At 37.6% G+C, this 144,179-nt stretch overlaps 1 protein-coding gene across 1 annotated transcript; it reads left to right on the top strand.

The window, feature by feature from the left end:
* Window positions 1-54,059: 54,059 nt before the first annotated feature.
* LOC308218203 (cadherin-7) lies at window positions 54,060-136,348 on the top strand (the record flags this gene model as incomplete). Its single annotated transcript, XM_080611961.1, has 11 exons — window positions 54,060-54,358; window positions 85,007-85,301; window positions 92,784-92,903; window positions 95,049-95,216; window positions 96,641-96,828; window positions 108,200-108,453; window positions 113,572-113,708; window positions 115,624-115,745; window positions 121,634-121,751; window positions 123,878-124,129; window positions 135,855-136,348. Exons 1-11 carry the CDS (start codon window positions 54,149-54,151, stop codon window positions 136,346-136,348), a joined length of 2,358 nt encoding a protein of 785 aa, XP_080468087.1. The 5' UTR covers window positions 54,060-54,148.
* Between the last annotated feature and the right edge of the window lie 7,831 nt (window positions 136,349-144,179).

Raw genomic sequence — 144,179 nt, 5'->3', positions numbered from 1 at the left:
ATGGCAGAAACCATTATGATATCCATTGGGACTGCATTAAACAGTGCTTTCTTTATGTCTGAATTCATGCCAGAGTTATATATACAAGGGTAAATTACACGCATGTATGATGAGAATAACTCCTCTGTGAATTCAGTAACACCTTTATACAAGGATACTTTGTTTTTTTGATAGTACTTTAGAAGTATATACATTCCTGTTTGGTTGTGGAATACCCAGCAGGGTTTAGTAAGTGGTTGGATATGGTATTTTCATAATTTTTTATACAAAAAGAAAAGCAGAAAATCAATTGTTGTACTTCTTTACAAAACAGTGTGAATTTGTTATCTTAAAAAATAATCACTCTGGTTTTATACAGGAGGAGACAGACGCTGCAAAGCTTGAAATGGGAAAGCGCTTTATCAGAAGTGACGTTACAGTATCAGCAACTGTTGCTTAACTTTTGCCATTGAGCCAATCTAATACAAGGGTAAAAGAGAAGTGGCACAAAACTGCAATATCAAGACTTAGGCTTACAAAAAGGAAACAAAATATGAAAAAAACCCCATGTTACTAAAAAGTGGAATAAATGAAGTATAGACTCCAAAGGACATAAAGATGTTCTTTTGACTAACTACAGCGCAAAGTGGTGAAAAAACCCAAAGGTAAAACCATAGAGTAGAAACCTGCTATATAGAAACATGATAGTAACCAGTAACATAGTTTTTAAAATGTTGCAATACGTAGCTGAATTAAAGTAATAATGCACAAATACACTATAGAATTTTTGAGCAATACTACATATGGAAAAGGATCCCAGCTCTTTGGAGAACACATAAGGCTTTGAGATGCTGTTTTGTGAAGAATGTGACAGAAGATGGTATGAAAAGAAAGATTCTGACAAGTACAATAAAGACAATTTCAGAAACATGAACACCAGAAATAAAACAAAACAAAATAAGTAATAATTAAGTAAACAACACAAAACAATGCCACTAAATGACAATTGATGAAAAATAATTGGAGATCACAGGCAACCAGAAACATATTCATGCGTCAGATCATGTCTCCTAGAACAACTTCAGTCTCAAGTTGAAGAAAATGATAATACCTGTATGAGTTATATAACACAACACAGAACACCATATTTTTGCATTTCCTTAAAACATGGAAGAGGATGTGAGTAATACTTTACTGAATAGAGAACGTCAGCCATGGTATACAGCCTTATTCACAAAGCCAAACTCCTTAGAAATTTAAAAAACAATCTGTGTGCTTAGGGATGATGTAACCCAAGTAGTAACTAGACACCCACTGAATGATTAGCCAGAAGGAAAGGATTTATCAGGCATTGCCACTTTACTGTGTAGTTTGGTGACTTTTGTTGTTTGGCTGTCATCTACTTGGCTGTGGAGCAGCTCTGTGTAAAGGGACCTGGGGGTCTTGGTGGACAGCAGTCTCAGTAGGAGTGAACAGTGTGCAGCTGCAGCAAAAAAAGCCATCAGTGTGCTGGGTTGTATCAACAATGGCACACCAGCAGAGATTATCTCACTCTACTCGGCGCTCGTCAGGCCACACCTGGAGTGCTGTGTTCAGGTTTGGTCTCCACTATACAAAAAGGTATGGACAGGTTGGAGAGAGTCCAGAGAAGGGCCACAAAGATGATCAAGGGATAGGGAAGCCTTCGGTATGAGGAAAGGCTGAAAGAACCGGGTTTGTTCAGCTTTGAGAAAAGAAGGCCTAGGGAGACTTTATCAACATGTTCCAGTATTTGAACTGGAAGAATTAATTTCATATTATAATGAAAGACTTAAAGAATCTGTGATAATGAATTATTATTGAATTAATGCAAAAGGAACACTTCCCTTCATATTCTTATTTATGAACAAAGGAAATAATGTGATCTTTAACACGATCTTTGAGGAGATTTGAGCTTTGCAAAAATCCTGGGATGTAATGAATGAGCATGCTTTGAACCATTTGTGGATGTGGCCTTTAAAATGAACAAAATTTAGATTCATGTGCCTGTACAAGTACAGGACGTTCTTTAGGTAAGTTATACAAAACCAAAATTTAGACATGATTTTATTGAAACATCTAGAAAAACTATACATATACATAGAGGAGGAAATTAAGGAGAGAGTTGGACTATGATGCCTTTTTTTTCATCACTCCTTCATCACCTAGAAGTAAGATGGTGTACCTGAAGAAGTTTCTTGAGGTGAATTGTCAGAAGTGAGAAATAATTTCTGTGACAAAAACATAAGCCAAACTTTGATTTACAAAATATCATAAATCCAGAGCAGTCATGTTAAACAGATGAGTCTATCATATGCTGAATTTCCATTTATAGCAACATAAACATTAATACAGTAACAAAACCACCTAAACCAGCCAATACCTTGCTAGACAACTTTGCCCTTCCATAAGCAGTGTTACTGTTCCCCAAGCTAGATTATCATTATTTTGGAAATAACCCAGTAATAAAGCCTAATTTTTACACACACGCACACACGGTTTTGTATTAGCAGGTCATCTATTGTGGTTATAAGGAGAGAAAAAATATTCCTAGCCTTAGGATATGAGTCGTTCTTAAGCATAGTTTAAATGCTTAGAAGCCAAATCTAACTGAACTCCAAAAGTCATGATCAGAAACTTGCATGCAGTGAAGCAAATCTTTCAGCTGTCAGGTGTGTGCTTATACATCTTCATGCTGCAGGAACATGCTGACACAGGAAGTATTGAACGATAATAGACCTAAGTCATAAGGAGTAAAGGGGATTTAGGAATTCCACCAATGTCAATTTAGGGTCTTAACAGATATAAAAAAAATAAATTTTATATTAACAAAGTGGCTTCAAATGCAAAATAAATCCAGTTCTTCTGCTGCAATGATTTAAGGTCAAAGAAATGCATTTTTGTTTACAAATGCCTTGGAGAAATCAGGTCTTATAACTTACCTTATGAGACTGGAAGACTGAAAGTGACACCACGGTGATGTCAAAAATGGTTTTCTTCAGACCAAGTTTGTCTCTCCAGCTGCTTCATTTTCCAGAACATTCTGGCTTTGCAATGCATCACTAGAGGGTGCTGCAAAGTTGTTTTCTAATTATTATACAGAAAACTGAAGGATCTATTTTAATATTTGTAGAAAATTGTCCTGGGTTCAGCAGCAGCAGTCAGTTTTTCTCTTTCTTAGTAGCTGGTGCAGCGCTGTGGTTTTGACTTTCGGCCTGGGAATAGTACTGATAAAACCGATGTTTTCAGTTGCTGGTCAGAATGTTTACCCTGACCAAGGACTTTGTGAGTCTCATGCTCTGCCAGGGAGGAGGAGAAGCCGGGAGGAAGCAGAGACAGGACATCTTACCCAAACTAGCCAAAGAGGTATTCCATACCACAGCACGTCATGCACAGGATGTAGAACTGAGAGTTACTCAGAAGGGCTGGATCTCTGCAGGATGGGGGGGCGAGGTATTGGTATCAGTCGGCGGGTGGTGAGGTGTTGTATTCTCTTCCCGTGTTATTTCCTGTATCATTATTATTGGTGGTAGCAGTAGTGGTTTGTGTTATACCTTAGTTATTAAACTGTTCTTATCTCAAACTGTGGGAGTTGCATTCTTTCGATTCTCCTCCCCGTCCCTCCAGGAGCGGAGGGAAGAGAAAGGTGGTGGGGGAAGTAGACTGCGTGGTTCTAATTTATGGCCTGGGCTTAAGCCACGACAAAAATGCAGGTCTAAACCTTCAGAGTATAACCTTTACTGGGTTTATGATATACTGATGAACTATAATAAGCCGATAGGCTTGAATGTTATCTACAGAAAAGGTAGAAAAATATTCATGTTTCGAAAACACAAGTTAAGCAGCAGAAGAAACATTTTGTAGTAGTATGTTGGCTGACTTGTGTATAAGCCACATAAATCATAGTCTACACTTCTTCTGAGCTACTTATGACCTCTTAAAGATGGTGGAAAAAGTGGTAACTTCACTAAATTACAGTGAACAGAACTTACAACATATATACTTCTGACATTTTAAGATACTGTGGGAAATAATGGAGAAAACAGCTACCAATTAAAAGTCTCTTGTAAAATAATTAACACTGAAGAGTCATATAGGAGGATATGGGATTCATGTACTAGTATAGCTGGCATCATTTTCAGCCAAAATCAGTTCAGAAGTGATAGCAGTACATGGAGGTAAAGGGTTATAAAGGAAGTATTTATTTACATTCCTCCTTGCCTTTTTATTTGACATGCTTTATTCTCCCCCCATCCCCGAAAATAGTTTCCCTTGCTTGTAATAGCTTTATTAACATTAATTTCCAAACCATCTACAAACCACTTATGACATTTGCCCAATAACAAAATTGTTTTAAATTTAAAAGGACTAGTACAGGACGCCATAATGTGTTCAGAGATCTACTAAAATCCCCAGTAGTCTGCATCTGACACAACAATGCAGGCTACTACATCTACTTGCAACATTGGAGCTCTGACATGAGCTGCTGAAACTGTGATGCAAATGATTCTATCTGTGGGAGCAAAGTCCCAGATATGTCTCACAGCAAGAAAAGAGCTGCCTTACCCACAAGAGGGCTAACATGCTTGTAAACTAAACAGATTTGTTGTGTTCCTTGGAAAACAATTTCAGGAACTGTCTTTTCAACTGCAGTCTTTTTCAGGAAGATGTGGGTTTGTTTGGCCTATTTTGCCATGGAATAAGCATGACATGGACATGTTCATCCACCAACATGGCAAGATGTTCATCCAGTAACGTGCCCAAGATGAAAAGCAGCTCTGTTTGAAGCTCTGGACCCATAAGTTGGCATCTAGTTACTACACAGAAGCTTTCCCTGCTGCAGTGATTTGTGAGCTACCCCTCCTTTAGCACCTCAGACTGCCCAAAGTATTCTGGTCTTGCCCAGAGGTGATTGTTTTCACTTTACCTGTCAAGCACAGATGCTTTTTTCCATCATGCAACAAAGAAAGGCGGTGCAAACCTTTGCACATCTTTCCATGTAACTGTTGAACTCCAGGATTTACTCATAGCACTTTGCAGTCCTTTTTGGGCTTTGAAAGCAGCATGAAAGGGCTAGAAATAGTGATGGAGGGGAATATTCTCTGCAAGGTCACAGAACTGATCTAGTTGTTATTGACATTTTTCCTCTTACAACCACCTCTCTAAGAATAGAATAAAATCTCTGTCATTTATCTCCTTCAGTGGATCCTAACCCTGTCACAATCAGAAAATTATTTCCTTTCCACAATAGATAGTGCTATATCTGAGCAGTAGTTAGCACTTACTGTGTCAGTGCAATGCAATAGGCAGCTTTGATAAAAGTTTATTGACAAAGTAGATGGTAATTTCTCAGATGGAACAATTCTATTAATGCACACTTGGAAAGCTTGCAATTCATGGAAATGTTATATGTCATTATGAAGAGACCTTTAGTCCACAAGTTCACACACGTACTGCCATGGCCTGTTTTAGAAGTGAATTTTAATTTAAAAATGTAAAAACGAATATACAAAACAAGCAATGTATTATACTTAACATTAATGATAAATATACATCCTAAAAGTAAAGAGAAAAACAAACACAACATCGGGGAGTTTAAAAAAAAATATATCAGTCACTGATCCTAATTATACATAAACAACTATAACTTTTGTGGATTTCCCTTTCAAAGTGTCTGAGCTACAGCAGTGATGAAAAAGCATTCACAGAGTGTCTTTCTTTTTCACTGTAGTCTCCTATAACTTCATAATATCTAAACCAATTTAAACTTGTATTAATAAAAATGCTTTGAACTGAGACCTTACATGTCAACTTGGAACACAGAACGAATTTTTAGTGTTAAGTTATGATCCTCTAAACTAGGAGGTGCTTTATAATTGAAATGCTGACACAGACTTCTGATTGTAGAGGTTGGCAGGTGCTGCTATGTTAGCATTATATTAGCAACTTTTGCATGTGCATATTATTCATTAAAGGTTATGCTTATATAGCATGCATACAGATTATAGGCTGTAGAACCACAGCTGTGTAAAATCAGTCAAATTAGAAATGCTATACATGCAGTCACATATTAAGCAACTTAATATCCTTCAAAGTTTTTTCACTTTAAAAATATATACGGCAAATATTTTTATAGCTATGTGCTTAAGAATTAAAGAGTTTGTTAACTGGTTTCTGACACAGCATTAATAACAAAGGGAAAATAAAAATAAATCTACTCTTTCAACTAAACGTTAAATTACCTAAACTGTAGTAGTTGCTTGAATTGCAGGTGAATGTTATAAAACACAAATCTAATTGCTGTAGTGTTCCAACCCTCCAAGCAGTGCAGATGTTATACAAATAGTTTTGTGCTCAATTTCAGACTGTAAAATGTGGTGGCTTTTGCAAAATCAGAATGGATACCAACATGCATATACACATATATTTAAAAAACAATAAAAAGATTGCTGAATTCCCCTATGTCTGGTTACTAGAAAAACCTTTCAAAGCACAGTCTTCTTTCATGCAGTGTTAGAGTGATCCTCACCAAAACTCTTGATCAAAAGGTAGCAGACTTAGATAAAATTGGATCTGAAGCTCACTGGGCTGCTGAGCCTCACTGTGTGTTTGTGTCTGCATATTGAAGATGTTTGGGCTGTGAAGGACCAGTGTGGTATGCTGCTACAAATGTCTTCATAATCCTTTTCTATCCTATCTCCATCCTATAGAAAATCATAGTCCCCATGTACAAATTGCTGTTATGGTCTGCTGATGTATATTTTTTTGCCTACCTACTTCCATCTAGTGATTCTTTACCATGTAAGTGCCTTAGAGATAAGACCTGTGTGGGTGCTGAAATATTTTAAATTATCCTAGTTGAAAATTGTGAGGCTCTTCCAGCTTTCTAATGTTTCTGTATACCTTCAGTGGGGAATTCCAGCTATTCAGGGTTACACTGAAGATGCTAGTACACTTATACTACTGAAAATACAAACAAAAAAATACAGCAAAAAGCAAGGTTTCTTGTGTTTGGTTTTGGTTGTTTTTTTTTTTTAAATCCTTTATCTCTTTCTTTTATATTTTCCCTTTTTCTTTTTTTTTTTAGAAGAATAATGAATATAATGTTATATATAAATTATATATATAAATAAATATATTTGTTAAGTTGCTTCTGTGACATTAATTTATGTTTTTTACATAGAAAATACACATTCATCAAGTCACCTCCCAGTGGTATGTTTAAGAGCTTTGTTATTTTTCAGTAGCTGTCCTCTAAATTAGATGTCATTATTATATTTCCATGTATGTTTTATTTGAAAAGAAGAGTAAAAAAAAAGATGCCAAGATAAAAAGATTATTTCATGGTAACTATTCAATGCTACTTATTACATTAAGTTGGATTCCTTATCCATCCCATCTATTTCTGTTCTAACTGTTCCTTATCTACACCTATCTTTAAATGTCTGCTCAATTACACAGATTTATTTTTCTCTTTGACCCCATATGTATATGTCTGTGTGGTGTAGCTCATTCCTTTATTCAGACATCCACATATAATTATGAATTAGCATGTCTTTGGCTTAATTGTTTAATTCTTTACATACCTCTTTTGCTGTTACCACCTACTGTCATTTGTTACATCTAACTACTTTTTCTTCTGTGTGATTCATCAGTACATTGCACCATAGGGACATACCTTCAATAGTGTCATGGAGTATGTGATTATCTGAAACTTAACGTTGAATATTTTAGAGAAATCACTGATGACTCTGTATAAATTCTTGACATATCGATTAAGTCTTTTATCAATGTCACTGGTTTGAAAAATGGCAAAATTCTGATAATGGAGCTCTTTAATTTGGCAACTGCGTCAAAATTCTTTTGTCATTGAGATCAACTTTTACAACAAATTTCTTTTTTAAGGATATTTTTAGGTACAGTTTTTCTTTGGATAACAAGCACAAATTAAAAGGAAGGAAGGAAGCAGCGAAGGGAGGGAGGGAGGAAGGAAGAGAGGGAAGAAGGAAGGGAGGGAGGGAGGGAGAGAAGGAAGGAGGGAGGGAGGGAGGAAGAGAGGGAAGAGGAAGGAAGGACAGAAGGAAGGAAGGAAAAGGGAAGGAAGGAAAAGGGAAGGAAGGAGAAGGGAAGGAAGGAAAAAAAGGGAAGGAAGGAAAAGAGAAGGAAGGAAGGAAGGAAGGAAGGAAGGAAGGAAGGAAGGAAGGAAGGAAGGAAGGAAGGAAGGAAGGAAGGAAGGAAGGAAGGAAGGAAGGAAGGAAGGAAGGAAGGAAGGAAGGAAGGAAGGAAAAGGGAAGGAAAAAGGAAGGAAGGAAAAGGGAAGGAAGGAAAAGGGAAGGAAGGAAGGAAGGAAGAGGGAAGGAAGGAAGGGAAGGAAGGAAGGAAGGAAAAGGGAGGGAAGGAAGGAAAAGGGAAGGAAGGAAGGGAAGGAGGAAAGGAAGGAGAGGAGGAGAGTAAGGGAGGGAGGGAGGGGAGGGAGGGAAGGGGAGGAGAATGGAGGAGATGGGAGGGAAGAGAGGTGAGAAGGGAGGGAGGGATAAATAAATAAAGAAATAAGTAAATAAAGATGTTACACAGCAGACTCCAGATATACATTCAGATCTTCTCTCCAACTTGATCAGTGTAGAGAATTGAAGAAAAGATTTGACCTCTTACTAAAGATTATTATATTTCAAGAATAAAGTGAGCTAACAGTAATTATTAAGAAGAAACTACGGACATGACACAGTTACTGGAGAGATGCTTGCATAAACTGTCAGAGAACACAGAAGATGGGCATTTTGTAAAAAATGTATTTGGGTAGCAGATTGTACAATCGTACTTTCTAAAGAAAGATTAAATGTATGTAATTGAGACTGAATTATTATTTTCTCCTTTACCAGAGGAAATACAGGACAGAACAGGTGAGGCAGTTATAATGCCCTTATCAATTGCTCAAACATCTACTGCCTGACTGCTATAAGTAACTTTAAATTAGCTAAGTAAATGAACATGCAAAGCACTTTCTTTCAAAAACCTGATTTAGCCATAAATGAATAAATATATAAATAGAGGTTGAAACCAAACAATAATTACATTTTTGCTTCATTTAGCGTCTGGGACTTTTTCCACTGTGTAGTTCTGTGACTTTATCTGCAGGATTGCACAATGTTTTCCTCAGTTGTGATTGACAGTGGCTTTAAAATTGTGCATTGTTTAACAAAATAAGAGGATAATATATATTAAAAAAAACCACTCACAAAAGTTTGTTGATTTTTTTATTTGTTTTTTTCTGAGTATACTAAAATACCAATTTGATTTCACCTTTGCCACCTGGAGGAAGCCTATCACTAAATTTCTTCTGTATATGACAGCATACTGGGAAGAAGTACAGTTTGGTTAGGGCAGATGCCTCAATAAAAGGGCTTTTGAGTTCATTCTTGGCTTTGTTTTTGATTCAGGGTTTGGGCTTTGGTTTGTTGGTTTGGGTTTGGGGGTTTTTGTGTTTGTGGGGCTTTGTGATAATTAGTTAATTTTTCAAAAGAATTTTAATACCTTGGTAGAAAAATGTAAAGTTTTTTAAATTAGTGTTGCTATTGTTGGCATTATTTCTCCTGCTGCTACATCTACTAATATTATACAGATTCATTAAAGTGAGGTATCATGCTGTACATAGATTTCTGGAAAAAACAAAAATTAAAAAAAAAACCAAACAGGAAAATCACCTGTGTTATAGACAAAACAAACCTTAATCATGTGCTACTGAAACAGACTGCCTGATTTAAAGCCAAGGAAATTAACTGAAGTTAAAATGTCAGTGGTTAATCCACTAAAATATCACCATCCTCTGATGCTGTTTTCTCAAACTGTGCAGCATAAATAAACACTTAGCTCTGTAGCTAAGATTCAGTTGTGCTTTTATTTGACCATTTTATGGCCTCATAATAAACTGGAGATCATTCATAGGGAAAATGCTAGCTTGCTGTGCCTCAAAAGATTTGTTAGACAACATTTGGATAGTGAGTGAAATCACTGTAGAGTGCATGTTGGCAATATTGAACTCACAGGTAAATGAAAATGTTGCCACCTAAGGAGAAACAGTAGGTTGACATGAGCCAAAGGAGTTTATATATGTGTATATATATGTATGCATATGTGTACACATACCTGTGTGTATATATATATAGAAAAACTTATGAAAACATACAAATGCATTTACACACACAGATGATTTTACCAGTTATATAAACCCAATACCATTCCTTGTATGTTGCAGTAAGATTAAACACTTGGATCCATTGAAGTTATTCTCCCACAAAAACAAATAATGTGTTGTGGCATGATTGATGATGGTTTTATTAGCAGAAAAAAAAAAAAAAAAAAAACAAACCTGTTGAAGGCAAAAAAATTTTCTGTAAGTAAACAAATTCAAGGCTAATTTGTTGCTGTTAAAACAACCTGTCTGTGGTCTGCTACTGATTTATGTGGTATACCTTATTTAGCTTCTTCATAGAATCATAGTGATATAGACTATTGTACAAGGGGGTTGTACAAGGTGGTATTGCTTAAGTTACATGGCTTGCTCAAGAGATATATCGCTCAGCAAATACCTATTGTGCCTTACCATGCAGTACCAGAACATAACCTCCTGATAAGGAAAAAACAGTTACTTAGTTCCAGTAAAGACCAGCTTCACTATTTGGACATTGATCAGACTCATCCAGGCTCCTAAGGAGCATGCGTGAGGACCAAGGGTGAAAACTTCAACCTCGAGGAAGACTCACTTACTTCATCCTGAGACCCTTGCCCACGACCACCAAGAGGCACTGCACAAATGCAAAGAACTTTTTTACCTCATTATAATACAAAGCAGGGATAGATCATTAATATGTATAGGTGTGTTGTGTAACCTCATGAACATGTATAAATGTAGAGGAAAACGACACTGAGGTGCGCATGCTTTTGGAGAAGCAATCCCCCATGCGCCTCAGCTGAATAAAGGCATACCTACTTTACAACTTTAATGAGTTGTGGAGTCTACCTGCGCATCAATAGAATGGTTTGGGTTGGAAGGGACCTTAAAGATCACCTAGTTCCAACACACCTGCCATGGGCTTCCACTAAACCAGGTTGCTCAAAGCCCCATATAACCTGGCCTTAAACAGGGATGGAGCATTCACGACTTCTCTGGGCAACCTGTTCCAGTGTTTCACCACTCTCACAGTAAAGAATTTCTTCCCAATAACTCATCTAAATTTATGCTGTTTCAGTTTAAAGCCATTCCCGCTGCCCATGTCCCTGTTCTTAGTGACATGGTTTAGTGGTGGACTTGCCAGTCCTGGGTTGAAGGTTGGTATTGGATGAGCTTAAAGGTCTTTTCCAACTTAGTTGAGTCTATGATTCTATGATTCTACATGCCCTTGTAAATAGCCCCTCTCCAGTATTCTTGTCGGCCCCCTCTGGGTACTGGAAGGCTGTTCTAAGGTCTCCCTTGAGCCTTCTTTTCTCCAGGCTGAACAAGGCCAACTCTCTCATCCTGTCTTCACAAGAGAGGTGATCCAGCCCACTGATCATCTTTGTGGTCCTCCTCTAGACTCTCTCAAGCAGGTCCATGTGCTTCTTATGTTGGTGGCTCCACATCTGAACAGAGTACTCCAGGTTGGGTCTCACAAGAAGGTAAAGGGGCAGAATAACATCCCTCTACCTGCTGGTGATGCTTGTTTTGATACAGTTTGTTGGCTGGGCTGCAAGCTCACACTGCTGGGTCATGTTCAGCTTCTCATTGACCCCAAGCCCTTCTCCTTAGGGCTGCTCCCAATCCATTCGCCATTAAGCCTGTAGTTGCGCTTGAGATTGCCCTGACACAGGTGCAGGACCTTGCACTTGGCCTTGCTGAACTTCATAAGGTTTGTGTTGGCCCACCTCTCAAGTGTGTCAAGGTCCCTCTGGATGGCATCCTTTGCTTCCTGTGTGTTGGCTGCACCACACAAGTTAGTGTCATCAGCAAATTTGCGGAGGATGCAGTCAATACCTCTACCCATATCACCAATAAAGATGTTAAACAGTGGCAGTTCCACTACCAACAAATGATTGTTTGAATTGTCTTTTTCTCTTCTGGTGATCGGATATATTTTTTAATATATTTTGTTTAGTTTTAACAGAAAATTAAATCCTCTGAGGATTAGTGGTGTGCTGCACCCTGAGTTATCTGCCAAAGATGCAATAAATTTTCCCTTCTGCTTAATTGTATTGTGGAAGCAATCAGTCATGCAGCAAAAGCAATTACATTTTTGTTTTTATTCTATTTTCTTACTATTTTTGTTAATATCAAAGTGCATACAGTGTTTGAAAAGACACGCTCTCTCAAGCACACTTTGTAAGAGCAAGGAAGCAAAACAAATCCAATGGTAATTATATGAGTTTTGAGGTACAGTGTAGAAGAAAAAAATGCTTATTTACAAATACCTCATCAAAAATATTTTATCAAAACATATTTAACAGTGTTTTACAAAAAGAAACAAACTTAGAGAGATGTGTCTGCCCTCCACAGAAAATTACATCTATTCAACAAAAACAAAACACCTGAATGTCAAAAATTCTCAACTGAAATATTTTTATTCCCATCTGCTGATAATAATGCCCCATGGGCATTCAAAAGTCTCATGCCACTAATCTCAGTAGGTTTGGTTCATTAGCAAAGATTTTTTGCCTTGATGCACTTTTGGCCAACATGTACACGACTCTTTTTTTAAATGTACTGAGTTTTCAGCTCCTAGGGGAAAAATACATCCATTTGCTAAAAGTTGAAACTGTTTTTGAAAAAATTCAGTGATTTTGCAATTGAAATATTTTACATAGAAAGCTGCCTGCTTCTCACGCTGTTTTATTTGTAAACTTGGCACTACCAAGATCCAGTGCTACAGAGTATGATACCAAAAAAACAGGCTGGATTCCAACCTCAGCTACTTCATAATATAGGTAGAAAGCCTATGGGATTTTTGAAAAAAATTTGCTTTGTTTTTCGACAATACGTACAAGAAGGTTGTCCATTCATTTGTAACACACTAAAAGGCCTTAGTCCATTGAATACTGCATCCAAATATAATGAAATAAATTTGTCTCCCCCCCCCTTTATGCTGCCTAATTATACACCATTCTTTTTCATCACCCAAAGAGTTAGATTTACCCCCAAGTTACAAGCGATGTTCTCAAACCTCTAAGGATCCAAACCTCTAAGGTGCTGATGAGAAGAAACACCACAGATTTCTTTGGATCACATTTTTTAAGCATGTCAGAATTCATCAAGTTCAAAGAAAATTAAATAGTCTCCTTTTTAAATATCTTGAACAACAAAGAGTTACTAAAGCTGGCTTAGTAGTATCTAATACCTAAAAAGGTAAATTCTACATTAACCATGGAAATCTAATCAGTAACAATCTATTCATGCACTATAACACTTACTGTTCTTGCAAAACAATAGTTTCTGTTGATGTCCCATTATGCTGTTCATCAAATTTTACATGTAATATATTTTCTCACCTTGTATACATTAGTTTTTGTACTATGGGCTCAGTTGGAAAAATCTATGAATATATTTACCAAACAATCCATTTAATAGATTTTACAATTTTTCAGAATAAGATCTTGAACATGTTTTTCATTATTCCTCCAGCTCTTATTATGTAAAATATTGCGCATCTTAATACTATCGATTTTTTTTTCCCTTAATGGAATACTTTGGCATTCAAATTAATATTAAGTAACTTTGTTTAAAGCTGTTTTGCTCGAGTCTTGAGGTTAATAGGCTGAAATTGAATTTAGTGGAGCAGAGAGGAGGGTAACTGGACAGGGACAGCTTGTGCTTTTGGAGTGTGCAGTGCAGCTATGTGTGGCAGGACTCAAGATCTAGCTCCTGAGTTTCCCTTATCATACTTAGCGCAAACAATTTTAATACACTTTATTTTCAGGATGCAGTTCCAATTGCATCCAGAAATTGCATCTGGAATATGACAAGTATCTAAATCAGTGCACTGCAAGACCAGTTGTTTTTTATACACTGTGATTCACCAGCTGGATGCCAGGTGCCTGCCAAAGCTGCTCTATCACTTCCCTCCTCAGCTGGACAGGGGAGAGAAAATATAATGAAAGGCTCATGGATCAAGATAAGGGCAGGGAGAGATCACCCACCCTTGGCTGTGATGGTATTGATTATCTATCCCATCACAGGCAAAACAGGCTTGACTTGAGAAAATTACTTTGATTTATTACAATGAAGTCAGACTAAGATAATGAGAAAACAAGCAAATCTTAAAACACCTTCCCCTCTTCTTCCCAGGCTTAATTTTGCTCCTGAATTCTCTACCTCCTTCCCCCCAGGGGCACAGAGGTATTGGGAATGGAGGACTGTGGTCAGTTTATCACATGTCTCTGCCACTCCTTCCTCCTCAGGGGAGGACTCCTCACACTTTCTCCCTGCTTCAGGGTGGGTCCCTTCCATGGGTGCAGCCCTTCAGGAACAGACTGCTCCAGTGTGGGTTCCCCGCAGGCTCACAAGTCCTGCTAGCAAACCAGCTCCATCGTGGGTTTTCTAGGAGTCACAGCCTCCTTTGGGCATCTCCCTGCTTGGTGTGGGGTCCTCCAAGGGCTGCAGGTGGAGATCTGCTCCACCACGGACCTCCATGGGCTGCAGGGGCACAGCCTGCCCTAACATGGTCTGAACCATGGGCTGCAGGGGAACCTCTGCTCCAGTACCTGGAGCACCTTCTCCCTTCCTTCTGCACTGCCCTTGTGTCTCCAGGGCTCTTCCTCTCTCATATTCTCACTCCTCTCTCCAGCTGAAGTTGCTATTGTGCAGGGTACATCCCTCCTCACCTTCTGTTTCTTAACTGTGTTATCCCAGAGGCACTGGGATAACCTTTGGCCTTGGCTGGCAGCTGGTCCATCTTGGAGCCACCTGGCATTGGCTTTGTCAGACACAGGGAAGCTTCTGGCAGCGTCTCACAGAAGCCACTCCTGTAGGCCCCTTCCACCAAAACCTTGCCATACAAACCCAATACATGAAGTTTTAACAAAAATTGCTTTAACTTTCTGTTTCCTTAAGAAGCCTGGAAAATGACCTCCTTGAAAGACTACTTTCTCTCCTTCCCCATGCTGCTGTGCTGCAGGTGTAACAGCAGCCAGAGCACACCTGTAGCTTCACTGTACCGAAGAACTTGTGCTTCTGCAGGGTCTACAGCTCAGGAATATTCCAGGGGACTCTCATTCCAGGGATCTGGCCTAGGCTGGAGTCAGGTCATCACCAGGAACTGGCAGACCTCGGAAACCCTAGCAGGATATTCAGGAAGACACATTTCCCAAGCAGCAAATGGGGCCTGAAACAGATTAGGGAAGATGTTTAGTTTTGGTATTAACCATTTTATAGGAATACTCTCCTATATGCTAAAAATGAGGAAATGAGTTACCATAGCACTTAAATACTCTGTCTACTGTAATGACAGGAGCAGACCTGAACTCTTGTCTGAATCTAGAAACAAAGACCCTCTATGTCCATCGAAAGATTACAGAAGTCATCTGGAAATCTCCGGTACTTCAGACAGTACTAAGGAATGATAACTGTGTTCCTCACTGAAATGGTTTTCATTTAGCCCCATCATTTGGAGACGATGAAAAAGGGGAAATGAAAGATAAAAGATGAATATAACTACACTGAATGGTGCACGTATGCATAAAAGATGATCCTATACAGCATACCAAATATAGCTCTAAAGCAAAGATCCATGAGTTAATGAGAATGTCAGTAGTGGTTAATGCATTGCTCTGCACGAGATATGAATCAGGCCATACCTTCCTATGGTAAGTGTAATTTCAGATTGTCTCTGATATCAACATGCAATGACTGTGAACAAATATTGAACTCATAATGACAATCACTGCATTTTAATTACTGAATAAATTATGTTGCTTATTGTAGACAGTAAACTTACAAATATTTGCAACTTTGCAAATGCAAAAAATAAAAATCGACAGAGAGAAAAGAATCCTGTTCTCTCAAAAGCATGGAAAATTCAACGGAAACCAATATTTTCCTGAAGTTGATAACAATTTTATTTAAAACAAACATGATAATTGGGGAAATTATATCATAATAGAAAGGTTTTCCTTCTACTTATCTTCTACCTTCTCCTCAACCCCTGGCTTAGATATTCACAACAGCATCATTTGACCTGTGTAGAGCACTCAAAGTATGAATGGTATTGCTGAGTAATCAGAATTTTTCCCCTAGAATGCCCGTTCTATAGTCTGAGCTAATACACTATTCTGAAAATTGAATATCTTTGCAATCATTTTAATATAGAACAGTACAAAACTATGCTGAAAAATGGTTACATTTAAATAAATTAGAGCAAACTAGCAAATTTCAGAGGCTGGGATACAGGAGGAATTGTAGGCATAAGACAACTTTATCTAAAAAAGGTTCAAAACAGTTTTATCTCTGAATTCTTGAGGGGTGAAAAGAAAATCAAAAATAAAGGAAGCAACAGAAAAAGCTAGCATTTTTACACAGTAACCAAACCTTTGTAAGGGCAGATCCACTGCATAATCCCTATTTACTTGAGTCTAAACTCTTGTACGCAAGTGTAAATATTCAGCATAAGAATGTGTGCACAATGCAGACATTCTTTATTCCTCCAAAGCAAAGCCTCTTCAGTATAGCTCATTGTCAATACAGGGTAGCTGTCTGTGTAGAGAAAAGAAAAAAACACACTGTCCATTGTAAGATTAAGCCCTTGCTCCAAAATGAAGGTTACTCTAATTTGAAACAAGGCATTCTTGAGTCTTGGAATCAAGATATTTTCAGGCAATAAATATGTATAAAGCTCCCTATTGGAGATTCCACAAAGGGCTTTATTCAGGTCTCTAAGTGAAGGTTTTAAGAAAAGCCTTTGGTTTTGTGGGTGTTGGTAGTTTCCACATTTGTTACATTTGATTAATTTTGTAAACAAACCAGTCAGGATTTCATTAAATTACTGTGGCATTCAGAGACACTGTAAATAAATATGATCATTGAGCGTACACATTTCTGGAATACTCAACGTGTGGCAATCTTTTAAGATTAAGGATTCTCTAGTTCCCTGTGTTTGTTTTGCATGTTGTCAATGTGTTCTAGTGACAGTGTTTTGGTATTGTGAAGTTCTAGTTTAGTTAATGGTCATTTTGCACCATACAGTGTAAACAGCTTGAATGTACCAAAAAGAAGGGGTGGGGGGTGGGGGGGGGCAGGGTGTGTGTGTGTTTGAGTATTGTTGCTCAATCATCTAAAAAGGTTGGTATGTCATATGTTTTTCATTTTATAATTATTTTGCAATTTTGCTTCCCTAGGTAGAGATTGTCTGAAGATTTCATTACAAACAGAAGCCTTCAGGGAAGAATGTTGCCTAATGAAATTAATCATTATACAGGTCTATTCTATAATAAAGTACTTTATAAGAGATTATTTCTGGATATAATATATTAGTGCAGATTTGCTGTTTTGACAGTCACTGCAGTATATGAGAAAGAGACAGAGCAGAAGAGAAGGAGGAAGGAGGGGGGGAGGGGGAATAACTTTCCAGTGGCCAACAGCAGTGTTAAGTAGATGTCTGGCACTTTATGATTTATCATTTGAGATTTAAACAATTGGAGAATTTTGTTCTCATCTTTCTTTTCATTAGCTTTCACAAAAGAATTGTGTTGCCTGCAGAGTTAACTCTACAGGCAAGAAAATCAGAAAACCTTGGGAATGAAGTCAGAGTTGTCCCACAAGTCAAGATCAGACAATATGGCAAGTCATCCAAGGATGATGGAGGAGACCATGCTGCAGCTTCATGTGTGCCCAGTTAGTTTTCTGCAGGCTGCATTTGTACAGGGAGATATGGCTTCTGTCTCACTGCTGGAGCAGGAGGAGCTGTTTTCAATGTCACACGTTCCTAATGGAGAAGGTATATGGTGGACTATTCATCCCCTTTCCATCCATGCATATTACCTCTTACAGGTATCTATTTGTTTTCTTCAGTTAAATATTTGTTCTCAGAATTCACAATAAAAGACCTTCTGAAGCAAAAACTTCCTATCCTCCAGCAAAGGGTACACTATGAATTTAACATAGAAAAAAGTTAAAAATGGATAAAGCTTATGAAATGGCATGGCATTTTACTTGGTTTTATTGTTGTGAACCCAGGTTTAATTTGCAGAAATTAGCTAAAGATCTACAGGCTTAGCATTTTTCTCAGGTAAAAACTATAATCTGCAGAAGAAAAAAGAGAAAAACTATTATTTTTGTGAGCGTAAATGATAAATTATCAAATTTGCTAATTTGGACACTAGCTTCACTCTGAAGCTTAGCCAGCCTTTTATAATTTAACAAGTAGCCCTGATAATCTGCTACATTGTGCACATGATTCTATAATCATTGTGCCATTTCTAATTAAAATTGACAAACCTTCTGAAACTTCCCCTAGACAAATGTGGCAAGTTTAGAACAGCTTGAGTTAGCTTAACTCATTGGGACTGTATTTTTAAGTAGGCACTTTTTAGAATAAAAGCAACAATATCATAAAATATTATAAAAGAAGATGACAATTCCTTTTTGGGTAAGAAATGACACCAAATGCAGATCTGCAGCTACTCGTGTTAGAGACTTCTGGAAATGATGTTGTTGACACCTTTGCAGGCAGAGTACTGAAGTAGCTTTTGTAGATACATTTCATTCTGGAAGGAAAGTACATTTTTATTGATAGTGGCTTCCTTTGCCTTATGAATACAGAATAGAGGACACTGAAGGCCCAATCGTGGCTAAGACATCTAGCTAGTGTTCAAACAGACATAATATAATGCACATATTCAGGAAGCATCTGGTCTATAAGAAGAACAGAACTGTGTTCTTTGCGTGCATGTTTTGCAGGTGGTGAAATCAGGAGATTTGTTGAAATATGTGATTTTGCGTTCCTACCTCTAAAGTTAATGTAAAAAAAACAAACAAACAAACAAAAAACATGCTTGTGGTTTCTGAAAATATATATTTTTCTCTATCTTTCATTTGTGCCTTCACATGTAACAATAAGGTGCAGGGAGTTTTGTTTCCTTGAGAACTTAATGACAGAGAAATTTTTTCAGGGAAAGGAAGATAGAGTTCTACATAAAATTTCTGTGATTTAGAGAGAAAAAATTATTACAAGAGAGGGAAAAAAAAAGTACTATTTGTCTTTATTTCTCATCTTTGTGTGTGTGTGTTTTGTTTTCTGATACAGATTAGTGAAAGCAAGAATTTTGAGAAAACAACTTCCATTTATGGCTTTAATTTGAAACCAATTTTTGCAAGTTACTTGTGAAAAAAGGGGAGACATAAAAGTCCATGAAAAGTTATAGACTCTCAGATTTCCTAGTGCAATAAAATGAGTCTCATGTACACCTGTTATTCCTTTAGGTTGAGTAATGCACCTGACCTAGCCTATGCTTCCTTGTTTCCATCTTTGTTGGTGAGACACATGAACAGCATTTATTTCCTGGCTTCCCTCTCCTCTCTCTTTTCTCAAGTACTTGGATTCATGTATCACATATTTTGGCTTCATGCATCTTCTTGCATGATAAAACATCTGCCTGTGGTGCCGAAGCTACTGGCAGTGCCTGTGTTTGCCCCAGAGCACATTACAGATGGTAGTGTCACTGCAGATAATGATAGCCTAATATACTCATGGTCGCAACAGGGGACAGATGCTGCTTTTGTTCAGTTTTCAGTGGCTGATCCACCCTACAGACTGGGCTGGAGAGGTGAAAACACTAAAAAGCAAGCAGAGTTGGCAATTTAGGTAATGGCCACTGGGTGGGGCAAAAGTGCACATCATTAAAAACCAAACAGACAAACCAGCCCCCTCCCCCGACCCCCCAAGCAACACCAAGAAGAACAAAAAAAAAAAAAAAAAAAAGAAAAATCGAAGCGTGGATGATTTGTCAGAAACATCAGGGGAATCAAAAGAAACTTTTTAGGGTGTTCAGGAGTTTCTCAAATATGCAAAATAACAATTTCTATATGTGAAACAATAGACATTCTTCATTACTTTTATTACTTCCACAACAATCTACATCTGATTGCACGGGAGACCATTTCAAGGCATTTTATCTCTCAGGATACAAATGTGAGTAAATCACACCTTATAATCTTCCATCATCCCCAGTGCTTTTTCCAGGGGGGATTTATTCTCACACATAAAATAAACACTTAAACCTCCACTGTAGGATGACAGAACTTTCTTTCAGAGACTGCAAGTGTCTAAAGTACATGCTGTTTATCTTTTGCCTTTGTGCAGCATGGTCAGGTGACGAAAACCTTACCAGATCATTATATTAAGTAAGAATTTATTACTATTTTTATTGAGTGGAATATTTTAGCAAATTTCATTTTTCCTATTTCTCAATTTAATAGCTTGAGACCCTAAAACAAAATTTATATGTTTTTGATGATTAACAAGATTTTAGTACAAAACAACATTATTTCCTCTTATAGTTAGCAAGACTAATGAGAGCATGGACCTCAGATTATTCCTCATCCATGTACCAGGTAGTGTATCAGAAACACAGGAGAGAAGCTGAGTAAAAATAAACACCACCCTGCATGAACTTAACTTCCTATATATCTTATTACCCATACTCAGATCTGAAGCCTGTTTTCTGCTATAATGTGATTGCTCTGCTTGTGGTCATTAAAGAGATTTCTTTCTATAGAACTGCTTTTTATTTTGTATTTTTCTGTGGGAGAGAAAACTGTTGGCCTGATTTCAGCAAGTCCTCAAAAAGGAAGACATAAGGAATAAGGGAGGAAATATTACAGATATTTGTAGCAATTTTTCCCAGACTTATTCCTGAAGAGCAATCAGAAAAAAGAAAAAAACACAACAACAAAAAACCCCCAAAAGAATGCCCTTCTTCTTTATAACAGCATCCATCTTCTAAATTAGCCAAAGGAACTGATCTGTGTGTGGTTCTCCAAGCACTAAATACAAGACCAAGTATTGCCCTTTCTCTTTAGAGACGCCTTAAAAATATGCTTTTTCTTTTCCTCTTCACCTTTCTACTTCTTCATGACTCTGTCCATCTATAACTAGAAGATCTCTTACATTTATGAACTCTGTAACTATTATCACTTGTGTCATAGGGTCAGTGGACAGAACAGTTTATAATACAGTATCATTTTCTGGAGGGTGAAAAGAACACCATATCTTATTTTCAGCAAAAAGACTAAAGCAAGGTGATAAAAGCCATCATATTTCCTCAGTCATTTAACTCCACATCTGGCACCATTTTTCACTGACCTCACAACTAGCTGTCTTTCTACAAACATTAGAGATACTTCCTGTGACTATGGCAGACATCTGCCAATGCTGCAAGTGCTTTTATCCCTGGAGAGGATCGTTTCACCTCCCTCTTTTTTAGAGGAACTGGCCGCCTGGACATATTTCTACTTGCCGTGTCTGGCCTACAAAGGAACTGCTGATTTCAGCCTGTTTCCTGTTCATCAGATATACCGATCAGCAAAAATCATTAGAACAGATGTTACTGTCTGTTAGTGGCTCTAAAAGTGAAGACACTGGAGAGCTGAACTACCTTGTAGAAATTTCAGGATGTGAAATGATCTAATGCACATTACTTTCTTAATGTTCCTAGCCTATGGATAAATGAACATGGTTCTCTGTTGTTGCCAGTTTTGCATTTTTCAAAATATTAAAAACTAATGTTAAGAAAAGCAAGCACAGTCACAGACAACAGTGCTTAGACTGCATGGAGTGTTTCAGAGGACTTTGTCTTGCACAGTACTGCAATTTGCTTTTTAATAATGTTATTACTGATAGTATTTATTACTTAAAAGATTACCCAGTGTTGTACTACAAGTGTCAGTCAAACTGTATCTATCTGCTTATACCAGAGCTGAATCTGTTTCATAAGGCATTTCGTAATAATATTTGAAGCACTTCCAACATGTAGGTAACCATGACTGTATACAAATGAGGAGACTGGAAAACAAGTTTTGGATTTTCCTCCAGCTAACTCTATCTATCCACCACTACAGTACAAATCAGTTTTTCAAATTAATTAAATTTTAGAGCCTAGAACTGACTTGAGCATAATCAAGCTAGGTCTTCCAAGGTATCTTCTTCCAAGCATTGGAAGTTTGTGACTTGATTCTCTTCTAAAAATCAGTCATGACCCTTTCTAAAGTAGTCACAATTTTCCAGCCTACACAGTGTGTACACTGCAGATTTCCATTTAGATTTATACCTCCTGACTTCCTACACTTTCTTCAATCACTGAGAAATTCTGCTTTTTCATAATTGTGTAGGGAATTCAATGTGGCAATGCATTAAACGTAGGTTCAATAGTCAATAAACTATTGTCAATAGCAACTTGAAATATTCATTTAGGTCCTAAAGTAAACTTAATAAAAATTGCATAAGGGCTAATTAGCATAAAACAGCTAAATGCAAAATGAATTAAATAAACTAAAATAAAGTTCATGTTTTAATCAGCAAAGCCTTGTTGCTTAACAGCTCCTCCAGGCTTAATGTTCAGCTTAGTTTCTGGATCACACTCTTTCAAATTGCTCCACAGAGACATAAATCTGATTCTAGCTACTATGTACTCTTGTGAGAGTGAGTACATGTGTATATTTCTGAGTGGGAATGTAAAATGTAGTGTACTGGTGCATTGCATGCAAATTAGTCTTTTTTGTAGTAGGAAAAATAGATTGTAATATTTTCCACTTGCAGAACATTATCAAATATTTTCAACTTTCTTTTGTTTCGGGTGATACCAAGGAAATTCAAGAGTAATATTGGACTCAATTAGACTGTATGAGAGCAGAATAAGATTCATGAACTCACTGGAATTTTCCTGAATAAATACTATCATATTTGAAACCTGATGCTAGCCCAAAGCTCCCTTCTTTGGAGTGTCTTCATCGCAATATTTTTCTTTCTTGAGACAAAATAAAAAACCCCAAAACAGTTCACAGTCTGTTAATCCATTGATCTAGGTCATATGTATTTCAAAATAATGTCCAAACTTGCACTTAAAGCCATGCAACTAGATAAATTTTCAGGATTATGCCATATGTGTTAGCTTGCTGTGACTGATTCATCATGCAATCATAGAATCATAGAATCATGGAAATGTAAAATGGTAGAATCTTTTGGGTTGGAAAGATCCTTAAAGATCATCTAGTTCCAACTCCCCTGCCATGGGCAGAGAGATCTTCCGCTAGACCAGGATGCTCAAAGCCCCATACAGCCTGGCCTTGAACATTTCCATGGATGGGACATCTAAGGCTTCTCTGGGCAATCTGTTCCAGTGCCTCATTACCTTCAAAAAGAATTTTTTCCTAATGGCTAATCTAAATCTCCCTTCTGGAAGCTTAAAGCCATTTCACCTTTTTTTGTCTCTACATGCCCTTGTAAAACATCCCTCTCCAGCTTTTTTATAGGCCCCCCTTTATGTACTAGAAGACTACTCTAAGGTCTCCCTTGAACTTTCTCTTCTCCAGGATGAACAAGCCCAAATCTTTCAGCATGTGTTCACAGGAGAATGAAAATGCAGCTTGAGATGTCTTTTCTCTCTCCAGCTTCTTACTGAAGTTCAGAAAAACTTGACCACAATATGCTCTAAGCAACAAGGTCACTATTGTTTGACATGGTGCAGGAACTAAGCAATCAGTACACTAGGTGACCACTAGCTGAATCTAAAGTGAGCGGGCTGAATTCCCACTAGATGTCCACCACCCCTCCTAGATCTTGTTCTTGTTGCTGTGTCTCTGTTCGGGAAGATGGAGAGAGAAATGTTGTGTAACGTTAGCTGCAGCATGGAGTTCAGGGTGTATTAGACAGGTATTTTTTATGTGCTCAAAGATATGTCTAAATTTTTCCAACAAATGTAAAAAACCCTTTAAGTTGTGTTAGTTACATGGAAATCTGGTTTTATGGTCACCTAGACATGTATATTAATAATCTACTCTATTCATCAGTCTATATTTCTGTTAGGGACTTCCATTATAATTTAAGGAATCTAATGTTTTTTTCCTAATTTTTCCTATCTGCATGATCATAACGGTACTATTCTGTGTCACAAAGATTGTGAAATAAAAGTGTCAGGAAGTTTCTCACAAGTGGAAAGTGTCTTTCTGCTTTCTGAAGTCTATAAATGAATCTGCAGCTCAGAGCAACCTTGTGAAAAGCAATTCTCTGAGGCAAAATAGTTCACACAGTCCTACTTAAGACAAGCAGGTAATTTTTGTTGTGGAAGTTATGTGCCTCAAGTACAACTAACTGAATTTGAGAAATGTTTATATGGGAGTAATTACTGAATGAAATCACGCTAATATTAATTATTTATATTAAGCACAACTTGGTTTTTTTTTTTAAGCAAAAATTATTTCAAGTATCTGATTAAATGACTAGAGATCACTATTAAAGTGTCCCCTCTAACAAGCCTGTACCCATCAGTACTGATCTGAAAAGCAACACTTGTGACAAAAAGGCCAGTTAACCTTCTATTATTGATATGACCTAGGGGAGTCACTGCATGAAGTTTTCTGGGGTTAATCACATATTCATTTGAAAAGATTTTTAAGGGAGAAATGTGGCAACATATTTGACAGCCAGGAGAAGGCAACCTCTCAGGGTCATGCTTGATTTTAAACAAAGTTGCTAAGATACAAGCTTTGATGAATGATGTTTATGGTTTGAAATGCTTTCTCTGGTACCAACAACTGCATCAATATCTATCTCACTGCTAGACTCACCTGATAAAGCTGATTTGATTTTGATGATGTGGAGGAAGGTGCTCAGGCTTCTTTAAATACTATTTCGTACAATTTCTCTTTAGTAAAACTTTCCTCAAGAATGAGACCTAGTGGATACCCAAACAGATTTAAAGGCATCACAAGCCAGAAGAACATCACGAACTGCAAAAGTAACTACTGAAACACAGGTGAGCTTTCCCTGCATTGTACGCAATGATGTAATGTCTCTTGTTCCCATGAAATCTCTTTTGATGGTGTGGTGAAAAATGAGGCAAATAACATTCTGCCAAAGATAATATTTCTTGGGAAATTTTTTTGTTATCTGAGCATTGATATTGCCCATAAGCAAGACTAGTCCTGTTAAGGCATACAAGAACTTTGTATGACAAGGCCTTTAAATCTATTTCAAAACAGATTACATGCACTTAAACAGACCAAGGGTAGCAGCCCTGGACCTAATGTAATGTGATCACTCCACTGAGTTCAGATATAGAACATGCTGCTGCAAAAAAAAAGTTTCACTGCAAATTTGTCAGCAGAGTGCTCGCAAATCAACACAGAAAAAGAGGTCAAAAAAAAGAGAAAGATGGCAAATCAGTTATTGAGCAATCTCTAAAGAAATCCAAGGCCAGGTTAAATGCAGCTTATGCAATCATTTTTAAAGAGGAGATTCAACAAATTTGTGGAGCTGCAATTCTGATTCTCAAGCAAATGAGAGTTAAGTGGAGAATACATTTTCTTCTTATCAATCTTCACTGTTGTGCCACAGACACCTGACCCCATGGATGACTTGAAACACAATTCTATCAGTCATTGGATCCTTCAATTGCTGTGTTTCCTTACTTGGGATCTCTGCCCAGCAGAACATTTTATCTTTTGAGAGACTGTTCATCAGTTATAAGGACAACAATTGAGAGTGAAAAAGAGTATCTCTTCAGACAAGAAAGAGAGGCTAATGTACCAAAGTATTTAAAAAAAAATTAAAACATTCAATAAAAGGCTTAGATGCTCTATGATTAAAAATATTATGATTTCAGAGGACTTGCATTATTTACAGTTGTTTCAATATATAAGTTGCATATGACGTTCATTTCAGTAGCTATATGTGCAGACTGATAAATGCTTTTTTTTGTATTTTAGGTATTTTAATAATTTATTTAAATATTTAACAATATTTATTTAACTATTTAACACATCTTCATAGGTTTTGTGCTAATTCAGCATCTACAATAGTTCTAAATAGTGTAGCTTTATTGATTTAGCTTGTAATGTCCCAGAAGATGTTTGATGCATTCTTTTTCCTACAAAGTGAATTGACTTGAAAAGTGAATTTACATTTTGTTTGCTGATCACATCTCAGAACTACTGGTGAATATTAGGTGAACCAAGCAACTAAATGAATTTGTCATATTCTTGCACTCCTTAGTTTCAGTGCATATTTATGTTTTAGTTTTTTATAGCAACGTTCGTAATTTATGTCTCAGATATATAGAATCTCCTTTAAGAACTAGAGGTAGAATGATCAAGGTATTTTATTTAAATAAATGAAGTACTGTCTGCATCTTCACAAACCTGAAAATCTTACAGTTATTTACATTCTTGCTGTCAACAAACTCATCTGCGTATGGTCAGCTTTGCTAGGGGGACAGTATATGTTCAGGCTTAACAAATAAGCCTAGTGTTCTACATAGTTAAAATTAGTTCTAATAACAATGATCATTGCACACAATTTTAGGTGTCTGCTGTAATGGTTTTTCTAACCTGAGGTGTAGTGTCTTCCCACTGATTATTACTTTATACCCATGGAATTAAAAATTCATAATAGATATTAAAGGGGTTTATTTCTACATAATAAAGAAGCATTCCTTCAGATTTCCTTTTTTTGTTTGCTTGTTGTTTTTTTTTCTAATCAGTGTTTTCTTGCAAACACAGATTTCTTTTGGTTATTTGTATATTGCATTAAAATATTATTTTATCTTTTAAATGTATTACTCAAGATTTCTTCATTCCACATTACAGCAAAATAGATGCACTGAATTGCTTTTTTCAGACTTCAGTGTCTGATAGATGACTAAGATTTTCAAAAGTGTAGGGGGCATTTGATATCCAGTTCAATTCCTTCATGTCTCTAGGAAAGTAGTAACCTTATCAGACATAAGTTTTGTAGGGTTTTTCCTCTTTTCATTTGAGAAGAAAAGTTCCTTTAAAATGTGTTTTCTTTTGAAGGGGCTTGTAGCAAGGAGTTGTGGAATGCCCTTTGCCATGATTTCTCTAATTAGAGATCATGCTTGGGATAAAGTGACCCCATGCATTCCTATTTCTGAAAAATAAGTTTAGTTTGTGTACTATCTGGGACCATTTCTGTTTAAAGACAGCTGTATTTACTAAGCATGAAAAGACTAGAAAAAAAAAAACCTGCTTACATTCTTTAAGGATGAATTTTTTAACAACAGAAAAAAATTATGTCAAACTACTCTAGAAATATTTTACTTCTTCGTCTGCTTCATACAAAGAAATTTTCTTAATCTCTCTCTAGAAAATGCTTCAGGATGCCCATAAATATTTCTTGGGTGACCAAAACCAAATTCTTAATTCAATTTCAAGGAAAAGGAACCTGAAACTTATTTTAAATGCATTTAATTTGATATGCAAGTTTTCATGGCTTGTGTTTTATATTTCAAGACTTTAATGTGATTATATTATGCTTAAGATGCGTCTTATTCCTGTTCATTTTTGATAGGTGTCTTCTGCTACATTATGATGTACTCTATCTTAATTTCTTCCATAGTCTTTTTTTTTAAATTATGAGGACCGCTGTTGGACTGTATAATTGATCTGGTAAGGACCAAATACTTTTGGATGTGGATCTATTGCAGAGTTCTGCAGTAATTGTGTGTGTTCTTACTGTGTCTGAAGATAAAGTGAGGTAATCTGTATATCCCTCAGCTATTCTGCAAAGGGAAATACTTTATAAAATTTATTTTGCAACATCAGAGCAGCTGATACATTAATTAAGACCATATTTCATATACCTTTTATTGTTGCATTTTTGTGGGACTTGTCTTTGAAGGTGTATTTTACCTATAAATTTATTAATTGAAACAACATTAAAATATCTTTGAATGTCCTAAAAGCATAAAATAGGTTGGAGGCTTCTAAGTCAGGGAAGTAGCTGTATCACCTTTGCAACTGTCTCCTAATGGAAAAGCATCACAATTATATTTGAAGTCTAGTCAAACTGAGAACAGTGTTTTACTGTGAACTGAAAATAGCAAAAGTAGTCCAAAATTGCTTTTCAAGTATTTAAAGGAGCATGTGTTCTCAAGATGTCTTAGTCTCAAGTTTTCCTACAGCTTGGTGTTTTTTCACCCCAATTACTTATTTTTAACCTGAAGAACACCAAAAGGAGTACCAGATAGGGTATTTAAGGAAGTCAAAATATACTGAATGTAAATGAATATATTAATGAAAACTTCTGTACTGGCAGGGAACTTGTTCTTGAGTTTTTTGTGATATTCAACCGAGTGGCATATCTTCAAGCTCATGTAGCCTGAAGGATTTGGGGAATATTACTTTATGGAACACTTAATCTTGAAAAGATATCTGTATCCCAAATCTTCACTTTATGGCTAGTACAATTCTTCTTGTTTTCAGTAAGATTCTTTTCTGAATTAGTAGTAAAGGAGCTATTCACATAAAAAAAGAATATAAGCACACACAGAGATCTATAAACATACTTATAAAAATATGGAATAGGCAAATCTCAAAATATTATAAATGAAAAAGAAATATAAAGAAAATAAATAAAAATGAGTGTCAGATTTTAGAACTGGTGAGAGTACCATTCTGGCTGCCAAGTAAGAACTGCATTTAAATTCAACAGCAGTGAAATCCTTTTGTTTCAAGATGTCAGTGATACTATTCCACCAAAAAGGGAGCTGAAGACATTAAATGGTGTTTTACAAGGAACATCTAGCATTTAGCGTATGTCTCAATGTACAGGTAACTACTATTTGATATCTTTTGTGCAAAAAAGCAAAGTTCTACAGGTAGAGGAGAGTGAAGAAAAGGTTTTGGTAATTATGCACAAGAGGCAGTTGAGTGAACCGGTGTGCTGCCATACCTCTCATAATCACATGAGGGATAGTCAAAGAATAATGGTGTGTGCTAGTAAACTCCATTCCTCAGTTACTTTCATGCCCTAAAATTGACATCACATCCATTATTCGTCATCTCATTTTCAGCCAACTAATTTACATCTATGTTCTGATTTTACTTCTCTGATGTTTTATTGCATTATCTGGGGATTATAGTGCAGTGTAACTTTCTATATATGCTAATCCTCTCACTCATAAATCATTTCTTTATTCTGGGTTTAAAACTAAACCAAGATCAAAAACCTTCATAATCTTTTGGTCTGTGTTTCATTGGGATATTTTTTTTATAGTTCTTACAGATACTTAACAGATATCTTACAGATACTGTCCAAAGACTGAAAAGATACTGCACAAGTGGGAACGAGTGAAGCCCTTTCTCTGTGAAAATACTATTGAAATTGATACTAAACCATTGGTTACGTTCCTAATTTGTTGGTATTTCAGTTTATATTTACTGTCTCTCTTATCAGGTTCTATTCACTTAAAAAAATATGGAGGATAGTAGATTCCTGTGCAATAGAAGGCTTTTTACTTTGTAGAGAAGTTAGTTACCTTAGGCTCTTAACTTCATTAGGAGACTAACTGCTCTTGGTGGCCTCAAGGGCCAAACAGAGTGAGAACTGTGAACTAAACTGAGATAATGAGTTCTTACGGGGGTGTGCTCTGGAGCCAGCATGGTGTTAGAAGGATCACCCATCCCTTTAGAACAGTCATATGCAAATGGGCACCAGAGGTTCTGGTTAACAAATAATCACTACTGAAGGGAGCCCCATGAAGGGCTAGAAATGGATGGAATTAGCAGTTGTTTGTGAAGGGTTCCCAGGGATCCATAGTGAGCTAAATCTATGAGTTGCTTTGAGGCAAACACAAAAATGGCCTCTTGACCATCACACACATAAATACTAAATTAGGCAGATGATCACCATGCATGCCAGCTACTGTCAATGAAAACTGTGGCCTCTGCAGAGAAAGATGACACTTCAGAGCTGAACACTCCCCTTCAGGTTACATCAGCTTGCTTCAGGTAGAAAGCCTATGCTAGGTAAGGGTTATCATTTCCTAGCAACTTCGTTCTTCCAGGTAAATAGTCAAGGACAAAACTAACACACTGTATCCTTCAGACCAGAACATCACTGTAAACCCAGTCCCAGTGAGAAACAAAAGATTTTAAATAGTTTTGATTTTGTTTTCTTTTAATTTGTAACAATACTGCAGAGCAATAGATGCAGCTTTATGCAAATAAGGCTTGCTTTGGCATTGCTTTGTAAAGTCACTCACTTCTGGGTTGTGAGCTGGAATACATTCCTACTCTGTTTTCTCTCTCCTAATTAGTTTTTAATCCATAATATGACTGTGCATCATCCCCTCTCATTACTTAATGTCCTCAAAAGAAGAATTTTTTTCAAAAGACTCTTGAAATTCTATATCAGTTATATTGCCTGCTCCTATTATGTATTTTTCTAACTGTCCCAAGTAGTACTAACCCTTTAATAATATAAAAACTTCTGTAACAATCAGCTTGTAGGTTTCTTTTTTTCCTTTTCTTGAATTCATCAGAGATTCTTATGGACCTTTGGTCAGTGATATCAATTAGGAGCCATACAGATACGGAACTTCAGATTTAGCTCTGTATAGTTCTTACCTGCTCCTATCAGTACTGAATATGCCTTCAGTACAATTAATGTGAAATGAATATTCCCTTTATTAAAACATGGCATAGTAATAACATTCCATGAATTCTCTCTAACAGTGAGGGTCTTGCTCAGTTTTTTTTTTAGTAGCCTATCTGCTTAAATTTTAGGGGCTTGGGTATTTGGGTTTTAGGCTACATTCTGCTGAGGCATATATATATATATAAAAATTCTTAGATATTGCTAAAAAAATCTGTACACACCTGAATATTAAGACTTTTATCCTTAAAATGAATATATGGGAACTGATGCTAGTTTTTTAATAGGATTTGCTATCCAGGAAGGGAAGGCACAAGCTTTTGTACACTCTTTGTTGGTTTGTTTTTTTTTTTTGTTTGTTTTTTTTTTCCATGCACACGAAGCAGCAGTGTAGAAGCCCAAATAAGAACTCGCTTCCTCCAGTCCATTTCTATTCCCTGGTGCCTAGCTTATTAAAGTGCATATCAGCTCAGACTGACAACTGGCAAATGCTCATAACCTTTCTACTGTTCTCAGCATTGTTTGACACTGTCAGTCATACATTCCTGCTTACTTGCTGTACAAATCTGGCAAGTGTAGGCAGAAGCACGCTGAAGTGACTCTGATCTTTCTTGTCAGATTAATCCCAGAAGACACCATTTCCATCTCCAGAACTTGCCATTGAAGGACTTAGTAAGGTTCAGTTGCATCCCCTTTCTCATTCAAAATCTGTGCTTTAGCAAACTATGACTTGGCAGAGGCCTAGGAAAGGACCAGCAAGAACATATTCTCCACTAGCAGAATGAGATAAAAACCAAATAATATACAATAGCTGATGTGCCCAAGTACCTTTTATATTGAGCTTCCCAAAGTATGTATAAAGTTTCTGAAATCAACTTCAAGATTGATTTGCTTGCTTCTGCCCGGTTGTTCCTATTTTACATTCTGCGTAGTTACATATGGACTTGTGCTGTAAAGTTGATTAGGGAAGCGACCATTGCTAAATAAAACAAATTGGAAACTTCTTTTTTTTATTGCTTGATTTATCTTGAATCATTGAACTGATCTATTTCACCACATAGCCTCACATGCGTGATGTCACCCCGCTGACGGATGGTGAGTGGTTGCCCTGTGGGTAGGAAGGAAGGAGAAGAGGAATGTCTCAGATGGCTTTGTTGCCAGTGACACTGAAAAACACAGTTCCAACCCTTGCCTAGCTGAAAACCATGTGTCTTATAAACAGGAATGAATTTTCAGATGCAGCTCTTCAAACTCGTATACTTAGTATATCCAGTGCCTTAAAGAAAAGAAAGCTTTCAGAAGCAATATGAAGGGGACTTCATGATGGGGTTTTTTTTGTTTTTGTTTTTTTGGTTTTTTTAAGGAAAAAAAACCCAGGTGAATTTTCTGTTGAAGATACAAGCTCATCCTGGGCTTCTGATTTAAAACTTTGCATTGAACATACAGCTTTTTTTGTTTGTTTTCCTATTTTGTGTGAAAACAGTAGCAAGTAATAGGATGAAATGCTAATAAAGGAAGGTTGAGACATACCTCAGATTTGTGTTCATAATTCAAGGAGTTAAAAGATTTTTTATTTTTTTTCTTTTTTCTTTTTGTGAACTCATGTCATAGACTCTAACATACCATTTGGGCACTTTCTTTTCTACATCTCAATGTTTCTGAGTCAATGGGCAGACTTTTACTTACCTTTTCCCTTAGCTTCTGTTTCTATACCTGCTGACTGAGTACGTAGTAAAATCTTTTTTCTTTCTTCTCCAGCTTACTAAGCTACCTCATGGATAATTGTACTTCAAAGGCCAGGTGTTATACCCAGCTATTCCATTTAAATGCAGAAGCAGAATAAATGCTATAATTCCTAATTTCCCTTGATCCTAAATCCACAGTTTTATGAATTAACATAAACATCCATTTTTTGACCAGTCTGGTAAAATTGCCTACATATCCGTTGAGATTTTGCTTTCCTTTCAGAGGCATCAAAGAGTGCTTCCTTTTGAAGTGGTAAGTGCTTGATATTGTGGCTTAATGCAGTACTGTATTGTTTTGTTTGGCCTCAGCCTCAGAGAGCTGTTGGTCTGATCCTTCCTACAGCAGAAAATACTGTGATCTGATGTCTGGGGCTGAACCAAGTAATTACAGGAGCTTGGCTGTGCCAGGGGAAGGGGGAGGGTTATGCCTTCATCTTTCCCTACTAATGCCTGTTGTGTGCTCTTATCTCATTTGGTACATTAAAAAGAATTTTAAAAGAGGTAAATACCGAATTATTTTTTTTTCCTTTTAATTTCCTTTTCCTATTTTTTTTTTTTTTTTGTCTTGGGTAACAGCTATTTAGCAGCTTCCAGTCACTGAACAGGTTGATAATATAGTAGGAAATGGTGATGGTGATTATTCTTTTATTACTCTCTGTAAATTGACCTCAGAAATAGTTTACAGAACTTGCAGGCAGTATTTCAAACAATACTGAGGTGTGGGAGAAGACACAACAGATCTTGAATCATACTTACATCAAGAATATTCTGCCAGTGGTTAAACATCCTGAACAGTTCCTGAGTCTGAACTGTCAGTGTTACAATTTTAAATGTTCCCCAATTAAAAAATTAGGTGTAACTTAATAAATGTTTGAACACCTTTTGTCTCTCTCTTCTTTCAGCCCAACTGTCTTGTAGTTTATGTAATTATGGCCCACTTTTCAGCAAGAACATGTCTTAGTATTGAGTGTATCAAATCTAATCCTATGGTTTATTGTGGGCAGCCACAGTTGGTCCAGCTCTAAGGCTTTCCCTCCCTTTCTGGTGAAAAGCACTTGTACCGTGGCCCTGCTGGTGGCCTGAATCGCCTCAATTTGTTCTAGCAATCAGAGGCAGCTGCTCTATGTGAAAGGAGTGTGGACCACAGAACAGAGCATTAGGACTGACCTCAGGCTGAATGCAAAAGGTTCAGCCTTTTTTGCAAGGCCAGTCGAGCATGTGCAAACAGATTTGTTGAAGTACAAAATGGTCCAGTGATTTAAAGCAAGTTTTTTTCTCTCTTTTTCTCCTTTTCTCTTTCAGAAATGAAACAGGATAGAGGATAGCCTGGGTACAATCTTAGCAACATCTGTTGCCTTTCACTAGGGTCTTGGCCAAAGCCACTATCTATTCAAAGAGGTACTGACATTTTACTGAAAGAGAAAAAAGCCTTAAATAGAGAAGCATTTGGACATGTTTCCCGACACACACAGTTGGGTCTTTTTATGGGTCAGAATGCTTTTGGAGAAACACTTTTCCCCCTCTCCTCTTTTCTGCTGAAAGTGTCAGAAAACAAATCGTCAGCAAATTATAGAGCTCAGTGGGCTTACAGCATTGAAGAACAGTTAAATTTTCCCTTGTTTGTTTCTATTCTCTGAACCAAAGGGTGTTTGACAATCAAAATCTTAACCACACTTAATAGGAAGTGTGAAGGAATTTATGCTTAATATGTTTCACATCTGTTACTTTCTAATTTCCACATTACTCTATCTTTTTTAAAAAATAGTTGTAGCAGTAGAGCCACTGCAAAATTTTAGAACTATTGTGATGACTGATATTGTATGAAGATATATTTTGTAAAGTTGTTATGTTTGTTTTCCTGTGTGCTCTCCTGTTGCCATCAACATTAATTTCATTCAGCACTTAGGAAGAGGCAGTTACCTGTTTCACTCTCCCTTTTTTTCTCACATAGCTTTTCACAGGCAATTTTGCTCTGTCCAACCATGACATGCCTTCATAAAAATGACAGATGAAGCAGATGACTAACTTGTGGGTATATTATCCTCCTGCAGGCATCTGCTGCTCAAAAGGCACCTATTCTTTTGTTGGTCTTGGGACTGAGGATGTATATTGCATCCCATACATGAAGCCATTCTTATCCACTATTTTGAAGGTGAATTAATAAAAGCTACTCAAAGAAGTCTAGTAGACATTTTCATTACATAGATTACATACTGTAGGATTGATGAAGACTGGGAGGCCTCCTATAATCCTAGGGTGAAATTGGTGAGCTCAGCTCCCTCCTTGAAATGCCTATACACCAATGCGTGCAGCATGGGAAATAAGCAGGAGGAGTTGGAGACCTGTGTTAAGTCAGGAGATTATGATCTGGTGGCAATTACAGAGACGTGGTGGGACAGCTCACATGGCTGGAATATAGTCATGGAGGGCTATGTCCTTTTCAGGAAAGACAGGCCAGCCAGGCGGGGTGGTGGGGTTGCTCTTTATGTGCGAGAGCAGCTGCAATGTACTGAGCTCTGTCCAGGAACAGGGGATGAGCGAGTTGAGAGTCTGTGGGTGAGAATTAAGGGGCAGGCTGGCAGGGGTGATACTGTTGTGGGTGTCTGTTACAGGCCACCAGATCAGGGTGAGGAAGTTGATGAGGCCTTCTACAAGCAGCTGAGAGCAGCCTCACAGTCACAGGACGTGGTTGTCGTGGGGGATTTTAATTTCCCTGATGTTTGCTGGAAGGACTACTCAGCAACCCAGCCACAGTCCAGGAGGTTCCTCCAGTGTATGGATGATAACTTCCTCATGCAAATGGTGGATCAGCCAACCAGGAGAGGAGCGCTGCTGGATCTCATCCTCACTAACAAGGAGGGTCTGGTCGAAGCAGTAAAGGTTGAGGGCTGCCTTGGTTGCAGCGACCACGAGATGGTGGAATTCAGGATCTTGTGTGGTAGGACCAGTAGAATAGCAAGTAGAATTGCAACCCTGGACTTTAGCAGGGCAAACTTTGGCCTTTTCAAGCAATTGCTAGGGGAAGTCCCATGGGCAAGGCTGCTTGAAGGTAAAGGGGCCCAAGATAGTTGGTTGACATTCAAGAATTGCTTATTCCAAGCTCAAGAGCAGAGCATCCCCACATGTAGGAAGTCAAGGAAGAGGGCCAAGAGACCTGCGTGGCTAAATAAGGAACTGCTGGGTATGCTCAAGTGGAAGAGGAGAGTTTATAGGTCATGGAAGGAGGGGCTGGCCACTCGGGAGGAATATAAGGCTGCTGCTAGAGGATGTAGGAAGGCAGCTAGGATGGCTAAGGCCTCCTTAGAATTAAATCTGGCCAGAGGGGTCAAGGACAACAGAAAGAGCTTTTTCAAATACATAGCTGATAAAACTAACACCAGAGGCAAGGTAGGCCCACTGGTGAACAGGATGGGTGCCCTGGTGACAGAAGATACTGAGATGGCAGAGTTATTGAATGCCGCCTTTGTCTCAGTCTATTCTGCCGGAGGCAGTCCTGAAGAGCCCTGTACTCCTGAGACCTCAGATGAAGTCAGGTCACTGGAGCAGTTTGCCTTAGTTGATGAGGAATGGGTTAGGGACCAGTTGAGCAATCTGGACATCCATAAATCCATGGGTCCAGATGGGATGCACCCGCGGGTGCTGAGGGAACTGGCGGAAGTCATTGCTAGACCACTCTCCATCATCTTTACCAAGTCTTGGGAAACGGGAGAGGTGCCTGAGGACTGGAGGAAAGCAAATGTCACTCCAGTCTTCAAAAAGGGCAAGAAGGAGGATCCGGGTAACTATAGACCGGTCAGCCTCACCTCCGTCCCTGGGAAAGTGATGGAACACCTTATCCTTGATGCCATCTTAAGGCATGTCAAGGATAAGAGGGTTATGAGGGGCAGTCAACATGGCTTTACCAAGGGGAAGTCATGCTTGACCAACCTCATAGCCTTTTATGAGGAAATAACATTGTGGATGGATGATGGCAGAGCGGTGGATGTGGTCTACCTTGACTTCAGCAAAGTATTTGACACAGTCTCCCACAGCATCCTCATAGCTAAATTGAGGAAGTGTGGTCTGGATGATCAGGTAGTGAGATGGACTGCGAACTGGCTGAAGGACAGAAGCCAGAGAGTTGTAGTCTATGGGGCGGAGTCCAGTTGGAGGCCTGTATCTAGTGGAGTGCCTCAAGGGTCAGTATTGGGACCAGTATTATTTAATATATTCATCAATGATTTAGATGAGGGAATTGAGTGTACTGTCAGCAAGTTTGCTGATGACACTAAGCTGGGAGGAGTGGCTGACACGCCAGAAGGCTGTGCTGCCATCCAGCGAGACCTGGACAGGCTGGAGAGTTGGGCAGGGAGAAACTTGATGAAATATAACAAGGGAAAGTGTAGAGTCCTGCATCTGGGCAGGAACAACCCCAGGTTCCAGTATAGGTTGGGGAACGACCTGTTAGAGAGTAGTGTAGGGGAGAGGGACCTGGGGGTCCTAGTGGATGGATGGCAGGATGACCATGAGCCAACACTGTGCCCTTGTGGCCAAGAAGGCCAATGGCATCCTGGGGTGTATTAGAAGGGAGGTGGTCAGTAGGTCGAGAGAGGTCCTCCTTCCCCTCTACTCTGCCCTGATGAGACCGCATCTGGAATATTGTGTCCAGTTCTGGGCCCCTCAGTTCAAGAAGGACAGGGACCTGCTGGAGAGAGTCCAGCGCAGGGCAACTAAGATGATTAAGGGAGTGGAGCATCTCCCTTATGAGGAAAGGCTGAGGGAGCTGGGTCTCTATAGTTTGGAGAAGAGGAGACTGAGGGGGGACCTTATTAGTGTATATAAATATATAAAGGGGGAGTGTCATGAGGATGGAGCCAGGCTCTTCTCAGTGGCTAACAGTGATAAGACAAGGGGTAATGGGTATAAACTGGAACACAAGAGGTTCCACTTAAACTTGAGAAGAAACTTCTTCTCAGTGAGGGTGACAGAACATTGGAACAGGCTGCCCAGGGAGGTTGTGGAGTCTCCTTCTCTGGAGACATTCAAAACCCGCCTGGACACATTCCTGTGTAACCGTATCTAGGTGTTCCTGCTCTGGCAGGAGGATTGGACTAGATGATCTTTTGAGGTCCCTTCCAATCTCTAACATACTGTGATACTGTGATACTGTGATTAGTAATAAAGCAAGATTTATATAAGCACACATTTTTAGATGCAGAAGGTAGTGCTAGGATCGTCAAGAAGAAATCTTGCAGTATCTCCAGTTTTCCAGAATTTTGGTTCATCAGGCCATGGTTGTTAAGACCAAAGCAGCACAAATATGCATAGATGAACAAAAGCTCCATGACATGAGATCACTTAAAGTAGTCGGCTTGCATGTGACTTCTGTGCATGTGTGTAGTAAGTTATTATTTATCTCTGTAGTGGTCCTTCACACTGACAACAGGGTGCTGGTGCTCTATGTCTGACAACTGACATAAAAAAAGCCTTGTCTTAGAAAGTTCACAACAGAAATACATACTGGGACTCAACAAGCCCCAAAGCAGTACTTTTGTCAAAAAACCAAGGCATGTAGGAATGGTAACACTAAGGTCAATGTTGCTGCATGATTAGACATAGCATCTTAGTGACCAGTGTCTGATGTCTCCAAAGGCCAGAGTGGCAGAGTGAAGGAAATACACTAAAAGAGTGAAGGGGATTGAATGGCCCTTACTTCTGGTGCTAGGGCACTAAACCATTAACCGGCTAAGTGTGGGAGGGATTAAGTTGCAGAGAAGTGCTATTTTCTTTCACCTGACCTTAGCCCTTTATTATTTTTTTTCCTTATACATACAGGCATGGAGAGAAGTAGGAGCAAATGGGAACTGATCAGCCTCTGGTTTTATTTTTGCAGTACAACCAGTGAAATGTCTTGGGATCTGCATCTTCATATGGGCAAAGATTTCCACCACCTTCTATAGGAGTGGGACAAAACATTGTGCTTCAGACTCTGGAGTCTTAGACCTCTCATAAAACTTAATTTTCTCTCACTGAATCAGAAGATGCTTTCCCACTTATTTTAGTGAATGCAAAATCTACCACAAGAACAGGTAGAAGCTGGATAGGATTAAGGAATTTATAACGTGTTTAACATTTTAAGTATAAATGTACTGTCTGAGTTGTCATTCCTAAGGGGTAAAAAAAATTATGGATACATTAGCTGGGTGAAGAATTGACATACCAAATTATGTCTCCTTCGACACTCACACCAAGTAATTGTGAAAGTGGGCAGTTCAAGATGATGAAAACAGTCAGATTTTTCTCTAGCTCACTTGGAAGATATTTCTAACTATCTGCTTCCTGTACAACTGCTTGCATGACATTTTAGAATTTTTTTTCCATAAATATTCAGGTATAGAGGTTTAGCATTTAGGCTAACATTCAGACATGAAAAGTTTGATTGCCTGAAGGTGAAAAAAAAGAAGGGTCACCGGCATGCTTCTTGCTTGTAGTGTTTCTTGTACTTCTAATGCTCAGAATATATGTTTTGTAGATGCTTGGTGTTTTGCAGTCGGTTTGGGGTTTTTTCTTGCTTGTTTTTTTCTTTGCAGATTGTTGAGGTTATTTAGTTTTTGGGGTACTTTTTTTAAAGAGAGACTGAGCTTGTCCAATTATTTCTGTGGTTGGGCAAAAACATACAAATAAATAAAATTTTCTCTACTTAGCTGATGCATTCACACAGGGAAGGCTATAAGCATCTTGAACATTAGTCACAATGCAGAGCTATACGTAATTTGAGCCATTATTCAGAAAAGTCCTCTAAAATTGCAGCGATAATCTCTGATCTTGTTCATGCCAGTATTGAAGCTTGTATTGACAAGCTACATTGGAACACCAAAATCTGATTTGGGCTTAGAGGTCAGTGGAGGAGTTATTCACATTAATTTTTTTACCGTTGATGCAGAGTATAGACTCTGACCTGAAGTGATACATCCTGCTGTGTATGGGCGGTTACTGGATTATTTGTGCATATATTGGCTTTATTCACAAGTAATTTAGTTGCAGATTTTCAGATATCAGCTACACAGTAGCAGTCCCCTAAAGTGTACAAAACTCCCTGAAGTCAATTTGACTTCCTATGTAAAACTTTTCATAGGATCAGACAAATGTTTTCAGTCTAGATTGCAATTCCCCTGAAAAATTGACCTTAGTTGTGCCGCAGTGTGAATGCCCTGCAGAACTGAGCTTAATATCCAGCAAAAACTTATCTAACCTAATTTTTTTCTGCATGTATCAGAAAAGAGAGAAGTGCTGATTATATAAAATGGTGATGCTTCTTCTCCACCAGCAGGATCTTCCTGGCATGAAGCATTAATCTGAGCCCCAAGTGCTTATGGATTTATTTATTTACAATTTGAACTATTGTGCTCATCAAGAGATGCTCATAAGTGTGGGTAGGTGAGATCTGTTAAGGAGCTGCTGTTTAACTTAGTACCGCTGCAGTGTTAGGTCAGGTCCAAGGATACACAAGTAGTTGGCACTTCTCGGAAACTGATTTTCTTCTGCTTTTGCCCTGACTGTGCCTTTCCTAGCATATTTGTTTGAACCATCACCTGGAATGAAATAGAAAAAAAGGAGTTTTAAGCATTCTTCCTCCCTTTAATGCTTTCATTCTCAGCAACTTTGTTTGGCTGCTGCTGGTTTTTTCTTCTTTTTTTTTTTTTAATTTTTTTTTTTCTTTCTTCCCCTCTTGGTAATCCATACTTCTTGCACAGTACATGACACTGCCAGCTTTATCCTGCCGTACTGTATCTCAGTGCTGGCCAGCTTGGTACATACACTTATGATGAATGACATCTGGAGCCTGGCCACACAGCCTACATTCTGGTCTTAGGGCTTTTTTAAGACATCTATCCTTCCCTGTGCAAATAGCCATTCCTGTGTGGTTGTAATGAAATTCTCCATTTCTCTTTTCAGTCTTCTGACAGCCTACCTGCCATTTGCCGCTGTCTTCTTGTGAGGTTTTCAAAATTCTTTCCATGCAGTTCTTTTTCAACTGATTCTCCTTGTTCTGTTCTTACTCTGAGTGACTAATAAATTACCTTCAATGGCAGAATCTTTTCCTTTTAGTTTTGGATTAAACAAGCTTGTTTCTTATGTACAGTGTCTTAACTTTACAGGTTCCTTTCCTACAACTGTAGCCTTTCTCTGTTCTTCCTGACAACATAAAATCCATTTTTATCTGCATTCACATTTATTACCTTAAGCAACAGTAACTTCTTATTAGTTTTACAATTGCATTGCCTTAGATTAAGTGGATTTACTTCTGAAGAAGAATACTATTCATTCAAACACGTCAGTTAGTTACACAGACTTGCCAAATATGGGCCAAATAGGCCATCAAAAGATTGTGGAATCTAAAGTGAAGGTAAAAAAGAACCAGAAAGGAACAGGTGGAGCCATGATGGTAATGTTGCATTGATAAGCTAACACTTCCTAAATGAAATGGGTGGTTGTGGAGACATAAAGAGAAATTCCCCTATTGAATCATCACTTGTTATTTGCTACAATTTAGACACTATTGTGTCTTTTTGGCTGCCCTATCTATTGAGGATATTCTAAGAAATATCTTCTAAAAATTAGGTTGCTGAAATTTTGGGAGTTATTAGATAGGTACTCCTAATTACCATGGCTCTACAGAGGGTGGGAAAAAGCTCCTGGAATATAGACAACAATGTAATTTCCTCAAAAATTCAGTTTAAATAGGGAATTAAGCCATAACTGGGAGGACACAGAAAGGCAGAGACATTCCTGTGTTGAGTATCTTGATAAAGGCAGTGTCTTCAATTTCAATAGGCCTTTTGTTTTTCCTTCTGCCATTTGTAGAAATGAAAACAAAAGAAGACTAAAGGCAGCAATGCTCAGTTCTAGATTTGAATCAGAGTTAGTGTAGCCACAGCAAGCTCTCCTATTTGCCTCATGAAAGACTAATATCCATATAAATTTTTAGGAAATGTAAGGAAAAGTTAGCATTTTGCCTCTGAGCATAATATATTCTCGCATTGAAGGAACTCTGCAAGCTGTTGCTGAGTGCATAATGGAAGTTATTTCTGCCCACACAGTTGATGATTTACCAGCATCCAGTAGCAGTTACCAGATATTGCCTTTTTTCAGAATGTATATTATGAGTGTTCAGGTAGAAATGCTAATGTTAAGAGATTTCAGTGGCTCTGAAGACAAATATAAAAAGTTTTTGGTTTTTGCCTCAGGTCAAAATCTTCCCTGAGCAGTGGACACCAAAGCTGTCATTGTCTAAGACACATTTCAAAGCATGTTTCAGAGCAAGTTTTGTGGTCCTAAATCTGCTTATGGATCCACTATAGAAAAGAGCAACACAGCTCACACTGTGAAGAGGCATTCTTGACATTTTCAGAAGTCAAAAGATGTGAAAAGTGCCAGTACCAACGCAACCCTTGATGCCAGAGGTCAGTCTTTATAGGGCCTATCTAAGAGATGGTCTAGCATGGTCCAATGTTTGTTTTTACAAATCGTAAAACTTCTCGTGGAAATGGTACATCCATACCTCTCAAGATGACTAAATACACTACAAAACATATTAGAAAGAAATGCAACAGAACTGTGAGTATGGATTACAGCCAAAATGATTACAGTCAATGCACTGGAATGGACTGACTCTTTGGCAAAACCCCACAATCAAGACAGTCAAGAACAAATTGTATTAAAAAATATACATTTGCTTATGTTACTAAAAATGGTAGATTGCCAAAAGTGACTAAGAATAATTGCATTTTATTCTGCCTGTGCAATGAAATTAAATTGGTCTGCTTAGTCACACTTTTTGCTTGGAATCATTGGGCTGTTTTGCTCCCATCAAAGTTAAAGAGTTTAATACATTTGATTTTGATATGACAGCATAAGGATTTAGAAAAATAATCAGGCAAAAATATCTATCCTATTTTCAACATAGTAAAAATAAGTTCAAATGTTTTCAGAGACATAGAGTTTAATGAAGGGTTTTGCTTGAGAGAATATAGCTTTTTTGGAACATAAAACACAGCCTTGATAGAAGTCTGTTACATTAGTAAGAACATCATGAAATATTCTGTGAAGGTCTACCCATGAAAGGTTTTTAATTGAGTGATAATTGGCTATTCAAATTCTCCATTAGTAATATCTGGATCATAACTGGGAAAAAAAGAAAAAAAAAAAAAAAGTAAGAATCCTTCCTTTAGAAAGATTTTAAGTAATTGTAAACTATTTAGACACTATTTTTAACCTGAGGAGCAAACAAAAGTTTATTAGGTAAAGTTTATGAAGCTCTTGACCGCTTTTAGATTCTTTTTTTTTATATCATCCTACTTCCAAACAATGATCTCTCTTTTTTTTCTCTCTCTCTCTTTTTAAACTGTTCTATTTTCACCACTGAAGTCATAGCTACTGAATTAAGTAGAAAAGATAAGGTTTCCAAGTACTGGTTACATCTCAGAATGAATTTGAAAGAAGATGAAGCAGAGGTGTTTGTGATATTCAGTGATGAAAAAAAGATAATCTGTCCTTGAACCTTGTCCTCTAAGGATCAGTGCAAAGAGTGTTATTTTGATTAACTTGTGAAAGATGAGTTAGGGATTGGGGGAAGGAGAACAAAAGGAAGAAGAATCCCTAATTACAATCTTAAGCAACTGTGTGCAATCATGTTTCAGGATTTTCTTGCTTGAATACATCTTATTAAGTTGTAACCATGCACTCAGATGCTCCGTAACTTGGAGGATGAAGATTGCTTCTAGTGTCCCTCTTTAAACCACTTCTTCAGTTCACAAATGCCATGATGCTGAATTGCCTTTCCCGATTAAAAGGGTGACATTGGAAATCACGTCTGAAAATGAAGCTAAAAGACAAGGAACACATAACAGTTGCATATTATATTTATTAAAATACTCATGCCTGTTTGCATCTGTGTATTCAAAGGCTACAAACAAATTCAGAAATTAAAATTATTTAAAAAAAGAATCCTTCATGATTTAAACCAATTATTTTGTTATTTTATCCTCACATTACTTTATTGCTGTTAACACCATGATTTGCAGCATAATGTATAGGAATAAACTAATTATAAATGCACGTTACTAGTTTGTTCATAGTATGTTGAGAATGCTTTTCAAAAACCAGAGGACATTGGCCAAGGCTCATTCCTTACAGTTGCCCTTGGTATGATCCATTGTTCTAAAAACAGTAGATGTTAAAAATATTTTTGTCCGTGGAAAATGTCAGTTCAGCAGCTCCGCCAACATTTGGAACCTCTGCCTGCCTTTTTTTTTTTTTTTTTTTTTTTTTTTTCAGGAAGTGTCCTGACACTTGGGTGATCACGTTTCATTTGTAGATCTGTTTCATTCTGTAGACCCAAAAGGCTTCAGCAGCTCTGAAATGAGGCAGAAAGTTTGTGCTGCCGCTTTTCCAGCCGGACCATGTCCAAACAAAGTAGGTATTCATTTCCCAAAGCAGCTCCGGGCTTGCGGGACTGTGCGTGGACGCTGCCAGGCATCAGCCCCAGCGTGACACTGCGCCTTCTCCTCCCACCCGGGTGCTGAGCTTCAGCACGGCCACGGCCGCCTCTCCCTGCAGTTCATTCTATGAAAACACCTGATTTACTTGTTCCAATGTGGGGTTTATTTTTTATTTCTTACTTTTATGCTCTTCTCTCACCTCACCATCCCGGTTTAAACAGGGGGCAGATAGGAGGGACAGCAGCACTAGAGAGGCAGAAGGCAGCAGGGGTGAGGGTCCCTTGAGCCCCTCGGTGACAAGTCCAGCCTTGCCCAGGACCAGGAGAGGGTATCTCGATCTTGTCTGCTGACCCCGGCCCCCAGCTTCCCCACGCCGGCCAGGCGAATGGGTCGGGGGGTGAGGTTTGGATTTTCCGAGTGGAAGCAGGATAGGCTGGGGAGACTCAAAGGGCAGAACTGTAAACTGGGGACCCCGCAAGTTCAAATTAGTTTTGCGACTTCGCCTTCATGCCTCAAGAGCTCAAGGCGGCTTCTAGGGCAAGTGTGAAGGACGGGTGGAGGGGGAATAAAAAATTTAGTAAACTCTCTCCTTGAGCTCCGCGTTTCAAACACAAATCAAGAGATACATTGACTCCCGCCCCACCCCCTAGCCTGGCTCCTGATTTTTATCCAAAGGACTCCATCTGTATACCCTGTCAAGGAGGAGGAGGAGGAGCGGCGTGGGGAGTGGGGTCGGGCAAGCTGCTTGTTCCCTGGATCTCTTCTCAATAGCCACTGCTGGGTTTTCGGGAGGTACAAAGAGTCCCAGTACCTCCTCCGCGCGCCCCCGGACGGAGCTGGCAGCCGGCTCTGTCCGCCGAGCCGTGATATCCCCTGCCCAGAGCAGCATCCCCACCTCCTCTGCCTCCTTCCCTCCCTCCCTCCTCTTTCCCTCCCTCTTCTTCCTCCTCCTCCTGCAGCCACGATCCGCACCCAGTCGGAGCTGGGCTTGGCACTGTCACCCACTTCTCCCACCGTGTGCCCAGCGGCTCGCCGTGCCGCGCCGTGCCGCGCTGTGCTGCGAAACAGGAGCAGAGCGGCAGCGGTCCTACCTCCGCGGGTGCTGGCGAGTGCGCGGGCTGGCGCGCAGCTCCCATGCCAGGCGGGCGCCCGACCGCCCGCAGCCCGGCCCCCGCTTGGGAGCATCCCGCCATCGTTTCGCTGCGAACGCACCGTGGGTCCTTGGGATTAAAATACTCACTGCGCTGTGCAGCCGAGGGAGAGGGGGAGCAGGTAAGTGCCGGGTGCACCTGTGCCTTTCCATGCCTTCCTCACCCCTTTTCCCTCTCACGTAGCCAGAGGGAGACCGGGAGCAAGAGAGGGCTTTGCGCGGCTTAGTTCCTCCGCTTTGCGCCAACGCTGCTCCCGCTCAGCAAAAGGGCTACGGCTCCGCGTGGCGGCGCGGCCGCAGCCGCAAGTTTCCCCGTGCCCGCGCTCAGGGGCGGCCCGTGCAGCGCGTCTGGGGTGAGAGACCGGAGAAGCCGGAGCACCGGCACCAGGTGTGGCGGGGGAACCGTGGGAAGTAAGAGCACCAATGCTATAGGCGTCTGTGCACCTTCTGAAAAATAAGAGAACAATAGCATCTCTCCGACTCTTCGGAGAAGTCTCACAGGCACAAGCGGGGAAGTGGGTTGGGGGAAGGGAGGACCACAGACTTCTGCAAAATACAGGGAGCGCTAAGTCCCGACTGTCTCAGTCCTTTCTGCGGAGCCTAAGCGCCTGTTTTGCTTCGCCTGAGAGTCTGGCACTGATGCTACAGAGCAAAAGATTACCGAGGACAGGAAATTTCCTGAGTTATGTCACAGAGCTTTCCCCCTTGTATGTCAAGGGTGTTCTAGAGTTTGCAAATGTTGAAATGATGGGAGCTTTTCTCTTTGATTAGTATTCAGCTGGTAAGGCTAGATCTGCAGTGCTTGGCTGTTTGATACTGACCCTTCCCCCTCCACCAAGTGCCCCCATCTATCCACGTATCCACGCAGAGGCATGTCCTGCTTTCCTACAATAGGTTGTGGGCACCAGTAGCGAGTGGTTTGTGATCTGGATCCTCAGACTTCTAGTTGCTAAATGAAAGAAAAATTATCCCTTTCTGAGTGAGATTTAACCTTTATACTCGTGATTTCAAAAGGTGAGGTAGTTCAGGTGAGCCAAGATTCTGCAGATGATATCTTCCCTGACAAATCAGGGGATTTAGGGAGGGGTGGGAGATGAAAACTAGTGAGGCATTCTGATTCTGGGAACTGAAATGCTGACACTTTAATCTTTTCCCAATGCAAGGATAAAATTTTGTGGTTTGATAGATAAGTTCTCAAGTCAAAGCAGGGACTTGAAAAGACAGTGTATACTTCATGGTCTGTCTAACAAGACATACTGCCTTGCTATTTTTCAGCTAAAACATAGGTGATTTTACAGCTTTGCAGAAAATAAATCACTTTTCCAGGGCAAATAAGTAAACACATAAAGAAGCCAAACTCTGAAGAATGCCAGTTTCTGAAACAGTCTCTCCTTGGCAGTGATATATAACTTGACTTTTGTACCCATATTACATTTACTAATTGTTCCTCTATCACGTTATTTAAAGTTAGCAGCGAATTTTTACTGGTGAAAGCTGGGTATTTACCCTGTTTCTGAAAAAGATAGGTCTACATATTCTCAGGTGAAGAGCTATTCAAGATGGGCAATAGCATGAAGTTGCATAAGTAAATTTAGTTTGCTTAGAGCATTGCTACTGAAGATACAACAGGTCAACAGATAAAGATCAGTTGGGAAATGATGCTCATTTGCTCGTAGCAATATCATAACAGTTTTAAAGATACAAAAGTGAGGTGAGGACGTTTAGAAGTAATATGACTGTGCCTCATTAAAACTAGTTCAATGTGACTGGTGAGTTATCATTTTTTGGGGGAAAAAAAGAACAAAAAACCCATTAAACAAATCCAAAAGAACCATCTAGGGACCAAATGTGACATCCTGTTTAAAGTCCTTGTACATGCTTTTCTAGCTCTTCAGCCTGCAACTACCAGGGGATCTAATCTAGGCACACTTCTTTCATAGGGTCATGAAGAGAGGCTAAGTAAGATTTAAAAAACAATTATGATAAAATCCACAGCAAAGTGAGAAGAACAATGAAGCTAAAAGCTGGCTCTGACAACTTTTAATATTAAGCATGTGAAGTATCTTGGCTTTGAGCCCTTAATATAGATTAAAAAACTACCTGGAATAATAGGGATATATCAAAGGTAATAATCTGAGCTACTACTGCATGTTAGAAGTGTATGTCAGTTAATGTTAATAAAAACACAAACATAAGTATGTTGACTATTTTCTTGCAAAAAGCCATTAAAGATTGCCATTTTAATCAGAGGGTATTTCACCATTATAATAGGAGATCTTGCTGTAATTAAAGGCTGATTTAGGTCATTGGAATTGTGTTAAGAGTCAGATGACAGCCAGACAACTCTCTTAAATCAACTTTTATTGATTTAATAACAAAGGACTCTTGATTATTTGCTATTGATCTAATAGCAAAACATTATTATCTTTCATATAAAAGGGTAATTTTAAAGCATTTGTGTAACTGCAGATTATCCATGAATTATCTGATGAGAAGAATCTTTAACTCTGTGTGTGTGTGCATGTTGTGTCCATAACTTTCTGTATTTCTTCAACAGAGACTTGACTGAAGAAAATCGTTATTAATGCAAACCCTTAGATTGCTCTACTGTAAATTAAAGTCTCGCTATAAACCTGGCTAAGCCTTTCCTCAAAAGTATTCAACTCACAAATTAACTCCAGTGAGAAATGAAAATAGAAAATATTTGAAAGTTCAAACGGTTTGCTGTTAAATGTACTGCTTGGGAGTCAGTTTTAATATCAGGTTTGCTAGTAAGTTTCTGTATATATTTTTGGGTATTGGCTTCAGTATCTGATGCATTCTGTGGTTCTTCAGTGAAGGCCTTTCTTGAGCCATTCAGTCTAGTTTATCATGCACTTTATTTTTTTTTTACATGTACGCTTTCATGCTACTACTGCGTGTTTTCTGATGTCACTAACAGTCAAATTCTAGCTGAGGAAGGGTGCATAAAATAGATCATGGTTATTTCAGTTCTTGTGTCAAACCAGGCTTAACTCTAAGCAGTAATGCAGGAGTGCCTCCTCTGGGAATTCAGTGGTTCTGCAAGAAAGTCATCCCTAGGTATGTGAAGTTCCTCAGCTTAAATGAGGCTGCAGAAATTGACCTTGTGGAAATTTAAATGTTTGACTTTATTGGTCACAGACATACAAATATTGCTGGCATTTCTTTTCAATAACTTATCAAATTAGCATATTCCTTTCCAGCAACTTAGATCTATAAAATGTTCCACAGCAAGGTGAAAAACCAATAAAGCACTTTGTCATGGAGAAAATGATATTAAGAAAAAAAAAAATTATTTTGTTAATTTTTCGTGGAAGAAGAAAGAAAACTACCAAAACCCCAAACAACTTAGCACTCTAACAACATACAATCTTATGATCGGCTGCAGAGCAGTATGAAAGACCAAAAGCCGTTGCCTGGTTTTCTTTACACATTTTTTTTGAAGCCATATCATGCATTCAAGTATGCCTAGTGTTCTTCTGTTGTCTCATCAGGTCCTTTCACCTGAGTCAGAGGATATTGGAGCCAGTTTAGTGTAACAGTGCCATATGTTTGGAGCAGTGATAGTTTTTTGCTTGATAACCAGATGCAGACTGCAGGATGTGCACTACATTTACAGATCTCCCATGTGCATATTTAGGCCAGTTAGCAGCAGGAGGATATGGTCTGTAGTTGTAATGTCATCTGGCACAGGGAGTTAATGGGTTTCGTCATATTGTGGAGCTTCATTTCACGGAAGGGTCCCCACCTCACTTACTCTAAAGGCACCCTCCTTCCCTACCTTTTTTTCCCTCCCTTTCTGGGATAACCAGACATTTCAGTCAACACCATCGTTAGACATGTTATCTTCTCTAAACCCTTTGTTTCAAGCATCACAGAGTTCTTGTGCATGTGAAGGAATCTCCTATGGTATTTAGGATGTGTGACATAGATGAGGTGCAGGCTTATAACAAAAGGGAATTTTCTCTGCCACGAAGGGTGACACCCTTTCCAATGGGCACTGTAAAGTTGAATGTCAAAACATAAATATTTCAGTGAGGGTAGTTCAGCTCTCAGGAGGCTCACCTACTCATTACACAGTGTTTAAGGGATCATGGTTCAAGATCCAGTGGCAACAGTTACCCTCAGAGTTACCTCACCATGCAGGGTCTTATTTAATTGAATGACTAAAGTAGAGAAAAAAAATCCAACAAACACGGTGTCTGTCCACTACTGACCAAGCTAAAACAGGATTTACTAGCAGGTGTTGTCTGGGCTGCACTTTCCCCGTCAGTAGAGGTCCAGGTTTTCACAGTAAATTTTGCAATGGTATAAAAAATTTAAGCAATTTATGAGAGCAAAACAGTGATGGGGCAGGGGGGAAGAGGCAATAGCAGTGGAAAACTCTTTAGTTGCACCTTCAGTGGATGCCCTGAGCTGACAGCAAGATTACAAAATAGAGAAATGTAATCCAGACTGATGGAGTTTACTAATGGAAAATGATTTGGATTTCCACTTCTTCCTGATGAATTTTACACATTGGAGAGACTTCAGGAAAATATACTGTGAAGTACAAAATTTGGCTTGAAGGGGTGGACAGGGAAATGGTTCATAGGTGCAGCTGGCACTATGATACTGATAGCTATGTGTGAGTGGAAGTCTGCAGGAATTTGCACTTTGGCTGCAAAGGTTAGGTGGTACGAACATAAATCTCAAGAATCTTCAACAGACTGCCCTACAAGGCTGGGGAAATCTCAGGGCTGGGGAAAGGGGGCTTCTGTGAGGATATCTGGGAGACTGAAGATGTTTTGTCCATATCTACTCATGCTTACTGCTATACACAAACAGTGAGGACTAGTCTTGATGCGTTGTTTTAGAAATTATGGAGCGAAGCAAAATATTCAGAGAGATTTTCAGTGGGTGTAAATTACCCTTAATTGCTTGCAGCAAGGGGAACCATTCCTTAAAGCTTAGGATCTTATTCATGATCTGAATGTTTTCAGCAAATCAAGATTGCCCCTCAGAGACAGTGCATAATAGTGTCTTTTTGACACTAGCAGATTGTTTTGGCAGGATAGAGTAGTAACATTTTTCAGATTAGCAGTGTTCACTAGAACACTTCTGCTACTAGACTGTGGCTTAAATATAGTTCAACTTCTATATAGCAGATGGAAGAAAAAGAAGGTTTTATGGTATATATTGCATAAGGAGGTTATTATTTTTCCAAATGTATATTATTCAGCCTGATGTTTTATACATCAACCAGCAGTTTAGGAACACAAATATGACAGCTGAAATATTTAGTGGATATTTTTTATGTTTTAGTAGTTTTTTTGGTTGGTTAGTTGTTTTTTTTTTATTATTATTCTATATAGTTGTTCACATAGACAGTATGCTACTGTTCTATTAAGACATACTATGTGCACAGTCCAGATCACATAACATGCTCTTTGAATTACACACCAGCTTTTATACTTTATATTTTTCGCATTTTTTTGGTTGTCAGGATTATATGTAAATAGAGAAAAAATCTTACACTCGAAAAGTAGTGCCTGGTGACTTAAATATACCAGCAGACAAATGAATTTTATTTTTAAAGCCAAAATTATGTAGGCAAAGTGTGAGTGAGGAGGCATGATTGTATTTTGGCCCTGTTTGCAGCAAGGAGCTGCATTTTGCAGATCCAGAAATAAGATGTAAAGGTGCATTTATGTCTTAGAGTAATTAGTGGTATTAATTAAGCACAAGTATTTCTTGGTTCTATGTACTCTGAGTCCTGTTTGTGCAGAAAGTGATACGTTTTATAGAAGAACATCTCTAAACACAAAATACAAAATGGTTGCAGTTTGATTTTGCCTTTAGTTCACACTCAAGCCTGTAAACGCAGATGGCGGAGAAGGCACTGAAATCAGAGCACTACATTACCTCTGTTGCTTTCATTGTTAGTCATATTCACCACTACAAGTGCAACCCTAAACACTGAAGTTATGCCTTGACAAGGAAAAACTCTAACAGCACCTTTTAGTTTTTAGTTTAATAAGTGCTGTGAAGTTGCTTATATGGTCTTGTGGACTTCATACTTGTGGACTTCATAGAACAGGTGATGTTGAAGTACTATTTATACTTGGACAGATATATGTATGTGCATATATATGCAAATATATAAATTCATGTATATACATTTAGATATATATTTTCTTGAAAACTCCATATAAAAATGTATATCTGTATCAGTAAGAAAGGTAATAAAATATAATTTAATAAATATTTATTCCACAGACAGAAAAGATTTTTAAATACCACTTTTACTTTTGCTTTGGAAAGTATCACACTCAAAAGACAGTGTGCTGAAAGAGCTATAAATAAAAACCGAAAAAGAAGGGCTCTAAGAGGAGTAGGAAGACTTATGCTGAAAAAGGCTAGGAAGAGAGGAAAGTGTGTTTCAGAGCAGAAAGTGTTGCCCCACAGCTGAATAAAACCAATCAGAATTCTGGTGACTGTGTGGCAAAAGTATTTGAGAGTGAGCAAATGACAACATTTTTTTTTTTTTTTCCATGGGGTGTGAGTATTCTGCTTTTCATCAGATTGTGCTGTCTAGCATATGGGCTGTTTTTCAGTTGGTATTTTGGGTACGTTTTTCAGTTCTGTGCCGTAATATGTGGCTGGGGACCATGGCACTCCATATGGTGGCTTTCATACTTTCCTGCAGGTGTAAAAGAAAGGATACAAGAGAACACTGCTTGAGATAAAGGTTAGAGCAATTCTAGGTTTGAAATATCTGTTCAGAGCAAGAGCAAGTCATTTCAAACTGCTCAGTGAAAAGACACTAACATATTGTAAATGTTTTACTGACATTTCTTAAAAAAATCCATTTCGTATTTTTATCTCTGTTAAATAACAATCTGCTGCATCTTTGAAACAAACTGACAGTTTATCAATATCAGATGTCCTTAACCCGATGTAACTTAGACACAGAGAAGGAAAGTAAAGGGTGCACAAACAGCCTCTACTACAAACAATGCTTTTCTTATTTGAACTGTGTGGTAGGAAGTGAACATAGCACAGAAGTACAGCTACTCTCCTTAATACTAAGGGCAACCCTCTCAGTAATTACTATGTCATATGGTCATGATTTACACAAAGAGCCAGATCAAAACTGGGCTATGACTAGTTGGGATTAACCATTTTAAACTATGCTCTGCTAGCGAGGATGACACCTGCATGTTAATCCCACTGTGAAAAGATTCTTGGTCCACACTGGAGACACATCCTTTATAACTGTAGCATCACGTTTTGGAAATTAGGGGATTTAGGTAGGACATTGTCTATTCTCTTTGTTTTGCCTGTAGGGGGACACTGGATTTTCACATACAGAAGCTTTCAAATTGCTGCTGCTTAACAAACATGCTCAGTGGGTTTGTGGTTTATCCCACCAGTCTCTAAGTAAAGCCTTTCTGGTGCAAGGCAGTGACACAGAAGGGATTACTATAAAAAGGGTTTAAATACAGTTTGTAATCAGAAGAGCTTTTTATTTGTTTCATGTTTCTGCCCTCTAGGTACCTTTGGCAGCACAATGTGTAAGAGTTCTGCAGCTAAAAGAGCCTGACATACTGAAAATAGGTAGCGGAGTTCACATTTCACTCAGTTTTAATAGTAGGTGGTAGGGTTATAATGATAATCTACCTAGAGCATTTAACGTGTATGTGATTTAATGTCTAGCCTTTTTAGATTAATTAAATGTAAAAACGATGAAATCTTCTTTATTCCATTGCTTCGTAAGTAGCAGCAGTTCTGTCCAAATGGATGCCTTGTTATCTGTTTTAATTTCATCCTCATTTTCACCTTGTTTTTTGGCACTTCCTAAACACTTCTCAACTGCCTCATTGCTCATTCAGGCAAGGAGGATGCTTATTTTAGAGAGAGCATTGCTTACCTGAGTGATGCTCTGAAAGACAGGGCATGTTTGGTTCTGATTGACAAAAATTATATTTTTAAAAATGTTATAGTAAGTATACATTTTTATTTGGCCAGGGAAGGCTCACAGTTGTAAAGGGCAGAAAGAAAACTTGATTGAAGTTTTGGGTTGTTTTTTTTTTTAATAAATGTTTATTTTTTTGTGATTTCTACCAGTTATTTAATGATCAAGATTTTGAAATAAAATTGAAAAAAATGCACAAAAAATAAAAATTTTATGTGTTAGTGCTGAAAAATTGTTTGTCATTAAATCAAGGTTTCGTTGAAAACACAAAATCATATTATCCTCTGATCTTTCTGAGCATATTTGTGTAAAAGTATATAAACTAGTCTTTCATGCTTTACTGTGCCTGATACTTTCTCTAGAAATGTAGTAAAAATGAGTGGGAAGACTCTGAGGGCTTTTTCGTGGGTCAGATTCAGATCAGGATAAATCATAACATCTGATATACAGTGACTAAGAATCAATCAGATTGTTCCGATTCATCTTATGCTCCTTTATTTTACTTTTCACTTATCTGGAAGAGAGTTTAGCTACCATATGTCCTTGTCATTGATATAACTTTCTGCCTGTAGCTGGTTTGGAATTATATCATGGTAATGGCCAGTAAAAGCAGACCGTAACAGACAGAGGAAAAGTCAAAACAAAATAGCTGTAAATAACTACACCTGATTTAATTATTTTAAAGTGAAAAAAAAAAAAAAGATCTGTACTGCGGAAACTGGTGTATTAAGAGAACAGTCGTGAGAAAACTTCATAGCTACCAATATGAATATATCAGCAGTAGTAATGCTATCCAATGAACATGCTCTAAATGCTCAGGCACTTATTATGTAAACTCAACTGTGTTGATGATAAGAAAGTTCATAAATAAACATTTTTGATGCATTATGTGAAAGCTGCAAATAATTTGCATTTTGAAAAAAAAAAAAAAAAAAAGTAAATAAAAAGGTTCTGACAACAGTTCTTGTCTTTTTCCTGGATAGGTACCTACTACACCATTTCTTTGGTGAAGGCTATTCAGCAGTGGTGACTTCTTCCAATTGACCACTTCACAAACTATTATCTCCGGACTCCCAGCTGACACCCTGCCAGAGGCTAGAACTACTGAGACAACTGGAATTGTGCCTGTTCTCATCAAGGTTTTTTCTTTCACAAGGAAAAAAAAAAAAAAGATGAAGTTCGGCAAAGTGGAGTTCTGCCATTTTCTGCAGATTCTAGCTCTTTTCCTGTGTCTTTCTGGGATGAACCAAGCAGAGTTCTCAAGGTCCAGGTCAAAGCCCTACTTTCAATCAGGGAGGACAAGAACCAAACGCAGCTGGGTGTGGAATCAATTCTTTGTGCTGGAAGAATACATGGGTACAGACCCACTCTATGTAGGAAAGGTAGGGGATTTAAACAAACTTTGGAGGGTGCAGGTGCTTGCTTTTTTATGTGTTTATATGATTCAACCTCAAAATTGTGATTCTGTCAGCAAGGTTGACTTAAGCCAGGATGGGACAAGGTTTCATAGTTTGAAAAAGAAAGTTCAGCACTTCAAAACAATTACATTCTCAATTCTCCTTGCTTTAAGAGCTTTACGTATTACCTATGCTTCTTTAAAGGGGTTCAGTAATGAAAGTATTTTCCTACCTGTCCTGGGTTCAGCAGTAGCAGTCATTTTTTCTCCTTCTTAGTAGCTGGTGCAGCGCTGTGGTTTTGACTTTCGGCCTGGGAATAATACTGATAAAGCTGATGTTTTCAGTTGCTGGTCAGAATGTTTACCCTGACCAAGGGCTTTGTGAGTCTCATGCTCTGCCAGGGAGGAGGAGAAGCTGGGAGGAAGCAGGGACAGGACACCTGACCCAAACCAGCCAAAGAGGTATTCCATACCATAGCACGTCATGCCTGGGATGTAACTGGGAGTTACCCGGAAGGGCTGGCTCACTGCTCTGTCGGGCTGTTTTTATCTCGGGTGGTATTGTATTCACTTCCCTTGTTATTTCCTTTATCATTATTATTATTGGTGGTAGCAGTAGTGATTTGTGTTATACCTTAGTTACTGGACTGTTCTTGTCTCAGCCTGTGGGAGTCACATTCTTTCCATTCTCCTCCCTGTTGCTCCGGGAGCGAGGGAGGTGGGGGAAGAGAGGGCCGGGGTGGGGAGTGGACTGCATGGCTAACTTGACGACAGGGTTTAAACCATGACATCACCACTGATACGAGGAAGATATTTTATTATTAATATTATATATACTTTTTTACATAGGAATAGAGAAACATAATGATGAATATTCTTTCATGAGAGCTAACAGCTAGACTCAGAAAAATAGAAGTTCTGTGTTATGTTTGAGAAACCTGGTCTAGAAGGTTTCCCTGTGGCACGGGGATTGGAACTAGATGATCTTTGAGGTCCCTTCCAACCGAAACCATTCTATGATTCTGTGATTCTGTGATTCTGTGATTCTGTGATTCTATGTCTTTTGCTGCTTAGGGATCAGCACTACTGAAGGCAAAAGAGAAAGAATCGGATGTCTGGGGGTGTGACAAGTAAAAACGAGGGCATGTCTGCATTACAACTTTGCTTTGACATTGACTGGCTGGCAGATTGGCACCTTGGGGGCCTTGATGCCCTCCATGCATATAATATCCTTGTGGCTTTACCTTCCCTCTGGTGGGCACCAGGCCAGTACAGAGGAAGCCCTCACATCGTGGATCCCAAATGGCTCCTTTTGAGTGCCTGTCACTGCACGTGGAGCACATTGAGCACAGCTGTGAATTCAGGCCTTAGCTTGTGCTGATGGGTAATATGCTTCCTTCAGCAATTCTGAAGGAAAAAAACAACCAAGCAAACAAAAAAACCCCAAAACCTCTCTTGTGTTTCTATGTAGTATTTATGTGTAACCATCTTCTTGAAAGAAAGTCGCATTTCCTTATGTAATAACAGAATCAGTAAATACAGTTTCTCATTAAAATATTTTGCAAATACATAGAAAACAAGGGAGTGAGAGCTTTTGGCAAAATGGCATGCTTACAGAAAAGGAAGTAAAATAATCTGAAATCCACAACTTCAAATATATGAGTACAATGAATTTAAGCTTACTTAATTTCTCCTACTGAGACAAAAACTTTGATGTTTGTGTTTGCACAGTTAAGCACTTATAATTTAATCATGCTAACTGAATAATCAGGTTAAATGGAGGACGGCTCTCCTGATTACAGCTATGACTGTGTTTAGGTGCTTTTCTGAACTGAGGCTGGTGATTTTCACAATTGAGCCATAAGAAAGATCTGCTGGAATTAGAAATATTTCTTATTACAGCATATCTGAAGGTTTTTGTTAAGTTTTAGGTTATGTGACAGTTTCCATTCTGATGTCATGCAGCTCTGCTTGGCTTTGTGAGTTTTGTCTTTTAGGCAAGTTTGGTCTTAGGTTGGAGCTTCTTTTTTCTTTGGAAAATAGCATATTAGGCATTGTGACCACTGATAAAAAAGGAAGCATGGCTTGCAAAGTAGAATTTCTCTCCTGGAAAAGAAGTGTCTTTAAATACTTGACTGAAGACTGGTTTTGATCTGTAGCAATTTTCATATTCATTCAATTGCTATATTATGGCCGAAGATGCTGTGGTAGCAATAGAGTACATGATATTTGCATGTGTACAGTTATTTTTAGCTTCGCAGTCTGCACTTTCCTGTCCTTTATAGGTCTCATAGCATTCATAAGCAGATATCTTCTGAAAAGCCAGCCTTTTTTTTCTGAAACAATCTGTACCCAGGCTGCTTTTGTATCAGCGGTAAGAATTGTTGGCTCAGGAACTCACATTTGTAGCAGCAATTCATTTTGTAGGAAAAGCAGATAAAAATTTGCACTTGCTAAAGCAAGCCCGTCTTCCTGGAAACAGAGCCCTTGCTGAGCATCTTGTAAGATAAGATGTGCCAAGTTCCTAACCTTCTCACTGGAGAGGATTTTTACTGTGCGGTTTCTGAGGTGCAATCATGACCGAAGCTGCATTCCCACGCAGGGTAGCAAAAAGGTGAAGAAGTGATTTTCCTTCTGTATGTTAACATATTATGTGTAGCACCACTCTGAAGTGAGCAGCAGTTTCCTTCCTCCCCCTCTTCTTCCCTTAAAAATATTGCTGTTCTTGTTTCAAATCCTTTGAAGGCAGGCAGGGACTGAAAGGACTGAGATTTGGATAGGAAGGTTGTTTTTTTTCTTTTTTTTTTTTTACTCTCCCTTTGGTGTTGAATCTATGGCAAGCAAAGAGCAGGCATAACTCACTTCTCTCATCAAGTGAAGTGCAAGCAGCAACCAGACTCTCCCTTGTGTTCTGCAGAGCACTCTGCTCCTGGGGAGGTCAGTCCTGCACTACCTTACATTCAAGATGCTTTGCAGGGTGCCAGTCTAACTGCACATTCAGGAAAGAGGAACCTTCTTCCAGATTTTAAGGGCTGTGAGATAAAAACGTTTCAGAAACACTCAGGCAAATGGAGCTGCAGTAAGGAATATTTTCTCCCTGCCACTATTCAATTTTACAAAGCCCCAGGCAATCTGCTTGGAAGGCAGCATTTGGAGAATGCTAAGGTTACACAGCAAATCCTTCAACATGTCATGAAATGCCAATGTTAATTCCATGTTGAGCATTAACTCTGTTCTTCTGTGTGTGTGCATTCTGACACTTTCAATACATGATCATGCAAACTAAAATCCTATTCCTTTTAAATAGTCTAACAGGATTCCTATTTACCTCATGAAGATAAGTCTCTCACTTAAAATTATTTTTCAGTGTTTCTGTGTTTGTTTAATAAGGATTCAGATCCATACCTGAAGTATGTTATAGCCTTCCTTCTTGTATCCCTGACATCCATTTATTGGAAGGATGTTTTGGGGTTTGTTTTGTTTGTTTGTTTAAAAAAAGTATTATTTTTTCTTTTTTAACATGGCAGTGTCTTGTTTCTCGTGTCACTCTGGACAAACATCTGGAGGAGTTCCATTAGTTTTATACTAATAGGAGTCAGAGGTGACTGAGATTTTCTGCTGTCTTTTTTTTTTTTTTTTCTTTTTTTTTTTTTTTTTTTTAATGTAGGTCTTTCCTCTCCATGGTATGAATTTTAATCATCTTGAATTCAATTCCAAGTAATTCTGAGTGTCTCTTGGGAGGTGCTTAACATGTAATCAGATTGTGGACTGAACCATATGCAATTTCTCTCTGTCCCTCACAGCAGAGCATATGTTATGTTCACTTAAAGGGCTGAAGCATGTAACTATTTAGCCCATTTACCAGTTTGGATAGGCATCGTTATCTTTCTGACATGCCATGTAGGAGATTAGGTAGTTAAACGTAATTCTAATTTGGCTAGAAACATAGGTGGCTTCTGTTTTCTGGAAAATGTTTACTATTGCTTGGTAATATGTTTTGTGAGATGCCTTACCTCATATTTTCCATATAAATGACTTTGATGGAATCTGTTTGGACATTAATAGTACAGAGTAGTTTTAAATTATACGATACGTAAGCATAAAAAATTGGAAAAAAGTGTATTCTATTATACTGAATATTTGAAAAGATGTGTACAGTCTTGTAATTAAAGTCTATATGTGCACACACATTGGCAAAAAGGGGTGCAGTTCAAATAGAGCTTTTAATTTTTGTTGATTTTTTTGTTTGTTTTGTTACATAAGTACCAGACATCCAGGGTTTGTTTTTGTTTTGGTTTTTGGTTTTATGTCAATTTTTGTTTTGTTTTTAGTTTCATATTATGTGTTCTGCTGCAAGAGTGTCAGTCTCCTCAAAAGCATTAAAATGGCAGTCTTAGCCAGCAATTCTTTCATTTTTCTCATTTAAAAAAAAAAAAAAATCTAAAGAAACAACAAATAAACCTGAAGAAATGAAACAAGACTGTGAACTCCATGTGAGAGATTGTTTGATGGCTGGCTTCACTGTTTACTTTTGGATCCAAAACAAAGTTCCTTTTCTAACATCTTCAAATTTAGGTATAGTTAAAGACAAGGACAGTTTCAAGCCCTTTGCTGAGTTGAAGTCTTTTTTTCCCTGAAACCCCACTGAGATATGAAGGACTGAAAATAAAATAGAAAAAGACATAGGCTCAGCTAAAGTAAAAACCCAAGAAGTTGATATTTAAGTTTGAGAAACTCATTGGTACTTCTCAGAAACAACTCCTGGAACTTTTAAGGTGCCCTGAATCTAGCTGTTACGCATAATGAATGGGGAAGGAAAGTGTAAATCCCAACCTGCATTTTCTAGATGGTAAAATCAAGAGAAAAAAGTGGAATGAGTGGACTAAGAACATGCAATCTGTTAGAGCTCATGGTCACTGCCTTCCTGTTCCATTTTGCCTGCCTCTTTGTTTTTTTTCTATTTTAAGATAAAAAACCCTGCTGGATTCCATTTTCAGACAGGGACCAAAACACATGAAAGCCAATTTTTGCATTATTATTTTCTGGAGTAGCACAGAATGAATGATGCATAAAAAAGAAATGCAATGAACTTAAACATTTCCTATAAATTTGGTGCATTTAGGAGAATTTATAGGTTTTGGCCAAGGCAGGGTTGGGAAAATGCTTTTCAAGCAGCAAAATAACAAGAATTTATGTTATTGTTGGCATAGAGAGTGGATTGTCCAAACCTCCTCATTTTGGAGGGAAGGAGGCTGGAGAGGGGAGGCTACTGTTTTTTTGTCTTTGCCTTTTTTTTTCAAAGGTGTTGGTTCGTGTATCAATAGGATGACAGAATTATTTGCATATGATATTTATCTGCAGTGTGATGTTATATCAAGCCATACAGATGTAATCAGAAGTAGGGCTTTTTTCTCGATCACAACCTAACACTTCCAGTTGCAGCTGATGACTTTTTGAGTGACTTGGATACAAGTGTCTTTGCTAAAATACTTTAAGGTGGTGAGTACTGTGGAAGTGCTGGCCACTCAGTCAAACTCAGTGATACTGCAGGAATATCAGCTGCTGAGAAACTGAGGCAACTTCAGCTGTGATGAAAAAGCTGAGGTTCTCTGAATAGAAAATAGCCCAAATGGCTTTTCATCTTTAGAAACTGCACTATACAGATATTTTACTGACACTCTGGGACATGGAGAGGAGATGGGGTGAAACTGAAAAGGCTAAATGTAGGCTGCCTCCCTTGCAGTTAACAGAGCAGAAGGTGGGTTGGGTGTGATTCGCTGGAAGGCTCTGTTTCTCCCACTGCCCCTGAAGACAACTCACAGGGACCTGTGCTCTCTGCCTAGCCTCAACCTGGGGTCTTACCCCTCCAAGCATTCTGCACAAAATGAATATTGCACAAAATGAATATTTATGTCTGCTCTGCAAATAAGCTCCCAGATGAGAGTAGTTACAGCTCTGCATAGATATATTTTTATTTCCGAACCCCTACGTACTTTGGAAAAAAAAAAAAAAACCACAACACAAACCCGACACAAACCAACTATTCTTCATCTATCTTTGTGGACACTTAGAGAAAAACTCCCCCTTTGTTATACCTTTTTCTCCTTCTCTATTTATGTTGTCTTTACTTTTTAACATAATCTCTGAAGCACTGTTGTTTTATATACTCCCAACAGGCCCTTTATAAAAGTGGAAAAGCAAATTTGCCATAATTCTGATATTTGTCCATCTCAGGAACTCTTTGGTGTTCTGTGCTATGAAAATGCATAACCTTTTGAGAAAAATGTGCCATGTCATTCTTGTCAATGTTTTTCGACCACAAGTGTTGCAAATGAAACAAATGAACAGACAAAATAGTCAAGTTCTGCTTGCCCACTTTATGATTGAACAGGTCTTGGTGAAGGGATACTTCAGCTGTACAGCAGTGGTAGGAATTTATCACCTCAGCTTGTACTATGCAGTCACTAGCAGCACGCAATTTTCTTTAACAGTATAGTCACTGTGGGCTTTGCATTATTCCATACTTTTTATTTGGATTACCCTGAATAGCTGAGAGCTGACTGACAATCTGAATGTTTCCTACTTAACATGCAAGGCTAAAGTGTCTCTGGAGAGAATGGTGAGATTAAGGCACACAGGAAGAATTATCCAAAGGGATAACTTAAAATCTACTGCTTTTTCGTGGTTGAATTCATTAGCCTGCACAGCTATAGCGTAATTTCCTCTTTCCCTTTTCATAAGAAGTTGTCCTTTCGTATAGCTGAATGGATACAGAAATGGGTTTTATGCTGAGGATTTAAAGTGATGACAATTTCACATGCTCAAGCACTAAAAGACAATTTGTATGTAATTTCATTATTAGAGACGATAATAGAGTTGAGAGACTTATGGTTGGATACTGAACCAGAATGTGCAGCTTTTTGATCTTTTAGTATAATACAGAACATTGATCCTTAACATGTAAGATTACAGAAGAGGAAGGTTAGTGAAGGTGATGACAACATCTGTAAATTAAGTAGCCCTCATTGCAGCTTTTTATCCAATGGCATAGCCATGCTATTTATATAATCCTGTGTTACCAGTTCTATGTTTCAGTAGACTAATAGGCTCTACCTGTAGTGCTCTGCTCTGAATTTCTTTTGAGTATTATTTAAAACTGTATTTTATGGGTCTCTGACAAATTAGAAAAGCAAGAGTAAAAGCTAATTTTTCAACTATATGCAGATATAAGTCTCCTCTATGCTTGGCTGGTTATCAGAAAATGCCTGTTTTTTCCATGAGAGCATGAGGTTTACAGTTTGATGTCAGTCAAGCTCATGCTGCTTCAGCTGACTTATTTTTAGCCATGTTCTAAGGTTCCTTTTCCTTTTCATCTGCTGAGCTTGTTTTTAGTCCTCTAGCTCATGCTATTAGCCGTCACCTAACATCCAGCTTTACCTCTGTCCTCTCTTCTCACAGTTGCATGCTGTTGATGTCGGAAATACAGCGCTATAAGACTAGGGGTTACCAAGAAATGTATTTGCATTATTCCAGGGCTAAGGAAGTCCAGTCATGAACCAGATTCCCCTGGGCTAGGCACAGTGCAAGCAAACACAACCCATGCCCTGAAAGAGTGGTTTTGTAAAACAAGAGGCAATAGCAGATTAAGAAGCAATGACAGAATCTAGAGAAATATGGAGATGTTAGTCAACATCCCCAAAACAGCTTGAGAACAATAGCTCACTATTGTTCTTTGCCATGAAGATGGAATATTATTTGCTCTGAAAATGACAATCATGCAACATTTTTAGACATTATGAACAGATAACAGTGAGTTCTTTCCTGCTTTTGTTCTCCATCCTTTATGGATGACAACATAGTTGAAATTCAAAAATGTGGTTCTATTTGATAGCTATGTAAGCACAAGGCTACTTCTTCTTTCAGACCAGTGAAGATGAAGGATATTTTTCCATTGCTTTCAAAAGATCAAACTGCACATGCATAAAAGTTTTACGTCTTGTAGCCTGTTATGACACTACCTTTTCTGTGTAGCCTTTTTTCTTATACCTGTACTGTTAGACATAAGTGTCTGTCTACAGACTCATTGGGCATTCATTCAATGTATTTAGTATTTTCCATGTGTTACAGTATAAAAGTGCCGCCAGGACTATTGCTGCCTTGTCAAAATTCTTCTGCTGAATTTCTTCTTTGCGTCTTTGCTGCACACTATTGTGTTTATTTCTTTTCTTTTTTTTTTTTTTTTCTTTTGATATTACACTGGACTTCTCAAGTTCCTTGACTTTTTTATTATTATTTTTATTATTCTTTTTATTATTCATTTAATAAAATTGAACCTGTGTACATATATTAGTTTTTTAGTGCTAACTTTTACCACTTACGGGGAGTACCAGGGACAACATATTTACAGACCCTGAAAACATCAGGGAATAGGCAATGTCCAGTAAATCGGGTCTTGCATAAATATACTGGTGATAAATCCTGGAAAATATCTGCAGTATAATCTTTTTCTCTCAACGTTATGCATTTCCCTGGAAGAGGTGGCTAAGTTGTTAATGGTGGAACTGCTGAGAGAAGAAGGAAATTAATACACTAGGTTGCTCAGCTCTCGCAAAATAGCTTAGCTGCTTTATGCTACCGGCATTTTCTCTCACTCGTGGAAGAGACACTCTAATATGAATTAGAGACAAGAAGCTCTTAGAAAAAAACACTGGAATTTATGCTGTCAGGAAAAACTCTAATTCTGTCCCAACTGTTCAGTTTCTGGTTGTGATATGAATACCAGCCTACACCATGAGCAGAAGTTTGAAGAGGTCTTAATGCTTAATCTCTCAGAGCTTCAAACCTGTAAAAGGAGGATTGGCCAGTTAAAAATGGGGTGGAGGGGGAGAGTGGTGTTTACATGATATTAAAAATATGTTGTTAACACCTAACTATAAATCACTTCACCTCAGTCTATAAATGGGAACCACTTTCATCTTCCCAGGCTAAGTGTAAACTTAGCCAATTAAGAAACTCCATTGACAACAGAAGAACACATCATGAAAATACGCTTATCACCAAAATAAATCAAATTATACAATCCATTTAGGATGAATTCTTGCACGTGTTTTAGGCCTAGCTAAAAAATTTGCTACCAATAATAGTTCCTTCCATATTCAAGTTTTGCTGCTGCTACAGCCTTGTTCTGTTGCAAAAGTAGTGTTGGTGTTTATGTGGGTGTAAAGAACATAGTACAGTAGTAGTACTCTATAAATCATAAGCAATATAAAGAAGAATACACATTATTTTATATTCCAGATAAATAGGAATACCAAGACAAATATAGCTCTTCTGCCTATAGTAGTTCATGTGCAATTATTCATGTACCAGAAAATACAAAATATACCTTACTAGCTCTGTGTTAGGCTGCCTTTTTCAGGATGCTCCCCTGTGAGAAAAAGATAGTTCTAAACATCAAGAAGAAGGCAAAAGTTATTTAATATGTGTTGTTTATTAAGTTGTACTGTTCATAGAGTAACTGAAGATTTAATTCAGAATCTTGAGATCATTTATATTGATCCTAGTAGACCATTTGAAAATATACATTTTGGAATACAACTATTTGGCTGTTTTAAAATTGAATTTTTGCATGTTATTTTATTTGGTAGGTTAGTAAAAGAGGAATACTGAGGACTGATTGACAACAGGTAGCAACATATTCCACATTTTAACAGTGGAAAAAACTAGTGCTTTCCTTTCTTATAGTCATATAGTATTCCTAGAGCCCTGAAGGCCTGCATTCTGGTGTTTCATGTGGTCAAATAGGATAAATGTTGAGAACAGTTAAGGGCAGTCCGACATAATGTTCTATGTACACCACAGAAGAAATTTTGGCCCTCTCCAGGTAGAAAAAAAGTAAATTTAATGCTATTTTCCCAGATGATATAAGGAGATTGTGCTATGTGAATTCTAAAAAATACTACCATAGTCATACTATTATATTTAGATTTCCTGTTTCTGTAAATAATGAGAAATTACCTTGAGGACTATAGAGACATGTAATTTTGTTGCTGTGAAAAGAATTAAGCCCACAAAGTTATTATTCATTTGAAATGCATCCAAAATATGAAAAATCTGGTACTTGGATACATGTGTAAGGATGATTAGCTGCTTAAACATTTCATCCTGAGGTATCAAATTATAACCTTGCTGACTAGGCAATCAATAAATTAATTTTCCTTACAAGGTAGGCAGGTGCTGTATTAGACAAAATTTAGCTTGTTATTCTGTAACAATGAAAAGTTTTCTAACACAGTTGGGAAAAGCGGATAGTCATTTCTTAAATTTCCTTGATCATGGTATAAATGTCTTGCCATAAATTAGCAAAATTATTAACTTGTATTCTTATGCAATTTATACACATTTTATGGGTAGAGTTACATTTAGGAAAGTATTTGGCATATTTTTATGTTTCTTTTTTAACTTGCAGGGCTATAATTCTGCATAATGGTTATATTAAAAACTGTTATATAATTCCTCTTGCTTTTGGATGTTCAACGTCTTCATGCATGTGTAAACTGTTGTCGTCTCTACCCTTTTTCTACCCTTTACCGCTTACCTGTAAGCACCAAGCCACCTTCACACTAGCTTTCAGGCAACTATCCTAGGAGAAGGAAAACTCTAACTTCAAACCCGGGCAGATGGAGCTCATCTAGCCTTGTAAGGCCTTCCATTTAAGAGGAGTACACTCTAATCAAACCAATGACATGAGAACTTTGCTGTCACCATCCTAGCTAGCTAGGCCCTGGCAGGTAAACCTCAGTTCTGCGTACTCTGTACCTCACCTAAAAAATCCACTATGTAGGCTCAAAGGATTTACTCACACTTGCAAAACCCTATAGCGACAGGCGAGGGATGAAACGGCAAGTGATAAGGTGCACTGGAAGCTGCAGACCTAATCTTGCATGCAGGCGGTTTGGGACATTGGTCGCTCGAGATTGACCCAGGAGATGACAGTCCTGTTCAGAAACATCCTGAATGACCAAGCAGCCTTTTTTCCAGCTGGATTTGCCTATCCCACATTGCCCTTTTAGTCATCATCGCGCTTGTAGTAAGCGTGGGTAAAGCCCTTCCCAAATCTTCACTCGTGAAGCCAAACCATCTATTCAAGCAATATACTTCACACTTTCAAAAAGTTTTCCTTAGTCAGCATTGCAGTCCTGTGTTTATCCATATTTCTCTTTTATTCATTCCCTCCATTTTTTCAATACCTTCCTGACAATAAAAAGCTGTAAGCAAAAGCACTCTAAAGCTGAACAGGAGATAAGCCAAGTGAAACTGTTTTTTCCCGTCTTATTGTATGATTCAAATTGCACAAGTCATGTTTGTTTCTCTCTTCACAAGTTCATATTGCTACTAGTCTGAGGATCTTAACACTTTACTGCTTTTCTGTTTTATTCTTTCTGTTGAATCAAGTGTACTCCTGAGTGGGTATTAATCCCTCTTGAAAAATTTGGACAGCAAAAGAAATATTAATTGCTTAAAAAGTTGTTTCAGTTTATCCATTTGTCTGATAAATTGAATGAAACAATGTCAAAGGAAGTTTTATGTAGGAAACCGGTAGTAATTTGAGTGATTGCAGTGATGGAGTATGTATATCAATGTGTGTGTGTGTATGTGTATACGTATAAGAAACAATAGAAGTATCTTACATTGAAGAATAATTTCAACTTGTAGTGACATGTTTATTTAATTCAGATTTAGCTTAAGATTGAAAAAAAAACTAAAGCTTGTAGTCTTAACAATTTTAGTATAGGAAAAAGAGATTGAAAAAGTTTAAGAGAAGGAAAAGCATGCCAAAAATTGTGAGAACGCAAGAACCATGCTGAAGCAATATTCTACGTTTTTCTCACTCCAGATCTTGATATAAAGCTGAAAAGAACATACCAAAGCAATCGATTAAAAGATTACTTTAGATTAAGGTAAAACAATCATATGTATATGTCTTGATTCCCTTTGCTCTATGCTAAGGGTGATTTGTAGGAACATGGGGCGTGCGTTGGTTTAAAACACATCAATCCAACACACAGGGGTTCTAGAAAGAAGGCCTTCTAGGTACCAATGCTAGGTGACTTATGTTAACACAGATGGGAAAGGAGGACAGCTAGCCAGAGATCCAGTAACACTCAGGTTTGAGAAATGTGCAGGAGTCAAGGTCTGTTAACTAGCAGATGCAGTTGAAAGGGAAAAATATGTAAGTGAAGCTCATTTGTAATTGAAAGAGGAAGATGCCATGTACAACAAGGTAATCTGTGATGCAAGACAGCAGCAGAAACAAATATTAAGACAAAACATGGTAGAAAAGTGATTTTATATTTCTTTTCTGGGAAGTGGGAAGCAAAGGATAAAAAAGGAAAGATGTAAATATTTCTTAAAAAACATTACTATCTAGGGCTAGAGGATTCAGAATTTGATCAAAAAAACCCCTAAAACATAAGCAACATGTGCCAAAGAACATAGCACAAGAAAGAAAAGCTTTCCATCCATACAGCTTCCAAGAATTTCTGGGTCAAAGCAAAGCGTGGATAAGCAAAAAGGCAACATGCAGATCTGGAGGTGTCCAAGCAAGTCTGAGTTCTCAGCAGATGGATGGAAGGATGCAAATATGTGCAGCTGTCAGGGCAGCAGCTGGGCCATGTCCAAACTGTTTCCAAATTAAGAGCTGAAAATTAAAAGGACTAATGCTCTAGTCTACCACTAAGGAAGTCAGCCTGCACCTCATGAAGTAAATTTGCTTTAGAAGTTAAGGGGGTGAAATAATGACACCTGTGGGATTTTTTTTTACTGAGTATCTTTCAGAATCTCAGTAGCCACTTTTCTTTCTAGACTGGTATTTTGAAGCTCATCATTTCATGTAACTGCATTTCCTTCAGTCTATTTCCAGGGTTCGTAAGAAATTTTTCCTGCAGACTAATTTAGATTTTGTTCCATACTAGGTGAGCTGCAGTATCACATTCAGCAATTTCTCTTCTGTTATTTTAGTAAGTAGATCTGAGTAGAAGATGATGGTCCATTTTGCTAGTCTGATGGCAAAATCATCTTTCCAAAATGCCTTTTTTTTTTTTTTTTTTTTTTTTTGCCAATTTTATTTCTAGTAGCACAAAATGAAACAATGACCGCTTTTCATGTGGGATGATACAGACCGAAGGCTCAGATGTTTTGTCTTGCTTCCAAAATATCCACCAAACAGGCCATGAGGCTATGAGGAAGAGGGAAAGATAGAGATGTCCACTCTGATGACAGATCCTTCTGATATATTTAGAAATAGATGAGTCTGTATCTGCAGTATAGACTAAAAAGTAATCAAGATATTTACCTTTGCTTCTGAAATAATGTCACCTTCTGTGTATTAGATGTAGTGCCCACTTTCCATTTCATGCGTGCTTTGTACTATGCTTAAATTGCAAATATCAATTTGGAACAGAGTTTTGAACTGTAGCAGGATGAGCTAACAGGTTGTGGATCAGATTCAATTCTCTGTAAAATTACTTTGTAAGATAATTAGCAAGATACAGGAGAAACATGCTGCAGCTTAACCATCAAGGTCAGAAGAGTTAAGTAAATTCATTATGGTGAAGGAAGTGATCTGCAGTATTGTGAATTTTCCTGGAGTCAAACACTCTTACACCTGTAAATAATCTTTACTGAGAACAGAACTTTGACAGAACTGATACGAGTGCCATTGTAGAGACTAACGGTGAGAAAACAACTCTTTTTTTTTCCCCATTATCACTTGGATCTGTTAAAAATATAAATACAAAAGATTATGAACATTGCATTAAATGCTTTCCTAACATATTCTCAAAATCAGTGTACGTGTTTGATTTTGTTGGTGACAACAGCAGTAATGCAATAAAATAACCTTAAAACATTAAGATACTATTCAATAATGTTTGGCTAGAAGATAACATTATGTTATGAGTGATGTTTTGGAAGGCAAAGTAAGAATTGTTCTGTTCTTCATGCTCTGTGTATGTCTCATCAATCAATAGATCCTTTCTAACGTCTTGCTATAAGGTTGGGCTCAAGGAAAACATTCAGTATTGCTATTTTTTTTTACCTCAACTGAAGATTTAAATGCCTTGAGGGTGGAGTGTGGGACTGTCAGATGAAGCAGCAGGTTGCCACCTGGAAAAGGCAGCTCAGGGCCTTCGCCTTGGCTTAGAAACCCTGGGTGTCCTAAATAGATACAATGTGACAGTCTAATATGTGTCTGTTTACAGTGTAGCAGAAAATTTGCTTTTAAAAGTGACTGTATAAACTCATACTTCGTTACTCAGCAGATGAATTCTATGTGTGAGTCACACCTGCCAGTTCTGGTGGGTTTTTTCTCCTACTTATTATTGCTATTAATCCTGCTGAGCTAAAACAGCTGAGAGACAGCAAATTGCATTCTATTATTTCTTGAGTGTCATCCACAGACGTGCTTGTTATGTTCTACTGATTTACACCTGCAAACCCCAGTTGTAAGCTATGGAAACCATACATTTTTACAACCAGACCAGAAACTGAAGATAGCAGGGGTTTTACTTACTTATGTAACTGGAGTCATAATTCATCTCCTGAAAGAAAGAGCTTGTTTTTAAAAGGCTCAGCCAAGGTTGCAATATGAACAACTTACATATGACTTGTCCACTGAACCTATTTGAAATGCAAGTGACAGAAAGCATTGCTGGTTTTATACTACCACTTTTCAGCATGCAGCACAGTAATTGAAAGCCTGTGTACTGTCTTAATGCCTGTTTTATGAACAAATTTGTTTACTTGGTTAATTCAGTTTGTTCTTTACCAGTTAACATTGAATTTGCTAGATTTGGTGCTGAATAAATACTATCCTTCCACTTGTACTGATATTTTTGTGTATATATGGACACAACAACATGGCTCAATTACTTACCTAGTATGTTTCCTCTTTGATATAAAACTGAGAATTTAATAGTGCATACTGGTTGCTTTGTTCTCTCATATAGCCATTGCTTTTGCCTTCCAGTCTTCCACCTCTTTTAAAAGTAGCTGCAGAGCAGACGGAAGGGTATTCCTTATCTTGGGCTGTCATGAGTACTTGACCACCAGTGGCTGATCATTTCTGTTAAAAGCGTGCTTTAGAGTCTTTCATGTATTCTTCACTGAAAACAAATTAAAGAAAACCCTGAACGATATTTTTGCTTTCTCATAAATTTTATTGAGAAAGTATGAATAGCCATTAATGGAGAAAACAAGAGAGGAAGAAGCAATAAAAAGGATGTATGTAGGAAAAACCAAGCCAATACTAGCCAACCACAGACTTCCAGAAGAGCAGAATATCTGTGGAACCATTAGGAGGACAAAGCACTCGCCAGTTAGGAATGAAAGGAATGGCTTACAGTTGAAGAAGCACAATGAACGTTGAAGATGGGTATGAACTAGAGACAGGTGGGGAATATAAATTCTGTCTGTGAACTACAAGTGAGATTATTAAGTGGAATTTTCTGTTCCCTTCAGAAAGTTTGATTTTTACATCCTTGATCTTCATTAGGCTGGCTGGTCTGCTTGTGACTTTTCTTTGCAGAAGATTTTATTTATTTGTGACATTTTCACAAGTTAGATTCTATCTATTCATAAGCAATGCAACTTTTTTCTAAACTTTCATTGTATTTAATTCACAAATTTTTGCAGGGAAAAAAGTATAGAGAAATAACATAATAAGATATTTCTGGTTTATGTGCAGAAACAGTTACTATTTGGAGAATATTTACTGAATATAAATTAACATTTTTCTTTTAAAAGATACATTTTTTTTTTTTTTTTTTTTTTTTGGCAGCATATATAAATGTACAAGGTTCAGAAGTGTATGAATGAGAATGTAATCGTTTGTTCTCCCTCAAAAATATAAGAGCACATCCTCAATGAATGGAAATTGCTCTCTCATTCCAGGGCACAGAGCTGTGCTGATTTACACCAAGCCATACACTTAGCTTCCCTAAGGAGGAAAATTTAGCACAGTTTGTTAAATTAAGTGATCATTTTAATGGACCACACAGAAGGTATGAGACAAAAGTGAAAATGCCATGAGTGTAAAGTTCTGAATGTTGCAATTGGTGACAGAAGGCCTATCAATGAGACAGTAATCCTATAAAAATACAGAAAGATCAGATTGCTTGTCGAATTAGAATTGCTTTAATATGGATGCATGCAAAGGGATAGAAAAGGAGCTGGAAACTTTCCATCTGCTTTGTATACAAAGTGATTAGATTGTGATCACTTAGTCCAAGAGGATAGAAATGATTCACAATTCTGCCAGGATGAGACATGCAAATTGGATCAATTAAGCTTTGAGAGCGCTCAGACAATCTGGTAGAGACGTTTACATGCTGTGTCAAGTGAAACTTAGCAAAGATCAGACTTGAATGCTGGGGGCAAGTATCATAGTGATTTAAACTCTAATCTCCAAGAGTAATTCATTGCTTTTAGATTCGGTTATAAAACTGATCAGATACTATAACAAAACAATCAGATACTAAAATAAAAGATCCCTTTAGGAGAATTTTGATGATATAAACAAGAAGCATGACAGACAAATTAGTAACAGTCATCTGAGTTGAAACATTTAAGGTAGACAAGAGTAAATTCAGATGACTGATATTGTTTGCAGTTGGTAGAATACACAATACTAATAACTCCTGTAGCTTCATGTTGACCACAATGCATCAGAAGCAGTGAGTGTTCTCATAAGGAACTCATTCTGTGCCTATTTTCATTGAACTAGAGCTCACTCAGAAGGAGAACAACATAAAAATGATCATTAGATAAGAGTGCTCTAATTTCATCAGGGGCCATCTAAGAATTTGAATTATGTATCCTATGCAACTTGTCCATAGTGGCAAGTGAACACGTTGTTTCAGATAAACGGAGGGAGCTTTATGTAAATATAAAGTTCTCAAATTATTTGAAATACTGGAACCTTGAGAAATGAGTTTTTGAAGGAAAACTTTGAACACTTTCAGTAGAATCCAGATGGCTTTCAGAATTACAAACAGGTATGCCCAATTTGAATGTTAATGTAGATTCAGCAAGTATACATGATCAGTGTAAAATAAAACCTGCCATTTCAGTATTTTCTCATCATTTGTTTATCAATAGCATATAAATTTATTAGATTTCCAGCATTTAACAGCAGTGAGTAAGAAACACAGAAAGCATGTGTTCTGGTGAAAACATGAGGAACAGATGAAAAAATTCTGGGTTGGCATCAGCACTGTACATGGCAAAACATATCTCTGGATTTGTTCTTTGAAAAATGATGAGTGAATTTCAATTTTAATCTATAAATACATTCTCTCATTATTGCAGTAATAGGACAAAAAGTAATGGATTCAAACTTCAGCAGGGGAAGTTCAGGTTAGATATAAGGAAGAAGTTCTTTATTGTGAGGGTAGTGAGGCACTGGAACAGGTTGCCCAAAGAAGTGTTAAATGTTTCATCTTTGGCACTATTTAAACCCATGTTGGACAGAACCTTAGGAGACATGGTCTAGAGTGAGGCATCCTTGCCACATGGCAGAAGGGCTGGAACTAGATGGTATTAAGGTTGTTTCCAACCCTAACTATTCTATGATTCTATGATTCTATGAATGCATAGGAATTTGATGAGATTATCTTTATTATACCCTCATCATACTCACCAAAATAGAAAAAGGCACCAGGAGAGCACTGCCCTTTACATATAGCTGTTAAATTCCTTCTAAGCTGGAAGGCTTTAAAATTAACCTAGTATTGTTCATGTTAAAGTAGTTTGTTATGGTTTTGAAATACCAATGCATTATCTTCTCCCCCCAGCTGCTTTCTGGAAAACAGCACAAAACATGGGCATTACAAGAATTTATTTCCCAGCCTGTAATACTATGAAGTAAAAGTGCCTATCAAAATATGAATTACGATCTTGAGATCAGTCTGGTTATAACTGAAAACCCTGGCAGATATGCAAATGTGAATGATTAAAAAAAAAGAAAAAAAAAAAAAAAAGAAGAAAAAAAAGTTAGGAATAAATCAAATCTTTTAAAGTATTTATTTGAGAAGCATCATTTTAAATTATCTGAACGGTTTAAGGCAGACTTTCAAATGTTCCTACTTACTGTGCATACCCTACTTCAGCTTGTTCTGAATACTGAATGGCTACAGTGTAAATTTATGTAATGGAATCACTTAAGCTTTTGGTTCTGCTGCTTATAATTAGTCTGTGATGCACATTGTTGTTCATTAAAGTACCCTTCCTTTGCACAGGGATTAAGGCTCTATTTCAGAAAGGCGCTTAGGCATATGCTTAGTACCAACTTTTATGAATGTTAAGCTAGTCCTGACATGCTGTACATGGGTAATGATGATTTCCTTATTAAGAGAATTCTAAAACAGAGATTTTGTTTGATGTAGCACAGGGTTAAATTTTCCTTCTTTCAACTAAGTTTTGAGCAATGAGCTGTTAATTAACTCGACAGTATATACAGATGGTGGGGTATGTATTTTAGAAACACTTTGGGTTAAAAATCACTGTGATAAACCATCATCATTTAAGTACATAAGAGTAGGGGGCAGGGAATTTTAGAGCCTACCGAAAAAAGAACAACTTGTCTGTCATTCAGTGTTTTACCTTTACTGAACCAGTCACACTAGTTAATAGAAAACACTATGGAAACGTTTAATCAAGCCAGTCTGAAAAAGAGATTCTAAATGAAATGTAAACACACACTGACCACAGTAACTTGTGTTGTAAGGTAATAAGTTAACCAAGGGATTCTTCTGCTTTTTGTAAGGGAACTCATTTTAAGTCCTGTAGAGACAAGGCAAGCGTCTACAGGAAGATATCTAGTACTGCACTTTATTTGGTCGTGCATTGTTTTATCATGTTGTATTGTCATTCTAGCTATGAAGCTGTAATGCTTTGCTATAGATTTTCATTGCTGCACTTTCCATATGAAATAATTTATTCATATTAAAATGTTGCAGTAAAATTTTACATTCAAAACCTTATGTTCTTTCTCTATTTCCTTGACTCACTGTCAACTCTGAGCAGTTACGACTCTTCTCCCAACAGGACTTCCCACTGACTAATTGTGTGTGATACAGGCATTGTGTCAAATTCTTAATTTTGCACTTAAAATCTAGGAGTATCTTGATTTTACTGGGAATACTTTTGAGATTAGGTTTGTGGAAATGCTTTAAGAAATATCTGGCTGGTGTGAAATATTTTATAATATATAACCAATATTATCATATGAAAAAATGTCAATTTGAAGGTGACTATAAATCTGTCAGGAATATCATCACTAAGTTTGCATTTATGCAAACATATAAAACTTTTTCTAAAAAAAAGAAGTAGGAATTTAATTTTTAAGAAGCAAACCACAATAACAAACACTGATGCCCTGTCATAGATTTTATCATTTATGTATATTAAATATGGAGATGTAACCCAACATGTTAATTCTGCTTTACTTTAGCAGTTTCAGAAATATTAATTAAAAGTCCTTAACTGTTTTCAGGAAACTACACGTCCGTTTGGCTGTGGACCCAGTTAATTACATTTTTCCTCTATTGTAAAACTTTCATCATTAAAATTACCAATTCTTGCTGTCATCTGTAGTCTGGTGCAGTATAAGCTTCTACAAGCACAATTACTCACAGTAATTACTTCAACTGCTTTACAGTTACATATTTTACCATTGTCTTCTAGTCTATCAGGGTTTCAGCACTTCCCACAAACATGCAAGGTAAGATTGTAAGTGGATTTTTAGTACCATTAAACTTTCAAGAGCAAATGAAATCTCAGGAATTGATACAACATAAACCCAAACCCAAACAATAGAAAAAAGCTCTGCACCCTCTGGGTATCTATTCCTTGGTACTAATGTTCTTCAGAAGCAGGTTCTTATGAGAAAAATCATTATCAACCAAGCAATACTGCAAGCTATTTTGGATAGTTGAAGCAGAAACACGATAATCACTCTAAACTATAGATCAGCAGTTTGACAAAAAGGAGGCAATATGGGAGGTATAATTTCCACTTTAAAATAAAGACATTCAGAATAAGTACATCTCTTATCTCTGAAAAGACTTTCTTATGAAATGAATTTTTGTTTGCAAATTTGATATTATTGATAAGGTACTCAAACAAGAAATGTATAGGATTATTTTTCCTGCTCAGTGCTATTACAGATAATTCTTTCGATTAACAGAGTTAGCTATCAAAAAATAGAATCTCTAATATGTTCTCATTTTCCGTGTTTGAAATCCTAGGCCTGAATTACCACAGCTAAGTAGAAAAAGCAATATGGGAGAAAAAACTTTCCAATCAGTGTTCTTTTTTCTTTTTTTTATTTTCAAGAACATGGAAAAAGTAAAAGCATTAATTTTGCCTTATTGCAGGTATGCAAATTCTGCTATTGCCTTTCTTGTTTCATCTCCCCTCTTTACTGTGCCATAGGGCAAAGTGCATTCATGCATTCTCTAGTCATATAAATAAATAAATAAGGCCCCTTTTTAAATCATAAATAATTAATAAAGGATGTACAGTGGTAAAAGGACAGAAAATATTCTTATCCTTGTAAAAATATATTTTATGCACATATACATACATGTATTTCATTCAAGAAAATTGTATACTCAAGGAACGGTACCGTATGTATATTAATATTGTGCAAGAGGAGATTATTTCATGTGTAATGCAGAAGTAATTTAAGAAGAAGAATGAGTGACATTTCTCAAAGGCTCTGTTATAGTAAGCTGCTACACATGCATAAACTTTTCAAGCCATGTACATCTGACAGCCCGGAGATATTTTTCTATGAATTATACTAGGGTCTTAGGTATTTATTTGCCATGCTACATTTTTCAAACACGATCACATTCATAGAAACTATATGTGGACAATGCAGGGAGAAAGCATCCTCACAAAATTTTATTACAGTGCTGAAATAGACAGTAGTGACTCTAAGAGAATTTTGTCTTACAGCTTCAGTGATTCTTGGCAACAAAATAAATCAAATCACTGGACCAAAATAAATCAAACCACTGGACATTGGTTTAGTCTATAACACTGAGTAGTATGGTGCATTATGAATAAATGTGGATCATTTGAAAATACTATTGGTATGTATGGAAGAGAACTTGGTCCCTTTCCTGGAGAATAAGAAAATGCAGAGACCCAAATACAGCTCGTAGGAATAACTATTCAGGAATTTGTAACTAGAAATTCACTCTGGTGGTATTTTCACATGATTTAATTGCTTTAGGCATTTTTATAAATGAGCATTTAGTAATTGTGGGGTTTTTAATCAAAAAAAAACCCTTATTTGGGTAAAAACAGAAGCAGTTTTTATATGCTAGATCAGACAGCAAATCCACTTAGTTTGTCAGTGATGCAGTTTTGTTACTGAAATACTCACAATGAGTACTTCAAGGAATAAGTACTGATAGACTGAGAGCGGTTGGGAAAAAAACAAAAAGCCCCAAAGCTGAATGTTGAACAGGTCTGTAAGGATTCCAATGTGCATATTGTTTACAAACACTGTAGTCTGTTTCTGCATTCTAAATTTAAGCAAGATAATTTTTGAAAAGCTTGAAGTGTGTGTGAAGGGAAAGCAAGTCTCTTTTTAGCATTCCTACTCTGAACGTGTTATGTTGCCTGCAGGCTCTTGGTGGTGCTACAATACAGTATTGCTATCCCCCCACCCCCAATAAATATTATGCAATTAGCACATGATGATGCACAGCATACAGATGGCTTTTACCTCCCAAAGCTGCCAAACTGTCTTTTTAAGAGTGTGAATGACAAACAGTCATTTTGGAAAGTGACATGTCATGATGATGGTGCTTTAAAACTCCTCAAGAATACTCAGATGGCTACATATGCCCACTCAGCTCCATCTACAGCAGCAGTTGCTTCTGAGTTCTTCCTGTAGCTGCACTAATCTTAATGGGCTGGTTGCACAATTCCCTGTCGCCACAGGGCATTTCATGTTCTTATTATAACTTGGGGGAAGAAAGCACAGATTTGTGCGTACAGCATCTGCAGAGATCGGAAAAGAAGAGGGGAGATAAGGAAAAATATGTGTGCGTACATCCATACACTTTAACATACGCATACATTGTAAACATAGATAATCGCAATCACTATGCCATTATATAAAAGCTAAATTATATAAGTATACAGAGGGTGAGAATACTATAGACACAACTGGTTTTAAGAGAAAAAATGTCATAAACATGTGACATGATTATTCTAATCATATCCAGTTTTCAGTATTTCCTCTTAATTATTCAATTTGCTAGACTTTAGATGACAGTATCTCTTATTCCTAGAGGAACCTTTCATCTGAACTTTGTCTTCCGCTTGGAAGCCTTGAGGGCTTACTTAGATACTCACTGGAATGTTATGAAGTGTCAGTTTTAGAGATTTGGTACATCTATTTTGAATTTTGTTTGAACAATAACCATCAAGGAACTAGATGTTTCACTGTTCTCTTTACCATTTAAAACCCCTTTTTCAACAGGTTAGCAAAATTAAATATTCACTTCACTTTACCTGACTGAGGTGATAAGGTTATTATCCTCCTGGAGCACTGATCAGTCACTTGAGAGTATAAGATCTATATTTTTTCACTAAAATCTTCCACTAACATTTCTGAACATTTTATTGAGGAAACAACATAGAGGAAAGAAAGGCTAGTAAAGCCTAACTGGTTGTTCAAAGTTTGATCATGGAAAAGAATGTATCTGAGTAAATTAATAAAAATTCTTACTATTTTAATTTCTTTGGCACAGAAATGTATAGTCTGCAAAACCAGCAAAAAAGAAACTACTTTAAAATGGGAAATGGGGAGTTTTGTTTTAAAATTATGCTTAGTTCATTCAGAACAAGCTGACTTTTACGCTATTCTCCATGCCCACTGGTCATTGTTTATGTTTGCTCCTCAGTTCCAGCACTTTAAAATTTGATTTGCACCTTCTTTTTCCTTCTTTTTTTTTTTTTTTTTAATCTTTTTCTTTCTCCCCCAGAGTAGGCTTTTTCTGTAGACTTGGAATAGTACTAATATACACTGTCAGTAAAATTACACCTGACCAGATTCAGGTTATCAGCGTTTTTAATTACCATTACACTAAGCAGAGCATGAAAGGAAGATGCTTGCAAAGTTATACAGCTTTACTCCCAAATACTGTTCTTGCCCAATACTGATTAGTCACTGACGACCAGCTCCACTTACTACTTCAACATTTTCTTTCATTTGTACTTTTCATTTTTCATTGCTTTTTCCTCCCACTTTAGCTTGTCATTTGTCCTTTGACATGTCTTCACTGGTTTTCCTCATGCCTATCTCCTGTGTTTCTTCTCTTCCCTCTTTATACATCTTATTTATTTTCTGTCTTATCCTATGCTTTCTTAGTCATGCACATGTATAAATAGCTTGATTATAGATGGAGCTTTGTTCTCATTGGCTTTAGATACATGTTAAATATGAAGATCTTGGAGGTCAAAATACACCAAATGACATACAATTTATCTGCAGAAGGGCTATTAATGACAAATTGTGGGATGATACAGCTGGTACTCCCAAAGGGATGTGGCTTTGTTTCACCTTGAATGTGAAATGTTCTCATGTGATAGGTAATCTCTCATTACCTCAGTGCCTTTATGATGATCCTGGATATATATATTGACTTCCAGTCATTTGTAGTGCTCTAGCATTACCCATAGAAAGACAAAAGAGGAGTCAGAGACAATCTGAGTTCATGCAGCCTATAAGGACAGAGCTGGATGTGAAGAGATCTCAGGAATGTCTTGGACCTTAGTTGTCTCAGAACTCTCAGATCTTTGGTCAGCTCTGAGCACTCCAGACAGAATTTTGACAGTTTTAGATCAAGTCAGTACAGAAATCTTGTCTAGGCTGACTGGGTTTTGGGCAAGCCTGTCACCAGCTGCTCGTGTTAGATAAATATAATATGGTTATACTGTGGTCTACAGCATGGTACCTTGTATTCCCACGTGACTATCTCTGCACTTGCTTAACAAGGACAAAGTCTGGAGGCAACAAAACAGTGCATGAAATTGCCAGTATGTCAAAGTGGCAAGTTGTGCCACTGTAGCATAGTTGTTGTCTGTGTTCGTTCCCTACTGTACTGACAACACTGCTGAGACAAGGAATCCCTGGCAGCATTACAAGCACATTCCTTGTTTTCAAACTCTAATTAGAAATGTTAGGGATTTGTCTATAGTCATTTATATTGATTTGATCTCTTGTCCTCAGTATTATCTGTTATGCCGAAAGAACAGAACAAAGACAAGCACATTTCTTTCCGAACCCAGGCTTATACTATGGTTTTACATAAATTAATAAAACCAAAAGCAAACAAAAGCCCTCCAGGAACTCCTTTATCACTTTCTTAATGTTTCTTGGGAAAAAAAAAAAAAAAAAAAAAAACTTTTATAAGAAATTCATTACCTGCTGAATAACACTTTCACTAGAGTCTGGGTGTGAAGTCAATTTTATGAATCACGAGCCTCTGCTGACATCAATAAAATGTTGGGAAATCTTTCCCACATGACTTCTCTAATGATACTGAAAAAGAAAAAGATATCTTAAGCTATTGATATTGAAATATGGCTACAGTTTATAAGAGTGAGAATTTCATAGCTCCTGCTGAAAACAATTGTATTAGTAACTAATTGTTCATGAGGCCCTTAAATGGGGGAAACATGGCATGCTTTCACACTGGATTTTATTTAAATTTTAACTCGATTTTCTATGATGAATTTTAAATATTAGATATTATTTGATTGAAATTGCTCCAAATCAGCAACATTGAACACTTTGTTATCCTGATAGTTAACAAATATAATCTTATATTTTCAAAAGAAAAAATATACAAATATCTAGTGCTTCATAAGTAATCACAATTCAAAACACCTACTAGCAGTATAATACGAGGGGAAAAGGGAATTCAAAACATTCTAGGTGCAACCACAGTAAATGCTGAATACAAGAACTGAAGTTTTAAGGATCTAGCTCTCCTAATGAGCAAGCTTTAATTGAAATAGCCAAAGTATCTTTTTTCAAATCACCTGTTTTCTTTCATCTTCTGTTATTATATATTTAATCTGCATACACCTGACAAGCTCCTTTTTTAAGTCTTCCCAGAAAGCAGGGAGGGGAAAGCATGTTGTATATGAAGCCAAGAGTGTCTTCATCCCACAATCAATTCTAAGTTGTTTTGTGATAGTGAATTATGGTTATAAATGGACAAGACAATTGCTCCTGGTTTGGTGTTCTTTCCTCCTTTTGTCCTTTCTTGTTTCCTAGTCCTGTGCTTTTAGTGAGAAGGAAGGAATAAAGCTACAGTTGCATCAGTTCTGTATCACCAAGAACTATGGATGCCTGCACAAGCATGAGGAGGAGGCAGTTTTCATTCCTCTCCTCCCTTTCCAGTTATTTTCACAGCAGGAAAGGAAAGGGTGCAGGCAAGGTAACTCTTCCTTGAGAAAACTTTTCAGGTGTTCTGCAAGTAAGTGCACATTTCTTATGGTCTGAGGGAGCTATGGAGATAGGTTGTATTGAAGCATCTCATGTTTGCTCTGTCTCTTCATCAGCATTACCTCTGTGATCCTGCTGGTGCTGAAAACCCAGCAGCTCCTCATGTTCTCCCCATGCTTTTCTTCTTCACCGAGAATCTGTAAACTCTGCAATGAAACATTAGCCATGCTGCCACAGGTAGGAAAAACTGCAAAGATAGATCTTTGGGGAAGAAAAAAATTAGGAAGAGAGGCATATGAACATTGCACCTGCTTTACAGGAGCCTGAATTGAAAAACTTTTCATTCAGACCTCAAGCATATTGGTGGTGACCAGATATACTGGATTATCTCTACTTCCTGTTAAAATCAAATGTCCTTTGCTATTGAAGATACTGCATTAACATACTTTAATGGCAAGTGATACAAAATGGCATCATTTTTGGTTGTATAGGTCTGTACCTACAAATAGACAAAATCCAAAAACTACTGATTATCAGGGATCTTGAAAAAAAAAACCACAATAATCATCATCCTAAGGGTCCATATAAATGTAAATGCATTAGTGACCCTATACTGGGTTATATTGCTGCAGGGCCAAAAAATATAAGTGAGGGCAACATTCAATTTGTTAAAGGACTTAGTGTAATAGTTCCTTTGCTACTGAGTTAAACTGACTGCTTTCTTCTCTCACACTATCTAAACAAGCATTTTCTAATACTGAGAAGCATTTGGGACGTTTAGAGGGAGGAATTTTATTTATGTTTATTACAAACTTCTTCTGAAAGAAAAATTTTCTGGGATGTTCTAGAATGGAATCACACGAGATCTACCCATCGAATCCTTGAATCCTCCATGTCTTTTGAAACAAGGATTTGAAACTGCCTCTGTCTTGATCCTCTTTACTTTGAAAGTCACAGTCACTATGTGCAGCTACAGGCTGAGCTGCAGCTCTCTGCCTCCTACTTGAATATCTCTGTAGAAAGCGGGACGGGTGATAGACAAGCTAGTAGATGGCACTGCCAAAGAGTCATTCTGGAGCCTTCCTTTAAACTCCTGAGGACCAAATATATAATTCTATATAATTGTTGCAAAATTAATCACACAAACAAATAAAAAATTCCAGGTCTCTTTCTTAAATACACTTCTATAAAAAAGAATTACTACCCCCCAAAAAAAAAAAAAAAAAAAAAAAAAAAAACACCAAAAAAAACCCAAACAAATAAGCAAACAACAAACCACCAATAAAAAAAAAGCAAACATTCAAAGTGTTTTCTACAGCCAACATTATAAGAAATGTATTACTTCTCTCTTCCTAGGATGTTAAACTAAATAGCTGGAAGTACAGGGAGTTTGAAGTCATATTCGGTAGTAGCAGAGATGTAAACATGATACAGGACTGCTGCATTCAAAAATTTTGTTCTTAGTTGCAAATCACTGATACTTCTGTATTAATGACTTTGAAGATTGCTGTTTGGAAGCATTATGTTGGGTGGAACCAGGGTAAAGGTGATTTGAAAAATGCACCAAACATACATCTGGATTCTGCCAGCCTAGTTTATTTTTGCACTGTTCTCTTGTATTGTACTTTCAAGATAACTCAGATTGACACTAAAATGCCCATAAAAGTGCTGGAAAAAAATCCTTAGACTGCTTTACACAGAACTGATTGTACTATAGTGCCAAAGGTAAACTAAATCTTGAGCTATATCACCTTCCTTAGGTTAAGTGGGTAGAGAATTGTGCTTTACTAACTTGATCAGCATTGCTTTTTAAAGGCTTAGTTGTACGAAGTTTTAATAAAAGATACAAAGAAGTTTGCTCTCCCAGAGCCTCAACCTTGGAGTAACAAAGGTCATTGCTAATCACTTTATTAATCCATGCAGTAGCAGTTTTCTATCAAGGCATGGTTCCAAAAAGAGGCTTCTGTTCAGCATTTCATTTCAGGTCACCAGCCACTGTAGTGTAATCCATGGGGAGATTTATGGACCTCAGAGTGGGACTCCTTAAAAAACAATGTGTTAATCAGCAAGCAACTGAGTTAGCTAGCGAGAAATGCTGAAGCTACAGAATTTCTTCTTTCTCTTGGATATGAAAGCCTTACTCAGTGCAACTTTGAGGATTTACACTTCTGTCCTCTCCTCTGAAGGTCTCTTTTGCTTCAAAACACTGCTAGAAAGTTATTCAGGATAGAGCTGGATCTACATATAAGGTGAAAGTGAGGCTGTGCAGCCCTGCAGTGCAAGACCTGGGTGTGAGTACTTCACTCTAGTGTGCTGATGGGCTTGGCTTCACCTCCATGAGACAGCGCTTTGTTCTCAGCAAATTGAGACATGGAATCCCTTCCCTCCTCTGCCTGAAGAGATCTACTTGTACATCTCTAATCTTCAGAAAACTGCTGTTTCTGTTAAACTGCTGTGTATGCTCGTCTCATCTACTTTTCTCTCATCCAGCACATCCTTAACTATGCCGCAAAAAGTCGAATAACTTTTACAAGTAGAATGGGAGGGTCTCAGCCACAACAGAAAGACCAGTACTCTGATAGAATACGAGACATGGAGAAAACTAAATCACTTCAAGAAGACAAAGACATTGCATCTTTGTATACCATAACTACAGTTCCTGGGTAATGTGATGCTCAGCATTTCAGTCTAGATTGCAGGATTCTGGCAATGTAGGGCAACCCATACAATGCCTCTGTAGCTCAGAGGAGACTTATGCACCTTGAAATAGGTCTAAGAAAAAGAAAAGAGAAAAAAAAAGTAAAACAAAATCAAACACAAGCCAGACAGAATCTTAATTGCACAGGCCACTGCTCCTTTGTAGGGAAGGTGAGTACTCCCAGTCAAGTCTGAAAAAGCAGAAAGAGCCCTACTGTCAGATTTGTGAAATGAACAGAGGTATGGTTTATTGAATAAACCTGAGCCAGTAGGGCTGAGGAGTAGGCAGTGCAGATCTTGAAAGAGCCTAGATGTGAGGTACATTTTACCTTGATCTGCTCACAGTGTCAGCACTGACTATTCTCGACTATACTGAGAAGTAGGACTTTAAATGTTTGGGGAACTCTATCAAAGAAATCTTAGGCTTATTTAGATATCTCAGGAGTTAGGTATCAGCAGAATGAGGATAAGCCATATTTTGAAATCACGTAGTTAATCTGATTTAGACATCCTAGCTGTGTTTTTTGAACCAGTACAAACCTCAGACTCCATTTCTGTCTTAAAAGAGGGAGTGTACTGTAATTACGTAAATATGAGATATCCAAACAGTATAAGGAAATAATGTGAAAAAAATAAGCATCTTTTTATCCATCTAAAAACTGATCATGAATATTTCCCTGCTGAAATAAGAAAACTTTTGCAGCTGTGCTAAGTTATGCCTGAGATAGCAATTTTCTGCATGTATTCTGGAAGCAATTAGTATCTCAGTGATACTCCCAGCTGAGAAAAAAAAAAAAAATGTTAGTGGAGGAAATGATAATGATGATGACAGCAGTGTTACCTCCAAACTCAACATGACATTGACTTAGCATAGGTACAAAATAGATAAAAGACATAAAGAATCTAAACATCTTTGACATTGCCCTTAGCTATTTACAATTAGTAATCCACTTTTTAAGTAGCGAGCATGTACTTTGAAATTTACTGATGTTCTTTTCACTTATACCATATTAAATATTCACATGCATGTATTACTTCCACATGAGATATCAAATTATGATATCCACATCAATTGCTTTGTTGATAGGAGATGAATGGTACCTGAGAACTGTTGGAGTCTGTGTTCTGTAACAGGAAGGTGAGACTCAGTAGACATAAAAGAGCTACAAAACCTGTGAAATCTTGCTCTGTAACTTTAAATAGCTTATGTGATGAGGAAGAAATTTTATTTCTGTAAACTTGTCTTGCAATTCCAATAGAAGACATATTTTGACCTACTGAGATGCGTTTGTTCTGTGCCTGCTACAGTAGTCTCAGGGAAACTACACCTGGCTTTCGATGCTGTGTAGTTCAGATGGTGCCAGGACACTTCTTGGTCTTTCTTAGACTCTTCGTTTTTCTGAAATTAGATAATGGAAAACAAGATATGGAAGTGAACTTATTGGCCCATCAGAATCATAGAATCATAAAATAGGGTTGGAAAGGACCTGAAGATCATCTAGTTACAGCCCCCCTGCCATGGGCAGGGACACCTCACATTAAACCATGTCACCCAAGGCTCTGTCCAACCTGGCCTTGAACACTGCCAAGGAGGGAGCATTCACAACCTCCCTGGGCAGCCCATTCCAGTGCCTCACCACCCTCACAGTAAAGAACTTCTTCCTTATATCCAATCTAAACTTCCCCTGTTTAAGTTGGAACCCGTTACCCCTTGTCCTATTACTACAGTCCCTAATGAAGAGTCCCTTCCCAGCATCCTTATAAGCCCCCTTCAGATACCAGAAGGCTGCTATGAGGTCTCCACGCACCCTTCTCTTCTCCAGGCTCAACAGCCCCAACTTTCTCAGCCTATCTTCATACGGGAGGTGCTCCAGTCCCCTGATCGTTCTTGTGGCCCTCCTCTGCACTTATTCCAACAGTTCCATGTCTTTTTTATGCTTGGTATGTCGTTTCCCATACATGCACAGCAGCAAACACACACTGACATTATGTTTATAGTGACATTTATTTAAAGTCTCACCCTTTAGTAGAATAATAATCTGAAACCAGAAATGCAGTTAAATTCAAGTAGGAATAAAATCACAGTTATAATTATGTGTGTAGATGAGTGTATATGTGTTTGTGAGGCTATGTAAAACTCTGGGATGAGAAGACTATAAGACAATATTAGATACATTTGAAAATGAGATTGCAGAAAAGAATGACATTATCTTGCTCAAAAGAGCAAGCTGACAGATTCGAATGGTCCCTTGCATTCTGTGCATGATAAACATTCAGCTTATCTTTCCAAGAACAATAAAATTTCCTGTATTGCTGCTTGACTTAAGAATTATTTTTACATATCTCCATGGCACTGACTCTCTTGTAAGTTAATCTCATCTCTCATCAATTTTTCACCAGCTTCACTCCGATGTTGATAAAGGAGATGGTTCCATCAAATACATCTTGTCAGGCGAAGGGGCAAGTTCCATTTTCATTATTGATGAGAACACGGGCGATATTCATGCTACAAAGAGGCTGGATCGAGAAGAGCAGGCCTACTATACTCTCCGAGCACAAGCACTAGATAGGCTGACTAATAAACCCGTGGAACCAGAATCTGAGTTCGTCATTAAGATTCAGGACATAAATGACAATGAGCCAAAATTTCTGGATGGTCCTTACACTGCTGGAGTTCCTGAGATGTCTCCTGTGGGTAAGTGCAAAATACACTGTTGGTATTGTGGGAAATGTTCCTATCGCCTTTTTAAAAATTTACTTTTCATTGTATCACACTAACCTAATTAATTATATATGAGGCACCTGCAACAGTTAGATATTTCAAGGCTGAACTGGAAATAACATTCTAGATTAAGTATTTATCCTTTCAAAAATGTTGTAAAACTCAAATAGCTATGAAGGGATTCAGATAAGCATTTTATGGTATTTTTCTCATTCCAGTGCCTGGAGGCTTTTTTTTATAATTCTCATTAACAATAATAAGTTTCATACCTATGCTATGGTATTCAGAGGTGATAATGCATAATTTTGTTCAGATAAAGTCCGTTATTAACTAACTCTTCAAATTTCTGCTACTGCATAATTTCTTTCGTGTTGCTTATATCATTTACAGTTTACTGTATATCTTTTCTAATACTGAAATCCAGCTCCCTGGGAAACACATGCTAGCAGCAAGGACTGGGGTACAGCATGAGATAGTTTCAAATTGCCAGTGAAATCAGAGAAGAATGTCTTTCAGACCCTGTCATATAAGAAGAAATGCTAATTTTTCCTGAGTTTGAATTAAGGAAGAGTTTAAACATCAAATCCACTATCTCTTCATTTAAAAAAGAGCAAATGTTCATCTGTTGTCAGGTGCTAATTCAGAGCAGATAGGAGTTTGGCCTGGTAAGATTTTGGTAAATTTTACTTTAAATTATAAATGCAAGCATGAAGAGGAAAAAAGCAGGAGAACTTAATCCATTTCAGTGGAAACTGGTGCATGGGAAGTCTCACTACAGGTTAAGAGAGTCATATGTTTTTTGAAAGTGTAATTTTTCTTTACTAATTTTAAACCATTTCACAATATGATATACTCTTACAGTAAGACTGCTGATATATGATTTGCTAGTTTCCTAAAGACTACTTCATGTGGTTTTGGATGTTAAACAATGCCTCTAAATTAGATCTAGAGAGATAAAAATAATATTCCCTGCCTAAGTGCCTTGCAGCAATCATTAGTCAATATTGCTTTTGTATTTGAAACTTAGTTTAAGAGCCAATATGAGATAAGTAAAACATTGCTAATGAGTTTTCTCTTTTTTTATTTTCCTAAGTAGTGACCATAGACATTATTTCTCATTTGAAACCTGTTCATTGTTACTCAAACAGTATGTGGATGGCAAAACTGGTAATAATAGTTTTGGAAAGAAAAGTGGACACCACAGCTTTTGAGGAGTAACAGGGAGGAGATGAAGTCATGATACATCAATGAGATCTCTCTTATAGCTGCATTTTGGAAAAAACAGAGATAACAAGATAGTCTAAGACTGCAAAACCGAGATATTCAGTACTTAAAAAAATATGTTCTGTACAAAATACATATTTTTTTAATCAATGTTTTATTTTTAGAATTAGATCATTTAAGTGAGCTGAAGCATGCAGCAGTGATTAGATTTTTGCTCCTTTATCTTGTGCCCTGAAAGCAATATCTCTAGATTTCCCTTTTGCATGAGTTACCTCTGCTTTGTCCTGTACTGGCATATTGACATATGGAAACTACTGCAGAGAACTGAGGTTTATCTACATACACATGTAGGTGTGTGTAGGTAGTACATGCCTCTACCCCTCACCCATGCTCCATTTGTTCCAAAAATATGTTGGAAATCAATCTGTGGAGAGTGCACAGTGTACGGTGGAGAACATAAGGACTATTTCTCAAAATGAGCTGCTTTTGCATATTTTGTTGGATCTCTACCACATTAATGACTGAAAGAAATTCTCTCCCATATGGACCATATACCATCAAATATATATTCAACATAGGTGCAATACTATGCAAAATTATTAACTGAGACTTGTGTACTCTCTGGGATTTGTGTCAAGTAAGGGTGGTTTAATTTTCATTAATTTCCTGAAACTGTACATTTTAAACATCATCATGGTTAGTATCACACAACTACCAAATACTGCATTGTTGCTGTATTAAGAGTTACCATGAAATGCATGTGTAATACTTGTCTAGTTACATCTATTCACCGTTTATACATAAAACCCATTTTTAATTTTTCATAATTCATCATCATTCATTCATTAAATACTAAGGAGAAACCAAGTGCCTCTCTGCTATTTTGCTTAAAATTATATCCATGACAAGGATTTTTAATTGGATATTAAACAAAATGAAAGAGAGCACAGGATTATAAATCCAAATTAACTATAAATCTAGGAGAACTATAACCTTTAACCTAAAGGGTAGCTATGAGAGTATAATGATTCTGTATTTTATTTGACAAATATTTTAGGACATTATCTAAGGCTAATTGAAGTCAATCTTTTCTCTTATTTGAATTACTTTGGGTCAGGTTCAAATTATATTTGGGTCAGGCCCAATTATATTGATTATCCTGAACAGGGTAAATACCTTGATGGCTTGTAAATCCATTCATAACAAAAACCTCAAAGATAAGATTTATCTGAAAATCACGCGGGTTTTTTGTTGGTTTTTTTGTGGATTTTTTTAAAGTATGGCTCTTAAAAAGTCTAGCAGTGTTATATTTCAAACAAAAAGATTTAAAATTATAGCTTAAAGAATATTAAGAGTGTTCCTGTGAAGTTGAGCTGAAAATAGCTGATGTAAGATACTGATCTGTTTAGCTTATAGTCAAGGGAACTGGGGATTAAAATTCCAGTACCCGATATAATTTTGGTTTTGTTTAAACTTCTCTACTCTTCAGACATATCAACTGCTTTGCAACAAATATCTTTCTTGTCACATTTATTATTTCTGATAGAGATGGATAGAAATATTTTATTTTTATACCAAACTGGGGAGGGGGGGAAGGGGAAATCTTGTTATCATGCTTAAATCTTTGGTACAAGTGGGCAGTGGGTTTAGAGACCCTGAATGAAGGGAGAGTGTCTCCAGATACAAGCCCCCTCTGCTTCACCTTATCTGACCTTGCCGTTGGGCTGGAACCAGTCTTGGGCTTTGTTCCCAACTGAAGGTTACCTAATGAGGCTGTGGGAGGACAGGGGGATGACGAAAAGGATAGGGTCTGCCTCCAGGTGCTGTCTCTTCTTCTTCACACTCCTGAAAGGAAAAGGCTGTGGAGGTATTGCTGCATCAGGTCTGGGTGAGGGCCAGTGGCGGAAGTACAGAAATACGAGAGCCAGGCTGGGCTGCTGCATGTAAGAGTTCAGCAGGTATTATGGATAATTTGATAGTAAAAATGTTTAATATTTATAGTAGCAACTGATGTGATGCAGAAATGTGATGCCATCATGGAATTGTCTTGTGTATTATGCCTATTATGCATCATTAATTTATACCAGCCAATGCTTTTAGTAACTGACTGCTTTTAAAGGCCTATTTTTTCATTTGGTAATGTGGCTATAATTTACTTGGTAAGGGTTTGTGCAGTTTCAAAAATAAGCATTTGTTAAGTTCATCTAGTTTTAGAAACCAGTTTTGCCTTAAATGATTTCATGTTAAAAACAGAGTCACATAAGCATTCCTTGGGCAAACTCATTTTAAAAGTTTTGCAAAATATCACACAAGGGACTAGCGAGATTTTTAGAAAAAGCCCTGTGCAGAGGTTTCTAAAAGAATAAACTCAGATATTTAAAAAGAACCTTAACCTCAAAATAAACTTTAGCAATCACTTTATCTGACCCTAACACAAAAAAGGATGGTCTCTGCAACTTGTTGTAAACATTGCTGAATTGAGAATTGGGTAAATTAAAGTACAAATATTGTTCTAAATTCACAGTCCACTCTGCAAAAACTTCTCCCTTCTATTTGCCCTCATATCAGAACTTAAAAAGGTCAAGTTCTCAGATTGCTGCTATTTTGTGATATCCACTACTGTCTATTAAAGTTTAGATTAAAAATCTAAAAATGATAGCTTAAATATTCGGGGGGGGGGGGGGGGGGGGAACCAAACCAAAAAAGAACCAAACAACCAAACCATTCCTCCCCAAAACCAGAAATCTGCGCCAGCCATCCGAAATTCAGTGTGTTAGTTAGTTAGTTAGTATCAGTAAAGAAATATGCTGAACACCCTTTGATAAGCAACACTGATTTTCCTCAGTATTTGCTGCAATTGCTGAAAAAGTTTATGTAGTTGTCACGTGTAGAATTCTTTTTAATGAACTGATATTCAAGTTTGTTATAAAGACATAATTGTAGAGAAAAATAATTGTAAAGGAATTATTATCTGAGAGGGAAAGACATGTTGTCAGTAAATAGCTCCTATTTATTTTTTCAATCCATATCAAATACACAACTTAAGAAATAATTAAAGTCTTAGTTGTGACACTACAGGTTATAAGAAGTCATTAATGAAAGTCACGGGTGGGTATAGTGTCCTATTTACACCTGCAGTCTTAGGCTCTGAACAACATTGCCATAAACAAGATTTACTGGGACACTCATTTAGTTGGATAGAGTGAAGGTATGGTGCTATTTGTTGACTGTCTCATGTTGCCCAAAAGCCCTAATCTTGGACATATGTATGGCAGCGGACTACCTGTGTTATGAGGTAGGGCAAAATGTTCAGGAATAGAAGGAAGACTTAATTTCAATGCAGGAACACAAACTCTCCCTTTGTAGTTGGAACTACGATGCAATTACCCCATTTTTCCTCAATCTACACATTTTTTGACTATCCATGAGTATCTATAGAGCTTACGTGTGTATGTGTTTGGGGTGTTTTTTAAAAGAAAATAAACATATGAATTTGACATCAATCCATTGAAAAAAAAAATTAGGACATCTCTGAATTGCAATAAACTTGAAGGAATTCCTGCTCTTCAAGAGAAATATGCTTTCTCTGGGAAATTCTCTGGAAATCTTCGCATACTGATCTTTCCATGCCTAATGTTTCCTTGGAACTGATTTTCCATATGTAGGACTTATCACATAGTTAGCAGGCCTTATGTTAGCTTGCATATTCTTTTTAAAAAATATATTGTGCAAAAATCTCCCTCTAGGCACTGAACTTCTGGAAGCTCAAAGTTTTTTTGTACAACTGGTAAAGAAACAATGACAATAGCAGATGCTTTAAAAGATTTTTCTCACATGATGCTTGAGAAAAAGCTATTAGCATGAAGGAACAAGAAAATTATCCTTGCTTTCAGTTCCTGATTATGCTCAAGAGGGATGAGTGCAGAAAGTTTTGGTGTTAGAATTTCTACCTAAAATAAACCCACCACTTTTTCTAAAGGATCTTTTTTGTGCTTTAGGAGAGAGCCAATTAGATTCAGACACTGACTTTATTCATCTCACAGAATGTAGAGGGTTTGTTTGCTACAGCAATAGATTTTTACAGCAAGCAAGCACTTCTAAGCATGCAGGATTTCCAAAATGTCTCTGTTGAGGTTGCAGAGTCTGTAATTTCTTTGATCTTGTATTGGTCTGGAGTCCTTGACAGCAGCAAGAGCAAGGAGCAAAGATGTAAAAGTGTGTGAGGTTTATAAGCTCTTTTGCAAATATTTACACACGTTGTAAGCTTCATTGGCATGGCTTAGGAACTTTGTAAGTGTGGTAAGCCTGGCTTTCACAAAGAACACACGATGTCAAATAATCATTATGATACCCTTGTACTCAAAAGCTGGAGAGACTCTGGCAAGTTTAAAATAGGCCCCTGTATGAAATTACATTATAGAGTGATCTGTAACATCAGTTTAACATACTGAATCAAAGCAAAGTAACTAAACTTGTGAACAGAAAATTGATGTATTTGAAGTCCCATAACTGATAAATGACTTGATGGATTAACCAAAAATTTTCTTTTTAAACTTTCAATCTACTTAATAGTTGCATGTGAAATTTCAGGTTGAGAATAACTTTTTCTCTGTCCAAAAATATTAGACAGTCCACAAGAGAGAAAAATTGCATTAAAATAGAATTACAATCATAATACTTTGTCATGGATACTTCAGGAAGAGAAATCAGGAATGTGGGTTAGCTAGGCCATAGCTTAAGTGAATAAGGTTACCTTACGAATGATCATTTCTGGTCAGAATTCCTTCAAGCAGATCTCATATTTAGTAATCTGTACCATTTTATGGGGGGCTGTACTCAGTCCTCTCCAAACCTTCAGCCTGGTCCCAGGACCCATTAGTGATCCTCTACATAAGTGAGAATTGTAAAGCTGAAGAAAATGGGCAGAGGACATACTAGATCAGACAAAAAGAATTTCAGAACTTTGTCTCACTCATTTCCCGAAAAAGTCAAAATAAAACTGACCAGAATACAACTTCTGTTATGTTCACCCTGGACACATGCTATTGCAGGATGTTCTTAAAGAGTGATTTCTAGATTCTCTGGTCTCACTCTCGCATGTCAAAAATGTGTTCATTCGGAAAATGAACATTCTACATTTAAATGAACACTTAACAAATGCTTTTCTTTAATCTTGTGTCTAAATCCAGTTTATGAAGGGATCTGATCTGCTGCTGAAGACTTTTTCTGAGTGTTTGCCAAATTGCTACAATATTAATTCGCAACCTAACCTCCAAATGGGTCCCTGGGCTGTTGAATGGAAGGTCTCAACGCTCCAGACAATCTGCCTGTGAGAAAAAATAGCACTTTCTGGCTGCCAGAGGTTGATGACCACGGCCAAGGCTGTGGCTCCCAAGTGTTTTATCATTTTCTCAGCATACATCACAGAAGCTGCTGTAAAAACAGAACAAATAGGAACTGGCATTGAAAGTATAATGAATAGGATCTAGATACAAAATGAGATCCTCACAAAATATATCCTTCTTGCTAGCCAGTTAGACATTTCACTTTCTTACTCCTGTCAACATAGGGACATTTCTTGCTCAAGAAATGTTTATGCAGCAGATTATTATTACAATTGATACTGAAGTATTGCAGATTACTGAAGGAAATGGGTACTTTTAAAAGGAATTTGGAGACAGCTCTCACTACTTTTCCTCTGAGCTGACACAAATATTCTTCAGCCATCTTTTCAAAAAAGGATAAATAATTTTATAGGTTACAATTAATTATATATATGTATGTACAATTCTTAAAATATATAAACATATATGTATGCATATTTGAATCTCTTAACTATTCAATGCAATTTTAGCATGCAGACTTCTCTTCAAAAGGAAGCTATTACTGTATTTCATACTTAAGCAAACTTCAGGCATCACCATCATTTACGAAATATTGTTCATATACGCTCTACCAACCAAAGACAGAGGTAAAAAGGGGGAGCTACTGAGTGAGATGTTCTTTATTGCTGTGAGCCAGACGCTGAGAATGACAGAATGCCATAACAGCTGGTACTACAGGTTTACAAAGAGGACTTTAAATTTTAAGCTGAATTAGCATGGAAATTATGAATAATTGTGAAAACACCACCTCATACTGTTTCAGATACATATTGACACAGCACATTGAAGAAGTATAGTTCATATTTTTGGATCTTTTATGTACACTAGTCCCTTAAACATTTTGCAGGTACTTCTGTGGTACAGGTGACAGCCACTGATGCAGATGATCCTACTTATGGCAATAGTGCTAGAGTGGTTTACAGCATATTGCAAGGACAACCTTACTTTTCTGTGGAGCCAAAAACAGGTAAATTTCCATAAACTGTCTGCAGTAATGCTGGGGGAGGGGGTGTGAGAAGTGCATTAAAACTTGCTAGGAACTTACTAATGTGGTCTTGTGGATAATTGAATAGATTTATATTTTTGTTGCTATTTTAACCTGTTATTTTCCAGAATAGATCATGAAATTGATACATCTGAGCTATGTGATGAGCAGACATTGCTGGAATGGAAACTTTTATCATCTTGTCAATCTACTAGCTCCATGATCTGCTCTTGTTGCTTGTCTTTCTGATCAATGAAACTTTCAAGATGCTGTGAACAAGATTTTTTGCAGGTGTTTGTTTTAGAAATACCTAAATGTCACATAGTCAGATTTCCTTCAGTATAGATTTATCTCTCCATTCTACTTTTTAAACTGGGGCTTTGTTGTGGGAAATATATTTTTTCTTTATTAGTTTGAAAAAGAAAGCATGGAACTTTCTATCCTTATCTGATATAATATTTCGATGCCACTTTCAAAACATATTACTGGTGTGAGGTTTTTTTCCCTATTTTAGTGACATTTTAGGAATATTTTAAGCCACAACAAAATGCAACCTTTACTCATCTGCCAGTTTAATAGCTATTACCCATTCTACTGTATCATTCCACAGAATAGAAAAGTAGGTTCTCACTCTGCTCAGTGGAGTTTGGTGCCTGAGCCTTCACTTACACCAACATGGAGAAGATTTATACTTTTTATTTCAGAGAAAGACAAGCTGAGCAAAAGAGAAACAAACTGTTTACCCTATTTATCATAACCTGCCATGTGAATCAGACCTGAATCCCAATGGTATGACGAAAAGGCAACGCTATTTAACATCTGAACTTGCAGATATAAGTAATATAATTATCTTCATATTGCAACAGGTCCACAACAATGTGATAGTTTCTTCTAAGTTAAAATCTTTAATGGTTGAGACTGAAAAGTTTGCATACATTTTCCTTTTGATGTAATACTCAGATTTCCTGTGTGCATGATAATTAGCTTCCAAATCATTGGTTAACATTGCCTGGCAATTTAACTATGATAGAAAAGCCAGCAGACCAGAAAAAGCAGTGTAGAAGCAATAACATTATAAAATTGTATATTAATTGTGTTTTAACATTGCTTGTAAAACTGACACAATAGTGCCAAACAGCCTGTTTGTGAAAAATCTTTTAAACCCAAAGATGACTAATGGCAAGTCCTGCATTCATAAGGGAAGAAAGAAATAAAATTCTAACTAAACATTCAACAACTATCAGGCAAAGAGATATGTGTCCCAATGCACCTCTCTTTTATTTAGTTTGTTCGTATTTTCTTTGCTGCTGACACTAAGTGCTGGTGGAGTAAACGGTTGCTTCTCTGGAAATCAAAGTTAGTGGCTGTACTATGTACTGAGCATGAAATATTCATAAAGTCATCACATTTGAGAAGGCATATTTATTTTCTGATATATATCAACAGAACTGAAAGGATAGAACATGGAGCTTTCATCTTGTTTTCATTTCAGATCAATTAACTACAAACTGTTTGCAGATCATCAAATGGACAAAACAAAAGCTATTTCAGACACTACAGTATTTCAATTAATAAATAATAAAAAAATCTGTATTATACTAATGCTTTAGCAGTGCATATTGTTAGAGCAAATACATGCTCCCAGTAAAATGAGATAATTACATAGATATGTGGAGTGTAGTATGATATAAAAATTATTAAGAGTTAATGTAGTGAATGATTATTCAAGAGATTGTGAAATAAATCTTGACCTTGTAGTCTTAAAAATTAATACAGATTATTCTTTTTCCTAGCTCTAAAAAAGTAGGAAATCAAACACAAAAGATGGCATCTTCCAGGGAAGGAAGTGTTACCCAAATTATTATGAATTTTATAGTTCAGTGAAAAGGTATTCAGAAAGCAAATTCATATATGACATTACCCAAATAAAGTTGTACTAAATAAAAATTGGTGGGTTTTGGTGACTAAAAATAAGTTCAGCTCCTAGTCAAAAACTGAAATATTAGTGTTGAAATTAATTCATTCTTCTCTTGTTGCAATCACTGCTCTGCAGCTACCTTTTAAAGGCAAACCCAGCTTTCACAGTAACGTATTTGCTTGTGCAGCCACTGACATGTCTTACTGCAGGTGTTATCAAGACTGCCCTTCCGAATATGGATAGAGAAGCCAAGGACCAATACCTGCTAGTTATTCAAGCAAAGGACATGGTTGGGCAAAATGGTGGATTATCAGGGACTACATCTGTAACTGTCACTCTGACTGATGTTAACGACAACCCACCTCGCTTTCCACGACGTAGGTTACTTTGTAAAAATATGACTTGTAATATTATTTGTAAACATTGTTATTTTCTTTACATAGTGCTAGTTCTAAAAAAAAGAGTGCTTAGCTTCCATGTTAAGTACTTTGTGAATCACTGACAGCAAGGTATATTATTATTGTTGTTGTCATTATTATCATTATCATTATTATTATTACTACTACACTGGAAGAATCTTTTTTCTTTACCTACTGCATTTCAGATCATTTAGAATGAAACGATGTGCAGCAGGTACATTTATTAATGTATTTTACTTGCTCTCTACAAATAAAGACAAAAAAAAATATACACCTTAATAGATATTTAGCTCTTAGCATTTAAACTTCAGAATGCATAGTTCTTGACTCTTAATTCTCAATATTCCTTTGGCATTTTTAGCAAGATTTAGCCTGTGCATAGGGTGTTTCCCAAGATGTTACTTGCAGAAGAACCAGAAAGTTATCTTCCTTCCATTTACTCTCTTTGACCAGGGTAATTCTCATCCTAAACAAAGAAACAAGCACAACAGTATGCTCAAACCTGAAGAACTCAGTTTATTAAGAGCATTCTGTCTGAGGTGTTTTCTTCTTAAAGAAAATAAGTCATTGCTAAGTAGAATCAAAGTAATGTGAATAATACATTCATGTCCTCTCTAGCCTCACCTCCAATAATATAAAAAAAATATATCTGTATGCAATAGATTATTTCAAGCCACAAACTTATTGAAATAGTAGACTAATTGAAGTTATTTTTGAAGGTGAGGGTGTTATTGGCTACAGATTGCACTCAGATACCCTTTTGATAGCATATATATAATTTGCTACTTGAATGGAAAGCTGTAATTATCAAGAATGCAGATGATGTACTTACTGTTAAAGAAATTAATATATAACTATTTCAGGTCATATTCAGATTGCAAACTGCCTAATCAAGATGCACAGCTATGAAATAACAAGAGTTTATGCTGCTATTATTTGACTTAATTCCTTTGTTTCCCCTTTTATGGAAAACAAAGTAAAACATTTTCTGCATTGGAACTCTGTAGCAGACATTCACCTCATGATCTGCACTTAAGTTTTGAATTATGTTTCTGCATCTTTGCCTTGTACTTTTCTCATCATAAGAAGAAATTATGGCCATAGTAATTAGAGTCTGTCATAAGGAAAACCTAGCAAAAAAAGGAGCAATTCTATTTTAAACTGAAGAATATATTCTGGTAGCCCAAGTAAATATTCAAGTGTTTTAAAAGAAGGTAAAATTTAACACGGCTGTTTTTTTGGTAAGGGGTTTTGTTTGTTTGGTTGGTTGGTTTTTTTTTCTGTGGGTTTTATTTTGGTTTTTTTTTTTTTTTTTCAATTTTTTTAGCCTACAGTCACAGTAGGCTCTAAATTAATTATTTATTCTTTTTTCCCCTCCACAGGATCATACCAGTATAATGTCCCAGAGTCTTTGCCAGTGGCTTCTGTGGTGGCCAGAATAAAAGCTGCAGATGCGGATGTGGGACCTAATGCTGAAATGGAGTACAAGATTGTGGATGGTGATGGTTTGGGAGTATTTAAAATTTCTGTTGACAAAGACACTCAGGAGGGAATCATAACAATTCAAAAGGTAAGTTTGACTTTTCTCAGTGATTTCATCTGTATTTGTATAGGATGAGGGCAGGCAATGAAAATACAAGCTTTTGTTTCTAAAAGCCTTATCTGCTGTAACAGTTTTCATTGGCATATTTCATCTGCATTTCTGTGAGTTTGTGATTTTTAACCTTTTTAATTTAAAATTATTGTGTGTCTTTTTGTCAATAACTGTATTGTTTTTTCTGGTTTCTTTTTTAAAGTTCCTGCACAAACAAGTTAGGATGGGAAACAAAGCTTTCATCTCATTTGTCCTGGTAATAAAGAGAAAATGTGAAAATATATTTTACAGTAAAAAATGCAAGCTCCAAATGCAAAATAAATCCCAAACATAATTAAAACAAAAAAAAAAATTATATTTCTTTGGCTGGTACTGTCCTAGTCAGAAGGCACATATTACTAATGTTAAAATTACATATAGAATCATTGAATCGTAGGTTAGGTTAGGTTAGGGTTGGAAAGGACCTTGAGATCATCTACTTCCAACTCCCCCTGCCATGGGCAGGGACACCTCACACTAAACCATGTCACCGAAGGCTTTGTCCAACCTGGCCTTGACCACTGCCAGGGATGGAGCATTCACAACTTCCTTGGGCAACCCATTCCAGTGCCTCACTACCCTCACAGTAAAGAATTTCTTCCTTATAGCCAATCTAAACTTGCCCTGTTTAAGTTTGAACCCATTACCCCTTGTCTTATCACTACAGTCCCTAATGAAGAGTCCCTCCCCAGCATGCTTATAACCCCCTTTCAGATACCAGAAGGGTGCTATGAGGTCTCCATGCAACCTTCTCTTCTCCAGGCTGAACAGCACCAACTTTCTCAGCCTCTCTTCATACGGGAGGCGCTCCAGTCCCCTGATCATCCTCGTGGCCCTCCTCTGGACTTGTTCCAACAGTTCCATGTCCTTTTTATGTTGAGGACACCAGAACTGCACGCAATACTCCAAGTGAGGTCTCACGAGAGCAGAGTCAAGGGGCAGGATCACCTCCTTCAACCTGCTGGTCACACTTCTCTTGATGCAGCCCGGGATATCGTTGGCTTTCTGGGCTGCAAGTGCACGCAGCCTGCTCATGTTAAGTTTCTCATCGACCAGCACCCCCAAGTCCTTCTCTGCAGGCCTGCTCTGAATCTCTTCTCTGCCCAACCTGCAGCTGTGCCTGGGATTGCTCCGACCCAGGAGTAGGACCTTGCACTTGGCATGGTTAAACTTCCTAAGGTTGGCATCAGTCCATCAGTCCACAAGCGTGTCAAGGTCCCTCTGGATGGCATTCCTTCCCACCAGTGTATCAACTTTGTGTATCAAGTGTATCAACCGAACCACACATCAGCAAACTTGCTGAGGGCACACTCAATCCCATTGTCCATGTTACCGACAAAGACGTGAACAAGACTGGTCTCAACACCGATCTCTGAGGTACACCATTCGTTACTGGTCTCCAGTCAGACATTGAGCCATTGATCATAACGATTTGTGTACGCCATCCAGCCAGTTCTTTATCCACCAAGTGGTTCATCTATCAAATTGATGTCTCTCCAATTTAGAGACAAGGATGTCATGTGGGACAGTGTCAAATGCTTTTCACAAGTCCAGGTAGATGACATCAGCTACTCTACACCTGTCCTTCAGTTCCATAGCCCCATCACAGAAGGCCACCAAACTGATCAATAAAAATAATTGCTTACAAAACAGTATCGTATAAAAAATATTTCAAACCCATGGAAATATTTAAAGAAATATTGTTTCTTCTTAGCTTTCTATATGTACAGTTAGAAAAATATAATTTTAAAATTGAAAATTGTGTTTATTTTAAAAATATTAAATATCATCATTCTTACCTTGCTACAACATATTTTATAGTACCTTTTTACAAAAAAAATATATGCTGAAATATTTTGCAAGAAAAATTAAATTTTGAGGTTAACAGAAAAAAAACAACCCAAAGCAACACCTTGATCAGAAAATCTCTTCTCTCATTTCACACTCTTAATGTGTGAATTCTTGGCAGTGTTAATACTGAATCTGTGGCGCTAACTCTACTAAGCAATTTAATACCCCCTAAAATGTGGGACTGACTTGGCATTTTAGAAAAAGTGTAAGTATGTTCCTGAATAGGGACCTATTGTAGTTAATATGATTCCATAGCAAATTTTTCTTCCCTTTATACCCTTTAATCTTTGTAAATTTCACTTACCGGTTGTAGGTTTTTTTGTTTTGGTTTGGGTTGGGTTTTCCTCTTCTAGTGCATCAATTTTAGCAGGGCCTATTGCAATAGGACAAGGGGTAATGGTTTTAAACTAAAACAGGGGAGATTCAGGCTGGATGTGAAGATAAAATTCTTTACAATGAGGGTGATAAATTCTGGACCAGGTTGCCCAAAGAGGCAATGAATGCCCCATCCCTGGAGACGTTCAAGGCCAGACTGGATGCGCTTCTGGGCAACTTGATCTAGTTGAAGATGCTGCTGCTCATTGCAAGGGGGTTGGATTAGCTGATCTTTGAAAGTCCCTTACAACCCATACTAGTCTCTGATTCTGTGAATTCCTTTGTAAAGCAATATAAAAATTCAGTACATTTCTCCTTTGAAAGAAGTTAATACTTCATGATGTTGCAAATCAATGGGCTAATTTTCTGATTTCCTGAACACCTTCTGAGAGTGAATAAGCATTTATAGATGTCACAGTAAATGGAGGAGACTCAGCACCTTTGAAAGATCAGTCATTAATATATATAATGTGAATAATTTTTTTCAAGGCAAAAACTTGGAGAATAAGTATATAGCAGGCCATCCATAACAGTGTATGCAGGTTAAATGGGCTTCAATCACCGAGCCTTAGCTGCTAGATCACTACAGATTTGGGCAATGGTTCTCCCTGCATGATAATGTGTGCTTGTTAGTAAAGAGTCAGGGAATAAATTAGATTTGTAGCCTGGAATCTGCCTTAACATTTAACTATCCACACATGATGTTCTGTGCACCTCTGACTGCAGTTAACACCCTCCTTTTCATGCCCCTGAAATCAGCTGAAGCATTGAGGAACAGCTCAGACTTGAAATGTATGCCCAACTTTTTTAATTCCTGTGTATTTATATGTTCAGGTGACATGTCTGGGTACACATTAAGCAGTAAAATTCCAAAGCAAAAACTTCTGAAAATGCACGCTTTGGTTCTAAACGCAGATGGATGCTTTGACTTTGCACACTTTTGCTGCAGCCGTACATACAAATGAACAAGCTAGGCATGAGCATCGCTGCCAGTGTCTCTGAGAAAATGAAGGCACTGCTCCATTCATTTTTTTGCTGGATGTTGTGGAGAAAGTGTGTCACTTGGTTATTTGAGTTCCACACAGAAACTGAGGATTTTACATTCTGTTTTTAGAAAGATAACCATTTTGAGATAACTTGAAAAGCTGACTTCCTCACTAGAAACTAAGACTTTTCTCTTTTTTTTAACACATAAGGCTCATCAAGTAAAAAAAGAAAAATTTTGTAAAAAATTTTAGACAAACGATATGCAAGAATTCAATGAGCAAAGCAGGACTTTTGTATGTTCCAAGTGGATGGAATATGAAAGAAAATGCCAGGGATCAGCAAAAATTGCAAATAAATTATTTATCTATATAAATTCAGGAAAACAAACTTTTGTAAAAATAGAGAGATACAGAGAATCTTGATACTAGAAAATTATTGTGGGTTTGGGTGTTTCCCAGGTTTATGTTTGTATAATAGACTTGACTAATTCATATATTGTTTTGAAAGGTGGGAAATCAGTGAATGAGATATGGGTGTGTTTAATATTTCGTTTGGTTTGGGTTTTTTTCTATGCACATTTGAACACATTTCTGCACCCAGTGACACAGAGATTTCAAAATATCAAAAGTCAGCAGAAAAAAATAATGGATTTACTCTAACAGTGATATTCATCAAAATACAGAGTGTATTCTTCCTTCATGTGTATCTCTTCAAATAGTAGTAGTAGTTCTCATTGTTTTATAGCCCTGGAAGGACTGAGGATTACACGTTCCTGAATATGCTAGTACTGTTGCTGCCTAGCACCCAATGTCAGTATATCCTAGCTATTAGACTAAGCCTCAGTTCAAGGTAACATTTTGACAATAGGCTGGTACTCATAATAACCCTCTTGACCATACAATACCAGATAAGAAATACTTTAGCTGTTTTCATCCACCTAGTCTTTATCCCTCCAAAGAGAAAACAGTAGGATTGTACTACATTATGCCCACAACTAAGGATTATATATGTACCATTGTACAATATTCGCTGCTATGTGCTTTCTCATACACTCGTGACAACTTATTTGCTTTTGCGCTGGTAAAGATATTTGAATAAAAGTTAAATGAATTAGATGTGAAATTCATGTATTCCAGCAATTTTCTTAAGTACAAAAAAACTTTTTCAAAATTTTCTTTGGGACAAGGACTAACTTTTGTTTATGAATTTATGGATTAAATAATAACAGGAGGTTAAATCTGGGTAGAACTGGTTTGTGAGATCAATGAAGCTAGAATTTCATCATATGAAAGGAGCTAGTAAAACTCAGTATTTAACCATTTACTTGGTTATTTGCACTAAAAGATAAAGTCTACCATCTTCACCAATACATTAGCTGAATTCAAATGCAAAAATTTTGTCCAGCATGTATTTAGGATAGTATACAAAAGCAGTTAAGTTGGTTTTAGGATGCCAAGCTCTATTTCCAACCTGCAAAAGATATGAAAAATGCTAAAAGACAATCTTTTGCAGCAACTGATAAAACAAGTGAGTGGGATCCATAAGCGCAGTTCAGAGCAGTATTCTCAGCTTACAGGATGGGTGGGTCAGTGGTGGGAAAACTAGTGAGGGTCTTTTCCTGTAACCTGCTATGTTCACACAATTTGTCGCCTAGTAGTTTAAGTCACTGTGAAAACCTTCCGCCTTTTTTCTTCTTTTCCAACTTTCTGTCTTATTAATAATAATAATAATAGTAATATACTGTGATACTGTGATATGAGAGAAGTTCTCACTTGTCAAGTGAAATAGAAAAACAGCTCTTCCTTTGTTTTTATCCTGTACAGAACAGTCTAAAGATACCACCTACTCAAACTTTGTGCTAGAGTTCTGATGTTGCAAATAGTGTTAGAGTTTGGCTATTCTCCATCCTGTAGGCACACTCTCTGTAGTGAATTCCTAAGTAAAGATAAATTAGATGTGTAAGTTACTTTTAAGCAGGATTTAGGAAAACAACCATCTTAGGTGATTGTTTCAGAAAAAAGAAGACGAATATTTTGTACAACTTTTAAAAAGAATTGGGTATTTATATTTCCTAGAAGTATTTGAAAATTTTATCCTGATTCACACTGTGACTCAGTTCTCCATCTGTACAGTAGGATCAGTTCCTTCCTGTGGTTTCATTTGTAAAGTACATTCTGCTATCAATGCTCTGTTAATAAGGGCTCCCACAATTTGCATAGATACACTTCACAGTGATGAGAGTATTTGGAAAAAAAGTGTAATTTTTCTGAATATATTGAAGTTTGAAAAAAATGTATTGGATTTGTCTCTGTGGTATTAGCCTTCAAATTGTAGAAATGTCTGTGGAAATGAATGCTGATTCAGTTATTTAGTACAACAAATTCTGAAATGTCTATGCAAACCTATGTGTGTGCAATTTCAAAGTGAACTCATGTTGACTGTTCACAGAAACCTGATTGTAATACACATGAATCAAATCCTGGCTTCACTCTCTAAGCAAAATACACACACAGGACCATATTGTTCATAGTTTATAGCACAATTCCTAAAAATAATGTACAGAAATATGCCTTGTATGAGTACAGACCTCACTTTACTCACAAAGTTGCAGGCTATAGTTAGACTTCAGTAATAATAATAGTTTAGTAGCAAAATATCTTAAGATAAAAACCTAATAGATGATCTGTATCCACCTACACCTTTATCAAATACTTTGTGCTTAAAGTAGTAATGCTGATTCAATAGTAAAAAAGGCTGCAAAATCTATTTTTATTGGATGTATCATATGTGACTTTTTGGAAGGTTACGAGATCTGATTCAAACCATTTGGAAGTCTATGGAGAGATTGCAGTAGACTTAAGTGCAAAAAACAAGAAGCCTGAAGACTATAAAGAGAGGGTTGTCATGTCTTGCTAGAGCAAGTGGCAAGCATTGAGATTTCTCCCTGGTACAGTTCTTGCTCACTTTGGCTTAATTTTTTTCCGCCCTCAATACACAAACCTACCACCAAGATCACCAGCCAACTTGAACGTTAGAGGACAAGATGTGAAAATAGTGTTGCAATGTACTTTGTCATAGAAACTGACTGCTAAGAGATTGTTCTAAAATCTGGGTTCATTCCAAGAGTAATACTATTATAAAAATGGGGGGCTTATGCAAAAGCTTTTAGTGAAAAAGCTATCTTTCTATTACAGTTAACATTTCACTTTTTTTTCAGTTAGAATTTTTTCCTTTCCATTCTTTACCAGAGTTTACAATGTAAGAACTTGAGGCTTCCATGGTTCCTTTGAGAGATAATGTGCATTTGTTTGATGTACTTCAGTTTTCAATATAAAACCTAAGATGGACTTAAAAATAGGATTTTCACCTCTGAAAAGTGCATTATCACAAAGTTACCATACAATAAAAGATGGACATTACAAAAAATGGGTTCCCTGTGAACGATAACTTCATACCCAGCTCCTGTAGTATAAATGACTTGTTTTGTAATTTCCTTCAGACAGGATGTCATGGTTTAAACCCAGGCCGTAAATTAGAACCACGCAGTCTACTTCCCCCCCCACCTTTCTTCCCTCCGCTCCTGGAGGGATGGGGAGGAGAATCGAAAGAATGCAACTCCCATGGGTTGAGATAAGAACAGTTTAATAACTAAGGTATAACACAAATCACTATTGCTACCACCAGTAATAATAATGATAAAGGAAATAACAAGGGAAGAGAATACGATACCACCCTCCAGAAATGAGCCCGACAGAGAAGAGGACGTGCCCTTCTCGGACGACTCTCAGTTCTACATCCTGGGCATGACGTGCTGTGGTATGGAATACCTCTTTGGCTAGTTTGGGTCAGGTGTCCTGTCTCTGCTTCCTCCCGGCTTCTCCTCCTCCCTGGCAGAGCATGAGATTCACAAAGTCCTTGGTCAGGGTAAACATTCTGACTAGCAACTGACAACATTGGTTTTATCAGTATTATCCCCAGGCCGAAAGTCAAAACACAGCACTGCACCATCTACTAAGAAGTAGAAAAAATGACTGCTACTGCTAAACCAGGACACAAGATAAAATTCTTACCTCTTAAAAGGAAAAAAAAAAAAAAGCCAAACAAACCAAAACCAAAAAAAGACCTCACAAACCTCCATATGAGAGAAAGATGAATGGATCCTGTACAGAATCTAATCAGATAACACTAATGCACAGATATTAATGAAGCTGTCAAGCTCTATTCACTGTACTGAAGGACTGAATTATACACTGTCTATTTAACCTTCAACACTGATACAGCGATTTGTAGTAGTCTGTTGACTTGGTATTCCATTATTGGAATCTTGTCCTTTTATTATAGCAAGAAATAATGAAGGTATGATCCAAAGGCCAGTTAAATAATACTCTCTATATAACAGACATTAGTGATAATTAGATAAGAAGAAACAAAAAAAAAGGAAATCTTCTCAGTTCATTTTTTCAGTCTTTCTTTAATGTCTGTAGTATGTAGTGTCTTCATTGTATTATCATTGAATTGTTGACACATTTCCACCAGGTCAAGAACTCTTGCATACTAATTATATTTTAGAGGTTTTGTTTAAGTTTCGAGATTATATTCTGGTTCAAAGCCTGGTGCCTGTGTATTCACCACTGGATCTGAGGATGTATGTTATAGGACCAGACTGAGGATGACTGCAGAGTTTTTAGAGATTGTCACACCCCACAGGAGATAAACTCTGTTACAAAGAACTAAAATAAAACAATAATATTGCACCTGTATGACACATTACATTTAATGTTTTAAAAACCTTCTGATGATCTATACTTCCCTCTTCTAAACGCCGGCTCTTTCCTGCTGTATATGTTGATATAATAGATTTATTTATTTATTTATTTTTAATTTTAAAAGACCGTTATAGCTTTTGGAAACTATCAATGGCACTGGATACCAGCAGGTTTCTGAAGTAATCCTAGGGCAGGATTCATGTCACTGAAAGCAGATGTTTACTTCTTCCAGTTATTGAGACTTCCTTACCAGTGACTGATGAAAAACAGGCATTCAAAAGTAGGCGTCCGATTTCTTCCCTAGAAGAATTTTGCTAAACTCATAGTAAGCACTTTATGGTGATTTTCTCAGATGTACATGGCTAAGTTAGAGAAGGTAAAACCAACACTTAGTAAACAAGCCTGCTCAGAATATGCATCTATATCATTACTTTTTCATCCTTCTCAATGCGGAAATTCCTTTCTAATGAAAGTGGGCTATGTGTATTATCTGCTAGTCTAATACTCCTGTAACTCAGTCAAATAAAGAATTAATTATTTCTCCATTACAAGAATGAAATTAGATGATTTAAAAGTGTGTGTCAGCCCTTGTGATAAACATTCACATGGAAAACATATTTTTATGATTTCAAAAATTAGAGTTCTAATTTAGTCTTCTTTAATCAATAAACATGGGAATATTTTAAAAATTAATTTAAATAATATTTCGTTATTATAGTCTTTAGTCTATTCAAATTAAAATTTATGTAATTTGTCCAATTACATATACTGTGCTCTACATGCTTTCTTTATTAAATCAGAATTATTATAATATTTTTTCTTAAGATGACTGTGGTGTTGTAATTAGCGTATCATAAGAAGATATCTTGTCTTCAGTCTCAAAATATATATTATAGAATCATGGAATAGTTTGGGTTGGAAGGGACCTTAAAGATCATCTGCTTCCAACCCCCCTGCCATGGGCAGGGACATCTTCCACTAGACCAAAAAAGCCTATCCAACCTGGCCTTGAACACAGCCAGCGATGGGGCATCCACAGCTTTTCTGGGCATCCTGTTCCAGTGTCTCACCACCCCCATAGCAAAGAATTTCTTCCTAACTAATGTTCTTCCTAATATTTAATCTAATCTCTAAATCTCTTTCAGTTTACAGCTGTTCCCCCTTGTACTTACAAGGGCCCTAAATGCCTTTGTAAGAATTGCCTCTCCAGGTTACTTGTAGGCCCCTTTTAGGTGTTGGAAGACTGTTACAAGGTCTCCCCAGAGCCTTCTCTTCTCTAGGCTGGCATTTTAATGTATTTGATTTAGTATTGCTGGAATCTCAGTCATTCAATTTCAACAGATGTCACTGATTAACGCGAATGAATTAACCGCTCCTTTTCCGCTACATATGTTTGTACTTTCTGATTGAAACTACAGTTCACTAGAAGCTTGGGGTTTGGTTGTTTGGTTGGGTTTTTTTAGATCAACAAATCTCAGCCCTTTGTCTTTTACATTCTTCAGGTTATAATTTCTTTAGTTAATATGATGCTTTTATTAGAAAATGCGAAGTCTTTAAGATATGTGTGCTTGGTTGTCTTCTCCTTAACCTTGCTGCTCATCTGGTCATATCAGTTCCTTAATTGTTGCCATCATACAATATAGTTTCTGAGAAACTTCTCATCATCCTGTCACCACATTACATTTGCCTTATGCCTTTGAGGTTAGTTTCATAGCACAAATATTGTATTTTAGGTATAAAACCAAGATTAAATAAAAAAAAAAAATCCCAACTATGCTTTAGTAATAAATACTGACCAGTTGTATCCAGTATAGTGACCAGTATCCAGAAAACCTTTCTTTTATGGCATATATGCGTTTGGAGAACTATATATACTAGAGCTCTGATTCAATCCAAGTAAGAGCTTGCATAACATGAGGATCATATGTATTCCCATTTGGAGAAACCTTTTGTTGCTACATAGAGGTTATAAAAGTTCAGTGACTTTCTGAGTGTGATGTATTGGAATACATTTTTCATTTTTAAATCTAGACTGTTTGCAACAGTATTGTAGCACCAGAATAATTGCTGACTTTAAGTTACTCATTTGGGATTTATGCTACTGAAACTCAGTGAAGAACTTAGAGTCTTGAACTTGTTGGTCAACAGGTGTGTTTCACCTCTGCTGCTCCTCTGAGTGAATACATAGACATTTTGCAGATTATGTCAGATTATTTTGCAAACACACTTTAGGTCCCTATGATGTATTCAGAATCAGAACTGTGGAAAACCTTTTTTAATCTGTTTTATGCACTTGGATTTCTAGTTTTAAAAAAATAGTTGAGTAACCAGACTGCAGTTTTTAGAAATGCTTGGGTGTTTTGTTGTTGTTCTTAATCATTAAACTTGGAATTTCAAAGGAATAGTTAGCTGGGCATTTGGTGTGAGTGGACAAACTAAGACTACAGATATAAGGAAAACTGCGCTAACATTAATGTGAGGCTTTCATTTGATAACTGCCTGCAAAGTAAGATACATTTTTTTGCCTCCAAAATAATTTTCATTATGGAACTCTTCTCCAGGCAACAAATATTCCCTTAGTTGTGGGGAGTAATTTTTAGTTCCAATGCAGTATTTATTTAAAGAAACCCTGTACTTATCAAAGAAAATTAAAGCAGAATGAAGGTGGAAAAAAATAATGTGCATTTTAGTTAACAAGCAAATTAAACCAAAACAATCGCAAGCTGCATCTCAGTACAAAATATTCTCATACAAACAATGCAGTTTAACTGACTGCCACATTTTCTTCACAAATTCATACAGAGATAAAAGTAATAAGATTATTCAATCTCAATGCTGTGCAAAAAAAAAAACAACACCCAACAAAACAAACAACCCACTCACAAATTTCTGAATGAGGTGTTTTCACTAGTGAATTTTATAGAGTTCTTATGTTTGGGTAGTATAGTATAAGGTATTTGACATTACCTTAGATAAAATGTGAATAAGACAAAAATAAGTATTGATTCACAGTGATGAAATTATGGGGGAGAATTTGATCCTCATAGAAGCCATAGAAAGTTTTGCCATTAACTCAGAGAATTATTATTTCATTAATGTGGTAGAAATACTTTTACCATTAAAGTCATTGAGTAGTATTCACTAGCAAGACATTGCAAATAGTGTTTTGACAAAGCTAAAAAATAAGCCATCAGCTATGCTCTGCCAATCAAAAGAGGAGGTTGGATACAAATGGCAAAGTTAATTTTGTACTTATTGATAGTTTTAAGTGAAAGTTTTGTGTCAACATCACAGGATAATAAAATTTCCAAATCTCTTCACCTGTATAGGAGCTGGATTTTGAAGCTAAGACAAGCTACACACTGAGGATAGAAGCAGCAAATATGCATGTTGACCCTCGCTTCCTGAGTCTGGGACCCTTCAGTGACATGACAACAGTGAAGATAATTGTAGAAGATGTTGACGAACCGCCTGTGTTTACTTCACGTTTGTACTCCATGGTGGTGTCTGAAGCAGCAAAGGTGGGCACTATCGTCGGAACTGTAGCAGCCCATGATCCAGATGCCTCAAATAGCCCTGTCAGGTAATTATGTCTTACTGTTTATTTATTTAAACCATTGAAGTTGTTAATTTTGATGTGAGAAAGTCTTTGGTTACAATGAAAACAATTAATTAGTTTTTTCCCTTGCAAAAAGAGATTGAGATGTTCTAAGAGTTTATTTTTACTTTTGTATGCCTGAACTACACAATCTTTGAGAAAAGTGTATTTTTATCTCTGTAAAACAAAGAAGTGAAGATATAGTTTCAGGATTCCAAATAAAAAATCCTCAACATATTACTCATATCTATTTCTCTGTATGTTCAGGAAGAGTCTTTTATTGTTTACAACAATTATGTTCTCTTAAATCAACATAGACAAAAAAACCGAAACGAAAAAAAAACCATGTGTGTGTGTGTGTAGGTATAATATAATAGCACATAGAGTCCTGCACGGTAAACCAGAGACGAGGTCCCACAATAAAACATTAGAAAAAACTCTTATTGTGAGAGAAATGGATAGGACAAGACACGTCCTGTCCTAGTCCGAATGGTTAAATGGAATTATCTTTTGATTTTTGCAAAGTCTGCTGCAGCCAAATACTGGATACTAGACATGTGTGAAAATTGTCAAGGGTCTCTTCCTTTGCTTTCAGTCTGTAAAGTACCTACACATCTTCCACAGTATAATGTCCAGGTTCATAAAGAAACCATAAGAAAACACAAATTATCAATTTTATGTTTGTCTGCATCTAAGGTCAAAGATCAGGAACAAAGACTCACCACTTAAGATAAACCAATAATGAGTTACTTAGACCTTTTCTTATGGAAAGTAGTGATAATAATTGTCAAAGAAACATGCAGAGGATCTAAAGGGTAATACTTCTGACTCAGGAATTTTGAGAAGCTAAATATTTGTATGAAAAGGACCACATTCACAATTGGAAGGCAGTACCAAGTTTCAGTCATTATTATTGTTCATTTAAGGCATACGTAGAAAACAGGTACAAAACTCATGTAGATATCACCTTTTTTATGATATTAGATTTTCATTTTCATGCATCGAAGATGATATTGGAACTGTAGTGTATCTCTGTAATTTCTAAAGCAGCAATCTCAAGTTGAAAAATAAAGCACGTGTTTCAACCTTAGAAGTGACATAAGTATTATCTCTCTTTCATTATATATTTGCAACATATTCAAGATAGCTGATTCCTATCATGTATAAACAAGTCCTAGATGGATGGTTGGCATGGATTTACTCTTGAAATTTATCTTTGCTGAGATTTTTCTTTCCTGTGGCACTGTTTTCTAACACTAGTAGCATCTGTTGTACAATATCTGGTTTAGAGGAATCATGTAGGGTGGGATTAAATGCAGTTCCATAAATGCAGTCCATACTCGGAATGCCTTTGAATTCTGTGTAAACATAAGCATGAGTTTGATTTGATCTGATTACTTTCAGAATTCCAACATAAAAACTAGCTATATCACCAGCTTAACTAACATTCTGAAGAATTCTTCTGCTTCAAAGTCATACGGAATTTGAGAAGGAAGAAAAACAAAACAGTGCAGGTTTATCTATATGCTTGTAAACCTGCAATGTACCTTGTCAGTGGTACTGCCAGCTCATATGATATAAAGCTGTCCTGCATCTGCTATGATATACATCAGAGCCAGATTCACCTAAAATTAGAATGTGTTAAGGAGGATTAATGCATAATACTTTTCGTGATCTATTTAAGAAGTTTAATTTGTTAATCTACAAATAAGTATTCAAAATTCCAAACACTGGATTATATTGATTAAAATTAGATTTGATATAATTCAGAAAATGTCAAAGTTACAAGATCAGACACAATTAAAACCTTGACAATACTGGGTGGAAGGAGGGGGAAGCAATAAATATTTTGAAAATAAGAGGTTATCATGTGCAGACCAAAGAACTACTAATGTTCGAGCTAGCGTAAATAAAGGATTTAAAACTCCTGCAGCTCAAAGATTTTCAAGTCTTAATGGCTGCAAGGAATTAAAGGATTAAAAGTACTTAAAATATATACATATATATTTTTAGAACTTGAATATGGATATGGTACTTATAAATAAGTTAAAGGAAACTGCTTGCTTCCTGTGTATAAAAATTATTTTTTTTCTTGTTTCATAAGAATCTATAATCCAATTTGCATAACTTGTTTGCTTCCCTCCCTCCCTCCCTTTCTCCCTTCCCTCCCTTCCTCCCTCCCTCCCTCCTTCCTTTCCTCCTATCCTTTCATCATTTCTTTCTACCTCCCTCTGTCCTGCCTGTCTCTCTACCTGCCTCCCTCCCTGCCTCCTTTTCTTTCTTGCCTCCCTCACTCCCTCTCTCCCTCTTTCCTGCCTTTTTTTATTATTTATTGCTTTCTTTTTTTTTTTTTTTTCTGTCTTTCTCTATTCTTTATTCTCTCTTTCTTTCTTATTATTTTTTTAAAGAAAGGTCTTTGGCTCTTCAAATAGCATAGCTATAGTGTTAATAGTTGGGAAATCTGAGGACTGTCAGAAGACTGAATCCCAGCTACAGGGCCTGCCATGACTGACTATATAGCAGAGGTCTCATGGGGAAACTTGCCGTGCACAAAACAGCTGAAGAGCACTGCTGACTAAATAAACAATAGTGCTAGCATGAAACAAAGTAAAAAATAAACTACGGTTAACATAAAATAAATCTATGTTGTGGTTTAAGCCCAGCTGGTAACTCAGAACCATGCAGCTGCTCACTCTATCCCCCCCTTTCATCCTCCCCTGCTCCTGGAGGGATGGGGAGGAGAATCAAGAGAATGTAACTCCCACGGGTTGAGGTAAGAACAGTCCAATAACTAAGGTATAACACAAAACCACTACTGCTACCACCAGTAATAATAATAATAATAAGGGAAATAACAAGTGAAGAGAATACAACCACTCACCACCTGCCGACCGATACCCAGCTTGACCCGAGCAGTGATCTAACCCTTCCGGGTAACTGCCTCCAGTTTATATAGTGGGCATGACGTGCTGTGGCATGGAACACCTCTTTGGCTAGTTTGGGTCAGGTGTGCTGTCTCTGCTTCCTCCTGGATTCCCCTCCTCCCTGGCAGATCATGAGACTCAGAAAGTGCTTGGTCAGAGTAAACATTATTTAGCAACAACTAAAAACATTGGTGTTATCAGCCCTGTTCCTAAGCTGAAAGTCAAAACCACAGCACTGCACCAGCTACTAAGAAGGAGAAAAATGACTGCTACTGCTGAACCCAGAGCAATCTAAAAAAACCCCAAAGCAACCTAAAGTGGAAGAGGGAAAGCCTAAATACATGAAAACTGATGCTGCTATTGTTGCAGCTTTTCATTTTGTTCTCTCTCCATTCTCTTCTTGGGACACGTCAAAACAGGTCTAATTATGTAACAAGTCTCTGCTTTAAGATTTTGCGGCCAAGAGAGATAGATAAAAACATAGTAATAGAACAAAGTAGAAGTTTATATATTACAACAGAGAAGAAACAAACTGTATCAGAAGATCGTTATATCTGGGAAGTCCCATTTTTAAACTGCCAGAAAGGGACTGGACGCTGGAGAGGGACTCTTCATCACGGACTGTAGAGGTAGGACAAGGGGTAATGGGTTCAAATTAAACCAGGGGAAGTTCAGATTAGGCATAGAGAAAAAGTTCTTTACTGTGAAGGTGGTGAGATACTGAAACAGGTTGCCCAAAGAAGTCATAAATGCTCCATCCTGACAGTGTTCAAGTCCAGGTTGGATAGGTCTTTATGCAACTTTGTCTAGTGGGAGGTGTCCCTGCCAATGGCAGGGAAATTCAAACTAGATGATCATAAGGTCCTTTCCAACCCTAACCATTCTATGATTCTATGATTATGTGAAACTATCTTCCATAATTCTTTCCTTCTACCTTGTTCAGATTATTTGGTTAAAGTTATATCAGTAATCTATCATCAGTATGGCAGTAGTTGCAATGATCACACTTGGTCTCATTCAGACAGCTTAATTCACCTTGTGTGTATGGAAGAGCTCTGCAGTACATACTTGTTCTAAATGAGAGTGCGAGAATCTGACCCAATATTAAATCAAATATTGATTGCTGGGGAGGGACTATTCATCAGGGACTGTAGTGACAGGACAAGGGGTAATGGGTTCAAACTTAAACAGGGGAAGTTTAGATTGGATATAAGGAAGAAATTCTTTACTGAGAGGGTGGTGAGGCACTGGACTGGGTTGCCCAGGGAGGTTGTGAATGTTCCATCCTTGGCGGTGTTCAAGGCCAGGTTGGATGAGGCCTTGGGTGGCATGTTTCAGTGTGAGGTGTCCCTGCCCATGGCAGGGGGGTTGGAACTGGATGATCTCAAGGTCCGTTCCAACCTTAACTATTCTTTGATTCTATAAATATCAAGAATATTCCAGTTGTAAATCTAAATCTGCCTGATCAACTGTCCCTTTCTCTCAAAGGGGTTATAAGCAGAACACCCACAGAAATTTTGACCTTTTCCCCTATGTTATTTTCTGTTTGCTAAGGAGCTCTTTTCTCCTTTCTAAAGCAAATTTGGAGGTAAAAGATATGTTAAGCCAAAGAGGTAACTGCATAAGCCTGTGTTTGTCTAATGACAGTAAATCATCATGAGCTGACAGTGATGAGATATAATCTCTTGACCTATTCTGCATCATCTCTCTCTTTCCCATTTTCTCTCTTTCTTCCTCTTTTTTATCATCTGCTTTGGCTGACTCAGGGGCTCTTCTGTTCACACTGGGAAGGTCTGTACACAGACTGACAGCCCCCTTGGAGTAGTGCCAGGATGGTACAGCCATGTAGCAAACTTCCATCTCTCCTTCTCCATTTCTGGGGCTCAGCAGGGTGCTATTCCATGACTAAATGAAAGTTTGCCTTACAGCAGAGAGGAAGAAAGAAAAGAGAGGGAAATGCCTATAACCTTACTTAAAGACGACACGATAACTGCACAAGTTATTGTGTAATTCACCTATGCATACTCTCAACACCCCAGAGAAAGTGCATAGAACAATGCTCAAAATAGTGAAAGAGTGGAAAACCTTTCCTACTATTAAGAGATTGATGAAACATTTTTACATTTTTACAAGTTGTACCTGAACATAAATCAGAAGTTTTCTTTCATTCTTCACATAGGTACTCGATAGATCGAAACACAGACCTGGAGAGATATTTCAATATTGATGCCAACAGTGGAGTCATTACAACTGCCAAGTCTTTGGACAGGGAAACTAATGCTGTTCATAATATCACAGTTTTGGCTATGGAGAGTCGTAAGTAACAATTTAAAGATTTTATTGGATGTTTATGTGTAAAACTTCAGGCTTAGTTGTGATCAGTGGCACTCTAAGAAAAATTATGACAGGTTCATAGTGTTCTTAGTGTAAAAGACTGTGATAAAAATTAGAAACACTACAGATAAAGTATTTACTCTTTACTTCTCCTCACACCTTGCATAGTCTTTGGACTTCTGAAAAATAAGTACAAAAGAAGGTGAGATATGTTAAGTCAACAGTCTCAGACCAAGTATCATTAGAGGTAAAGTGATACAGAATACAGAGGAGACCAATTAACCCATTTTAATGATGACACTCAGAGTTGATTGCTGTTGGTCAACAACAGCATTCTTAGAAGGCATGAAAGAAAGGGATATGGCTGCTTGTGTGGTTTCACTTTCCTAAGGTAAGACTGTAGATATATTATACTTGGTATCTTTCTCTTGTAAAATGAAAAATGTTGAAGAATCAAACCACTGAAAAACATAAAACAAGAATTCTATTAATGTAAATTTAAACCTAAACTTGTTTAGCTGTGAATACATTCTGTAAAAAAACTATCTTTTTTTGCCTTTATATTTGAAGAAATTATTTCTTCAGATTTCATCCTTATTATTACTTTGTTGGGCTGTGATAGGAAGAGTTATCACTTCTCTAGCCTGCTATTTTAAAAATCCTTGCTTCTTGCTTTTGCTGAGGTTAATTTAGTTTTTAATCTAAAAGCTGACATTTACCATTTAGTGTCTACGTGAATTTATCTTGTATTCTCAGGAGAGAATTTTGGTCTAGGAGGCAAGCATGGGAACCAAAAATTCTCCTGGGTAGTAACAAAACTAACAAGGCAGCCAAGTGACACAAGTGAGAGTCTAGGAGCACAAGTAATACCCTACAAGGTTTTAATTTATGTTCATGGCCTGCTTGGCTTTCAATAAGCTTAAATCAGCAGAGGAAAAATTTGCTGTTGAAATTTCTTACTCCTCTGGTATTTCAGATGTGGGAAAAAAAAAACCCAACAAAACAAATTCTATTTTGTGATCTATGTTTGGATGCACTGGTTTAAATACTTACTTACTAAAATGTGGTTGTAATACTCTGTAAAAAGATAGATACATATATGAAGGTTTGTATAGTTTTTCATCCTGCCCTGCTCTATCACGAATATTACCACTTGTGGTAAAAAAATCATACAATATCTTTTATTCCTGCTCCAAAACAGACGTGTTATCTAGAAAATTAAGTACAGCACACACTGACGTCCTTTATATGTAGTCAAAAAATATCCACTGTTTAAGATTATGACATTGAACCCTGAACAGATTCATATATTAGCTGGAGGTGTCCATCAGTTTAAGAATGTGGTTAATATTTAAGGTGTTCAATGTGTTAATGACTGTTGAAATACTTAGTTCTCTGTGCACTTTAAATACTTTGGGATTTGCTTGGGTGTATAGTTTTATCTTTTTTTCTGTTACACATAGCTGATGGAATTCTGGTTTTAACTTGTTAATATACTGATAGGAGTTGCAACAAAAATGTATTTAACCCATAATAACCATGCTATTCCCAATATTCACAGCACTGTTCTGGCTAGCTATACCCCCTGGCAATGGTTTTACACTATCTTGCTTTTATCTTTCCATATGATGTGATTCAGTGCTGTAATTAGTGAGTTAGATTTTTCAGTTTATCCCTGAGACTAAAATCTTAGTTTAATTGAGGCAGCTGGAAAACATAAGCATTGTTTCCACCAGGTCCAGGAGATCAAACCAAGACTTTCTTTGCGTTTCTAGGAGGCATTGTATTTGATTTAACACGTATATGCAAAAGAAGAATGCAAATGAAAATGTGCTGATCCAAAGAATAATTTGCAAGAAGATTTTTTTGATTGTTTTTTTGCCTTCTTTCTCTATAGAGAATCCAGCACAGATTGGGAGAGGCTATGTAGCCATAACTATCCTTGACATCAATGACAACGCCCCTGAGTTTGCCATGGAGTATGAGACAACTGTCTGTGAAAATGCTCAAGCTGGTCAGGTATGGCTTGATAATTTTTTAATGTTTATTTTTATCAGATAGGCAGCTATATATTGTGAATGCCTGCCAGCTTTAAGAGGAAATAGAATCGTCTTATGGCAGTAAAAATGATGTTTTGATGAGCAGCACAAGCGTTATTAATCAAACCATGTCATCTTCACCATACCTCTGAAAAGAAAGACTCAGGTCAGGTGTAAAAATTGCTAGTTTAAGGGACTGCTAAAATATCTGGTTTTCTTACAGATATAACTGACACATTTTGCAAAACTCACCTAATTTTGAAAAATATTAAGAATGCATACTTTCTCTTAATTTTGCTGGGAAGTGGAAAGTCATGACACGGAGGTTTTTCTCAGACTAAAGGCCTATAATTTCTAAAAAAGTGTACTTATTTTTATTTACCTTCAGAAGTATGGTCCATAAGGCCATAATTTCATAAAGGATATATATTCCTACCATATTCCTCAATGCCTTTAACTCCCTCAATGTGTTTCAAATAGTCCCAGACCCAACTAAAAGTACCTGGTATTGTTTATCCTTGGTATGTCTTATATTTGGACTTCTCACAGTATCACAGTATCACAGTATCACAGTATGTTAGAGATTGGAAGGGACCTCAAAAGATCATCTAGTCCAATCCCCCTGCCGGAGCAGGAATACCTGGATAAGGTTACACAGGAATGTGTCCAGGCGGGTTTTGAATGTCTCCAGAGAAGGAGACTCCACAACCCCCCTGGCCAGCCTGTTCCAGTGTTCCGTCACCCTCACTGAGAAGAAGTTTCTTCTCAAGTTTAAGTGGAACCTCTTGTGTTCCAGTTTATACCCATTACCCCTTGTCCTATCATTGTTTGCCACTGAGAAGAGCCTGGCTCCATCCTCGTACACTCCCCCTTTATATATTTATATACACTAATAAGGTCACCCCTCAGTCTCCTCTTCTCCAAACTATAGAGACCCAGCTCCCTCAGCCTTTCCTCATAAGGCAGATGCTCCACTCCCTTAATCATCTTAGTTGCCCTGCGCTGGACTCTCTCCAGCAGGTCGCTGTCCTTCTTGAACTGAGGGGCCCAGAACTGGACACAATATTCCAGATGCGGTCTCATCAGGGCAGAGTAGAGGGGGAGGAGGACCTCTCTCAACCTACTGACCACCCCCCTTCTAATACACCCCAGGATGCCATTGGCCTTCTTGGCCACAAGGGCACAGTGTTGGCTCATGGTCATCCTGCCGTCCACTAGGACTCCCAGGTCCCTCTCCCCTACACTACTCTCTAACAGGTTGTTCCCCAACCTATACTGGAACCTGGGGTTGTTCCTGCCCAGATGCAGGACTCTACACTTTCCCTTGTTATATTTCATCAAGTTACTCCCTGCCCAACTCTCCAGCCTGTCCAGGTCTCGCTGGACGGCAGCACAGCCTTCTGGCGTGTCAGCCACTCCTCCCAGCTTAGTGTCATCAGCAAACTTGCTGATAGTACACTCAATTCCCTCATCTAAATCATTGATGAATATATTAAATAATACTGGTCCCAATACTGACCCTTGAGGCACTCCACTAGATACAGGCTTCCAACTAGACTCCGCCCCATAGACTACAACTCTCTGGCTTCTCTCCTTCAGCCAGTTCACGGTCCACCTCACCACCTGATCATTCAGACCACACTTCCTCAGTTTAGCTATGAGGATGCTGTGGGAGACTGTGTCGAATGCTTTGCTGAAGTCAAGGTAGACCACATCCACCGCTCTGCCATCATCCATCCACCGTGTTATTTCCTCATAAAAGGCTATGAGGTTGGTCAAGCATGACTTCCCCTTGGTAAAGCCATATTGACTGCCCCTCATAACCCTCTTATCCTTGACATGCCTTAAGATGGCATCAAGGATGAGGTGTTCCATCACTTTCCCAGGGATGGAAGTGAGGCTGACCGGTCTATAGTTACCCGGGTCCTCCTTCTTGCCCTTTTTGAAGACTGGAGTGACATTTGCTTTCCCCCAGTCCTCAGGCACCTCTCCCGTTTCCCAAGACTTGGTAAAGATGATGGAGAGTGGTCTAGCAATGACTTCCGCCAGTTCCCTCAGCACCCGTGGGTGCATCCCATCTGGACCTATGGATTTATGGATGTCCAGATTGCTCAACTGGTGCCTAACCTATTCCTCATCGACTAAGGCAAACTGCTCCAGTGACCTGGCTTCATCTGAGGTCTCAGGAGTACAGGGCTCTTCAGGACTGCCTCCGGCAGAGTAGACAGAGACAAAGAAGGCATTCAATAACTCTTCCATCTCTGTATCTTCTGTCACCAGGGCACCCACCCCATTCACCAGTGGGCCAACCTTGCCTCTGGTGTTAGTTTTATCAGCTATGTATTTGAAAAAGCTCTTTCTGCTGTCCTTGACCCCTCTTGCGAGATTTAATTCTAAGGAGGCCTTAGCCATCCTAGCTGCCTTCCTACATCCTCTAGCAGAAGCCTTATGTTCCTCCCAAGTGGCCAGCCCCTCCTTCCATGACCTGTAAACTCTGCTCTTCCACTTGAGCATACCCAGCAGTTCCTTATTTAGCCACGCAGGTCTCTTGGCCCTCTTCCTTGACTTCCTACGTGTCGGGATGCTCTGCTCTTGAGCTCGGAATAAGCAATCCTTGAATGCCAACCAACTATCTTGGGCCCCTTTACCTTCAAGCAGCCTTGCCCATGGGATTTCCCCTAGCAATTGCTTGAAAAGGCCAAAGTTTGCCCTGCTAAAGTCCAGGGTTGCAATTCTACTTGCTATTCTACTGGTCCTACCACACAAGATCCTGAATTCCACTATCTCGTGGTCGCTGCAACCAAGGCAGCCCTCAAACATTGCTGCTTCAACCAGACCCTCCTTGTTAGTGAGGATGAGATCCAACAGTGCTCTTCTCCTGGTTGGCTCATCCACCATTTGCATCAGAAAGTTATCATCCATACACTGGAGGAACCTCCTGTACTGTGGCTGGGTTGCTGTGTAGTCCTTCCAGCAAATATCAGAGAAGTTAAAATCCCCCATGACAACCACGGCCTGTGACTGTGAGGCCGCTCTCAGCTGCCTGTAGAAGGCCTCGTCAACTTCCTCACCCTGATCTGGTGGCCTGTAACAGATGCCCACAACAGTATCACCCCTGCCAGCCTGCCCCTTAATTCTCACCCACAGACTCTCAACTCGCTCGTCATCTGTCCCTGGATAGAACTCAGTACATTGCAGCTGCTCTCGCACATAAAGAGCAACCCCACCACCCCGCCTGGCTGGCCTGTCTTTCCTGAAAAGGACATAGCCCTCCATGACTATATTCCAGTCATGTGAGCTGTCCCACCACGTCTCTGTAATTGCCACCAGATCATAATCTCCTGACTTAACACAGGTCTCTAACTCCTCCTGCTTATTTCCCATGCTGCACGCATTGGTGTACAGGCATTTCAAGGAGGGAGCTGAGCTCACCGATTCCACCCTAGGATTATAGGAGGCCTCCCAGTCTTCATCAATTCTAGAGTGCTGCCCCACTGGGGCAAGCCTAGGTACAACCCCATCCCCCTTCGGATCTAGTTTAAAGCTCTTCAAATGAGCCCTGCTAATTCATGCCCCAGCATCCTTTTGCCTCTCTGAGATAAACCTTTCCCACGTGCCATCATCCGGACTGGAGCCTTATAAAACCAGCCGTTATCAAAGAACCCGAAGCCCTGCCTAAAGCACCAGTCTTGTAGCTAATTGTTTACGGACTGAATTTTCCCATTCAGTCGCACATCACCACCGGAAGATGGAAGAACTGAGGAGACGATCACTTGAGCCCCAGACTCTTTCACCATCCACCCCAAGGCCCTGTAGTCTTTCTTCATCCCCCTCAGACTGCGGGAAGCAGCTCCCCCCCCACCTGTCTGGAAGACCAGCAGCGGGTAGTAGTCTGTCGGGTGCACCAGGCTGGGGAGCGCCTTGGTGATATCCCTGATCCAGGCTCCAGGCAGACTACACACTTCCCTATGATGAGGGTCAACTCTGCATATCGGGCCCTCTGCTCCTCTCAGAAGGGAATCACCTACAACAATGACCTTTCTTTCTTTCTTATCAGAGGCAGTCTTGAGGTGCGAAGTCGACCGCCTTTTCCTATGTGACCTTGTAGGCCGGCCTTGCACCACATCCTCACTTGCCTCTCCATCAAGATCCAGGGCCTCAATCCTATTACGGAGGGGCACCTGGGGAAGCAGGGCAGGAAGGGAGGAGGGTTGCCCACGACTCCGAACTGGAACTCGCTTCCAGCCCTCATCGTCTTTTTGGTCCCTTACCTCTGTGCGACAGCTACAGGGCAGGGGCTGTCTTGGGTCATCCCCCTCTGTCTGAGAGGGCAGGGGGTCCATCCCCTTTTGGGGGGTATCTCCCTGGAACCGTTCCTGCTGGCATGCCAGGGAGTTACTCCACCAGTCGATCTCCCTTTCACAGTCACTGATGGTCCTCAGCGTCTCGACCTCCTCTTTAAGTTCTGCCACCAATCTAAGCAGATCTTCTACCTGCTCACACCTCACACAGGTGGAATGCTGGCCTCCCTCCCTCAGCAGCAGCAGGCTCTGGCACTCCCTGCAGCCAGAGACCTGAACAGCCACGGTTTGGGATGGGGTCTCTATCTGAGTTGCTACAGTCTCCTTACTGCAAGCTCTCCTTCTGGAGGCGACCATATTGGTCAGCAGTCTGGGACACCAGCAACAGAGTCCGCAACACGACCTGCTTGTTCCTCCCTGCGCCTGCTGGGCAGCGACCGGTCGCTGCCCCCTCAGAGGCTCTTTCAAGGCAAGGGGCAGGGGTGCGGTCGCCGTCACCGCGGGAACGCCCCCTGCCATGTCAGCCGCTCTCTCACAAGGGCTGCTGGGGCTTTGGGGATCGGGAGATGTCGGGAATCGCCATGTGTCTGCGCTATCCCCTCTGCTTTTCCTAATCTCTGCTGAACCTCGTGGTCCCTGAAGCGTGTCAGCTCTGGCTCTAGCTGGGCTAGCTTCGATCAGCTGACTGACTTTTCCTCTCTACTTTGTCAGACCTCAGAAAATAGATATATTATCTCATTCTCTATTCTTTCTCCTGGAAAACTAGTGAATGATTCACCTACATTGATTCCACATATTCCCTGGGAGACTTTGCACTTTTGTTTCTCCCTGAATATTGCCCTTCCTATGGCAGATGTTGTTATTGCACATTTCAATTTCACAGCATAAATTTGATCCTTAAAAGAAAACAATGTGATTATTGTTTTGTGTTCATGAGAAACATAGAATATGTGTGCTGTCATTGAACTTTTTTTTTTTTGTTTCTCCTGGGATCTAGTCAGAGCTATTAGCTCTGAATATTCATTCTTTATGGATTGTAAACAATGGTGAAACTCTTTTTAAGGGGCAGATTTTGACTGAATTTTAGAAAACAAATTTGGAAAAAAAAATCCCAATAATTATTAATATAGTAATGACTTGGCTTTTTATTCTTCATATTTAAAAAAAAAAAAAAGTGCATGAATTAAAATGCCCAAAGGGATATTTGCTTCCTTTTGAAAATTTATAGCATGAATTTCAGTCACTGGTAACTACATAAAGATCCATACATTTCTGCTAAGCAGTTTATACTCCAAGGTCTGGTGAATGATAGGACCTAAAACTTTCTCAGAGGCCCTGCAAATCATTGCTTTTGGACAGTATATTTGGTACAGAAAAAGTAAAGTCACGTCACTCTTTTTGTTTTTATAGCGTCTACACACACTTAGGAGAGTAGAAAGCCAAAATGCAATATGGGTAAGACTCAACGAAGGGTTGACACCTTAATAAGTAATAGAGGGATTATACAGTGTACTTGCATTTCTTTCTTACCATTCCAAACAATGAACCCTGATGTACCTCAAAACAGGTGATCCAGAAAATCAGCGCAATTGATAAAGATGATCCACCGAATGGCCATCAGTTCTACTTCAGTTTAACAGCAGAAGCAGCAAATAACCACAATTTTACACTGCAAGACAACAAAGGTAAGGGCATTTTGGGGGCGTAAATATTAACCACTGACACGTTTCAGTTTGAATGTATTGTGCTGATTCTGACCTACATAAACTTCTATTCTGATGAGGAAATAAAACAATCAGCCTACAAAATAAATTATCTATAGAGTTGTAAAGGAAATTAAGCTGTTGTTTGAATTATTTAAAGCCTTGAGCCAAACAAAGTAGCTTCAAATATATATTTTTTTTTTTCCAGAAGTCACTCTTCTTACATTTTTTCCTTGTATTTACAGATTTCTATCTAAGTTAAAGTTAACCTTGGGGTCGCGACTGAAAAATGTCCAGGAATTTGTTTTATTAATATAACTTAGTGCGTAAAGAACAAGTTCTGTTTTTCTGGTTTTGCGTTTGTTTGGGGTTTTGTGGTTTTTTGGGAGTTTTTTTCTTTGTGGTTTTTTTTTTTGTGTTTGTGTTTTGTTTTTTTTTTTTTTTTTTGAAAACCATATCTTTTCATTAAGTATACCACCTATTGAATAATCTTTTTGATAATGGGAGTTGCCTACAATATTTACGTAGACTTCTTATGACTATTTCCTCAAAGACTTATGCAAAGACTCCTACTGACATCATGTTTCTATTAGCAGAAATATCTGAGAACACGCTCTTAATTGGTGTTCTCATTAGTTGTATTGCATAGGAGGCAGCTGGGCATGTGTCAGTCAGTTTAGCTATTAGCTGAAGCAAATAGAACTAAATAGACACTATGCTACTCTTGCTCTTTTATGGATCAGTACTAAACCAGAGCTACAAAGTCATCGTTATTAATAAAAAAAGAAAAACAGACATATGGTGTACTAAAGGATATTGTTTGTACAGACACACTTTGAACAACATTCACTAAGTATAACATGTGACCTAATAAAGTTCTCTCACACAGCTATTTATTGCTTTACCCTGCATGTAGTTACTGAGATGCTTAATTTTCTTCATATGAGAAACTTGCAGTTCAAAACTAAAGACTGTAATAGTAATAATGATCAAAATAATCAAAACATTATTATAAGACTCTTTCTATTCAGAAATCTGACATTGTTACAAGTACCGTGAAATATTTAATGAAAAGACAGGCCCTCTTTCAGAGAATATATAATTGGAAAAAAAAAAAAGTAATAACAGACTTCTTCAATGCCAGTAAAATCAAAGGAGTTACAAAACACAGCAACAATTGCCTCTTTTGATGTTAATTAATTTTACGCATCTCTCACATGATGCTGTATGAAGTGCTTGCATATTTTGCCAGATAGGTCATAATATACACAATAAGGTAACTTTACAGGACTATCAATATATCTGTCTATAAGTAGATAGATCAGTAGATAGATAGATAGATAGATAGATAGATAAATAGATAGACCAAACAACCTTTTCTATAAATTCTAGGAGATGCAACTCCTTGCCTCTCAGGAGCTGTCAACCTGTATTGAACACAGTGAGTTTTGTACATATTTTCTGGAACACAAGGACTTTTTAATCACGGGACTCAGAGCAGCACCAAACCGTGCGTTTTAGGTGGGTTATAGTAGTCATCTTGACACTCAGATGAGAGGAAAACAAGTGCATATCTTTGTTACGTGTGCAATTACTCGTATTTGTTTACCAACTGGAATTTTTTTTCATTCAAAAATATTTCCTTGGTCTTCAAACTTCTTCTTCTGTAAATTTGTTCATCGCTTACGTTAACATGATATCTGTATCTGTAAATAATTGAAATAGAGCCTTGGATATTAGACCTGAAACATGTACATAGATAACCTGATCACAACAGAGTAAATTTTTGATTTAGGTTTTTTTTTATGGTGAGCTCATCTTCCACTATCTATCAAGAGTGTGAAACTGTGAGCTGAACTAAGCTTAAATAGACATCTGCAATTTTGAAACAGTCATTTGTGAAAAATGGAAATCTTTTGTATAGTTAAGTATTGTTTCTTATCTGATTCTCTCTGCAGCATCAAAAATATATGACCAGGAAGGATAAACTTGTTGAAATAATATAAATGTGTTTATAAAGCCTTTTAAGTGAAAAACTGTTTTATTTATAGGCTTGTGTTTTAGAAAGTTTGTGTAATTTATATTTATCTTTTTATTCCTTTATCTAGATAACACTGCAACAGTATTAACCAGACGAAATGGTTTCCGAAGACAGGAACAGTCTGTTTTCTACTTGCCAATATTCATTGTGGACAGTGGATCACCTTCACTTAGTAGCACTAATACTCTCACCATTAGAGTCTGTGATTGTGATGCAGATGGTATTGCTCAGTCATGCAATGCAGAAGCATATATCTTGCCTGCAGGACTTAGCACTGGAGCCCTGATTGCAATATTGGCTTGTGTCTTGACACTGCTAGGTATGTTATTTTCCTGTTACCTCTATTTTCCGTTCAATGTATAGTAGCAATAAAGAGACGATAGATGATAGATAGATAGATAGATAGATAGATAGATAGATAGATAGATAGATGATAGATAGACGATAGATAGACAGACAGACACAGACAGACACGTACAAAAGCTTCAACACCACTTCCTCTTCCTCCCCCACATATTTCTTTAAATAGGGACACCTAGGATTCCAGGCAGAACAGCATTTTGTATTGTGAGGCACACAAAATCTTTAATTTGGGATTTTCCATTTCAGATACTTTGTTCATATATCAAGCTGCCTCCAGACATATATATATGAAATAATATTAAGTGAAAATGCAAGATCACTTGCATCAAATGTTATGTTTAAGAGACAGAGTATTTGGATTAGCATACTTACTGTATCACCAGTACCAGTATGTGTCCTTTTTTTCAGAGATACAGCTATTTATTTTTTAACATTTATTGATTTATATAGAACAAATGATGTCCAGAAAATAGAACAGAGGTAATTCACTGAAGGAAATAATATATAGTTGATTATCTTCTACAGAATGACCTTTTCTTAGTTCTGCAACTGGCAGCACAGTGGGGTTTAATGTTGTTCAATTAGATAAAAGACACTGGAAAATAGTGGAATAGTGTCAAAATCCTAGTTTGGTTAGCATTTCTTATCCCATGCTTAGCCTTTAAGCAAAATGACTACATGGTAGTAGCAAAGGCCCAAATTGAGAAGTAAAGATGAAGGATCATCCTGCATCTACAGAATGCAGTTGAGCAAAAGTGCAGCTTTCCTTATTGTCAGAAAGTTCACATGTTAACAAGAGTACCAGTTCAGCACACAATAATTTTTTGAGTGTTGTTATTAATGGAGAGATTTTTGCATTCCATGGCTGTACATACCAGTCTAAGGGAAAAGGGTATATCGTAGTCTCCTCAGGTTGGTATAAACCCAGTGATGATTTATCTGTCGCTGTTACTGAAGTAATTTGAATAGGTCAAATCAAGAGACTTTTGTCCACACTTCTATTCATGGCATTATTTCATCAATCTATAAATATCTCTTCTTATTGACTTTGATTCACCTTTCTGTGAGCCATTGGAAGGAAATTTCTCTTCTGCTACAAACATTTCTAAAAGAGCCAGAATAGGAAATTCTCTTGCATTGTTGTTACAGAGTAAGAAAAATCATTACTTCTGCATTGAACCCAGCCAACTTACTCAAGAGGTATGTATGAGAGATGGCATTTACAGAGTTTTCCATCTTTGTGACAAAAACCCCTAACAGCAAAAGATTGTTTAAACTCACTCAAGACATGGTTAGGCTTAGGTTTAAGAAGAAATGGAAGGGAATGATTGCCAAAAGTTTTAATGAATATTGTTAAATGCCATATTTCTAGTAGCATTTCTAAGCCATGTATACACACAAATAAACTTTATTTGGACATGAAGCTAAATGGTAAATTTTGAAAAAATATACAAGAGACCCTCTTATATCAAATGGCGTGGGCATCAGTAGTAAAACTTTGGTCTAATGTACGTAAGAAAAATTCTGTAACAAAATCAATTCACTGCATCCCAAATTGAAACATCATAATTTCTGTTATATATATAGAAAGAGAGTTTACAAAGATTATAAACTGCTGTAGATGCAATGCAGCCTGGCTTGGCCATAAGCTTTTCTTAAATAGAAGCCATAAAGTCTTAAAGAAGAGAACTGAGTGGAGACACAGCATGCTACCAGGCAATAATTTGTTTATTCTACTCCTTGAACAAGGATTCAAACACAACAAATAAATCAAGAAACCTGAGGTTTTGTTCTGGTCATTTTTAGTGTGCTGAAGAAGCTTTTCATAAAGAATTGAGTAAAAGCTCTTTGAATAATGGGCTGTGCATTGTTGAGGAATCTTGCTTATGACCAATTCACCATTGATTTTATTTGTCGAAGAATTGGACTTCGAAACTCAGCTCTCTGAATGCATCACCATTGTTTATCCAAATAGACATTTGTATGTGCTGTCATCACTTCCAATCTAAACTGCTCCTTTTGGGTACAATTCAAAGCTGCAGGCACAGTTTAGGCTGTGTTTGTGTGTTAACCCTGGCTCTGAGTCCTGCGTTTCGGTACTTGCATCCTGCTGCTATTTTTTTCCTAGCCAGGTGCCAAGGAAGAAGTGCCTAAGCACCACTGTTGCCCAGTAAAATCAGTCAAGTGTTGTTGCTTGGCTGGTCCCAAAGCCTTTCTTTTTCTGTCATTTGTTCCTAGAAGACATTTTCTGGGATCAGCTGAATGCTGAATGCTTTCTCCTTTTATTATTCTTTTTTTTTTTTTATTCACATATATTCTTGAAAAAATAATCCTGAAAATCCAGTAGCACGTCATAAAAAACAGGTATCAGCTCTTGGCAAGTGGTTCCAGAGCTGGGACCAAGGGTGCAAGATTTTATCAGTGACAAATGGAGACAGGCTACCAAATCAGATTTTTTTTTCTGGTCCAAGATTCACACACAGTGCAAATCCAGTCACATTTCTCAATGTGAGTGCCAGTTGTAAAGCAGAGGAGACATGAGATTTGCATAAATGTCATGGATACATGCATTCTGGCACTAGTATCTTGAATTCTTAGCAAGCTCTTATATTCTTAAAGTTAGTGTGATGTGGTTTGGTATTTGTTCTTGCCCCAAACATCCGTTTATGTAAAAAAAAACCATTTGTCTTGACCAAGGGTCAGATTGTCTCAGAGGGATTTATTAGTGTTATTATTTTTACTTAAGCAACTAATCAATTTTAGTTAAACACAACATTTTCACTAATCACAGTATCACAGTATGTTAGAGATTGGAAGGGACCTCAAAAGATCATCTAGTCCAATCCCCCTGCCGGAGCAGGAATACCTGGATAAGGTTACACAGGAATGTGTCCAGGTGGGTTTTGAATGTCTCCAGAGAAGGAGACTCCACAACCGCCCTGGGCAGCCTGTTCCAGTGTTCCGTCACCCTCACTGAGAAGAAGTTTCTTCTCAAGTTTAAGTGGGACCTCTTGTGTTCCAGTTTGTACCCATTACCCCTTGTCCTATCATTGTTTGCCACTGAGAAGAGCCTGGCTCCATCCTCATGACACTCCCCCTTTATATATTTATATACACTAATAAGGTCACCCCTCAGTCTCCTCTTCTCCAAACTATAGAGACCCAGCTCCCTCAGCCTTTCCTCATAAGGCAGATGCTCCACTCCCTTAATCATCTTAGTTGCCCTGCGCTGGACTCTCTCCAGCAGGTCGCTGTCCTTCTTGAACTGAGGGGCCCAGAACTGGACACAATATTCCAGATGCGGTCTCGTCAGGGCAGAGTAGAGGGGGAGGAGGACCTCTCTCGACCTACTGACCACCCCCCTTCTAATACACCCCAGGATGCCATTGGCCTTCTTGGCCACAAGGGCACAGTGTTGGCTCATGGTCATCCTGCCGTCCACTAGGACCCCCAGGTCCCTCTCCCCTACACTACTCTCTAACAGGTTGTTCCCCAACCTATACTGGAACCTGGGGTTGTTCCTGCCCAGATGCAGGACTCTACACTTTCCCTTGTTATATTTCATCAAGTTACTCCCTGCCCAACTCTCCAGCCTGTCCAGGTCTCGCTGGACGGCAGCACAGCCTTCTGGCGTGTCAGCCACTCCTCCCAGCTTAGTGTCATCAGCAAACTTGCTGATAGTACACTCAATTCCCTCATCTAAATCATTGATGAATATATTAAATAATACTGGTCCCAATACTGACCCTTGAGGCACTCCACTAGATACAGGCTTCCAACTAGACTCCGCCCCATAGACTACAACTCTCTGGCTTCTCTCCTTCAGCCAGTTCACGGTCCACCTCACCACCTGATCATTCAGACCACACTTCCTCAGTTTAGCTATGAGGATGCTGTGGGAGACTGTGTCGAATGCTTTGCTGAAGTCAAGGTAGACCACATCCACCGCTCTGCCATCATCCATCCACCGTGTTATTTCCTCATAAAAGGCTATGAGGTTGGTCAAGCATGACTTCCCCTTGGTAAAGCCATATTGACTGCCCCTCATAACCCTCTTATCCTTGACATGCCTTAAGATGGCATCAAGGATGAGGTGTTCCATCACTTTCCCAGGGATGGAAGTGAGGCTGACTGGTCTATAGTTACCCGGGTCCTCCTTCTTGCCCTTTTTGAAGACTGGAGTGACATTTGCTTTCCCCCAGTCCTCAGGCACCTCTCCCGTTTCCCAAGACTTGGTAAAGATGATGGAGAGTGGTCTAGCAATGACTTCCGCCAGTTCCCTCAGCACCCGTGGGTGCATCCCATCTGGACCCATGGATTTATGGATGTCCAGATTGCTCAACTGGTGCCTAACCTATTCCTCATCGACTAAGGCAAACTGCTCCAGTGACCTGGCTTCATCTGAGGTCTCAGGAGTACAGGGCTCTTCAGGACTGCCTCCGGCAGAGTAGACAGAGACAAAGAAGGCATTCAATAACTCTTCCATCTCTGTATCTTCTGTCACCAGGGCACCCACCCCATTCACCAGTGGGCCAACCTTGCCTCTGGTGTTAGTTTTATCAGCTATGTATTTGAAAAAGCTCTTTCTGCTGTCCTTGACCCCTCTGGCCAGATTTAATTCTAAGGAGGCCTTAGCCATCCTAGCTGCCTTCCTACATCCTCTAGCAGAAGCCTTATGTTCCTCCCAAGTGGCCAGCCCCTCCTTCCATGACCTGTAAACTCTGCTCTTCCACTTGAGCATACCCAGCAGTTCCTTATTTAGCCACGCAGGTCTCTTGGCCCTCTTCCTTGACTTCCTACATGTCGGGATGCTCTGCTCTTGAGCTCGGAATAAGCAATCCTTGAATGCCAACCAACTATCTTGGGCCCCTTTACCTTCAAGCAGCCTTGCCCATGGGATTTCCCCTAGCAATTGCTTGAAAAGGCCAAAGTTTGCCCTGCTAAAGTCCAGGGTTGCAATTCTACTTGCTATTCTACTGGTCCTACCACACAAGATCCTGAATTCCACTATCTCGTGGTCGCTGCAACCAAGGCAGCCCTCAAACGTTGCTGCTTCAACCAGACCCTCCTTGTTAGTGAGGATGAGATCCAACAGTGCTCTTCTCCTGGTTGGCTCATCCACCATTTGCATCAGAAAGTTATCATCCATACACTGGAGGAACCTCCTGTACTGTGGCTGGGTTGCTGTGTAGTCCTTCCAGCAAATATCAGAGAAGTTAAAATCCCCCATGACAACCACGGCCTGTGACTGTGAGGCCGCTCTCAGCTGCCTGTAGAAGGCCTCGTCAACTTCCTCACCCTGATCTGGTGGCCTGTAACAGATGCCCACAACAGTATCACCCCTGCCAGCCTGCCCCTTAATTCTCACCCACAGACTCTCAACTCGCTCGTCATCTGTCCCTGGATAGAACTCAGTACATTGCAGCTGCTCTCGCACATAAAGAGCAACCCCACCACCCCGCCTGGCTGGCCTGTCTTTCCTGAAAAGGACATAGCCCTCCATGACTATATTCCAGTCATGTGAGCTGTCCCACCACGTCTCTGTAATTGCCACCAGATCATAATCTCCTGACTTAACACAGGTCTCTAACTCCTCCTGCTTATTTCCCATGCTGCACGCATTGGTGTACAGGCATTTCAAGGAGGGAGCTGAGCTCACCGATTCCACCCTAGGATTATAGGAGGCCTCCCAGTCTTCATCAATTCTAGAGTGCTGCCCCACTGGGGCAAGCCTAGGTACAACCCCATCCCCCTTCGGATCTAGTTTAAAGCTCTTCAAATGAGCCCTGCTAATTCATGCCCCAGCATCCTTTTGCCTCTCTGAGATAAACCTTTCCCACGTGCCATCATCCGGACTGGAGCCTTATAAAACCAGCCGTTATCAAAGAACCCAAAGCCCTGCCTGAAGCACCAGTCTCGTAGCCAATTGTTTACGGACTGAATTTTCCCAATTTTCTTTTGCTAAGAAAGAAGAATGTTACTAAACCATACTGATTCATTATAATTACATCTAACATGGTGTAGACTGTTTTTTCAAACTAAAATAATTTTTAAAAGTTAAAAACATTTTACCAAAATCTTTTTCTCTCCTCATATTGACTATGGAGATTAAATTCTAAATTTTATTCCACAAAAAAGTTGCAGTGTTTTGTTAATTACTCAAAACTGCTTTATAATTGTTCAGTCTGCAAGTGAAGCCATGTTTTAAAGACAAAAACTAAAAAAAAAAAAAAATAATTCTTGCCATTTATTCTATAATAAGCATATGAAAGCTAGTTTTTATTTATTTTAAACTGTATATAATTTTAGAGAAGTAAGTAGAAATTTTCATAACTTCTCTGAAAATTACATAATAATATAATTCAAGGTAATTTGTTTTTTTCAGTTAACATCTTCCAGACACGATAATTACTTTTGTAACAAGTGTTTAGCATAAAATGTGCACATAAAATCACACAGAAAAGAATGTTCACCTATAGATAACCCAATCCTATTTGAGAGATTAAAGATTTTCTTTACATTGAAACAATGGTAAACTAGATTGACATAATGCTTTTTTATAATTTTTATTTTGCATACTTCTGAATATAGAATCATAGATTCATAGAATAGTTAGAGTTCGAAAGGACCTTCAGATCACCTAGTTCCAAACCCCCTGCCATGGGCAGGGACACCTCACACTTAACCATGTCACCAAAGGCTTTGTCCAACCTGGCCTTGAATACCGCCAGGGATGGAACATTCACAACTTCCCTGGGCAACCCATTCCAGTGCCTCACCACCCTCACAGTAAAGAACTTTCTCCTTATATCCAATCTAAACTTGCCCTGTTTAAGTTTTAACCCTTTACCCTTTGTCCTGTCACTACAGTCCCTAACGAATAGTCCATCCCCAGCATCCTTGTAGGCCCCCTTCAGATACTGGAAGGCTGCTATGAGGACTCCGTGCAGCCTTCTCTTCTCCAGGCTGAACAGCCCCAACTTTCTCAGCCTGTCTTCATATGAGAGGTGCTCCAGTCCCCTGATCATCCTCGTGGCCCTCCTCTGGACTTGTTCCAACAGTTCCATGTCCTTTTTATGTTGAGGACACCAGAACTGTACACAATGCTCCAAGTGAGGTCTCCCGAGAGCAGAGTGGAGGGGCAGGATCACCTCCTTCGACCTGCTGGTCACACTCCTTTTGATGCAGCCTATTACTTATTTTCTTAAAAACACCAAAGAAAGACTCGTATCAGTGCTTACTAGAATTTACAATATAAGAATATTATAGTTAATAAATATATAAATAATACTATATTGATTAAAATTCAAAATATAGATTTTTTTTTGAAGGATGGGGAATTTAGTATCACAATACCTACAAGAACACAATTAAATTAGCACGCATAATTGTGTGATTAATAAGCAAGAAGAAATTGTCCTAGTTATAAGGATCTTATTTTCTAAATAAGTAAAATGTGTACAGAATGTGATTATGTAGGATGTGTGGGTTTTGGTCTTGCATTTTAAAGAATGATAAATCTATAACTCTTAATTTGGAGGTATCCAAAGTAAGTCTTTTAAAAGGTGGTTGAGTAAGCAGTGCTGGCGCTGTTTTCTGAAAGTTATGGAGCTGATTAGGGTCACTCAGTGTGTGCATTTAAAAGTCAGTGTCTCTTTTGCAAATATCAATCCAAACTGATTACGCAACAATTAGATATGAAGTTTATTAACTGGGAATTAAATGTATGTTTCCTGAGACTTGGCCTCTGTAATCCCCAAATCTCATCTGACTACTGGCAACTGCAAGGTATAACTAAATAGGTTATTAGAGTGCTGCTTCGATGACTGAGGATCTGCAGTTTTCAGATTTATGAATCATAACACACCTAAGGCAAACCAATGTGAAGATTTGCTCATAGCTGATGTGGCTTATTGCTATAGTAAATGCCAGGCTTAGGGGTGTAGCTTATACTTAGCATGATAATGCTTGTGATTTAGCTTTGTCCCTTACTGTATAGCTGTATGTAGTGTTCTCCCTCAGGTTATTTCAGGGTTTTTATGGCTTCCTTATAATTATGTTGCAGTTGCCTTGGGTACAAAAGGAAAGATTAATACTAAAACAGAAATATGCTCAGGTGGATTAAACCTGACTTTTCACCAGATCATACAAAATAGAAATTTCATAATAATTCTTATGGAAAACTGTAAAATAGCAAATTAAAAATGTGCTCTCTTATTGAGTAGTGTTTCTTTAAAGACTGATTTAGGTGAACTGAACTACTGATACTATCACTACATCTATACTGACACAAGGATGAAAAATATGTATTACCACAGCTAATATAAACACAAATGTATTTTCTCTTGGCTATTGTACCTGTTAAAAAAAATCAACATTTCTAACAATTCAGACATAAATCAGAACAAAAAGTTTAGTTTTGATCTATTAGTTCTGTATATTTAGTGTTTAAAATTAGTTCTGTATATTTAGTGCTTATAATTAGTTCTAATGCTGATTGGTTTATTTATTTTTTAAAATCACATATGAAATCAATATTGCCATTTCATCCATTTAGCATGAGTTCTGTGCATCAGTATGGAGCCAAACTAGTAGCCTCAATGTGCAATGTGCGTGTCCCTTAAGCTTTTCCATTTTTCCATTCATACCTCAGTGACATGGTTTAGAGGTAATGGTTGGACTTGATCTTGAAGGTCTTTTCCAACGTACTTGATTCTATGATTCTATGATTGCATTATTTCATCTGTAAAAGAAGCATAAGATCTGGTTTTCTAGATGTTCAGTTGGTGACTAATTACAGATTTAATCTCTGCTTCTGTGATAAATGTAGGGGATCTCCCTCCCCCTTTCTTCCCCCCCCCCCCCCCCATCATTATTTAATAAGAAATGGATAAGCTTTAAAAAAATTTGCACTTGATTTAGATATCAGTGAAATTTGTTTGGGGCTTGTATTCAAATCTGCAGTTCCTGCAATGCAGCTAAATCTTTGTTTGTTTAGAGGTTAAACTTTCCTGCTCATAACTGTTGGAAAGACTAGAAATTAATATTCCCATAAAGCCATCTAAATGCTGAAATATTTAACCTTTAGAAAGATTCCGTGTTTTTCTTGGCTTTAAGCAACTGTGAGATGTAAAAGGAATACGATATAAATCTTTCATAGTGTCTTGATTTTTATTGTACCTTTAGGCGAACCTGCCCACTAGATTTCATATTTTTCACTTATTAGCAGGTATTTAGCTTTCGAAATGAAGCATGTTAAGAATATGTTAGGAGAGACAGTGGTGTCAAAATGCATTTACAATTGAGTAAAGGAAATTATTAACAGTAATTAAAAAGTTATGTCAATGGCAATCTTGGCTGAAATATATATTTACTGTCAGCAAGCTAATTTGTCTTTCACTTTAAAATATATCATATACTAAAGAAAAATAATAAGAGTGGAGTGCAATTGTTGCCTCTAAGATGACAATTTTATGTTCACTGCTGTATAATTTACAGCTCAATTTGTATTATAGAAATATCAGAATGTTATGAAATTTCATGAAAGCCACTTTAAAGGTCAAAAACATATTATCAAACTGCTTATGTAAATATTGTTGAAATATACAAAACCCAAAATGCTACAAACTAGCGGCTTTTGAATTTAATACATAAAGCACGAAACAGGGAGACGCCAGGGGCAAAAAAAGTGAAAGAGTGATGCTGATGCTGCAATAATAAAGTCACAAGGCATCTGTTAGTAGATGGATCATTAGATGTGTCCCTGGTAGCTACTGAAAAAAAAGGAGAAAAATGTTGCCTAATATATTTGTCAAAAAGTTTAGAAAAAAAAAGTTAGATTTTTCCAATTTTTTTTTAGACATGCATAGCTCCAAAGAAAAATAAGAATTGCAGAAAGTCTACCCTTAAAATCACCTTATGCTTCTAAGTAGTTCTAAGTAGTACTGCAATGTCTATAGTTTTCTGCAAATACAATTTCTGATTGACTATTTTATTCTAACCAAGTGATCTTAATATTAAATCATGCCTCCAGCTGACTTAGGTTAATAGTGATTTTAAAAATTCTTCTATGAAAAGAAGGGTTTTCAAGAATGGCAGTCCTATATCATACAGTTTATGGAGGACACTTTTGAGACTACCTAGGGAACCTCGTGCTTAATTTTATCTGTATCAGCTTTTGCTTTTCCAAATGTTTCTGCAGCATTTAGTTGTCATTTCAAAATTCTATAAGGATTGTAAACCTTAGACATATGAATGCATATAATCACATATACTTAAGATTCATAGAATCATAGAAGAGTTAGGGTTAGAAAAGGACCTTAAAATCATCTAGTTCCAACCCCCCTGCCATGGACAGGGACACCTCACATTAAACCATGTCACCCAAGGCTTTGTCCAACCTGGCCTTGAACACCGCCAGGGATGGAGCATTCACAACTTCCCTGGGCAACCCATTCCAGTGCCTCACCACCTTCACAGTAAAGAATTTCTTCCTTATATCCAATCTAAACTTCCCCTGTTTAAGTTTTAACCCTTTACCCCTTGTCCTGTCACTACAGTCCCTGATGAATAGTCCCTCCCCAGCATCCTTGTAGGCCCCCTTCAGATACTGGAAGGCTGCTATGAGGTAGCCACACAGCAAAAATAAACATAAAATCAGATGAGAATAATTGACTGTGGAATAACACTTTTCAACATACTGTTGAATAATGTTTACAGCCATAGTGATGCCTGTTGTTATCTAGGAGTATCATTAAGTCAGCGGATGTCCAGATGCTACAGTATAGTATTAATCATTTTCTAGGAGGATGATTCACACTCCATCATTTTCCACAGATGGGTGCAACTATCATATTGCAATTATCACATTGCTGGTTCCATATTTTGTGTGTCAGCAATGATGTTTCTCTACCAAAACTGTATTTGAACAAGAGGAGCCTTGAGTTAGTTTCTCCCAGTTCTTTTGGCTGCCAATGCAGTTTAGTACTAGATTGCAAAGCTGAAAGAAACTTTAGGGATTAAAATTAAAAAAAATAATTACATTGCTAGCACTGACTGATCCAATAAATTCCAGCCCTAGCAGTTGTTATTAGATGTAATTCAGAAACCTCAAGTACAGTACTTTGCACTATATAGGAAAGTGAGGTCTTGCATAGAGATATTTTCCATCCATGAACTAAGACAATTTTATTTTACATATTGCTTAACAATTCAATGTTCTCCAATCTATGATTTAGCAGAGATTGAGCATATACTTTAATTCAGGCGCTTTCCAAACCATAGTTTTTAAATTCTATTCAGGTTCTTTATGAATGTGCTTTTATCACTTGGGCAATTAAGAGTTCAGGAAAAGGTCTTTTTTTTTTTTTCTATTTCATGACTGTGAGACTGTAATAATCAGACTGAACCACTCCTAAAATTTATGCTTAGTGGACAGAATAGGATATAGAATTAGAGATGAAGACATTAATTCAGAATGGTTTCAGAAAGAGATTCTTTAATGCCTAAAAAGCTTATGGTTTAAAAGCTGTTTCAGGATCGCCTAGGTTTTGAATCTAACTGCATAAATTGCCTGTTATTTCCTTGGGTCTTTGACATATAGATTAATGAGTACTTGCACCACTGGGACAAATATGAGGAAACTTTAACGCTGCTGAAACTCTAGTTTTCCTGTGTTACAGTTCTTGTCTTGCTGATTGTCACCATGAGGCGACGGAAAAAGGAGCCCCTCATTTTTGATGAAGAGAGAGATATCAGAGAGAACATTGTCAGGTATGATGATGAGGGCGGTGGAGAAGAAGACACCGAGGCTTTTGACATGGCTGCCTTGAGAAACCTCAACATCATCCGAGACACCAAGACCAGAAGGGATGTGACACCCGAGATTCAGTTCTTGAGCAGACCAACTTTTAAAAGCATTCCAGATAATGTCATTTTTAGGGAATTTATCTGGGAAAGACTAAAAGAAGCTGACATGGACCCCTGCGCACCACCTTACGACTCTCTGCAGACATATGCATTTGAGGGGAATGGCTCGGTGGCAGAGTCTCTCAGTTCTTTAGATTCGATCAGCTCAAACTCTGACCAGAACTACGATTACCTCAGTGACTGGGGCCCTCGCTTCAAAAGGCTTGCGGATATGTATGGGACTGGACCAGAATGCTTATACTCATAGCCTTGGAACCTATCTCTGAAAATGCACTGAAGAATAATAAAACAGAAAACTTAACCTTACAGACTGAAGAAAAGTTGTAAATATTTCTCCATTTTTAACCTTTTAGGTTTTTTTGCCTTGGTGGAACATATCTTCATTAGAGTTGTCCTAGGGACTGCACTGACCACACAAAATATGAGCATTTAGTGGCATTTTTGATAAAATGAAATGCTCAGCCGTGTTCAAATAGATAGCAACCCTGAGATACCTGCAGAGGCAGCTCACTTTCAGGAGTGTATTATGCACTGTGACCTCAATGAGCCAATGATACTCTGTAAATGCCTTCGCAGTATTGCTGTATCTAGCACGCAGTGTCTCTGATAGGAGATAAGTGTAAGAAGAAACAAATTTACAAATACAATATATAATTCAATGCAACATCACAGTATATAGTATTTATGGATACGAGGGGGTTTTTTGAAGTAATTTTCTTTACAGTGTTGCATGCAGCTTACTAGGATGAAAGCAGAAGAGCAGACATTAAAACAAACAGAAATCCAGTAGGTCATCTTTTTGTTTCTCCCTGTTTGTTCTCAGAGATATTCAATCAGAAGTTTCTGTCATTTTCTGAGCAGCTTTATGGAAAATTACTCTTTGTACTAAGAATTTCCACAATGTTTGTCATCAACTTACCAAAGTAGTTTGCAAACCACATAAAATGAGAAATATGGAGGAGTATTCTTATGGTTGAAAAGTTTAGTGATGCCTATGTAGGTATAGAAAAGATGTTGCTATCTATTTGCTATTTTTTATTATCTCTTCTGATTTGTACAGGAGAACTTATCCTTTTTTATTATTATTTGACATAAAGCATTATATTTATTTTGGAGCTCCAATTTTCACTAAATTCAGGTCCATTTTACTGCCTCATGGTGTTAGACTCATCAGAACATGCTGATTTTTCTCCAGTCTCAGATAAATGTAGGAAATGAAGCATGGAAATGAAGAAATTACAGTAAAGCAATTTTGCCCATCATTCATCTCTCAGAAAGGAGAGCAGCTCCAAGGACATGCAGTTGTTCTTCTGAGCCATTGAAAAGTCTGGGACATTTAAATAAAATATTTGTACATTAATTTTTTTTAAAGAAGACTACAGAGGTAGCTGGGAGTGTCTTTAATACAAGATTTAGTTTTCAAAGTTAAACATGCTACATGCTTCAAAGACTGTAAACACCTTGCATTTTTCTTTCCCCATCTCTTTTGCTTTTTGTGATTCAGAAATCACGGTAAAAGACTCTTCAATTTCTTTTATATGTTAAGCAATGAAATGCTATTAACTCCAGAATGCATCTTTAGATCCTGCTACACATAAGTATTCTTCCCCGAAGGTAGCTCACTACACATAATTTCTACGCTGGTTCAGGAGTGCCAAAACAAAAGGACAGCTGCTGTTGGTTAAAATGCTGTACGATTTTGAAGTAGGATTTCTTAGAGTAATGCAACTTTTTTATGATTCTGACAATATTTATACTTCACCCTTCATGATTTATTACTAGATAATAAGTCATATATTCAAGTAAAATAGTGGTTTTAAGTATTATTTCAGATGGATTCGGTTTAGATAATCTGTAGATGAGTTCTTAAGTTAGTCTGCTCCTGCAAACATTTTTGCTTGTTCGTAACTTGGAATGACTTGACTTGCCTGCAGTTGCTGAGAGGCATACAGAATTGCTTGCAGGACTGTGTTTGTGAATAGAAGGTACTCCATAGAGGATGATGCTCACTCTGAAAGTACTTCTTTCTGAAATGAAGGATCCTTGTACTGAAATCCTAATGGATGGTTGACACCAGGCTGGGAGTTGGGAAATTATCATTAAGGCTTTGTAATTTTTGCAGCACAGCATTATCAATTAACTATGTGAAAGTGGCCTTCAGCTCCATCAGAGAAAACAAAATATTTTTTAACATCTGCAGCAGATTTAATTTGAGTTAAATTTTAGTAGACAATCATTGTTTCATAATTCAGTAGATTTACTTCTAGTTGTATTAAATATATATATATAAGTATATATATATATGACAGATTTTGTAATGGAACTGAAAGATATCGCCTATGACTTTTAGTCATACATGTAAGATTTTCAATTAAAAAAATAAATAAATAAAAAAAAGACCATGTGTATGCAGTTTAATGAGAGCAAGATATGCTGCAGGAGTTAAGCAGGTATTAAATCAGCAAGGTGCTGAGAGAACAGTTTTTTATTAATCTCCTTGTTGTTTGTCGGAAGATAATTCATGCATCTGGATTAAGATGTCAAAAATGCTGATTTAAGCTTATAACACTCAAAGGAGATTTAAATGTGGTTTAGAATAAACAGCACAATTCCCTTGCACTTCTGCCTTGTATATCTGTCAAAAACCCAAAAAGCTCCCATGTTAAGAAACTGTGTTAAGGTTTTTTGGGGGGATGTGTTTTCATGGAAAGGAATAAGCTTTACTCTAATGCCACAAAAGCTCTTGCATATATATGGTGTTTGTTACACAGTTCTAAAATAATCAAGTAAATTTGTTATTTCTTTATATATGCTTACATACTGATTATATTATTGTGGTAAGAAAGAAGGGAAACAATCTCTTGCACTCACTGACAGCTGTTACTGTAATATATACTTATGATATGCATAAGGCAAGTACTATACAACACTTCATAAATTATCATGAGTATAGGTTTTCACAGTTGATAATCTGATTCAAAGTCTTTCTTTGAGTGTTTTTTATATTGCATAGTCTGATGTCATAAAGTACATTTTACTGACTAAATAGAGGAAAATATGAGACATATTTTCTCTGTTCTAGAAATGTTATGAAATTACATAAGCAAATTAATTAGAAAGGCCTTTTAAAAAGACTTTTTATTTTATTTATATATTTAACTTTCTGAAGAGCTCCAGTGTCTAACTAGAGGCCCCAAGTACTCCTTAAAAAGTATGTTAAACCTTGCAGCCACTCCCATCTTATAAAGCAATGCCAATACCTCTTTCCTTCCACCATGTGACAGTTGAAGAGGTTTATTTTAAATTCAGATTTCCAAGAACCTTGAAAGGCATATAGTTTTATGAGTGCTACTAAAAAATCCATGTAAATTTGACCCATCTGAAGAAGATTTAGGGCAAGAATCCTTATTCTGCTTTGATCACTGTAAAATCTACTGAATTCAACAGGGTTGAACATTGGACATTTTGTCTTATTTGACTTACATATTTTATTTGAAAGAATAAACTTATTGTAGTTTGTTAAGCTATATCCCCACTAAGATATAATACAGGTCTTTCTAACTCTACTAATTCTGATGCCTGGGTTAACTCAGTCACTGCAGGACTCATGAAACTAATTGCACTATCTGAAACCTCTCCTTCTCCTCTAGAATGAAAAAGAGAAGGGCGGGTGGAGGGGGAGGGAATGCTTCTTTCTTTTTTTCTTTATATCATACAAGAGTACTTGTCCATAAAAATAAGATGCTGCCGTTTTGTATATCCTAATATACTCTCATCCAAAATCTCTAAACAAAAAAACCCCAGGAAATATTTTGCTATTGAGTGACAGTACCTGAAGGGTAAATAGGATAAAATAACTGTGAAAAGACCACCCCCCTCCACACAAAGAAAATAACAAGTAAAAAAGAAAGATGAAGGCAATTACCTATATAAAATCTCATATTAAATTATTGGTTGCAGCCAATCGTGTGCCTGATTTTATTTTTATATATGTAGAATTTCTGTCTACTTCAAAATATATGTATATATCGTTTGAGATGATACTTCATTAGTGATAGATGGGGTCAAGTGTGTTTTTACTGATCTTGGACTTGCACAAGTGAATTGCAAAAGATAGAAATGTAATTTTATTCATCTGACAGAAACAGGAAAGTCTACAAGATAACCAGAGGTCTGCAAGTTGTAGTCTTAACTATGGTTTCATCGAGTTTTCCATACATATATGTATATATATATTTATATCTAAGTTTTCTGAATACGTCTTAAGATATATTTACATCCCAGTATCATTTTTTCCACACCAAGATTCTTCCTTTGCTCAGTATAAAGGCAGCTACAGAAGTATTATATTGTTCACAAAAAAGTTTTTTATAGATATCTACCCATAGTTTTGTTCTTCTAACTAAGAGAAACACAGCACATAGCAGGAATAATTTATTTCTTAGATAAAGGAAATGGAAAAATATATCCATATATGGATGCTATACTTTGCTTTGTGATTATAGTTTATCATTTCTCACAAAAGAGAAAAAAATCTTTCAAGGTGGTACATAAATCTGTGAAACCTTAGAATTTCAGACAGAAATATACTGGTTGAAAAAACTTTTTTTATCCAGGTATTATATGACACAAGTTTGTCATGGAATCTTTCTGGTTTTAATAAAAAATAAAAAAATAAAAAAAAACAAACCAGAAAACGGCATAAGATTTTTTTTGGAAATCAGGGCAAAATCTGACTTGAAGCCACAGTGATATATCATAGAATCATAGAATAGTTAGGGCAGGGACACATATACATGCTTCAGCTCTTATCTCATATGTGAACATGTATTTCCTAAAATTGTATGTATATCTCAACATTCCATCCACCTACCATTTATTTTAAAATACTATATATAACTAGAGAATATTATAAAAAAAAAAAAATCCTGCTATCAAAAACTTTGTTTATCCTTATTAATGTCTGATGTAGAAAAGTATGGTTCATACTCAGGCAAAACCTCTAAGAAAGATTGGCATTTAATATTTTGTTGGTTAACTAAAGTCATAAACCTATTGTGCATCATAACAGCCACCTGAATGCTAAACCAGGAGTAGAAAAAAAGTCAGTTATTGTAAATTCTCCTTCTACTCCCCATCATCTCTGCCAAAGTCAGAATTTCTTTTCATTATACCTCGAAGCAAACTCTTGTGTCTAAGTTAGACATAGTAGGGAATTAGATCTTAGCTTCCTCCTCAGAAAGGCTTTAAATCTGTTTACTAGGTTATTCCTGTATGAGATTGTCTTGACTCCTTCTAAGCTAAGTTACCAGAGACGTGTGATGTTGTTTGGTTTTTGTTTTTGGTTTTTGGTTTTGGTTTTGGGTTTTTTTTGTCTGTTTGTGTTTTGTGGGGTTTTTTTATTATTTTATTTATCATTAAAACTGCTGTTCTTGGTTAAAAGTATACATTTGTATGACTCGACTTTTTTCATTGGATTTCTTTTTTTTTATTTCCTTTTGTTAAAAGCATACTAGCCAGGTATAGCCTGACTTCAGTTTTGACTTCAAACCCACCTTCATTTGTTATAATAGAACAAAAGAAAGTCCTGAGATCTTCCTTCTCTTTGATGTCAAGAAGACATGGATAGAAAAACTAAACATCAGGAGACTGCAGTGAAACTCATCTGTCACTTTCTCTAAACGCAAGCTCACAGATAGTTAACACTACAGTTAAACTGCCATGAACACCATTTAAATCATGATATGGGTCTAATCTTGCAACTTCAGAATATACTGTCATTTTGTGTCACCACTATCAGCAACTTTTATATGTTTAGCAAAATTAAATTTTAGAATTATCAAGGTCTGTTGCCTGTAGTTCAGTTTCATCATTATTATTGATACCATGTTCTTGGTGCACAGAAAAAGAGGGAAAAGTTACAAAAGTAAACCAGCACAAATAAAAAAATCTCCCTATGTGCACTGATTGTTATTGCAGTGTTTTAATTATTACTCTGCCTTACTTCTCCCTAATACATTGATAGATTTTCCTCTCATCAATTAGGGTAAGTGTGATATCCATCCAGACATTAAACCATTCAAGTTTGACAAGAATGGTCAGGCTGAATTTTAATGTCCCTATATTTCCTTAATGATCCAAACATCCTTTATTATTATCCCACAGTTGAAATTATATAGAGAAAGAAGTGTTTGCTGATGAACCTAAAACACGTTGATCATATTGAAGTGCTTGGAAAATCTCCCTACGGCTTTCAAGAGGTGTCAATATTTATATATTGTTGGGGGAGACTGATAAATGACCACTTACAGCATCAAGATAAGAGATTGTTGCTTTGAGCTGGATACCCTTTCTTTTTACTTTGGTCTTCTACTAACTTTCCCTTTCTAGAGGCTACAGTTTGCATCTTGTAACGGTAATGCAAGTAGCTTGATAGAAAGTCTTTAATGGCAAAAACTAGTTACTATCAACATAGTACAAATAACCTCACTGTAACAAGCCATACCCTTGTTCTCCAAGATAATTTCTGTGCACATGATAAATGCAGTGTTACAAAAGGTTTATACTTGATGAAGTATTAATGCTGAAATACTGACTGGAGACAAAGAAATCCCCAAAATCAGCAACAATAACAAAAAAAGCACAACCACCCCCCCAAAAAAAAAAATCCCAACAAAACCCCAATACACTTTCTCCCTAAAATTAAGAACATATAGAATTTTTGAGCTATGAAAATCAAATATTATAACTTTCTTCAGACTGTGTGACAATCTGTAGCTTTACTTCTATGACTGTAAGTGCAATCCAAATGAGTTATAATATTCTTGTTTTGGAATCTCTTCTGTTGCTTTTGCTTGAGGTTTTATTATCATAGGAAGGGGCTGGAGCAACAGCATGACAGAGAGATTATCAAGCTTTTCCTGGGTTTTTTGTTACTGTTTTTTATACATGACCTAATGATGTGAAAAATAACAGTTTACCAGATGCTACTGGAATACAGTTTCCTCTGAGCTATACAATATCTTCCAACAGTCTACAGTACATGGCCTCATTTCATCTTCTTATTAAAAAAAACCCAAGCAAACAAAACCCCAAAGAACACCCAAAAATGCCAACCAAAAAAAAAAAAAAAAAAAAAACCAACCAAAAAAACCCCAAAAAACCCCAACCAATCAACCAAACAAAACAAGCAAAAAACCCCACCCCAACTATTAACATGAGAGATTAAATATCTAAGTGATAAGCTTAATAATAAATTTGTTGTTCCTAGTTCATGTGTGATGAACACATGAATGGAGCTCTCATAGGGCATACAACCTGCTGAGCAGTTACTGTTTCTGGCTGGACGTTTATTCATAACTTTTTCCTCCTTCACTTTCTAGTAAAGTTTGACTGTGACATATGGAAAACAACTACAGCAATGAAAAAGTGAGGTATATTTACCTCCAAGGGCACTGAATATTCAAGCAGTGTAAAAACCAATTTCTTTAAAAGAGCTTAAGGAAAGTTCAACATTTTGTCTCCCTCTTTATTTTCTTCTCTCCCCTTCCCTTCCCTTCCATCCTCTGCCCCCTCAAAGACAATATATGACACTAAAGCTTTTGCTGCTTTTGGTACACATTCACTAACTTTTATAGTAGTCACATGTCAAAGATGAATGGAGAACAAGCCAGTGTCAAAGTCAAGGCTTGGGAATTAGGAAAAAGGTTTAATAGTTTTCTTCTCCTTATATAACCTTGACAAACTAGCTTTGAGGTAGAACTACGATTTACCTTTTCAGTGTAAATTATAACAAAGAAAGAAAATAATATGAAAAATTGATACTAATCATGAATAATAGGTTAATATAATACTTATGACTTCTGTTACTGTGACTTAGCACAGGTCAATATACACTGTTGGGACTCAAAGATTAGTGCAGACCATGTTTGCTCATGCACAAAAACACTTTCATAAAGGGATTTTAATTCAAATAGCTAGTGTGAAATGTGGGGCTATTTAAACATTCAAAAGCCACAGTTCCTTTGAAATAAGCAGAGGTAACCAATAATCCTGAGTTCTGGAACAAGTAGGTGTAT

Source organism: Psittacula echo (assembly GCF_963264785.1).
Source record: "Psittacula echo genome assembly, chromosome: 2".
Taxonomy (NCBI): domain Eukaryota; kingdom Metazoa; phylum Chordata; class Aves; order Psittaciformes; family Psittacidae; genus Psittacula; species Psittacula echo.
Note: the sequence above shows the minus strand (reverse complement) of the source record. Positions and strands in the feature narration are given on the sequence as shown.